Source organism: Typopeltis vanoorti, chromosome 2 (assembly GCF_054136105.1).
Source record: "Typopeltis vanoorti isolate ZY-2024b chromosome 2, IOZ_Tvanoo_1.0, whole genome shotgun sequence".
Lineage (NCBI taxonomy): Eukaryota > Metazoa > Arthropoda > Arachnida > Uropygi > Thelyphonidae > Typopeltis > Typopeltis vanoorti.
In genome coordinates this window covers 72,914,581-73,058,759 of record NC_143550.1, presented here as the reverse complement: position 1 = coordinate 73,058,759, position 144,179 = coordinate 72,914,581, and the positions used below count along the sequence as shown (strand labels likewise).

At 34.5% G+C, this 144,179-nt stretch overlaps 2 protein-coding genes and 2 non-coding genes across 6 annotated transcripts; all 4 read right to left on the bottom strand.

Annotated features, from left to right (window-relative positions):
• Positions 1-37,344: 37,344 nt before the first annotated feature.
• LOC150109172 (major facilitator superfamily domain-containing protein 6-A-like) lies at positions 37,345-90,152 on the bottom strand. Its single transcript, XM_090401795.1, has 5 exons — positions 90,122-90,152; positions 59,883-59,942; positions 45,303-46,751; positions 38,246-38,410; positions 37,345-37,520 (listed from the first exon to the last, which is right to left on the bottom strand). The coding sequence occupies exons 1-5, from the start codon at positions 90,150-90,152 to the stop codon at positions 37,345-37,347; spliced, it is 1,881 nt and encodes a 626-aa protein (XP_090257921.1).
• On the bottom strand, positions 76,914-76,985 carry TRNAW-CCA (transfer RNA tryptophan (anticodon CCA)). Its single transcript has one exon. It is a non-coding gene; the product is annotated as a tRNA-Trp (tRNA).
• Positions 90,153-95,507: 5,355 nt separating the features above from the next.
• Positions 95,508-128,473, bottom strand: LOC150109170 (major facilitator superfamily domain-containing protein 6-like). 3 transcript variants are annotated; one of them, XM_090411821.1, is made up of 7 exons: positions 128,332-128,473; positions 123,471-124,399; positions 111,341-111,453; positions 110,347-110,461; positions 104,749-106,212; positions 99,477-99,641; positions 95,508-95,979 (listed from the first exon to the last, which is right to left on the bottom strand). In XM_090411821.1, the coding sequence occupies exons 3-7, from the start codon at positions 111,356-111,358 to the stop codon at positions 95,837-95,839; spliced, it is 1,905 nt and encodes a 634-aa protein (XP_090267947.1). In that variant the 5' UTR covers positions 111,359-111,453; positions 123,471-124,399; positions 128,332-128,473; the 3' UTR covers positions 95,508-95,836. The 3 variants fall into 3 exon arrangements, with proteins under 3 accessions (XP_090267947.1, XP_090267957.1, XP_090267966.1); XM_090411831.1 differs by having other exon boundaries at positions 123,471-123,506; positions 128,332-128,472; XM_090411840.1 differs by lacking the exons at positions 123,471-124,399; positions 128,332-128,473 and having other exon boundaries at positions 111,341-114,827.
• Positions 107,738-107,809, bottom strand: TRNAD-GUC (transfer RNA aspartic acid (anticodon GUC)). Its single transcript has one exon. It is a non-coding gene; the product is annotated as a tRNA-Asp (tRNA).
• Positions 128,474-144,179: the final 15,706 nt, after the last annotated feature.

Below are 144,179 nucleotides of genomic sequence, written 5' to 3'. Positions count from 1 at the left end.
GTTGAAAATATGTTACTTGCTCTAGAGTTTGGTTTACAATTACTGTTTTTGTTGGGATAATTACCCCCCCCTCCCTTAAATGTCATAATTTTAGTTTTCTTTAATGAAATTCGCAAATTCCATTCACTAGTTAATTGTTGTAGATGCTGAACGGATCTCTGTAGATCGTTGTATGATTTTTGTATACTTTTATTTGCAAAAAGTATTGTGTATATTGATTGATGTTTATTCCTGGATTTACTACAGATTTCCACTTCTTTATTAGATCTCTCTCTCTCTCTCTCTCTCTCTTGTAGCTTAGATTGTTGTTCAAATGTAAAGGGTCCAGAACTATTTCTTTTGATTTGATAATTCTTCTTTCAAATTCATCCTTGCATATATATAAATTAGTAGTGCGTTCCCAATCAACTTGATGTGGCTGTTCTTCAAAGTTAGAGTTTGCCGAGAAGAGGACATGACTGGAAAGGGCGCTCGCTCGTGTTCTACTGTAAGAGATGTCACGTCTATGTTCCTCAAGACGAAGTGAAACAGATTTAACTGTCTGGCCAAAATAAGGTCGACCACAGTCTCAAAAAACTTTATAAATACCAGGAAAATGCAGTTGGTTGTGTTTTGGTTTTGGTCGACTCAGAAAGGAACGAAGTTTTGGCAGAGTAGTATAGTCGGTCTTTATGTTGAATTTCTTCAAAATCTTAGATAGTTTTGGGGTAAGAGAGCTGATAAATGGTAACTGTATATGAGTGATAGGGTTGGAATCATCTTCTTGTCGAGGATGTTGGCGTGGTCTCAAACGTTTAGTGATGTTACGAGAAAATTTTCTATTATTTAAGAAGGTGTTTTTCAGGAAGTTAAGCTCTGTTTGAAGATCTTCTGTTGAAGTGAGACATCCTGCTCGATGAGCAAGGGTGCAGATGATGCCCAGTTTCTGAGGAGGGAAGTGATGAGAAGAGCCATGTAAATATCTATCAGTGTGGGTAGTTTTTCGAAAAATTGAAAATTTAAGACAGTCAGGTAATCTGCTGATCTTTAGATCCAAGAAGGGGAGAATGCCGTTAATCTCTAGTTCTGATGTGAATTTAATGTTCTGATGTTGGTTATTTAAATGGTTTAGAAAGTTTTGCAGTTCCTCTAAACTATGTCCCCAGATAAGGAAGACGTCATCAATGTAGCATAACCACAGTTTAGGTTTTAAAATAGCTGAAGAAATAGCTTTCTCTTCAAAATCTTCTAGAAAAATGTTAGCTAAGACTGGGGATAGGGGGCTGCCCATAGCTAACCCGCTAGTTTGTTTGTATATTTTATCTTCGTAGCAGAAATAGCCGAAATTGATGCAGTGAGTTAGAAGAGCAAACATTTTTTTAGAAACCTTGTCCTTAAGAAGAGTCAGAACTTCATCTGTAGGTACATTTGTAAAAAGAGACACGATGTCAAAACTCACCATTCTGTCAGAGTCTATAAGATTAAAATTTTTTATTTTGAGATGAAATCTTCAGAGTTTTTGATGAAGGAGGAGGAATTGCCAACTAAATGTTTTAAAGAAGCTGCAAGATATTTAGACAGATTGTACGTAGGTGACTCAGTACCTTCCACAATAGGTCTTAAAGGATTGTCAGCCTTATGGATCATAGGCAAGCCGTACAACCGAGAAATGAGGGGATGGAGAGAGCGGAGAGATAGTCTTGTGTATCTAGGAAGTTCAGAAGTTGATTTCAGAAGATTGTTTGTACGGTTATGAAGTTTTCTTGAATCATTTAATTCAAGATTTAATTCTGTTTGAAGATCTTCTTCCACAGAAGAAGACCTTCAAATAGAGCTTAACTTCCTGAAAAACACCTTCTTAAATAATGGATATTCGTCACGTAACATCACTTGGCGTTTGAGACCACGCCAACATCCTCGACAAGAAGATGATTCCAACCCTATCACTCATATACAGTTACCATTTATCAGCTCTCTTACCCCAAAACTATCTAAGATTTTGAAGAAATTCAACATTAAGACCGACTATACTACTCTGCCAAAACTTCGTTCCTTTCTGAGTCGACCAAAACACAACCAACTGCATTTTCCTGGTATTTATAAAGTTTTTTGAGACTGTGGTCGATCTTATTTTGGCTAGACAGATAAATCTGTTTCACATCGTCGTGAGGAACATAGACGTGACATCTCTTACAGTAGAACACGAGCAAGCGCCCTTTCCAGTCATGTCCTCTTCTCGGCAAACTCTAACCTTGAAGACCAGCCACATCAAGTTGAATGGGAACGCACTACTAATTTATATATATATATATATATATGCAAGGATGAATTTGAAAGAAGAATTATCGAATCAAAAGAAATAGTTCTGGACCCTTCACATTTGAACAACAATCTAAGCTACAATTTGCCTGATTCCCATAGCGCAGTGGTCCAGTACTGGCGCTCTAAAATTAGCTGACGCACACATTCAACTCATGCCAACGGTGGTAGCACGCGGTCACCTATTCAAATATGACTGTTACTATTCTACTTTTTATTAAGCTGGAAAGTGCATGTTTTTTTCGTTGTTATTTTTATATTTTATGTTTTTTATTTCTCACCTGAAGAAGTCGGAGCACCGATGAAACTAGTCGTGATTAATTAAAGGTTTTTGTTATACTTTCTCGGGTTCTAGTCAGTTAAATTTATTTTTATCATATATATATATATATATATATATATATATATATATATATATATATATATATATATATATATATATATATATATATATATATATATATATATATATATATATATTTGGTCGGAAAGACCTGGGTACGATTTTCGTCCAATGACATGAGGAACACTTTTCTGGTCTCTTTCGACTAAAGGTTAGTTAGCTGGTCTCATACGGAGATAGAGGTTTTTTTTCACTCGGAAACTCTGGTTTGTCGTCTCTTAGAACAAACCCGTGAACAACGGATTTACAGTCATAAAATACGTACTTAATCCCTCATTAGGAGGGCTCAACCACTTAAGGGACGGTTGAGGAACGCAGGGAAAGGGGGGGGGGGAGATCCCATATGAATAAATAAATAAAAGGGTTATATAGGCTCTTAATTGCATTTAATAACTGTTTTGGATAGCCTCGCTCTTCTATTATATTCCCTAATATTTTTCTGTTAACTCAATGAAAGGCTTTTTCATAATCTATGAATTCCAGGAGAGTCTGTAAATTAAATTCTCGTCTTTTTTCTATGAGTGAATACATCATCAGTGCAACTTTTGTGCTGTCTTGTATTAAGCTTTTTCATGAACCATTGAGGTTCTTTACCTGTGCACTTCACACCTGCGATCGTCTCGAGGATAAGGTAGTTGGCCCTATTCCTCCCGGAGTATCCTACGTCTGCAGATTCGTGTGTTCACGGGGCCGGTTTGCCTGTTCTGCGGGACTAAAAATCCGAATTTCCGGGTCAAATAATCCCCTATCTCCTTATGAGACCAGCTAACTTACCTTTAGTCGAAAGAGCCCGCATAAAGGTTCCTCACGTCTTGGACGGGAATCGAACTCAGGTCTTTCCGACCAAAGGGCTTCGTCTATACCAGGGGTGTCGATCGCGATCTACGCGATCGCAAATTTATTTTGTCTCAATTTTCAAAATAATATATAGATGAGTCCGAATACGATAAAGCAAATAAATAATATTAATCTATTTATTAAATAATAATCTATATTATGGTTCTATTTAAAATTTACGTTAATTAAAAAAATTAAAATAAATATTTTTGTACAATAATTCCATTTTATAATTCAATTATATTAAATTGAATTTTATTTCAAAAATTTCAATAGAAAAATTTCAAATATTAGTTAAAAATATTTAAATTTCCCGCTATGAAACTTTTGTTGCGGAGTGTACTTGGAAATGTATGCGCCCTCATAGACACGCCCACTTTTGGGTTTTTGTTAGGTTTGATGCACTGTACAAACTCGATTGTTTGTTTTGTGCTAGTGCTCTACTACAAGTTTAAAATTTGAAGTTTAAAGTGTTTTAATATAATTTAAAATTGAACCATCATGACTACTACGAAAAAGCAAACACATATCACTATCATCAAGAGTGGGGACATGATTATTTCTTTATTATGATCAAAGGCAAATGTTGTTGTTTGATTTGAATGGAAGTGTTTTCTCTGCCGAAAAAAGGGAACTTGGAAGGACACTTTAAATCGGTGCACAGAAGCTATGAAACGGTTTATCCAGGTAATAGTGATTTACGAAAAGCCAAAATTCAAGAATTGAAGCAAAGTTTGTCATCACAGCAGTTATGTTTCATTAAAATAATATCGAACTCAGAGACAGCAACAACTGCATCGTTAAGAGTGAGCCATATTCTTGCCAAACATAAAAAAACCCGGTGCAATTTTTCAAAAAGCATTTCTTGAAGAAGCTGAATCGTTGTTTTGTAATTTTGAAAATAAATCAGAAATAGTTGCTGCTATCAACTGCTATCAATACAGTTATCAGGAAATACAGTTGCAAAACGAGTAGAAGAAATAAATTCGGATCTAAAAGAGCAACTAATGCAGGATATTAAGAATGTCAGGCCTTTTCACTTCAGTTGGACGAATCTATTGATGCAGTTGACATCGCCCAAACTCCTTGCAGTGTAGAATAAATAATGCTGGTTCATCAGGAAGTTCAAAATGAAATGTTTATTTTGATCAGTGTGGTTAAAAAACTGCAATATTCTTTTAAGCATTATAACTGATTAATATTACGATAATTATAATAATATATTGTAATAATAATAAATAATATTGCGATAATATTTTCTTTGTCTAAACATAAATTAGAAATCTTATACTTTATACTCCAATTTTGAAAAAGGTAGATCGCAGGTATATCTGTATGGACAATGTCGATCTTATGCAAACATTAGTTGACACCCACTGGGACTCTATACCGGCTGAGCTACGGAGGCTACAGTGCAACTTTTACCCTTCTAAATCCAACCTGTTTCTCTAATAACAAATTATCGGCAATACTGGCAATGCTTTTTATTTAAAAGTTTATACTATATCATTTATAGGCTGTATTTAATAAGTTCATATTAAATTTTCACATAACCCTTCTATTTTCTTTCTTAAAAACATATTATTTTAGTCTTTTTTCAATCTTGGATCTTGCAGCATATTGCAGGTAATGCAACAACTATTTAACAGGTTGAAGAATCTTACTTTAGAAGAGATATCGCTATACTTAATTAACTCTGAGGTAATTCCGCCTGCTCTTGCTACTTTTCTCCCCCCCCCCTTTTTGTTGTTGTTGTTGATAAAGCATCTTCCAGTTCCATCATCTCCAATAAGCCCATTTCTGAATTACTTACATTTTTATTTTCTGGTTCTTCGTTACTAAGGGTTGGAATGTAGCATAGTTGTTTGTAATGTTGTATCCATTCTTCTTTTGAGATTGCTGAAATTTCTGCGACATTCCGCTTCTGATTTGTTCAACTGTTTCATTAATTTATAAGCAATATTTTGGTGGCCATGTAGATCAGTTTCAATATTCATAATAAATCTATTCCAAGATTTTTGGTGAGCTTTTCTTACAATGATGTTTTGCAATGTTTCTTTTATATTTATAAGCATCTAGTGATTCTGTTGTTTCTTTCTGCGAGTGTAGTTTTTTTTGTTTTTCTTCTATTATTAGAAGAAAAACAAAAAAAACTTCTATTATTTCATCATTATATATTATATAATGGTGAAATAGCTGTTGCTATTTCATAATTTCAAATTTTTTTCTACGTTTTTTTTTAATTAATAAAACAAACATCAGAAGAGGTTCTTGGGACAAAAACAAAGACTAGAATGGAGTTGTTTATATTTATCAATTCTTCATTTAGGATAGAAGAAAGAAGAATTTGAGATGAGAACTGAGTCAATCGGTTTTGATATAGATTTTAATACTATCTTCCAGGCGTAGGTAAGTTTTTAGTTTCTTTCAACACTTTTTCTTTTCTTTACATTCGCGTGGTTTTTGTGATTTTCAGTTTGCTATTATTAACACTACCAGATAATGATTTGAATATAAATCATTGCTTCTACAAACTGTTGTGTCTCTTACTTGTGAAGACAGTTTTTTTGTTAACGATTACATAGTTTATTAATGGAATCCTGTGGCGCTCCAAGTATATTTATGGATATCTTTTTTTTTCTGAGAAATATGTTTGTGATTTTTAATTTATAAAATGATGAAAAATCTCTCAATTTTTTCCATTTTGATTTAAATTGTTCTCCATATCTACCTACCACCTATGGTATAATTCGATTTCCTCCTCTAACATTAAAGTTTCCTGCAATTATTAAATAATCATTTTTATTACAGTGTTTCCTCAACCTTTCTAAGTCATTGTAAAATATTTCGCTTTCTTCTGGAGCACATATTCCTGTTTCTGTCAGGTAGCCTCTTTCAAATTTCAGTCTAACAGTTGCTATTCTTTCGTTAAAAAAATGTAGCTCTTAATTCTGGTCTTCCATTTGTGATCTATCATTACAGCTACACCACAACTTGCTTTTTAATTCTGCTCTACCTCACTATATAGCATTCCATAATCTGCCATTTTGATAGTTCCTTTTAACTTTTTTTTAAATTTCAATTAATACTGCTATATTTATCTTTTGTCCCTTTTAACTGTTTGTTCAGTTCTGTTTCTTCCCTGGCTAAGCCCAAACATTCAATATATTCGTTATTCCAAATCGCTTGCCCTTTTTCTTGCTGTTGTAGTTTCCAGTATATCCATCTTTCTTTTCCTTTGAATACTTCTGAGTGTATCTGTTTTTGACAAGAAGAGTTTACTAGCCTCTTGCTCAACTCCCAACCTGGAAGACCAGGTTATCTCTCTGGAAGTTCTAGAATAGAAAGATCTGGAGAAACTCATGACGTCGCTCTCGATGTTTCAAAGGTATTTGATCGGTATTTGACACACACACACACACACACACACACACACACACACACACACACACACACACACACACACACACACACACACACACACACACACACACACACACACACACACACACACACACACACACACACACACACACACACACACACACACACACACGCACGCACGCACGCACGCACGCACGCACACACATTGTCCATCTCCAAACATACTGAACACACTTTTTTGTCATCTTCTTTCATTTCACATCCACCTCTATTCTCTGGTTCAGTCTCCTGTATGCTGTTTTTCCTACTGGGTACAATCTTCCCAACTCTTTAAGAAACAAATCGATAGATTAACTCTTTCTTTTTAATCACTTTCTTCAAATCACTTACCCACGCATGGCGCCGTTGTGTTATGATCTTGTGACCTTTCATATATGGATCATTATAAAAAAAGTTGATATTTTAAGAGTAGCTCAATTCCATTTTATATACCTAGCTAGTCACACTCTTGTACATATAAAAGAGCTGAATATTTTCAGATATTTTTATGTACTAAATATCAGAAACACTTTCCTCTACCATTTTGAATGACAGCCCACAGCAAGACATCTACAATTCAACTAGTAAACAACATCTCAAAAAGACGTTGCTGTTGCTGTTGTTTTTTGTTTTTAATTACGGCGGAGACAACTAAAGCAATGTGACCAGTGTGTTCTTGTGGCAAGAGTACCTGTTTTATGGATTACAAAACCGGAGTTTCAGAAGAGTAAACCGTGCCACCTCTGTACGAAACTAGCCAATTCTTAAACTGCGTTCCTAGACGGGATTCGATCTCAGAAAGAATCAAAATAATGCAAGGATATAGTAACATTATGTGATAAAGAAACTTCTCAGAACTGGCAGATTAAATGATTCATACAACCTTGTCGTTTTTGAATTTGAGTTTCTACCCAAGAGTTTATAAAAACATAAGAGTTCATTCTCTGTATTACAAAATTTTTTTTTTAAAAAAATAGTTATGTTGATAACTAAAATGGACATAAAGAGATGTTCTGTTCCGATGCCACTGGGTGCACTGGAATATGACTTAAGAAACCAGCTGCGATCTTAAATAGAAACAACCGAAATAATCCACAGCTATTTGTCGAACACGGAAAAGACATATATAATCCATATATCCAGTTGATCAATTAGACAGAATCTTAGCTTAAAAAATCTTCAGGCTATGAATTCGAGTCTCTATAGCACAGATGGTTGTGAGAAAGTCTTAAGATGATAAATGAGGTTCATTTCCGTGTTAGATCAGCACTTTACTTGTGAGAAACCTGAAGTGGTTTGAATACCATGTAGAATCTCATCTCTACATCAGAAGTCCCGGATTATAAAATGTCAGCACGTTATTCGCAAAAGTAGGAGATTTAAGTAAAGAGAACATCTGAATCGTATTTTTTCTTATACGTTTTATGGTCATACCATCATTTGGTAAAACCAGTCCTCTACCAAACCAACTTCAGCTGAAAAAAAACTTATAAAATCCCTCGCGTTCTTGAATGGATTCGAAACCAGAATCTAAATAAACATTTTTGAATAACGATACTTCATTGCTTCGGCTGTATACAAAGCCAAGTAAGATGGCAGAATGACTGGAAACACCATATATCGTGATGTGTAGAATAAATTAATTTCTGCGCTTTTAGGGACTACCGCACTGGGCAAAATTCACTTCAAGTTCATAAAAGTGTACTGATATAAGTCCGCTACCTAATTATTTAGAGAGAGGTCACGCTAAAAGTGCCAAATTAAAATTTTGATTAATTCTTCACAACAGTTTTGCCTTGCTTCAGTAACATGGATTCCAATTATTCCCTGTTACTTTCTTTTTTTTATATTAAACAGTCAATATATTAATGGAACCGTTAATTGCATCATATCCTAAATACATTAAATATAAGGTATGGCATCGGTGACTTTTCAGCAAATTGCCATCTTATGGTTTGCCTTCCTTCATACCTTTCACTGCCTTGCAACGAGACAGTATTCTCTCTTTTGATTTCTGACTAATGCAGATGTTCCTCGGGATGGTTCATTTAAAAACCTGTCAAAAATTCTTGATGCTATTCAGAAGAGTAGAGTCTCATTGACTGACGACGGTTCACATACAGATCTTTTTCAGCCAATGTCTCATACACAGTCGGTTTCGACAATGTGTCTCTCTCTTTTACAATTAGTTATTTTCATGGGCACTGTTCAGCAGAATTGGCATCGATCATACTCCCATTTCTGCTGAATAGTTGAACTATAACCTCCAACTTTTCAAAAAGAATATTAACAGATTACTTTCCTCTTGACCTCTTCCTCTCACGGCATTTATTTGCTATAGGCCATTAGGTATCTGTACTGCATGGGAGTGTTATAAAACATTACAATATGTGCTATATTGACTTTCTTTAATTGCTGAGAGTTGTTCTTAAACTTTACGTAAATTTTAACTCTCGTAATTTTAGAAATTACGCTTGCGAACAAGTACTAGTGATTTGTACATCGCTGCTTTTCTTTTGCTAAAAAGGGCATGTACATAAATCCAGTTCTTACTGGTTGGCAATAAAAGTAAAAGATGTGAAAACGAACACGTCATGTTATTCCAGTAAACATAAATCATAGCGATGTCACAATAGTGATATCTATAGTGTTGTCATTTATAAACAAAGAGTTAAAATTCGTTATTTTCATTTGCCCAATTCTTAAGAAAACAAAAACAAAACAGACGAGTATGATTGCATAAATATTTTACAACACTACCACCTCTGGTTACTTGATGACCGAAGTCTGTGTTCATTGCAGAGTCTTGGTGAAATAAGCAGCAACAACTCGAAAGCAAATCGGAGCCCTTGTTCTCGTTCTTAATGTAATGCACAATGGAATCCGTTGATGTAAGTATTCAGATTTATGAAAGTGTAAATATTTCTTTTTAGATAACAGAAATTATTGAAGTTTTTATTAATAATGTACTCCATAAAAATCAATCTAAAAAGTTTAATGTCATAAAATGGATTTTGTATTTTAGAAAACTTAATTTTTATACAACATTTCAAATAAGACTGCAGAAATACTGCTTCAAAAACCACATTTACATAACAAATAACTGTTTTATTAATAAACTGTTTAATGAACTGTCAATAAAGGTAAACATAAATTCAGAATAGAAATTCATGTAACTCGTGAGGGATGGAATATAAAAATATCAAGAGCTCAAAAAATGTAACCATTTGCTTAACTACGTTATGTTTACATTTCTACAATGCACCTCTGGCCTTCCAATAGGCTTCCGAAATGCCTCTAACTCCTCTTGTAGTAGAGTACTGAAAAATCACATGATCGATATTGAGTGATTTTCCATAGTTCTGTATAACATTTTGACTATTATACAAGGAATATTTACGAGAAGACAAAAAGTAATGTAGAACATGTTCAAAAATCTGAAATAATACGTAGAGATTACATAAATTCAGTCCTGCAAACTGAATCAAGACACACGGATCGCATCGCCTCACCAATAAGAGAATATGCGATGCTGATCGTGCAAAATAATTCCCGAGGATATTCTTCCTCCGCATAGTGAGGAAGAATATTCTCGGAGTTATATGGTAATTTATACACATATAGAGTGAAACTATCAACGTGTACAACAAGACGATTTCACTGAGTTGCATGGCGACGCACAAGTTATTAACAGAATATCTTTTAAGATACTTTTTTTAAAACCAATAGAATTGGAAAACATACAGTATCACATCTTCTGTATTCACCTAAAACGAATCTTTTGATGCATAGTTCGCATTATTTAGATTTTGATCAATGCCTAGGCGACCTTATGCCATAAATATCTATATAAATCGAAAATTGAAATACTTTTGTCGGAGGAACATAATAAATCTGATATAATGTACAATTCTATTCATTCTTGTGTGAAACATAAAATACCAGTGCACTAGTTAGTGGATGAGAGGAATAAAACAAGAGGAATAACACAACTGATACTTATTAGCCTGCAGAGTGATAGGCTATTGTCGCTTGGGGGAACAGCTAGGCTATGCTTTTCCATGACTTAGAGTGAGAAGGCTAACGAACCGGTTGACCTTCTAAGTACGCTAGATAGTGTAAATAATCTGCCACGAATTGAAAGTCACACGTACAGTCGTATTATTATTATTATTATTATTTTAACCTTAGCTTATTGTAATTTGTATGCTATAGAATTTATGTTTAGTTTCATATTCAAGTAACAGAAATTCAACTTTTTTTATTGTAGTTTTCGAGTGTTTCCCGCTTTAGGAAAGTTCAATGTAGGTTCGATATCAAGAGACCACTAATTCTGCTGAAGGTGATCATGTTTTTCTGGTTCGGAGGTAAGATCCGCTTGACCAGGCTCGTTATTATAATTGTAAGTTAACCTTAATGTAGTCTTCTTTCATGTTATGATTCGTTCTGCATTATTCAGTTTTGCATAATCAATTATTTAACTAATGTATAGTATTCATACAAGAATGGAAACTCGCAAATTTTATCGAGAAAGTGCAAATGAAAAATAAACGAGCATGAAATGTGAAGACTTAATAATAATAATAATACGACATTTTGTCAGTCGTCTGTATGTATTCAGATGCTGTTTTACTCTGTAACAAAACGATATTCTCTGCTTCATTGGCTTTCATATGCTTTCACGAGCTGCTTTCTCTGATTCCAGGACTGAATGACACGGCGGTTAAGCTATTTTTTTTTGTTGAAGATTAACCACAAATTACAAGTCTTTTTCTGAGTGAGTGATTTTTTGTTTGTTTTGTAGTCTTACTAGCTAGTTTGTGAAGCAAATCCTTCTTACGTCAAATGGCATTAGGCTATTTTAATGGCAATGTTTATTATGGATTATTGGAAACTTACAGCACTAATATATCTATCCCATTTCGAGCCCATGGCTAATTACTGTTGAGCTAAGGGATAGTTAATCCAATAGACTAGAATCGAACACGATAATTTTTCATTCCATTCTGTATGATAGATATGTCTCAGCAGGAGAGATTTTCCGAAATATAATATAACGTATATTTTTTACATAATGTATGTAATTGTCAATGGCATAATCCCCACTTCTCTCTCTCTCTCTCTCTCTCTCTCTCTCTCTCTATTTGTCTATTTGTGAGTGTATTTGTGACTTTTCAGTACTATTATCAACCAGGTTTTGATAAGCTTTGAACACATATTTTAGAAAGGATATTATTTTCTTTAAAGAAAAAAATATATGCATATTAACAACACAGGATTCTTATCATGCACACTATTCATTGTATTTATTAATTATTTAATTCAATATTTAATATCTTATTTTATAAAGAATAATATTAGTAAAATCATATTTCGGTTTCAGAAATGGTTACTCATTACTGCAAAGTACAATAGATCACTGCTTTGCATACGCTCGTTTTAAGATCCCCCGATTTTAAGACAGATGTATGTTTATTATAAGTGTTTATAATAGAATCACACAAGCGAGGTGATCGCAATGCTAATCCTTCTATAGTAGGTGATTGACTGACTGAGACCACAGCGTACAACCGAGAATAAAACTTTTAACTACTGAAAAACCTTATCCCACCCATAAGTGTACGTTACAAAGATTTAGAGGCTTTTGAAGAAATTGATTCAGGTCTAAGAAATTTGGAAAGTGATAAATGATATGGAATCATGAGGTCTCATAGAGAACTGTAGTTGCTGTAACATTTTCACTTTTGCACTATTAAATAAATCAGTCTCTTTAACATTTCTTTAAGTGACTTATTTAAGTTGGGTGGTCATATTGGAGTGATAGTTTATGATTCAAACTGTATCTCCAGATACGAAACCTCAAATGGCATTAAGTGTATGATAAATTAGAGTTCGCTTTATGAACGGATTTCCAGGAATCCAGTTAGATCCTTAGCTAAAGCGAGTCAACTTGTATGGAAAAGGATGAATACGGACAGAACTTATACCTAACCTGTACTAATTATGAAATGGACCTCGGAAGAAAACAGTCGATGCAAAGAACAAAAAGGTGCAGATGCATATTTCATAATGTTTCCACTGGAAGAGTTACCATGAAGTTCTTTGGAATTCTTAACCATCAACTAGATGCCATGATAGTGAAAAGTGCACCTAATGACTGATTGGCTCGCCTTTAAATTACTTCAGCTAATTAGTTGTTAAACTGTTTACATATTTTATCAATTCTTGTAAGTTTTTAGTTGTATTAATTGTTTATTCAAGATCTTTTTTTTTGTTTCAGGGAAATATGGCTTTCGACCTTACGTAACTCCTCATCTGATGCAGAAAGGACTTAGCAAAGAGGATGCTGAGAGTATCTTGGCCTTCGAGTCGATCCCTCTTACCTTAACACCAGTTCTGGTGGGCGTAGTTATCGACAAGATAGGAAGGTTCAATCAAGTGATGCTCTCCTCTCTTGCACTATGCATGATTCTCGCAATTAGTATTCAATACTTACCATGCACGGCGTCTCTCAGGTGCAAGTCTGCACCATCGAAAATGATCTTTGAAAATTCTTTCACCCCTCTGTTGATGGTAAGCAAAGAGAACTGTTCCGATTTTCACAGGAATGAAAGTTATCCGATTCAACTTGCAAGGTGTGAACTGCAATGCCCGATATTAGAGAAAAGAGAATCGCTAAGAATCTGTTTTGGTGGCGAAAGGCTTCATGTTTGTGATATTATCTCACTAATTCCCAGCAATACACAATCGAATCTTACTATTGTAGTCAACACTTTATTTCCACACCCAGATCCATGTACCTATGGAACATCAGTTTTGGACTGGAACAGTAGGAAACTTGAAGATGATAAATTCTTATTTCTAGAGCCAAAGTTCTCAAAGTGTAAAATGTCTTGCACGGTGAATCTTAACAAAGAATTAAATTCAACTAACGACGATTTACTGACAACTTGTATATTCGATCCAAAGCAAAGATCAAATTTGTTTGCAACAGTACTCATTCTTTGGCTTTCTCTACGAACTATGGAGCGTGTTTGTTCTACCTTAGTACACCTCTGTGCTCTTATTGTAACGACTGTTCATGAAAGTGATTATGGGAGGCAACACGTTTGGGCTCAGGTAGGAGTGACTATGGCCTATCCTCTGTGTGGGTATATGGTTGAGGCATACAAGAAGAAAGAAGGCTCCATAGACTATGCTCCAGCTTTCTACATGTACTACGTACTAGTTGGATTGACGATCATTGCAGTAGTACTGCTAAATATGCAACTTCCACCTTCCCAAAACATGTCTTACCACACTGTTTTCATCTTCAAAGATCCAGAAACATTACTTCTATTTCTAGCCATTCTTGTTATTGGAGCTTTCTACGGATTTGTTTCCATTGACCTCAGTGCTTCATTAGGAAGTCTAGATTATACGAATGCCTTAGTGATATTAATTCAGATAATTGCAGGTCTCACTTCGGTCGTGTTTTTGATGACCGCAGGTTGGTGCATTAAAAGATTTGGATGTGCACATATGATGACTGTTGCTTTCTTTATATACTTAATACGTTACACTGGCCTCTCTTTTCTCACTAGCTACTGGTCAGCGATGGTGTACGAACTCATGAGACCCACTTGCTACAGATTTTTCTGGGTGATTATGACTTGGTACATTGGACAGATTACATCGCAGGAAGTTGCTGGTACCGCTGCTGGAATCGGGACTGGAATCCATTATGGCTTAGGTAATTGTTTACGCATCGATTATTGTATTAGACAATTCTTATTTATTAAAGAGTTCCGTTATTATTATTATTATTATTATTATTATTATTATTATTATTATTATTATTATTATTATTCACACAACTGAAACAGTCAAAACAGGATATCATTCAAACAATAATTTCACTGATGATGCAGAAACAATTCAGATTCTACCCAAGAATCTAATAAGTATTTTCGGGTAGCGCCGTAAATATGGACCGTTCTAAGTAATCTTGTTTTTTATAGATCATATGGAATCAATTCTTTAATGTTTTAATGTTGGATAGCTCCTTTGAAATTGCACCAAGTACACCGATAACTATTGGGATGACTTTGGAGAGTTTAAGCCCCAGCCCTCCAACTTCGATTGCCATATCTCGATATTCATTTGCTGTTTTTTTCAAGTTATTTGTTGTGGATGTTGTTATCATTGGGTACAGCCAATATCAATAATCCAAACCTGCTGATGGTCAATAATTATGATGTCAGGTCTACTGTATTCGAAAATCCCAGAGAATTTTTGCTCTTTCATTTTCCAACATTGTGTAAATTTTATGCTCGCACCGGTTATCAGAAGTGGGAAGCCATATGTTTTACACACATGCCGATGAATTATTTTGGCCATTGATCATGGTGGTATTTTTAAACAGTTTGAGATATCCTACTGTAAGCACTGATCAGATGTTGTACGGAGGGGCGGGGCTGAAAATTCTGATAAATACCTAGAACGAAAATGATATTAAAGTAACTGATATAACCACAAGAAAGAACATATTTTAAAACTCTTTATCAAATTGTAATACCCATTTACTGTTATTACTGATGTTCTCAAATTTTGCTTTGATTGCATTAGTTTGTAACGCCTGTTCTTGAGTGGCTAGAATAAATGTTTTAATATATCCATATTGTAGCCAATGCCACATCCTGATCTCCCATCAATTTTTTCCTCGACGAAATTGGCCATGCAAGGGTTTATTTTTCTAGAGCACATATCGATTATTTTGCTACTCCTTCTTGTAATCAAATTTATTTCAAATCAATATAATATAACAAATGCTTACATTACATCCTATTGCAATTGAAATGTTTCAAGCAATTTCACAAAGGCTTCTTGTGAAATTGCTTGAAACATTTGCTCAATGATATTGTCCATATAATTTTTTTAAATGAATTTCTTCTTCTTCAATAGTCTTTCTCCCTTGCAGCAGACCTTATCTACATATTTGTCTCGGTAGATAAAGCCGGTAAACATCACTTCGTGGATTTACATAATTAATGTGCATCCGTATGCAGCAGATGGGAAATTTTAATAGTTTTGGGATGTTGCTTTCTTCAAAATGATAAACAAAGGTATCAAAGAAATGTTTAAGAGCAAGAGTGACAAGGAATCGCTTGTAAAATTCCACGTTTAATGCTAATATATCCGAATCGTTCATTATTGAAAATTAAAGATATTTCCAATGATTTCACAGCAGCAGCCAGAAACGAACATATAGTTTTGCTAATTCCAAATATTTCTAGTCATTTTACGATCCAGGAGTGTGGGGATCATTTTATCAATAAGGATTTGGTGTTTGGTTCCTCTAAATTTTTAAAATTGCTTTTTTGTTCAATAGGATAAATATGATTATCTGATAAGTAGGAATATGGAATTTGCCATGATTGCAGTGAACAGCTCAAGCACATATTTGGTAGGCATGTTATTAGACGACATTTGCTTGGGTCCGCATCCTTATCCTTATCTTTCATGACGAGAAATATACTCCCAGATATTATCCAGTCTTCGATTGAGCCTGATTGTAACAAATATTGAAATTGTTCTGCTATTCGTCCATGTAGACTTCTTAGTTGCTTTAATCAAAATCCATGTACTTCGTCTTTGCCAGGTGAGCTTCAGTTTTTTTTTTTAAATTTTCTATCTTGTGCACTGACCATTTCTTTAGTAATAATGACATGCTGCATTTGTTTTTGTTTCATTTCTGATTTTATTTCCTTAATCGATGAGGCATCATTATTATGTTCGATAGGATTTTTCCCAGATTGAATTCCAAAATTTTAATGAGAATTATTTTATTATCCTATATGAAAACTACCTAACGTAAGAATTATATTATCATTATCATGTACAAGAGTTGCTTTTTAAGACACTAATATAATTCCGATATTGTTCACAACTTTTTAATCCAAACGCTATTTCAAATCCAAACACTATTTCTGATTGATTTTTTCTACAGATATCTTTTTAATATTTTTTAAAATATACTTTGAATATGATATTAGCATTTAAAATAATATTATTTCATCTTTGGTCGCTAGTTCACATGTATAGTTTCATGGTCTTTAAATACAAGTAGATCCCATCCCATCCCATCCCATCCAATCTTTTCTACTGAGTTACTCGATATAAGTACAGTATGCAAGTAACAAAGTCCTCCAAGTTTAGGGGCACATCGAGTTGGTTGATTGCTATATATATATATATATATATATATATATATATATATATATATAGAGAGAGAGAGAGAGAGAGAGAGAGAGAGAGAGAGAGAGAGAGAGAGAAATTATGAGAAATTAATAAAAATGAATTAATTAATGAAAAAATGAAATTAATTGTTGATGAAATGTTTTTCAATTATTTTTGTTGTCATTTTACCATTACGGACTACTAGGAGGATTTAAGGATCCTACAATCCTTAAATCCTCCTTACAATCCTAGCAGTCTCGTGCAATAATAATTTCCTCTATTCACAGATAATTGATTAGTTCTTTGATGAGTTATTTGATCAATAACAGAATTCTCTCCTATTTAGGTCTGGGTACTGGCGGTCTCATGGGAGGAAGTCTTAAGCAATCTTATGGAAGAATTGTTGCATATCGTTTCTTTGGAATAGGATCCGCATTATGTGGGATTCTTCACATGTTGGCGTATCATTTTATACTGCCTTATTATTACGAGAGGCAGAAGCAAAAATTATGTAAGAACAATTTCTTTCATTATGAAATGCTCATCGATATGAGAATTTTATTTCTTAACTTAAGCATTCGAAAGAAGCGAAATAATATAAACATAAATTTCCTCGAATAAATAATTTGTTTAACTGTGCATACGATAGGCCAGAATGCATATTTTAAAGCATTTTTACAGCAAATGTTTTTCATTTTATACCACTCAAATAAATTGACATCTTAAAAAGTTCCAGAAATCTCAGAGATCAGATTTTCAATGACGGCCGTGAATTGACAAATTTCCATGAAATTTTACCTTCCCTTTATGGATTAAGATTTTGGAGAAATATTTCAGTCAATGCAACTCTACTGGATTTTTTCTCCTGTGGATGTGTCAACAGTATTGCCGAAGTTATACAAACAAACTGATCTCAAACTCCTGTGATGCAATTATTCATTCCAATAATATTTTTAGAAGATAAGAACACTTATTTCTATTTCACATATTTGGAAACATTATTTCAAATTAACGTTCACTTATTTCTGCATTTGTCCTTAATATCGCGAAGTAAATTTATAAAATTGTAATTGTTTTATTTCATAGCACTTCTTAGTCATCATTTTCTCTTTTACTTTATGCGGAATCAATTAAGATAAAATATGGACCAGTGAATGACTTCGAAACACAAGTTAAGAAGGGTTTTATTTTATTTTTTGGTTGGTTGTTATGTTAGTATAGTTTGTGGGAAGAGATTCGAGAAAGGAGAGGAACTTCGTCGCATTAGATTTGAAGGCATGTAAATTATATTCTTGGGAAATACAGTACATAGGAGGGGGACGCTGTTTTAGAGTGCTGCAACAGCAGCTCAGGAATGAAGGAGAAAGAGGAGAATTATTGATGCCAGTTCTGATGAACATTCACCTGGAAATCTTTGAAAATGATTTGCACAGTCGTTTTTGCTTCTTGAAAAAACGATTGTGCAGATCATTTGCAAAGATGATTTGCAGTGGGTTGCTAAGAGATGGTTCCTTAATCAGTTTGATCGCTCTCTTCTGCATTGCGTCGAGTATTGTTAGGAACTCCTTGGATTATAAATGTGTGTGCAATTGTAGTCGATGGATGGGCAAATTTGTGATTGTACAGGGTTTCTAGCTGTTCGGAGGTAAAGTAATGCCTTTGGCGAAAACAGAAACCTAATTTTGTGGATGCCAAAAAAGGCAAGAGGTAATCACGATATTTATTTATAATTTTAGCAGAGCGAAAAATCGACTACTATTTACGATGCATCTATGAGAAATCGTAGGATAAGTGCAACAACAGCAGAACAGAAGAAGGGATGTTAAAAACGTTATTGGTTTCATTGTACTGTTCTGCTTCTTTGTAACTAAGTTAACAGGTTGAGGAAAAATCCTTGAACGATAAAACTACGCTAGAATTTGGTATAATTACTGGTTAAGTTTAGAGGTAATAAAAATTGAAACTACATGTGTAAATAAACTTAAACATACAATGAAAAAATAAAATTTGGGAATACAAATGAAGTTTACGTGAATAGCTGAAAGTGTGCTGGTAAAGTTTAATAGTTTCGGGCGGATAAAAGAAGCAAGAAGTGATTAAATAAGTTTAAAAATTAAGGATACTAATATGGCGTCAAATGTCATCAAACACTAAATACTGAAATCAAACAGCGAAGAAATCCAACTTCATGCGGCATTTGTCACATGTCTTACTTATTTTTTACTTCTACTTTAATTTCATATTCACTAGGACTTGTACGTAAAGTTAAACTTGGGTTTATCGCTAATGATATTTGATAATTAGTAAGGAAATTAGTAAGGAAACCAATACCAGACTTAGTGTAACATATCACAATTATTCTATACTATTTTTTAATTGAGCAAGATGGTTGTTTGATGTTTAGTTTGTGAATCAAATGAGTCACTACATTTTATAAATTAAGATATAATTTCAAAACATTTTTTTTTTTAACTTTAGCCGAATTGTGAACCGAGTAACGAGTCACTGACTATTCTCAGCATATGAATCATTAGAGTCTAAACTTTACTGCTGTAACTACTACACTAAATGAGATATATTGATTCGTTACCTTTTTCTGACTCAATGTTCAACATGACTTAGCCTGTAAAATTTGAAACATCAACTCCAATTATAAAAAATAAATTATTTTAAAAATCATATTTTTCTTCCTCTTCTTCCTGCTGCCTTTCTCCATTCTCCATTTCTCTATTGCAAACATTCGTCTAGTCACTGATCACCTCACAACTTGAATGGTCTCACAACCTTTCAAGTTGTGGCGCGATTAGTGATTTGGGCATAATTTATATTTTTTCGTATTCACAAATAAGAAATTTAGTGAAATTTGCTCGCCCAGCAGAAACTATCATTTAAAACTCTATATTTGTTACTTAGTTTTTATTATTTCCTATCATTTCTATTAAAAGAAATTAGTAATTTTTTATATTATTAGGTAAGGAGGAGAAATGCGAACAAACAACAACTGAAGATAACCTCAATAATTGTGCTAAGGAACACAACTCCTCGGAGAATAAAGGAAGAAAGAGGCTAATTCAAGAGAGTCGAGTCTCAACAGTATTTGCAATAGAGACAAGTCCAGGACCTGAAACCGCCGATAAATCGTGTGAACTTTATTTTCCTTCGAATGGCACGACGGTTACTTTAATCACAGAATAAGTATTTGGTATCGATATTCATCTGTGGTAGTTTCAACACTTTAACAAATAGCAGCTAAGCTGATAAGACAAACCCGCTACTGTCAACATAGTGCATCGAAAGTTGACAACGGAAGTCAGGAATTCTCGGAGAATTCATCAGTTTGAGTCAATCGAGAAGCAATCGTTAAAGAATTTTCAAGGCTTACATGGGAAGCAATAATGACAGACTAGATCTTATAATGGACATTGATGATGCTTCAATAAAAGAAGACTTGGATAAAGTGTCGATTATTCTATTTTCGGTTCCACCATTTACATTGGCAGCAGGAGTCCGCGACATGTCTGCGCCACTGGAGTTTTTGGAGTTTTTGGTAATCCACTTTTATGATTGCATCATTAGTTTTAACTCGGTACAAATGGTTCTATTTATCTTACTTAAATATTTTATTTCTAATTCACCGAGCATTTTTATTTCAGTTAAACAGTCTAAATATCCACTCTATGTATTGTTATAGGGATCATGAATGAACTGAAAGTGTTGATATTCGATATGTTAAATATTTTGCAGGGTCAAAACATTCAGGATCACTCTAACTCAGCGTGATCTATAAATGATAGTGCGTGACTTTTTTGTTTTCTTGATGGTCAGATCTTCAGTTAAAACTTGTTTTAAGTACTTTTTGAAACATTTGATCTATTTCTATCATATATAATCAGTTTCATGTTTTGATTTTAATATTTTCTCTAGTTCTGATTTTTATAATTTTTGTTTTATTTATGTTAAGGGCGATGATAAACTCTGTATATTTTGTTATCAAGTTTGTAATAAATTTCCTATTTTGCTTTTAATATTGTCTCTTAATGTGATTTTTTGTTGGAAAACCATCTCAGCTACATCAATGACTAAGACAACTTTCTTCATTTCTGTGCTAAATACAACAATTTGAGATCCTAAAACATTCTTATGCAAGTGTCTAGCTTTTACGTTAAACGCATCAACATCAAGTAAAGATGATATGGCTCTGTAACGTTACACTCACATTTACAGAGCTCTGCAAGTCGTAATAGCGAATAAATAGTAGACGAGTTCAGAACAGCATGTATAATCACATTTAGTTTATTTTTAAATTAACAAAATTAGTTTTTTATGTAATTGTCTAGAATCCCTTTTTATTAGTTCATTTCGAAACTAATAAAAACCGGACTGGTTAGCTGAGGAGATTAGGTACTAGCTTTCTCAATTCTTTCTCTGCTCAACCAGCTAGGGGTGTTCGAATCCCACCATGATCATTTTGTGTTTGTTCTTTATATATTCCCACATACGATGTTTACATGCTCATTTTGGTGAGCATGTAAAAAGTAATAATTCTGGTCATAAGGTTGCAGAGCAAATATCATCTTCTTTAATTTATGTGTTGAGTTTAAATAAAATCGGTTATGCTCATAGAGCATATTAGATTCTGAAATGGAATATAAAAATAAAAATAGAAAATTGTATAAAGACTTTTATTTCCTAGGTGGAGTAGACAGAAAAAGCTTAACTATCTCAGCTGCATCAATGGCTAAGACAACTTTCTTCATTTTCGTGTTAAATACAACAATTTGAGATCCTAAAACATTCTTATGAAAGTGTCTAGCTTTCACGTTAAACGCATCCACATCAAATAAAGATGATATGAGTCAGTAACGTTACAGTTACATTTATCCTTTAGCCCTAACTAATGTTTGAACACTAGTCGTCAGCTTTTCATTCTTCAAGCATTTACTGATAGCTAGTCCAGTGAATAAATTAGCAAATCAAAGCTTTTCAGTAGGGATAGTATGGTAGACATCTGCTTCCATCTCGTGGCCCTAAAATCCTAACATTCATATCATTATTTGCAATAGTGTGAGTTCTACTGTCAATTTCCTTATGAAGAGAAGTGAGAAAAGCTTTTGTTTCAGGGACGAAATTCCCACTTATAAGTGCCGAGATCGCCAAACTTGGAAACAGGTCTAAGAAAGACCTGTGCGAGTTACTCGATGTTTTCTCTTTTCTTACAATTTATTTATGGATCTTCTTTTCTTGTTCTGCAGAAATCTATATACTGTAGGCATAGTATAGTGTCTTAGGAAGACTTTATGGGCTATTATTATTATTATTATTATTATTATTATTATTATTATTATTATTTTATCACATAATTAATACACAGTCAAAACAAGATATCATATAAATAAAAATTTGACTGGTGATTCAGAACAATTCAGATTCTACCCAAGAATCTAAGAATAGTCCGTCAGGTAGCGTCGTAAAATATGAACTGTTCCAAGTGCTGTTTTTGGTAGGTCATATGGAGTCACTTCATTGATTTGTAATTGCTGTAAATAGTTGGACAGCTTTTTTGAAGTTGCACCAAATGCACCGATAACTATTAGGATGACTTTGGTGTGCTTAAACCACAGTCGACCAACTTCGATTGCCAGATCTCGATATTTAGTAATTTTTTCCAGTTCTTTGTTGTTAATGTTGTTACACTGGGTACTGCAATATCGATAATCCAAAACTGTCGATGTTTGATAATTGTGATATCAGGTCTATTATGTTCCAAGTGCAGATCAGTTTGTATTCGAAAGTCCCAGAGAATTTTTGCTTCTTCGTTTTCCATTACAGTCTCTATTTTATGCTGCCAGCAGTTATCAGAAGTAGGAAAGCCATATGTTTTGCATACATGCCAATGAACTATTTTTTATAGTCAGTTTGAGCTATTTTGCTGCAGGCACTGATTAGATGTTCTACAATCTCATCTTTCTGATCGCATAATCTGCACTTGCTGCTATTATTAATGTTCAAAATGTTTACTTTGATTGCATTAGTTTATAATGCCTGTTCTTGAGCTGCTAGAATAAATCCTTCTGTTTCTTTTTTAATATATCTGTGTTGTAGCCATTGCTATGTCATGTTCACGTCAACTTTGTTTTCAATATCTCGAAGGAATTGTCCATGTAAGGGTTCATTTTTCTAGCGCACATATCGGATATTTTGTTGTTCCTTTTTTTGATCGGATTTGTTTCCTGTTGCTTTTAGAAGCCACTCTTGTGTAATTGCTTGAAGCATTGGCTCAGAGCTATTGTCGATGTAATTTCTTAAGCCAATTTCTTCTTCTTCCACAGTCTGCCTCACTTGCAGCAGACCCCGTCCACCTATTCTCCTCGGTAGGTACAAACGGTCAACATCACTTCGTGGATGTAATACATGATGCATAGTCATTAGTTGTTTAGTTTTGCGGTCATTTGTCTAGGTCTTCTTTTGTCCAATTTATTATGCCAGCTGTCGATCACTGATATATATATCGGATCACTGGTATAGCCCAAGAATTCATTGCTCTAATTGTGTTTAATCCATTTAGTTTTGTTTTCAGAATATTTCTAACTATTGTAATGTATTCTGATGCTGCTTGTTGTTTAACTTTCGAGCGGAGAATATCATTGGCTTTTAATATTCCTAGGTATTTATAGTGTTCGCCAGCTAAAATTGCTTTTATATATTTCTCTTGATCAAAGTTAAAATTGCTAGTGTCATTAATTTTTCCTCGTTTAATAGATAAAATTGCACATTTATCTAAACCAAATTCCATTTTGATGTCCTGACTGAAAATACGAACTGTGTTCAATAAAGAATCTATTTGCAGGGCCGATTTTCCATATAGCTTCAAGTCATCCATATACAGTACAACAGATGGGAAATTTTAATATTACATTTAGGAATTTCATATCCAAGTATTGTTTTCTTCAGAATCATAGACAAAGGTATCAAAGAAATGTTGACGAGCAATGGTGACAAGGAATCACCTTGGAAAATTCCACGTTTAATGCTGATATCTCCAAATCGTTCATTATTCACGATTAATGTTGTTTTCCATGATTTCATAGCAGTAGCTAGAAATGAACATATGTTTTTGCTAATTCCAAATATTTTTAGTGATTTTAGGATCCAAGAGTGTGGGAAGGAATCGAATGCTTTCTTGTAGTCTATCCATGCCATGTATACATTAGTTTTTCGCCTTTTTGAGTTTCTGCGAATCAGTTTATTAATAAGGATCTGGTCTTTTGTTCCTCTAGATTTTTGAAAATTGCCTTTTTGTTCAATCGGATAAATCTGATTATCTGATAAGTAGTGGTATATGGAATTTGCTATAATTGCAGTCAACAGCTTAAACATAGTTGGTAGATATGTTATTGGACGATAGTTACTTGGATCTGCACACTTAGCCTTCTTTCATTAAGAGAAAAGTGCGACCAGATATCATCCAGTCTTCCACTGAGCCTGACTTCAACAAATAATTAAATTGTTCTGCCATTCATTCGTGTAGACTGGTTAGATGTTTTAACCAAAATCCATGTAGTTCGTCTTTGCCAGGTGCACTCCAGTTTTTTAATTTTCTAGCTTGAGCACTGACCATTTCTTTAGTGATAATGACATTTTGCATTTGTTTTTGTTTAATTTTTGATTCTATTTCCTTAATCCATGAAGCATCTTTATTGTGTTCAATAGGATTATCCCACATTGACTTCCAAAATTTGAGTGTTTCTTCTTTTCCGGGTGAATGATGGTTTGCATTCGAATTTCTCTGAAGAGACTGAAAGAACTGACGTTGGTTCTGTCGAAATTGCATATTTTGTACAATTTGGTATATTCTTGCTTCATATCTTTTAATTTTCTGTACAGTCGCTGTAACTCTTCGTTTTAGCTCTTCGGTAACTTCAGCAATTGTTTTGTTGGACAAATTATATATGTTAATAAGTTTGTTTTTGATGTTATTATTTTTCAACCGTCCTTCTTTAAAACTCTTTAAGTTGCTTAAATCAGCTCGAAGCCTGTTGACCTTTCGTTCTAACCGGATTTTCCATGGTGCAGATTGTTTAATCCTCGGCTTTTGCTCTTTCAGTTTGCAACCAAGCTTCACTGAAATGATATAGGCTGTGTTGTATAGGAGCTGATTTGTTTCCTTTATACTGTTGGTTGTGATGGTTTCAATTACAGCATTTGCGTCTAAGAGGAGCTGTTTTAGCTTAGATTGCTATAAAGCTTTTAATGGTGGTAGTCTTATGCGGTCACTAATGGAGTTCATATGTTCCAATATCCCTGACTTCATTTTACACTGGCCTTCTGTCAAAACATTCTGAGGCATGTCATCAGCTTGATGTTTACTGAGTTGAATTCCAAAGTTTGATATAGCTACCTCCTGATGATTTTCTGTTACTGGAGTTGTTGGTTTATTACATAACCCTTGCAGCTCAAGTTCAGTAAATATTTTGTTACGGAAAATGAAATTCGTTTGGTCCATAAGTCTGTGTTCTGTTATTGCAGATTCTGGGAATTTTTGTTTCCAAATTAAATGCATACGCTTTCTGAAACCTCGTTTTTCTGGTGTTGATCTGTAAAAATATTTCATAATTTCTCTGTTTTCTTCACAGTGGGCCACAGGACCCAGCAAGGAGAACTGGGTCCTGTGGCCCACTTGTCGCCTGATACCCAGGATCCCCAACATCTGACGCAGTCCTTGATGACCAGGGCGTCGACTGATCCGGTATGGTATTATTATTATTACTTTAATAGATATTAATATTAATATCTATTAATATTAATTAATAGATTTTATTATTATTATTATTATTATTATTATTATTATTATTATTATTATTATTATTATTATATAAAGCTCGGAAGATATAGATAGGTTGCCAGAGTGAAACAAAAAACTCCAACTTAGTTCAATAAGACGATCTCAACACAACAAAAATGAATGTGAACCATCAGATAGATGTAATTACACCAGAATACATCAGTAATTGTACTTTCGAATCGCTTGATGCATGGAAACAACACACAGTACAAGCGAGAGATCTCTCAATCTTGCATGTTAACATCAGAAGCATCCGAAAACATTGGTTATTGTTACAGGCTTATCTGAGGAATTACACTGATATTATTGATATGTTGATTCTAACAGAAGTATCCATAACTAATGACGAAGCGACGGCTTTCCAAATTCCAGGCTTCCAACAATATAGATCATGCCGCCAAACAAAAAGAGGGGGTGGAATATTAATATTTATCAAACAAAAATTAATAGCAAAAGAAACGGCCTATCAGTTTGAGCATGCTGAAACCCTTTGCCTCGAAATCACTAATACCACCAATATACAGCATTCCATAATACTAAATGCTATTTACAGGCCACCAAATCTAAACATGATAAAATTCTTGCACGAACTCAATTGCTGGCTTTCACGCCAAGAAATATGCTCAACCGAATACCTAATGATAATTGGCGACATAAACATAAATATTGCAAACTAAAACCAGAACAACACTGTACAATACCTAGACACGCAATCCATGTATAATCTAACACCAACAATAACATCATGTACTAGAGAAGAAATATTCGGAAATACTATCACTGCCTCCTGTCTAGATCATATAAACATCCAAGAACCAACAAACTGTTACACTGCACCAAACATAAAGTGCAAAGTAGCAGACCATTATTTCACCGCTCTAAACCTGCACACCAAGACAACATCCATGCAATGTCCCACAGAAGAAAAGCGACAAAAAACAATAATAGACGAAGAAATAGTCAACCATGAAATACGAAATACAGACTGGGAACACCTGGCATCAGATTCAGATATCTTATACAACAACATTAAACTCACGCTGGAGGAAATATATAAGAAAGCTACAAAGAAAGTCAGAATTCGTTCAAAAACAACACAAAATCTTTGGATAACACAAAACTTAATCCTAGAAATACACAGAAAAGACGCTTTATGGAAAGAATTAAAGCGATATCCAAATAACACAGCTTTAAAAACTGAATATAAGATAACAAGGAATCGCCTTACAACACAAATTAGAAATGCAAAAAAGCTACTTACAGAGACAAACTAACCTCTGCACAAAACAACATGAAACAAACCTGGCATCTGATCAATAAGATGCTAGATTGTGTTCCCAACACCACCGCCTTCGAAACCATATAACACAGCTTCATGAAAGACGCAAAACCTATCCAACAACTAGCAAATGACTTTATCCAATACTTTGCAGACTCCATCCAAGAACTGCACAGAAATATTCCCCCAATCACAAAACGTGACCCTCCACTTGGACCACAATCAAAACAGACATTATGGTTCCCAACCATAAAAGAAGCAGAATGTTTCTCTGCAATACACCAAATCAAAACAAACAAAGGCCCAGGAATTGATGGTATAAGACCTAAGGATATCAAGCAACATGCAACTAGTTTAAGTCCTATCCTACTAAAATTAATAAATAAAATATTTAAAACAGGACAAATACCAAGTATGCTAAAGACCGCCATAATCACACCCATATACAAACATGGAAACAGAAATTTAATCAGCAATTAAAGACCCATAGCAACATTACCGATTATCAATCAAATTATGGAGCGGATCATACTGAAGAAACTCACAGCATACACTGAGATCTTTCATATTATCCCCAAAACACAATATGGTTTTCCGAAAAATAAGGGAACAACATCTCTCTTGGAAAACTTTACAGACGTAATTAATACCGCCTTAGACAAAAAAGAAAATTGCCATGGTAGTCTTTATTGATCTATCTAAAGCATTCGATACACTCACACATCAAACCTTTTTAGAAAAGCTGAGGCATGTTGGAATAGACGGGCCTCTTCACAGGTGGTTTACAAACTACCTTCAAAATAGAAAGCATATCACACGTATCGGGACAAACCGAAGTAGAGAGCTACCAGTAACCTATGGAGTGCCACAGGGAGCTGTACTCTCCCCAACTCTATTCAACATTTACACGCACGATATTAATCAGCTACCACTCAAAGGTAAGATATTCCAATACGCAGACGATACAGCAATAATATCCATCCACAATAACGCAAGCATAGCCCAAACAAATATGCAACATGACATAAATCTGATCATAGACTGGCTCACGAAAAACTCCATTCACCTAAACTCAGAAAAGACAAAATTAATGATATTGAGAAATTCACTGACTCGACAAGTTGATAACAAATATATAACCATCCAACATCCACTTTCCAACATAAAAAACACACAGAACAGCAAAACCATTACAATCACTCAGGTTGAAACAATGCGATACCTTGGAATTTACTTCGATGCAGATATGAACTGGAATAGCCACATAAACCATCTACACAACAAACTCCGAACAATAAGTGGCAAACTCTACAGGTTAAAAGACATAGTTCCCATACGCCTGAAAAAAATAATATACAAAGCACTATGCCAAAATATACTGAGATACGCTATAACAACGTATGCTTTCTGTGCACCCTACAAATTAAACAGATTAATGTCGCTACAGTACAAAATGATAAAATTGATCTTTTGGAAACAAAGAGAAAATAACGACTTTATATATACTGCAATGTCAGAACGCAAAATACTAACAGCAAAACATTTATGTCATTATGCTGCTTTGCTAAAACATTATTTCGATGCCAACTACAGGACAGTCAGAAATACATACCGTATAACAAGACTTCAGACAACTAATTATATCACATATAAATACAATAATGACTACGGAAAGGCCACGCGAAACTTCTACATCCCAGACATGATAAACAAATTACCTTTTGAACAGAAACCTTACAAACTAGAATAGCCTGAAAAGAGCTCTAAGGACATACTATGAACAAGAAACACGCACCCAAAATACCATACAAACTTAATGAAACACAATATCAGTGGGAGCCAGACCCAGAGGTGATATCACCACCTCTCAGTATCACCACCTCTGGATTTGGCTCTCACTGATGAGACCTCAATAAAGGTCGAAACCGGTCTAGGTAGTGGCCCTTCCCTTAATGAATAGCATTATACATATCCACAAGGAGATGTGCTTTGCATTATGGAGATACCAAGTCAAGTGATGAGAACTTATACCACCTTTACCACGAGTTGCCTCAGTCCTGAAAATACGTCAGGGGCAAACTTTGTTTGCTTACACTTGGATAAAGGATAAAAGCTCAATATATAATTAGTAGCATAGCCAAGTGAAAAAACTTTCACGTTTAATAGGTATCAAGCTTATTTCGATAAGCTTGATATCTCTTAAATATCTCTTGATATCAAGCCTGATTTTTTGCATATTACTGCAGACCTTCATACTACGCGCTCGTATTCAATCATCAGATTTATTTTGATTAAGTATTACCATTCCAAGAATTTTTAATTTTAATATATATTATTTCCCCATTTCTTCAGTTTATGAGAATCACCCACAACAGCTGTGCATCATATGTTGGGCAGTCAACACACTCCATTATGCTAATCAGAAAACATATATATTTTTTCCCAATGGATTTGTTCCTAACCTTTATAAACAGCCGTTCTAAAGAAGAGTTGGCAACTATTAAATCCACGATCTCTGTTATCTCTGAAGCTGTAGATATTCCAGGTGTTAGAAATTTACTATTCCAAAAAGAAACAACAGTTTTCAAGTGGCGAGTACAGAAGTCAATCTGATGGAGAAGCGTTTCATAAGGAGGACAAACTCATTTTAGGAAACAGAGGCGACAGGTTTTTTTGACAATGAGATTATTACTAACTTTGAGGTGCATCCAGTAAACTAAGAATGACTAGCATTAATTGAGATCAATACACCTCATTAGTACATTTTCGATACCTAGTAAATTAGTAATTTATTTAGTATGAGCTTTCCATTCCCAATTTCAGCTATAGGAAGAAATGTGTTTATGGAAAATGCAGACATGTGATTGAAGTCTCTGAGACGAATGCGAACACTGAGGTAGAGGATTGGATGATCAGTGATGCAAAGCAAGGAGACAGGCAATTTTAAGTCGTTATTCAGCAGAATCAGACAAACTTATCTTCTATGCAGACAGCAACTAATATTGTCTCCGAGACTTTAGTTCCATTCTCCGCCGGTTAATTTCATTCAAGTCAGTTTGGTTTTCCAAGTGAGTTGAAATCCGATCCCGAGCTAATAGGCTGTGAGTTTGAATCTTATTTCGGGTATGTGGATGTTTGTGAATGTCTTTAGATGTTAGAGAATTTCACTTCCAAGTGTAAGACCCCCCCCCCCCCTTCCTTATTAAAGGCCTGAGATGGCTTGAAACATTTGAAATATTTCTATCTTTGGTGTCCAGAGCAGAGTATTATTTAACTCATATTGGTTTCTAATGTACTCATAACTTAAAACTTTTCATAAGTAGAATTGTGTTTAAAAGCTTTTTTTTTGTAAAAAAATAGAGTTCAATAAGAAATATAAATGATTATTTATATGTGGACTTCAAAAGTGTATTAAAAGGAAAAAATCGAACAATATTGAAAACTTAAATATTTTTCAGCATTTCAAAAATTCAAATAAATTTATAAAAATTTAAAAAAAAAGTTGTTTAATTAAAATATTTACAATAAATAAAGTGAAAAATATTTTGGAACCTATATTTATGCAATAAAATATCAGCATTTCAAAAATGTTTCCTATAACCAAGGAGGAGCATTTGATTTAGAGATGCTTGAATTTGATCTGATATTAAATTTACGTGTACTAAATCTAATGTTTATGAACTGTACTCAGATTTGTATTGATGTGATATGATTGAAAACAATGCACTTATTTTGTGAATGCAGCAGTTTTCATTTTGATATTTTACATTCAGTTTTAGTTACTTTTTTATAAAAAAACTTAAATTTTTCTTTAATTATTATCCATAACTGGTGACATTTTTTAAAGATATATCCTTAGTTGATATCTCCCACCAGGATGACTTTTACTGGTGGAAGATCGGTAAAATATGATTCCATGAGTGGAAGGGAAGTGTGTTTAGAAAACAATCCAACAAATGATGTTTTAACTCATCGTGTGGCTTATGCTAGCTTGAAGGTGGGAACTATTATCCCATTAACCAAGCGTGCACGGTGTGTAAAGCTTTTAAAAATATCATATATTTGAACTCTGTGTTGAAATGCAAATTCAGTAAGTTTCTTCTTTCTCATCAATTTTCAGTGCTTCCACTGACAATAGATTACCAGGCCTCAACAACCTTTCGCATTTACTAACCTTACTTATCATAGCGTTTTCTTTTTTCTTTCTTTCTGAAGTTAAAACATATGAATGTTATGGAAAAAATACAAAACGCTAATATCTCGCGATTTTACATCGAAAAAATTCAAATGATTATTTTGAACATGTCTCTCTCTAAGCTTTAACTAGGGATCGACGAACGATTCACGGAATCATATGCTACGTAGAACAAAATGTTTTTTCCATCAAATCCTACCATCGACCATCATTTATATGTACCTTATTGCACTTCTCTGATATTAAACAATGAATTGGTTACAACAATTCCGACAAGAGTATTGTTTAACGTAAGTTCACCGAACTCATTTTCTGTGATAAGTTCAGTGAACTTATCACAGAAAATTAAAAATTCTGGCATCTACCTGTTAAAGCACTTGCTAATCGCAGATTTTGTTTTTCTTACAAAAAAAAGAAGCAATATTCGTGGAAAGGTGAAAGCATTTATATTGCACAACTAGCTCTTCCTTGTGATAGCAGGCATTCACTCCATTTTGTATTTCTGGTGTATATTTCTTTTATTTACACGAGATAGAGTTTTATACCAACTTACAAATAGGAAATAATTATTATACGTTTTCATATAATATACGGAAATAAATACCCAGCTTCGATGGCCTATTTTATAGAGCATTAAGCCAACAGGCTGTGGTTTTGAATCCCACTGTGATTAGGTACGGATGTTTATGAATTTTTTAGTTGGTCAATGAATTTCGCCACTACCTCGTGATACCACCATCCTGTTAAGTGGAAGACTGAAACTGGTTGAAAAAGTAAAAGGTAACATGTTTGGGTTTTAGAGCAGAAAAACCGAATTATCTAACCTTAGAGAATTCGGTTTCTACTCACGATTCTTAAATGAAATAGATCTAAATATCTAGGCTACAACGTTTTGTAGGTAGGATTCACATAAAAATATGTTATCGCATACGTGGATAATTGACTTTATCTATTATGTATTCACGTTACTTATAGCGCGTTACCGTAGATTCGCGTTACATATGTGGATGATATTCGATATCACTTGTGTGATATCTTTTTCTGATACTGTTCAAAGGACTCTATGTAGAGATTGGTCAGTTGCGGTGAGATGGCTGAATTAGTAGCTGGGAATTCCTGTTCGTATATACGCGTCTAAATATTTTAAAAAATATCTAGTTAGTAGTGGAATAATTCTCGCTATCAATAGTAACGAGAGCAAAAACATATCCGTTTTTGCTCCCTACACTCTTATGAGCTATTAGTTATTGGAGTTATGTTCAAACGGCTGAGACTTATGAGCTAGTGTTTTATGTTTGTTAAATGCTTGCGTCTCTTCTAGAAAGTTTGTTGCTGATGAAACACCTGTGTTTCCAGGAGGACAAAGCGTTCTACCTCAGTAGAAAACTTACTTTCAATTGAAAGTAAGTTTTCTACGGAGTAGTTCTTATGTAGGTGTTTAACGGGATTCGAACCCAGGTCTTTCCAACCAGAGGACATTAACAATACTGAAGGAATTAGGGATTCTTCTCATATGTGGGACGAGACTCTCATTGTATTCTTATAGATGTGAAGTTAACAGCCTCTGAAATGAGATCTTCGGTTGTTTTCAATGAAATTTCTGAAATTATACAAGACGAATCTTTTCCAATATGTCTTCTGACAATTTGTACAAGTATCCAGCTAGACTGTACGTTGTCGAAGTCCCTACATCCATAATAAGCTATCCAAAACAAACCGAATAATCTCGATAAAAACTTAGTAGGTGATCAAATAAAAGTAAAAATTGGTTATATTCTAAAATTCTAAAATATGATTTAATATGGGAGTGACTTAAAGCACATAAATATATAAAACTTATATATGTTTATAACTATAACTTCTCAAGGCTTTCCTAAATGACAAAGAGAGGTTTATTTCTCACAAAAGACGTCATAAGTTCATAGATACTTTGCCGCATGCATTAAATGCAGTGATATGCGGCAAAGGTGGGCTCACATCTTATTAAAAAGTAATATTTTATCTCTTTCTACATCTCTTGAGTGTTGTAGTGAAGTTGGCAGCATAATGTGCATTGTATACAGAAAGATATCGGGAGAGCACCTGAGGACAGAATCGCATCATCACCTCTCACAAAAGGGAAATCTCATGTTGATATCAAGAGACACACTCGGCATATGTTATCTAATGTGACGAAGAGAAAAGAATGCATGAACTGCATACATTAAAGCCACTTTAATCAGAAACGGTTATGACGCTGCAGCACTTAAATGGAATGTCACGCAGGAAACAAAACATCAACAAAACACCAATCAGCATCAAGTTCCGAAAGCCAAGTATGCTCCGATCTTTCCCATACACAAAACAAGTGAACCGCATTTTACAGAATAATGAAATTAAAGTGGCCATTTTAATGCCAGTAGAATATTTATTCCATTCTTATATTCTGAAGCTTGTACCTGTAAAGACTCTATGAATCTTAAATTTATTGCTTTCGCGAACTTCTGCTGCATGGAATACGTATTGAGATTGGAAGAAATTTGTATACAGATGAGCATCTTAGCAACGTTTAAAAATATCATAAAATCAGAATTAGCAGTGTAAGGAATGAAAAACTCATTAATTGTCTGAGAAGAGACAGAAATGCTGGACATTGTTGTGCAGCACCTACGTGAGGGCTTTCAAAGTAAGGAAAGACAGGAATAATGTGCATTCCAACACAGTTATAAAATATGATACTCAAATTTTATAAGGTCTTTTGAAACAATACGAAAATCCCGTGTTTCCAGTTAGCCAAAAAAGAATGCTTGATTCCCTAACAGATTTATATTTTTATGCTTATTTAGTTTCACGTACCAGGATCATCTGAGTTGGTCATATATCGAAGTCTGAACTATATGGGGTAAATGAAGAAGCATTTGCCATCCATATTCTTCCACATTATCAGATACTTTACTTGAAAAATGTGGCTCCCGCTGTAGTGAAAGTTAAAAGGTGATATACAACAAAGGCAGATTTTTCCACCATTTTGAAGTATTATTTCGCGGACCAATGAGATCGGCCCGCAAATATATACAGGGTGTTCGGGATAAATTTGACAGTTTCGTAAGGAAAAAGAAAATCTTCTTTGTATCTATTAAATTTAATGAATTGACAAAAAAACATTACAGGCAGAGTTAATTACAATACTATCAACAAGATTTACTCAAAATAACCACCATTAGCATCGATCACAGCTTCAAATCTGCTTCGGAACCTCGAACAAGCTGATGCTATAGTCTCCCTGGGAAGGGCCGCAAAAACTGTTTTAATTTTATCCATTAACTGGGCTTTTGTATTACTGGAAGTGCGATTGGTGTCTTTTTCAACTGCGCCCCATACAAAATAATCCATGGGGTTAAGGTCTGGGGAGTTTGGAGGCCAAACATTTGGACTGGTGAAGTCGTAGAAATTTTCAGACAACCATTTTTGACTTTTCCCAGAGGTGTGGCAAGGGGCCGAATCCTGCTGCCATACATACGGCCTACCATTGGCTACCCTTGTTATCCAGGGCTTGACTACAGTTAGCAACTCCACGAACAAAGCCCGAATTCCAATGCCAGGGTTCTTCAACACCTGTTCCTGCAGATTTGCGAGGAATTCTGCTGTACGAACGCAATCAGATCGTCTGCTAGGGATCTTTCTTCTTGCTACATCCTCGTAGTCACCATTGCAAGTCTCTAGTTCATGCCTGATTGTTTTTACTGTATTCAGGGAGCATTGGGCAGCAGTCGTAATATCCTTATTTTGATGGCGGGCACGAATCATCATGATACAAGTTATTCTCTTCCATGATTCAGGTGGGTTCCAGCTATCCATCCTTTCTGACATCTTGTATATGAATGAAGAAGGGTCCAAACTTTTAAATGAAGAGAAGTGTGTGTTAATACATGTAACTTACGGAAAAATATAATTAATTATAAATATGTCAAATTTATCCCGAACACCCTGTATATATAATATATATATATATATCATCACCAATAGTTCTAACAAGTATTTAAGCGTCTACAACTTTCAAGTAATCTATACGAACTATACTACCTTCCAAGTCCTTTACCAATTATTCGTGTATTTCGTTACCATAATTCGAGGATAAGATGTTAACCCCATACCTCTATTTTTTTTTTCTATGTAAATATTGCGTGTGTGTGTTCTCCTTTGTTGGGGGGGGGGTCTGTTTACGAAAGGAAACTCTACCACCAGCGAATGAAACCGGCTACATCACCTTCAGGTGAAAAGCCTTGTAAAAAGTTCATTGTTAGTGTGCATATAAATTGGTTTTTTACTTGCTGCACTTTTTGGATTGAGTGAGCAGCGTTGAACTAGGGAGAAGTGAGCGGGTACAATGTCAGAGTAAAATATCTTCCAAATACACAGTAACAAAAGTTTTTTTTTTTCTAATTACATTAAGCATTAATGTTTCTTTTATTAATATATTGCTTTGAAAGGGAAGACTTAAATTTAAGACAATCCTTATGAACTGAAGGTTATGTCAAATATTCTAGAAAAGGATTTTAAAACCAATCTCATGCTGCACCCCTCCGTATTTGAACACTGCGGGAAACAAGCAGTGGCGTTCACCAAAAATAAAAATAAAATAAAATAAAATAAATAAAAGTTTAGTTTTATTTATTTTTGAATTTTATTTTAATTTTGCGAAATTAAAAAAAAAACAGTATCCTAGAGGGGTGGAGAAACCCTCCGCCTGCTTAATGAGACCGTATTACGAATTCGTTTTCAAGTGGAGAATGAACACTAAGATTTTTCCCGGCCTGGGAAAAATATCGCAAGGGACACATAATTAACATTTCGTGTGAAAATACCGAGTTACGGTGATGGAATGAGTTATTATTTATTTATTTTTGCTATTTATTCTTATCTTAGGGTATATCGTTGCATAAGGCAACGATGACTTCTGCAATTAATGAAATTGTACCTGAGTTATTTAAGTCTATACAATCATGGTTTCTATATGCTTGGTTGCTTATATTCAAAGAGCATTTTTTTTTTTAATGTAGAACAGACATGCCAAGTTCGAAAATACATATTCAGGTTTTACTTTTATTAATTTGGAACCACTTATCAGAAGAAAGGCAGTCAATAAGCGAAGCGTCACCCGCTGGTAATAGGTTACGCTTTGTATTCCAAATAACAGTCGTCCATTTACTCTTATAACGGCCCGGCGTGCCGTACGGAGAAGAAACATGCGTGGGACTGAAGCGTGGAACTCCATACCGACATTTTATTACGAAGTTGCTTGATTCATACTTACGTTTATCGTCTTAACAGAACCAAAATTTTGCGCAAATCCATAAAGTTTTCATTGCATAATGAAATACGTGACGCAGCATAAACAGGCATCGCCTTCTACTAGCACGACGAAGATTGCAATGACCCTGAAATCTTTAGTACCGTTGTTTCGTCACATAGCGAAAGCGTGAGCGGAACGCTCGTTAACATGTTGAAAAATGAAACAAGGAAAAGAATGCTTTTTTTCCCCGTTACTCTAACGGTATTAGGTATATTTCACACACCAGCAAAGCAATTCGATATCCCGAGTCATAAAAAAAAAAAAGAAAAGAAAAAAGTGAGCTGAACTGTTTCGTAAATTGGTTAATCACACGTTTCGCATTTCGCAGTTTTATAAAAAATAAGCAAATTATTTTTTATACTACGTGCTAATTTGCATATACTTATTTGCTTTATTCTGCAACTCAGAATTTTTTGGATAGTATTATCCATTTATTTTATTTTATTTTAAAATTATCATTAGCTGTCAGGAAGAAACAATATGAAACAGGAATCGCTATTTTAATACACGCATAAATTCAGAGATGAGTGAATTCGTTTACTAAAATGATTTGAACGCCACCTATGTCTAGATTTGATGAAGCATCTGTTGATTTTATTGCATCTTCTTTCATAACGCTGGTCTTTGATTTATTTTCCTTTTCTTGTATCCGTTTGGGCTTAGTGTTGTAAGATTCTTCTACGTTTCCTTGTTCTTAAAAAGAAAAAAAAAACATTTCATGACATGAACAATAAAAACGTTTCAAAATTAAGAATGATTTGATTGTTTATTGAATTTATTTAATTGTTTATTGTTGATCATGGAGTTTAATATATCACGTATTTTCATCTTTCCAATCCTTATATTTTGTAAACCAATTATTTATAATTCAAATTTCCTCTTTTTTACCCCCTTACTTTTATTTGTTTCTTATTTACTTGTTTCATATATGGTTTCTTTGTACAGCACAAAATTTATTGAGTTGAAAATTTCACAGGTTATGAAATCAAATAGTAATAATTCAGAATACTTATTTATCACTTTTCACTTGTAATTGATCAGGGTTAACGAAAACTGGAATGCGCATGCGTCCTATTACCGTCCAATAGGCTTAAGTTGCATTCTTATACATTCATCGGAAATGATAACAATTAATGTTCAGAATTGTAATGTTTAATTAATATTTGATATCAAATCAATTTATTTAAATAAACACGGTAAAATGAATTAGAATTTTAAATTTATTTTAAAATACTTAAATTTTATTTAGACAATAATTGTCAGTAATTAAATGGACCGATTAACGATATCATGATTAATGATATTAGGCGAGGGTTGTTACTCGTGTGTTTCTAGTCTCCTGGAATGTTTAGTACAAAAGGAAAAACTATTTATGTGTAAATCGCCATTGAACTCTTTAAAAACGTCGTTGGACTTACCTTTAATATCCGGTTCTTTCTTCCTGCAAGATGATAGCAGATAATAATAGAAGATAGTGTAAAAGATGCCTGAAACACCAGCTGCTGCTCCAAGACACCGAAATGCAGTTCGTGCACCAAACTTGCTCATCAAATTACCACCGATAAGACTTCCTGAACCTCGACCTATAAATAGAGTTATACCGAGATATCATTGTTTCACTTTATCATAACTACAGACAAAAATTCAGCTGTCTAAAAATATCAGACATATTCATATATTCTGGATGGTTGCTGTGATGCCTTTAAATGCATATCATCACATAAAAAATAATTGCGATGAGATATTAATAAAAAGAATTGTGATGTGTAATGGAATTTGTTTTTGCATATATAAATATTGACTGATATGTAAAATTCTTAGAACCGGCAGATTGTTTTATTCATTGCCACCCTTACCAATAACGTGTCGGATAAAATTTTAACTCATCAGGCGGTACAGTTAGTCGGTTATTTTTTAAATAGAATTAAAATGGCTTTATCCGAGTGTGCATTTCTTTAATTATTATAGTATGCCCAGTGGTGAGCTATGGAAATTTTAACAAAGGGCTCGCATCGTCGAGCTAAAAAAAAAAAAAAAAAAAAAAAAAAAAAAAAAAAAAAGGCCTAACTTAGCCCTTATAATACTTATATTGCGACTTTGTAGAACTTCTGACAGATATGATAATTCCTGTAGGATATCAATCATTAATGCTAGATCTTTTAAAAATTCCAATTTGAGAAGTCGGTTTAAAAAGCCCTTATATTTATCGTTCGATTCAAAATGCTTACATAAAGCTGTGTAATTTCTCCACAAAGCAAGAGCCGTTCGTAAACTGTAAGCTGCCCATCGTGGTCCAAACACACGGCCGATCTTTAAAATTTCGATACCAAGGTCATTTGCAATCGTATTTAATTTTCGTTGATTTTTTGGTGATTGATGATAAAAATCATATAATTTATCCATAAATATTTCAAAATGATTTATTTCTTTAATGTTTTTTTCGAATCGTCTAATGCTAAGTGTAAACGATGAGTGCAATGCCAAATCACAACGTTGGGGAATTTTTGTAAAGTTTGATTGCAACACCTAATTTGTTTCCTAACATTACACTAGCTCCATCAGAACAAAATGCAATGAAATGATTTTGTTATATAGTTATCAGAAAATCCATATGAATTTAAAGTAGCATGTATACACTGCACGGTGGTATTTTCTAGTTCTACATGATTATTGAACAAGAAGAACAAGGGGCTCGCAAATTTGAGAAAAATTTAACAAAGGGCTCGCGCGAGCCCCTTATAGCTCACCACTGAGTATGCCCACACTTTGTGGAGCCTCTCTTGGATTTCTGCCAAGAATAGTCGATTCATGCTGAAGGGGAGAAAGAAATGAAAGATGTACGAATTGGTTGCCAACATGCGAAATCACGTGCTTTTCCGACCTGTAATAATAAACAAACTCATCCCAGAAGACGGATTGATTGCCCTATTATCGGAATGGATTCTCCTTTTTTTCACATTCGCAGAAGTGTCGAAGGGTCTCGAATATGTGGGCGTACTATAACAAAAGGGTACATTAGTATAGTCTCTTCCATATTTCCATATTTCCATAGTGTATATTAGAGGATATCTTTTGGTATGAAATACTCATCTCATACGCAGAACTGCAATACATAAGCTGATGATGAAGAAATTAAAGCATAAATTGTTGCTATGAAGTCAGAATGAGGAATGCAATAATTGGCAGACGTTTCACTTTGTATCTCACCTCAAAGATTAAAATTCTAAAGAGTTAAGCAAAACAGATGTTTCTCCAAATATGTTCTGCGTCGGGTGAATTTATGGGTCCAATTTTCCAAGGGCCTTGTTTATTTGAAATGTCATTTGGGGACGGAACGTTCATAGGTAGCAAAGAAGCTACCGAACACTAAATTAGCCTGGAGTGTCTGTTATGGCTATTATATTGTTATCAATTAAAAGAAACTGTCAACATCTTAGAATAAAGCAAATATGCGAGTATGAATTTTGTACAGGTTGTAATTACAATTTGGTCACTGTCCTGATAAGGGGGAAACGTTGAGGTAACAACTTTTATGACAAAACAAAGAAGAGCAGTTTAACATTCAGACACATCACTAACCAGCGATAATGGTCCATGAAAGTGTGGTGTTTCCAAATGTGTCGTGTCGTTTTTTTTAATATTCAGTACAATAGAACGGGGATGGGGATTTCTGCAGTGTTTTTACACTTAAGGCAAAAACAAAATAAAGCATTTCCATCTGCGCTATTTCGCCTGGTGGTCGAAATTCTTCCGTTAGCATCATGAGTTTCACATTAATGTTATATTTTGTTCAAGAAAAATGTAGAGTATTTTCGATGAAGTTCACATGCACAAGAAATTTTCATTTATGACGATGCCTCCCCAGAGAACAGCTGAAAGTAATTTCCATTCTTGTGCATGGGTCGTGTAACTTCCCACAAATTCTGACAGGGGATATTTACATTAGCTTCTTTTGCATAATGACTGCCGATCCCCTTTGTGAAAGTAGCTTTGGGAACAAGATTACAGATGTGACTGGGTTACGACAAAGAAGGTATTTGAATGTAAGGTGGACACAAGAGATAAACTCTTGTTTCACTTCAAAGAATTTTTGAATGATTACGCATAACACATTCAAATCAACACAGCTCGGTGTATCCCAATGTTCAATTTTTAATAGTTAAACTTTTAAATAGTTAAACTTTTAATAATCGAACAGACTCTAAGTGTATTTAAGCTAATTGGGCATTTCATGAGTTCAAAAACTGAAACTATACAATGTAATATATTTTCCCAATAAAACATTCTTTTGTTCAAGTAAATTAATATATATTTTTGATATCCCTAGCCACTGAGAATCAGATCCTAATATGGATCCGATATGATATGAACCTTCCTATTCAGGAATGCTCTTCTAATAGCAGGTCGCCTGAATAAATGATAGCAATTATATGATCTTGATGTACTGCTTTAAAGTTTTTGGATACCTGTAATTTGGATATCAATAATTTATGCTTAATTAATGTTTGGCTCCAAATATATGAAAACAGGAAGTTGAATCGATGGGCTATAACAGTAGCGAGCAGTAATCGTAAGCGATCAAAAATGAATGATCCTTTTATAAGAGATTTTCTTTCTTTCTGTCTTAGCATCAAAACAACATAATGACGTCTCTCCATCTGAGAGACGTCATTGACCTATTGAAGACTCGAAAAAAAAAGTTGATTTTCGGATGAATTTCGTTTCTAGCTGTGGTGTGTGGAGGATTAGGCAAACACATAGACATAGGAATCATCTCCATATCGTAAAATAGGCTAGAGGCATAGGGAATAAGGCAGATGGCATGTTTTCCTGGGAACAGAGTGGAGCCCTGGTATCAAGTTTTTCCAAGAGATTCTCTGTAAAAACAGACCATCCACCATACTGTGAATGTTACAAAGTATCTATATTTATATATTGTGGTAGATCAGGTGTACTTCTTCATGATGAATCTTAGATGGCATTAGTGTGCTCCAGCAGATAATGCGCAGCGACACATTTTCGGTATTATTCGAGAGTGTTTCGTCAAACACAGCGACTTCAAGTATTACTATGACCGCCGAATTTGGAGAATTTAAACCTCATAAAACATCTCAGGATTACGTGGATCTAGAAATCCCCACCCCGAACACTGGGATACGAAGAAGAATCAATCCTGATGACACGAATAGTAGTGGAATCACTAGTGACCAATTAGGGGCAGGAGGAAATGGTGGGGGAAGTGACAGCGGAAACGTCACTGCCATCTGTTCCCCCAGAGAAATTCCAAACATTCCATACTCATGAAGTCACTGTTCGGACACTATGAACCAAATAGGGGTAGGGTAAATGTTGGGAGTATGACAGAAACCGTGCCATCATTGGTCAGACAGTATGAAGCAGATCAAGATAAGACAAGGATTCGTGCGTGATTGGTCGGACACTTTAAACTAAATAAGGATAGGGTAAATGGGGGGAAATTGACTTATTGCTATCGGTGTGTGTGTTGTTATCAGCTGTAGTTAGGCCTTGTAAATAAGTGATGTCCTTTGTTAGGTGTGAATAAGTGACGTCATTGAGTGGAAAAGGAAGTTATAGTAGTGGGGAGGTGTGACATCCTGTGTTTCGTGGGTGGCAAATTTGTGTGAGTGTCTTGCTTTTGTTTGTTTTCAGTGGTGGCTTATGGGTGATGATTTTAGTATGGAATTGTGGGTGATGGTTTTAGTATGGAATTGTGGGTGATGGTTTTAGTATGGAATTGTGGGTGATGGTTAGAGATAAGGATTCATGATGTCATGAGTATGGAATCCTTGTAATTTCTCTGGGGACACATGTGTCAGTGACATCACATTGTGTCTTTTGGTTCGCATATGGTATTCTGGGTAATGATTAGAGATTGGAATTCTGGGAGGATGGTCAAGTGTTGGGGTCATTGGTTCGAGTGTGAAACTATGGGAAAATATTTGTCAATGGATTGCAGTAGACATTTTCTAAAATAATTAACTACTGGGTATTTAATTATTCGGTTTATAAGATATGAGTCATGATTAAAGATAACACTATAGTGTAAATTTCTAAATGTTTGGAACTTTGTAACAGAAAATTAACATTAAGTATACTACCAGAGCTAATATTCAGTGAAATAATAATAATAATAAATAACTATTTATTTGTGCTGGCAAAAGAAATAACGTAAGAAGTATGAAGCAAACAGAAAATGATAAATCTACAATGGGAAGAAAAATACGAAGTTTCAGATATCACGGGTGTTATTGATGCTCAATTTCTTTTCGATGAATGCTCAAGTTTATTTCCTAAAGAAATTTGTATTTCTGATGGATTTATTGTAAGATATACATTGACAACACCACCATGTAGTTGAAAAGAATTACCTGAAAAAGATAAAAAGCAGAATTAATGATTAACTAAATATAATCATCAGCTGAAATGGGACAATGATTCACTATCTCTGGACAAAGTAAGAGATTGGAGAATATAATCAACATGCAAATATCAAATATTGCTCGCCAAAGGAAGAGAAAAATCAAAAACATTAACGCGTTAATAAGCAGACCTGTTCTTAATTTAAATGATATTGGTTGCCCAAAACGTGAAAACATACCGTGTACTTATACATGTTATTGGAAACATAAATAAAGATTTTGTGCTTATATCAATACTCAAAAATATATGTATTGGGTTTAAAAAAATGAAAATATAAGCCTTACGTTTACTACAGTAACAAATTTCCACGATCACAATGAAAAACAGTAACAATTTCCCCTGATCGCAATGAACAAACTTTTGCAGATGAGTGTCACAATGTAGAAAAATCACCTAAATGTCACTTCCGCAAGCGTGGGAAAACATCCCTTTGAACAAAAGCGTAAATGTTACAATAAGAAGAGTACCAAACAAAATTAGAGTGCATTTTTCACTTTATTTAATTTCTGTATGTTAGATTCAGAAAATACAATAAAATAAAATGTCGTTGATGTGTTATTCAAATTTAAGTAAGACCACATCTATTTTTTGAAGTCACAGTGAATTCAAACACGATTTATTTATTTTGCTCAGTTATTCTGTTTAGAATTTTAATTAGAAAAGTAATGAACTTTAAGATCTTAAAATTTTAGACAAATCAAAATATATGGATGTTTGAGGGGTGATGGGGACATTAAGTTTGAGTGTGTTTGAGGAGTGATGGGGACATTAAGTTATCTTTAATCATGACTCATATCTTCTCTTTTGATCTTTATGCGGCGGCCGTCTGTGGTGGTAATGACATGCACACTAAATGAGATTATAACCAGTTCTTGTTTTCGAGTAGATGGACGATTTGTTTACACTAGAATAGGATTTACTTTACCGGACACAAAACCCCACAACACAATACGATAGTTGCACTGGATAAACAATTGCAGTTAAGTAAAAAGACACTCGATTCAATTGTTTTTCCTTATAGTACTGTTTAATCTGACATCGCCTCTCATCTTCCACTGTAATAAGAATAGTTCGCATCATGCCCCCTAGAAAAGGGGGCATGATGCGAATCTTCTACCAGAAAAGCAGCAAAAGGATCTTAAATTAGTGGATAACAACGGGTCCTGAATACTTGAATAATAACAGCATATCGTATAATCTTTCATATACGTCTGGAATTGATCACGTAAATAAGCATATATTCATTTCATCGCAAAAAAGGAGACAAATATTAAACATGATCGTTCTGAACTCAACTTAGTTTTCTTGAAAATAATGGAGTTCGTCAAAAATCAAAATTAGTAGCCATTACTAAATTGAATTTAATCGATTGGCAGAATAGCTAGTTATATTTAATAGAGGACCGAGGTTCTCTATCGAAATATTTCAAGAGGTCATTCAAGAGGTAGATCATTCAAGAGGTAGATCACATGGGATAATACCAGGATAACATACCATCATGTCCTTCCCCTTCCCAAAAAATTTCTATTTTCACCCACCCCACCCAAAGTATTCTCTGCCCACTTTTAATAATATAAAAAACCCGGGTTTTTCAAAAAGTTCACATACCCCCCCCCCTTGCTTCACCTATAATTCTTCCACATGTCTCTATCCCCACATTTTCCAATCCAATCCAACCCACCCACCCCTCCTTTCAACCATACTTCCTTCCTTTTAACAGCAGATGAATGTATATCGCCACATACTGGGATGTCCCTGAATAAGAAGACAGTCAGCAACATCCTACAAAAGTATGTCCGAATTATCTTCCTACGTATTCTTCATATATCTGTCTATATAAAACATCAATAATGTCCTAAAATTTGAGTAAAAAGCCAATGACATTATAAAAGGGAGACACTCCAAAAAAAAAAAAATATATATATATAGGCTAAACAGCCATAAAAATAATATTTTCTTAAAGGAGTAACATGAGAATTGTCATAATAATACTCTTTTAGAGGATTTTAAAAAAATATAAAAGGCATTTCTTACCTATACCGAAGTGTAGTCCTCCAATGCAGCCTTGAACGGTAGCAAGCAGTCCTTCTGGTGACAAGTTTGCACTATACGTGACAACATTAGCCCACAACATGTTCAGAGTGAACGGTTTTATGGATTCGTACACCAGCACCCACCAAGGGTTATAAAGGTATGAGTAACCAACACAACGTACCGCATAAACTAGAAATGCAAGCACAACAACGTTAGCTCTTCCAACTTTTTGTATGAACCAATCGGACACTAGAAAAGTAATAAAACCAACAAACCCGGACACTGTACTTGCAAGTCCAATCAGTATTTTGGGACTATTTAAATCAACCAAAAACCAGCTGAGAAAACTTTCGACGAATCCCCATAAAGTTCCTAGGCAGAAAAGGGCGAATACCAATAACGCAACCTCGGGATTTTTTACGAGCTGAAGGGCCTGGGTAGACATGTTCTTCGATGGAGCAGCGACTTCGAGCTTCAGAATCACCACCATAATGGCTGTGATAGCAATGAGGACGTCGTACATGAAAAAGGCTGGCATATAATCCGTATAACCTTTCTTCTCACTAATCACGTCGATGAGATAACCGGACAGCGGAGCGAATATGAGTGCCGCTAGAGATGACCACATCCTTTCTCTTCCGAAGTTGCTGTTGTACTTCTTAGTCATTAGAAGAGTAGTAACATCCTGGAAACGGAAACAGATGGTGTTGAAGGTCATGTGACACAGCACCAGAACGAAAGATAATGCAATTGTTGGGAACTTGTCTCTCCAATTAACACTGCATTCTTGGGTGAAAGGAGAAATGAAGGGTCCTTGGGAGATAGACTGACGAATCAAACACAGAAGGGAGCAAGTGTGGTTCAGCATTGGCAACGCACAATGAGTAGAAGAAACCGCTGTGTTATTCCAATGAAGGAGTTTTGTAGTGTATTGGCAAGGGGAAGACGAATGGATTATGTTATCCAAACGCACACTGACATTGTGTTGCCCCGCAACAGATGCGTTGAGATCAACCATACCACATACATTGCGATGACCAACGCAAAATTCAGTTTGTTCACTTTCATTCCAAAGTTCTTCACATTTAACTTCACACCACACTAAACTAAAGTCAAAAGTTGAGTTAAGTCTTTGTAAACATGACGTCGACAGCACAGTAACACTGGGGGTTTTGTAAGGCGTACACAAAAGGGTGGAGAGTGGGGATTCGCATACAGGAACAGGCACAGGAGGTATAAAGAGAATTCCGGTAGCGAAGATGATGCACGTGATGAGTACTAAGAGTAAAGCCGGTTTGTATCTTCCCACCTTGTCTGCAATGATCCCGGCTAGAGGAGGTGCCAGAAGTTGAGGGATGGGAAGGAATGTGAATATAGCTGATGTTTCAGCTATCGTTAGTCCTAAGTTTTTCAAGTGAATGACAATGTATGGCATGAGGGTTGCGTGACCTGAAACAAAAAGAACATTTAAGAAAAATTCGAACTTGATGTCTTCAGGAATAAATTTAAAGTGATTGATTTATGTAGTTACTTATAGCGCTTACGTAAGACAGAACAAAATGAGTTGATTTCATTAATGTTATATTAGATGTAATTAACTAGCAATGTTGCTGATTTGAATATGTAAATGAGATTATGTATCTATCAATGTGCCGAAAAAAAGAAACTATTCTTGTCTGTTATTACTTGAATACATTTCTCACAGCATAATGTCACTTTTATCTCCTTTCCTTTTGAAAATAAAATAAAAAAAGAACTATTATTATTTGTAGTTTTCACTCTTCTTTTCCAGCATGAAAATAATTCCAGGACGGTAAAATTTGTCTTACACTCGTCGAGAGTTCAAGGAGATTGTAACATTATTATGCATTATTATTCGACACCTCCAGGGAGTCCAAAGACTAATCGAGGAGGGCACCTGCTCTACAACTCTGTCTCCACCACTCAATCCACCAACTGACCTCAACTATACCAATGCCATCTACCGCCGCCCACACCACCAGGTTTTCCACAGACAATCACAAACATCCATGCCCACGGCGGGATTCGAACCCACGGCCTTTGGGCTGGAGAGTGGATACGCAAACCACTTGACCTGGCTGGCCGACTGGTTAATTTTTATTGTTAATATCTTCACTTTTCAAACAGTAAATTGAGTAGCTTACGTCGAGGTCTTGATCGTTCATATCCATAAATGTTTCCCGTCATGTAAACAAGGACTTATTCCTTTAAACGTTCTTATTTATTAATTTTCTTATCTTATAACTACTTTGTTTCTACCTGCCTTTTGTCTCAATGAGCTCGACTAGCGAAGGAATCAGAAATCTTACGGATGGAAATCATGGCCATATAAATCTGTTCTTTCTTTCTTTTTTTTTTTTAAACTGAATTATTTCCTGGAACATTTACAAACACCTATGGAGATATTAACTCAATAATAGAAATGAAATGAAAGAATACTGACTAAAGATCTAATGGGATTACCTTCAGTATGTACAATTATTAGCAGCAATAAAAAACAGATTTTCTTTTCATATATGTTATTTAAATAAAGTTTTCTTTCATGAAGTCATGAAAGTAGGTATACTTTTTAAGCTGACTAATTCAAAATGGCTGAATATGTAATAAAAGTTTAATAAATAACAGAATGCACATTTGAAATTCTTGGAGCTCACCTGCGAACCAACAGAAAGCAACGATCTTCAGGGGAAGCAAAGATCTATTAATCTTTAGCCTTTCGCATCTACAGTTGTTCTTCTTTTCTTGGTTTTTCTAGAAATATACATCAACAATCAAAGGAGTAAAATTATAGGGAATAAGAAGTTGTTCGTACTTAATGAAAGAAATCGATATAAAAGAGAAATCATCTTCTTGCAATACATCGTAACATGACAAAAGCTCCTTGTCTTTTGTTTTCTGAATTCTGAATAGCAATGTGCATCATCATTTTGTATGACATCTTCAACACGTTTTTCTTTTGCCTCCAATTCGATACAGAGCTCCAGAAGGAGCGACACTGTACATATTCATTTGAAGTGGAAACTAGGAGCAATCTATTACCAGTTATCTCATGACAGAAGATATTAAATATAAATACACTTTATGCTAATGTAGAATATAAAATAGCTCTTAATACCCTGTCTAAGCAGTAAATCAATCGATAAAAACACGGCGTTTTTTTGTGCTTTTTAGAGGATACAAAAACTTGATAAAACATTCAAGAAATGGTAAAGCAATTTGTATCTATTTGATTCATAAAACCCTTTTTATATGAATTAAATAAAGAATTCAATAAATAAAAAAAAATAAACTTATGCTATTAAAACCTTATTAAGCACGTTAATAAAGTCTTATTAAAATTTTATTAAAACTTTGTAAAAACAAACCTTAGGTTATATGAGGCGATCTTCCAACAACTTGGAATGCTTCAGAAACTGCAACAACTTGTTTCGATAGCGCAAATCTATTAACATTATGCAAGAAGTAGGAAAGATAGACAATGGAAACACTCCGAGTGAGCCGTGAATCAAGATGAGTTATGCAAAGTGGTAAAGGAAGCGGACTGCGAACCAGCATGACCTCCTACTACTAGTACTACCTTAGGTCTGAATTATAGTTACTTGCAATGAAAGATCTGAGGTTCATTTGGGAAATATTTGTAAAAAAAAGTCGTATTTCTTTATATCCTTTAGGTACAGTTCAATATGTTCAGGTATAGTCACTATGTTCAAATAGAGGCTGACCATCTCTTCCCAATGTGTTCACTTTTTCTCCAGGGTATAATATGCTCAAACTTAATTAAATACAATAAAGACAACATAAATATAGGATAAACAGCAGGAACCTTTTGCACTTGGTTGAGCTAGTCTCTCCCAGAACGCAAACGAATGGGAATGCCTCCAGCACTGGAATATAGAAGCAATGAATTTAATTAACGATTAGAAGCTATCAGATAATTTGTGGATAGAGTGTAGAGTAAGTAAAATTAATCGATGCGACATACAGTTTAGCACTACAGAACATGGTTATATAGTTATTATACTTCGTGAATAGTGCTATGTAAAATAAATAAATGCAAATGAATATGAGATTGGTGAATCAAAAAATGTGAATATAATCAGCCTTTAAGTAGGATGAAAATATCGGTGTGGGATGAATTTTGCGTTAAACGTATCCTTTTAGCTACAGCAGTCATTGGTCTATATTTGGCTCACTTACTGTTCAATTTTATTTCATCTTCAGCACTGAGTTTATCGGTCTAGGATGTGGAGGATGTTTTCCTCCATATGCTCAGGTTTTTCGCTAAACATCATAAACCCACCTCGAACACATTGATGATTGTCTTATTTTCGTTTCTCAGAAAGTAGAAATTGTAAAATCCACAGTTCATGCAATTCTCATACTAAATGGACTAGTATCACGGGTGATGGCAGATAATAATAATAATAATAATAATAATAATAATAATAATAATAATAATAATATTTTTTATTGATTTCTGAAATATTTACTCAATTACAATAATCATCTTTACTGACATTCCAACTTGTAATTTTTACAAAATTCAGCATTGAGTGATTCATTTTCTACATTGCATTTTAATTAAAATTTTGATAATAATACTTTTTTGCATCTATATTTACAACAGATGTTCTTCTAATATTAACAATAAATATTACACGGAATTTTTGAATAATAGATAATAATGATAATAATAATAATATGATAATATCTCATAAATTACATGCATATGATTATTGCAGACATTTTTTGCATGTTTACACATTATGTATAAAATAACAATTTTTCTATTTTCATCGTAGAGAGAATTTACCTATTTACAATTAATGCATATTACACTTGATGCTCTGTAAAATATTCTGTAAGCAGTTTAAGGCACATTAATTATATTCAATATTTTTTTTCTTTGGATAGAAATTCATATACTATTTTTTTATATCTGTATCTTCATTGTTATTATGTTCGCGCGGTTAGCCTAATGGCTAAGCGTACTACCCCATGTTTGAGACACTATTTGTGAAAATGCTATCCGAAATACACAATTCGGAGAGCATCCCAGAACATTTCAACCTATGCTACATAGCATTAATTCCCAAAAAGAAAGACACAGCAAACAACGAAGAGACACAATGGAGAGGAATTACACTCCTCAATACAGACCAAATATTTTAACTAAAATTATTTCCGAACGAGTGCAGAGACACATAAACAAAATCATATCCAAATCCCAAACCTGCGGAATAAAAGGCCGAAAAATAGATGACAATATCCTTCAAATTCGATGTATATACGAGCACTACCAGGCAACACAACAACCTTGTCTACTGGTAGGTCTCGACATTGAAAAGGCCTTTGACTCAGTGAGTCATCATTACCTACATGAAGTCATCAAAGCTACAGGTTTTGGGAAAAAATTTCAGAATCTGATTTCAAATATTTACACCACAGCAGAGTCTCGCCTAATCATAAACAAAAAACTGTCTGCACCGGTCAAAATTAAATGCTCGGTCAGACAAGGAGACAGTCTCTCTATGATCCTCTTTGGTCTCGCCTTAGAGCCGGTGATACGAGAAATATCTAAGCATCCCGGCATAGCGGACACTCACATAGGAGGTGAAGGAAAAACAAAAGTGCTCGCATATGCCGACGATGTAATACTAACCGTAACTACAGCCGAGTCCTTCACACTCGCGCACAACATACTCAAAAAATTTGAAAAAGCGTCAGCACTCAAAGTAAACCTTCACAAGTGTCATGCGATGTTCGTCGGCAGGTGGGTAAAAAGGCCTACCATGCCGAACGACATAAAAATAGACAAACACCTACCACTACTGGGGATCGTCATAGGGGAACAAATCCAACACAACACACAATGGGAGCTTGCACATACAAAAATAACCAAGAAAATTACACAGATGAGACACGGACAACTATCACTAACAAGTAAAGCTAAAATATGCAATCAATACCTACTGTCTAAGATATGGTACCTCATGAACAATACCAACTACAACGGTCAAGCAGTAGACAGAATACACAGAGAGTGCGCAAAGTTCATCTGGGGTTCCAAATACGAACCCATCAGAAGATTCACAATATTCCATGACATTGAGGCGGGAGGACTCGACTTATAAACGTACACCTAAAAACTCTAAGTGCGAGAGCAAATATCATAGAGACAGCTTACACAGAGGAAAAAGCGTGGAGCGCATATATAATATATTATATGCAGAAGATAATTCCCGACAAAGTAATATGTTCCCTTCCGCATTTGAGTGGCAAAACACCAAGAATGTTCCACGAGATTGCGGAAGGTTACAACTTCATTAACAAATATATAGGAATAAACGAATTCTTGAAGATGAGACCTAAAGCAGCACACATCAAACTCACGCACACAGTTATACCACCACCACCACAACACCGGGAGATTGAAAGAGGGACATTAAGACTATCAAAGGCACTTAAAAAAGCTTTCAATCTGCCCATAAACCCCAAATTAAAAACCTTCTACTACAAAGTACACCACGCTTGTTTTCCCACCAAAATATAGTGCACAGCGAAAGGGATCCCTCTTCAAAGCCCCGCCAGATGTCATTTTTTCCCCCAACCAGAAACACTTTACCACTTAATGATGTACTGTCCTCACACCTCCCGAATATGGAACACGATTCAAACATCCATAAAACACAAACAACCCCTTACAGAACACACATTATACTGGTTAAACGAAGGGAACATTAACACAACTAAAGCAATCATTATTATAACAACCATGTACTCGATTTGGACATACAGATGCGACAAAATTTACGGAAGGGAAACAGGACCAGACATACTCAAGATAAACAACATATTAAAAGAAACAATCACAGATACCATAAACAGACACAAAATAACAAAACACCAATGGCAGCAAGTAGGTCTCATCTCAGAATTCGAAGAACAACTGCAAATCATAGAAATAAAGGACCCACCATAAATTTAAAAAAGAAGCATAAAACACCCATATACACGATAAAATAAATATACATAAGCGAAAGAAAAGCATATTGTAAACTTTTTCATTAAGCTGTATAACCATTTTTACATTAATTGCTTTATGCTATGATTAGTTGTTCTGTGCATAATACTTGTCAATTATAGAGGTTGTAGTTTATTTTTATGTATCAAAAAATGTCAATGACAGCTTATATAGTGGAAGAACTTGATGACATTTTGCTGATCTGGTGGGTAACTCAAATATCTGCCAAAATGTAACCCTCTCCTTCTATGTTAAAACAAATACTACCTATGTATATAGACATTTGCAATCTGAAAATGATAATAATGAAGCAATAAATCATGTAATAATATGCAAAAACAAGTTTTAGTAATTATGATGTACATATAATGTACAATCCAAAATGTTTACAGTCCAAATGTAAAAGTGTCGAGTGAAACATAACGAAGGGCTATAAAGAAGTGTCTCCGAAAGAATAATTATATGTATTATAAGTAAAATAGTCATATGTATAGAAGACGTATTATGTGTAAAATAGTAATAGGTATATATGTATATGTGTGTATATGTACATACATGTATAAATATGTATATTTATATATGAATATTGTCAGGTTAGTTAACAATATAAAATTCATTGTTGTATATTTTAAAATAAACCTTACATAGGTTTAAGGAAATGTATCTCTTATAGGAATTTCATTATAAAAAGGAAATATGAATTATGGAAACAGAAATGTGATGACTGGTAACTTAAATTCATAATACAGAATTCCATGGATAGTTATGTTACATTAAAAGAAAAATACTGCTCAACTCTTGTAAAAAGGACTGTAGTAAGAAGCAGACACTGAGCAGATTATTGATGTTAAAAATAAGGAAAAATAAATTGTACATAATATATATTATTAAGATCAAGAAATATAAATCAAAATGTCAATTAGAGTAAGTATTCTATGTATACAAATGTATATATATTTATTTGGATTGTACGTAGATGCTTTATGGTTAATAAAATATAACCTAGTGGCTTTGCGCTTCGCAACTATATGCCTGGGGAAGGAGTGTCCTGGGGTCGATTCCCGTCGCCGCTGATGTGAGGAGCTTAAGGATTTTCCTCAGCCATAGCCAAGTTAGCCGGTCTTGGGCGTGGACAGCAGGGTCCCCCCCCAGTTTATCTGGGATTTTTCATCCCGCAATCAGGCAAACCGGCCCCGTGAACACACACGGATCTACAGCCATAAATACTTAACTCCCCATGAGGGGCTCAACTCGCCCCAGTAGGGACGGGGGAGAAACGGGAGGAACCATATGAATAAATAAAATTGTTGTTATACACCGTGCTGACCGTTTTGTTACATAATTTGCAGTCTTTGGTTATGAGGATTACGTGTGGATGAGTGAGGCTAAGTAATCCCACTACTTCGAAGCTTGGGTTAGCTTTTATGAAGAGAGTGGGATTAGCCTTCATTATTTATGTTGTTGTTACTGTTTATGGATGGAATGTAGGCATTGAATGCTGGTGATTTGTGATGTGTATATTAGTGTTAATGGTATATTAACTTTGTTGGTATATATTCCAGAGCTCGTGTTTTAATGTTCTGTAGTTGTCTATGTGTTATTATTGGTAGGTTGTTGAATAGCGTGGGTATCTGATGTGATCTCACCAAAGAACCATACGAGTTGTTGAAGGGTGTAGGGTGTAGAGGGTTGTTGTGGGTCGTGTCATACGATATGTGTTTCTGTTGTTTTGATAGGTGATATTGAAGTAATTCCTTAGTAGTATTATGTACTGTTTCAGATTGTTAATGCTCAGGATTCTGTGTATCGCCATGTGCTGATCGGATATTGTGTATAAGGTATCCAAATCACTGTTGACACAATTTTCCTACGTAATATTTCTAATTTTGTTAGGTGGCTGTTTGATGTGTTTGCACTGACTGTTATACAGAAACTGAGTAGGGATTTGCAGACTTCTTCAGGACTTCAAGACTGACTTCTTCAGGTTATGAACATCGTTAATGTATATGTTGAACAGAGTGGGTGAATGGCGCCTTGTGGGACACCGTGTTTTATTTGTATACCCGGGCTGTGACGTACCTATTTTTGTTACTTGTGTTCTCTTTGAGAGATAGTTCCTGAACCAGGTATGCAGTGTTCCTCTTATACCTATTGAGTATAGTTTGGTGAGTAGTATGTCATGTTCAAGTGTATCAAATGCTTAGGTTAAGTCAAGCAGTATAAGGACGGCGTACTTGTTTTTGTCGAGAGCTTTGTTTATTGCGTCGGCGATGTCTTCTACTAAAGTGATGGTGCATTTTGTTTTCTGAAAGTGTATTGGTTTTGTGAGATGATGTTGCACTTCTGTAGATAGTTCTGTACAGCGGCGGATTAAGGATAGTTGGGGCCCCTAGGCAAATTATATTTGGGGGGAATTTAAAAAAAAAGAATTAAAAAAAAAATAAAAGTTAGGTGGCAAATAAATGAAATTTTGTACTTTTGAATTTTTTGAACTTCTGGATTTTTCTGCCTGTTAAAGAGTTAAAGGATGATAAATAATAAAACTTTTTTTATTTTTTATTTTTTAAAAAATTTTTTATCATTTTTTTTATAATTTTACAAAGTTTTTTTTTTTTTTTACTTGCACTACACTCAAATAATGAAAACACGAAAAGTCACACTAAAAAGTTATTTTTGAAACAAACACCTCACTCTTACACGATTCAATAACAAATGAAGTTAAGGAGCAACCAGGCGAAACTTCCTATCTCTGCAATGCAATCAGTTTTCTTGACCTCGAAGCTGTCAACAGCGCCGTGCGCCGACATTGGTAATGCGGTTTAATTTAAAGCGTAGATAGCGCGCGCTGTTCAAAATACAAAATAAGAAGCTTGTCAACTAACGCGGACATTGGTATTGCGGCATTATTTAAAGCGTAGATAGTGCGCGCTGTTCAAAATACGTATTAAAACGTAATAATTGTTTTGAAAAAAATTTTCACTTAAAATAATCAAGCGTTTTATGATGTTTACTGAAAACATTAATCTATTTTAAAACACTATAGGAAAATGTCTTGGCTTGGGGCCCCCAAAGCTTGAGGCCCCTAGGCACGTGCCTTATTGCCTTAATGGGTAATCCGCCACTGGTTCTGTAGTCTGGTGTGTGTGTGTGTTATTTTTTCTAGAATTTTTGAAATGATTGATAGAGTGGCTATTGGTCTGTAGTTCTGAGTATCGTTTCTTTTACAATGTTTCTAAATTGGCGTAATTATTGCAGTTTTTAGTTGTTGTGGAATATTGCCAGCGTCGAATATTGTGTTCACTAGTTTCAAAAGTATTGGATTTATTTGTTTAAAGTGTGTTAAAAGGTCTGTGAGTCTTATTTTGTCTATTCCTGGAATGGTCTTTGGTTTTAGCTGTAAGGGTGCTTCTTTCAGTTCCTGTTTTGTTACAGGTGGAAAATACATAGTTTGTTGTTGACTTTGTGTCGGTAGTTTTTTGTTGATAGTGGGTAGATTGTTTTGTTTAAGTTGTGTGATATTGTTTGTAAAATCATGGTTGAATGAGTCTGCTAGTTCCTCTTTGTTTGTATCCTGACCGAAACTTTATGCAATAAAATCTCGTGCTGAAGTTTTCTTTTGTTCGAGTTACTAATTCATTGAGTGTAGTCCATGTTTGCTTCATGTTGTCGTTATATTCCATGAATGTTTGGAAATAGTAGTGTCTTTTTTTTTTTTCCCTACGAATTTTTGCTGTTAGTTGATTTCTTGTGTTTTTGTATAATGTTTGTAAATATGTGTTACTGGGTGACTTTTTGGGTTTTTTCCATAGATTTTCTTTTACAGCAATACTATTTAGTATATCGCCATTTATCCATGGATGTCTGCTTGTCGCCTCCTTTGTGTAGGCTTTGTTGCAATAATAATAATTATAATAATAATAATAATAATAATAATAATAATAATTTTTTTTATTGATTGCTAAAATATTTATACATACAATAAACATCTTGTGTCACATTGCACCTTATAATTTTACAGAGTTCAGCACTAAGTGCTGCAACTCCGACATTGGATTTCAATTAAAAAATTTTAGTAATACTTTTTGCCTTTATATTATGTATTTACAACACATGTTCTTCTAATATTAACAATGAAGATTATACAGAATATTTTGCATAATTTTTTGTTTTTTATTTTATTTTTATTTATTTATTTATTTATTTTTTATTTTTTTAAAGTTTGAGAAATAGTAATTATTCATACAAATTTCTGCATTTGCTTATAAGCATTACTTGTAGATGAGTGAGGCCAGTTAATCCCACCTGCTTCGAAACTTGGGTTAGCTTTTATGAAGAGAGTGGGATTTTTTTTTTTATTGTTATAATAATAATAATAATAATTTTTTATTTTTTATTTTTTTATAATAATATTTTATTATCTCTGAAAACAATTACATGAATATGCTAGAATTTAAGCAACAATGCAACTTTTTCTTGCAAAATGGTTCAGTAAAAATTATAATTACACGTAATATCATTATCATTTGTAGAATTTCTCATTGACACAAGAGTAAAAAGCGTGTATAATTATGTATAATTACCATTAATAATAATCATAGTAATACTTTACACTTAATTACTCACAAGTTAAACAATATTACTTATGTTGCAGTTTATATAATAATAATTTTTTAAATTTAAATATTTAAATTAAATATATAATTTTAAATTTAAATATATAACTGAAGTATTACTATCACAATTTTCTGTTTACTACTAGAATTCATTACAGAATGTTAAGTGAATAATGTTAGATAAATACTACTACTGGGATGTAACTCAACTGCACCCTCGAAGCTTTGTAATTAGCTTATCTGAGGGTGATACTGGTTATATATATATATATATATATTTTTTTTTTTTTTTTTTTTTCATTTTCATTGTGGTCTTCTTTTTGAACTATTTAGGAGGCTTTTTTCTTCACAGTGGCAGCATTTCTATGTCTTCTGTGCATTTAATTTGTATCGGCTTTGAAGTTTGTGACTTCCTTATAAATATCTTGGCATCTCTGGTCCACAAAAATTGGTAATTTTTTTCCATTTTTGCTTTTCTTGCTTGGTACAACAGATTCTGGTTGAATGTGTTAAATATTCGGATAGGAAGATTGGTGTATTGTCTTGCTGTGCGTTCAAGTCCTTGGCAACTGGTTTTTTCTGCCTGCTGGCTTTTATGAGATTGTCTCTCGTGATCTTGCTTGTAAGACGAACTATAACTGGTGCATGTCGTGGCAAGCCTTGGTTTTTGCTCTTCCTAGGAATCCGATTTACGGTCTGAATGTCATTAAGCTGTAGGGGGATATCAATTACATGGCCTAATTTTAAAACCACGTCTCTGAGGTTTTCTGTAGGTGCAGTTTCAGGAAGACCGTTTATGACAAGATCTTTTTTATGTTGTTGCTGATTTAAACGTTCGTATTGTAGTTTTAGAGAATGAAGTTCTTGACGGAGTTCGGATGTCTCTTTCATCAAATTGTGTTGCCTGTCATTTAGTGCGTTAATGCTCATTTTAATGTCTTTTGCCGTTTGCAACACTTCTATAACTGCTAAATTATTATGTTTTACCAAATTTTCATATTCGCTAGATTTTTTTGTTAATTGTTCGTTCTGTTTATTAAAGAGTTCTTGCACAAGGTCTACTAAGCTGGTTTTTATGGTCTCTAGACCGTTTCCTATTAGTATATTTAAAGAGTTGAAATTATAGGACTCACCTGCATTTTTTTGTCTGTTCAGTTTGGCGTCTAATTTTGCCTCCGGTATAATCGGCTGCGTCGTAGGTGGCTGCTTTAGGTGCGTTTCTTTGTTCTTACAGATTACGCACTTCCATTCCTCGCGTGTCACATCGGATTCATATTTATGCTTCCCGGTTGTTTCTGAAAAGCCAGCACATTTTAAGTGTAGAATCCTACTGCATTTCGTACAAGTTATATTATTTCTGTTGGTTGATAAATCCTCCAGGCATTTGATACACTTCATGACTCACCTTTCTTCCTTTAGGCAGTATGGCGTGATTATAAAGATGGCGACGTCCTTTGTTCTTCGCTCGTTGTTGACCACGGTCTTCTCTGTTCCCTTTTCAACACTTCAAAATTTGGTTTCTTCTTAGCTGATCTCGTTGAATTTTATATCACTGTATTCGGCGTGATAAGTAGGGTTGCTTGGGAGCACTTTCAACTTAAATCAGGAGTTGGAACCACTTTAAAACTATAAAAAACTGGAGCAGCGATATCACCGTGCGCCCGTTCGTATGCCTACACAGCGCCCTCTCTTATAATAATAATAATAATAATAATAATAATAATAATAATAATAATAATAATAAATCACAGAGCACATTTATTTGAAGATTCTGGGGAAGAGGTCCATTTCACGAACATATTAATTTTAGAATAATGTAGTAAACAAACCAGTAAGAATGTTAACAAATCCATGGAAATATTTACGTTAGCAGTGTGAATTTGATCTCAATCCTTGGCAGTTTATAATCGCAATGAGCATGGTATGATCCATCCAATGTGTTATCAGTCTAATTTCTATGAGAAATACATATAATGGGAAGGTTATGAAGATATTTTATTGTTTCTTTTTTATATTTAACTCTTCTATAATGCTATTGATAGAATGCAAGCCTTCCTTTTTATTATTCTCTCTTTCTTTTATAATAATAATAATAATAATAATAATAATAATAATAATAATAATAATAATAATAATAACTTTATGTGTTGAATGCCTTGGTTTGAATCTCATGAAAAAACTAACATTTTTTCTTACTTTTTTGTTTGTAAACGACGGAGAACATAATTATTTTTATTTTGTTCGAAGAAGTATAAAGGGATTTTTGCGCTCCTCCTATCAGACTGGTTTGAAAATGGTTTAATTGTCTCAACGACATTCCAACCATCTAACTGTTTAATTTCATATATTTTTCTTAAAATGAAGTTCAGATTCTTATTTATTCTCATTGCAAATGTTTTCTTATTTACGATCTTGAACAAGGTTACAGACCCCCCCCCCCTCCAGATGAAATTTTTATCTCCTTTTATTGCCAAAATGATCTCCAGCGAATGTTGCGATGATTCGACAATAAAGACATTGTAGCTATTGAATGAACAGGAACTACCACTTTCTATAAACGAGAAGCTTCTTACCCTCTCCCACCTTAACAAGGTCTTAACTTTCTTTAAAGTTAAGACCTTGCAGATAAAAATAGCAACACACTCGATTCATAGATCTGGCAGATATTAAATGGCTTGTAAAGTTTTTGTTCTTCATCGAATGAGTGGATCGGCAGGGTTAAGCGGGGGTGGAATGACTGCCAATAAACACTGCTGAATAGGTAACTGAACCTATGCTCTGCCAGGAAAGAAATTCTGACAAGCTCATTATTTACTTCGGTCTCTGACCCTTTTTTTATAATCCCATAATCCTGTATACACAAAGAACACTTGGTAACGAATTTCCTATAAGAGCATTTGCAAACAAACAATATGCACTTACCTCTCCACCATCCATATCTCTGCTTATTTTTGTTGTTCTGATTGGTTAATTCCCTGCGCCCTAAAAAGAAATAAAACAACAAAAAAGCATATTATACATCTATTGCGTCACCGCAATGAATATTTTTTTTTCTCAAGATGAAAATTATACAATCAGTTTGTGTGTGTGTGTGTGTGTGTGTGTGTGTGTGTGTGTGTGTGTGTGTGTGTGTGTGTGTGTGTGTGTGTGTGTGTGTGTGTGTGTGTGTGTGTGTGTGTGTGTGTGTGCGTGCGTGCGTGTGCGCGCGTGTGTGAGAAGGATGTATAAGAGCCTTGATAATTTTACACATTCTAAAAAGATTTTAAAATCGTCAAGTAGCGTCCTAATCTGCAGCATACTTAATAAAATACATTGATTGCATAATGATGCATTTTGTTGAAACATGATCTAATGGTTAACCATCTAAAGAGAAATAAAATATAGTGATTACATAATTATTTAATATCTCAGCCATAGTTATTTTTAGAGAGACTTATTTATTGTCTTGCTGAATGAACGAATTCATAATGTCGTAGACTGTGTTATTATTGCCGTAGTCTATAAAAACAGCATGCACTCATACTCCATTTTGGCTTTTATTGCGCATATTTTAAAACATGTGGAGCAATAATGACTTTCTTTGTATCCTCAGGGCAATTATGAAGAAGTACATTGAGGAAATACAAGTCATCTTTCGAAATGATTTTTATCTTTAGTTTCTTGCGCGCGTACCAGAAACGGAAAAAGGCTTTCGGAGAAAACGAAACTCACTAACGAAACATTACAAATGTAATGGAAATAAATGATTCTCAAGTGAACAAGAAGCACACTATGACTTTATTTACAAAATTTCGATTTTTAGAATGAGGTACAATTCTCTTTATTGTACACATAGATAACGTTTCTAATAATAATAATTACATTTAATTTTATGATTATCGCAATAGACAAGAATACAAACTTTAAATTAAATTCTTCCATGCAGGTTATAATCATATTCATCGCGAAATATGTTTAAAAATACATTCAAAATATTACTGTCTAAAAGTTAAACATGATATTCTCCTTTATAAAAGAGGATAATATATGTCATGTAGCGGATTATTGTCCAACAGTATATTTGATTTTGATGATTATGAATCACTAATATAGATAACACTTCAGGATATGTCCATCTTAATGGGAAATTCTCTCCGTACAGTGATTCTAAATATCTGCGCCGAACTAATCTGTGAGCTCATAAGATTTCTTGTTTGCAATGACGTCTGCTCTGGAGAGATTTTTTAAATTTTATTTTAATGAAGGGAATTTGCAGAAACTCTATTAGGGAACAGTTGAGGATACTTTAATCTCTTCTAGTTCCATAAGTTCAAAAGTGGCTCAAACTATACGACTTCATACGGCGGTGAAGCCATATAGATAGGCTACACTGTCTTGTCTTATAACACAGTGGATAGAAAGTTCAATAATTTTAAGTTGAAGAAAACACGAGTAAACTTCATACAGAGTTCCCCTTCGGAAAATTTAAATTAAGTAGTTTTTACCCCCAGGAAAAACTGAAATTTGGAATCGCGCAACTCAAACTCATAATTCACATTATAACAAACCAATTAGAGTTTAAATACGAGATCGAAGCTCTTTCGTCGTTATCCATGAACTCAGCTATCGGTGGTAGCTAAGGATGGAGACCATCCACCCTTTGATTTCCAAATGTTTGTTAGAACTAAAAGAGTTCTGTGTACTCCTTTTGAGAATAAGAGGATTTTTTTTTTGGAATTCAGATCTTCACGTTTTGTGGTGAGCAACCAGTTGCTAGATTTCTTTCCAGATTTTTTTTTTTTTTTAGATATCAAACATTCAATTGATGGCATCACTCATTGGTTTCAAGTTTAAATTCTCAGCATTTCAATTGTAATGCATGCAAAGGCGCCATTTAACATCTTCACTGAAGGAGTGAAACCCATTTTGTACTTGCGAGTTAGTAAGGGTAACGTTTGAGCCTCCGTAGCTTAGTCTTTAATATAGACGAAGCCATTTGATCAGAAAGACCTGGATTTGATTCCCATCAGTCATGAGGAACCTTTATCTGGTCTCTTTCGACGAAAGGTAAGTTAGCCGGTCTCATACGGAGGCAGGGTTTCCCCCCCCCCCACCGGGAAACTTGGGTTTTTCACTCCACCGGGAAACTTGGGTTTTTCGTTCTTCAGAAAGGAAAGCCGGCTTCGTGAACACACGCATCTACAGACATAGGAAACCCCGTTACGATTGCGAAGTCTAAGTATAGTCGGGCGCTTAAGTGCCTGTTAGGACCACTGATGATGATGTTGATGACGAAGGGCAACTTTTACTTTTTGACAAAGAGGTAAAGATCTAGTTCTTCGCCGTCTTGAAAATGATTTGAGTGGTACATATTCTGCTGATCTATCTCAATTTCCAGACAAGAAGGTGATTCGTACCTTACTTATCGACTTCTAGTAGGAAAGAGAGATTTTCCATTTGTCAATGTCAGGACGCTACGAGATGCAGGCCTCATATTATTAAACTCACTGTAAACATACTGTGCAGCATTATGATCCATAACGTTTTCTATAAGCGTAAATAGTAAATAAAGCCCGAAGCCTACTTTCAACGAAATATACTTGATAAATCACATCACTGCTTTATTTCACACATGATACTTAGAATAGTGTTAGAGTGTTCGTGTCGGTGGTAATTTAAAGCTACATTCCAAGTCGTCTTAAATGCTTTTCCCACAACGGGATATACTCTTATTTCTAACAACATTTCATTAAAAGTACAGTAAAATTATAACTAAAAGACTCAGGGGTTCTTTTCTAGCCAATCAGTGAGAGGAACTTTTTATAAAAGAATTCTTCAGCCAGTTCAAGAATTTTAGCTAGTCACTGGGTCCATATAAATCAGTTTATTCTCCTTCAAGGTTTAAGCTTCCAACTCGGAATGGAATGAGAAAATGTTGTGAAGGACAAATTCAAAGCGTTTTATTAGATCTCTTAGATAATCACTTGGCCACATAGTAATTAAAAAAAATGCTCTATTAACGAATTGTGTCAGCGTTTTCTTCCTCTGTTATTTATTGCAATAGAGAATTGTAGGAAAAAATCCCTTCATGTCCAAGGTTAAAGGAACTCAGGTTGGGTGAACAGAACTATCAGTTCTTAGATTCTGAGCAATCACTCCAGCTAAATTTGTTGGAAATCAGTTTTCTGCACGTAACTCCCCTTTCCTGTCTGCTGACCCCTACTTGTAAAATACAGCGTAACCTTTCCGTGCAACACAGGAAGATAACAGCGAAATCATCAAAATCATTCTCATTAAGAGGATATAAAATATCGACTTTTTTCCCGTTTTACTAGCAAATTGCCATGCATTTCTCACTCTTACTAATGGGAGGGGAAAATCCCACAAATATATAATTTGTTTCGACAGGATAAGACTTTCCTTACTTTAGAGTCATTACAAACTGTTAACATGTGTAATATATTTGCAGCCTTCATAGTTCAGTTGGTTTCGATGGAGCCCTTTGGTTGAAAAAACCTGGGTTTGAATCCTTTCTATAATGTGAAGAACACGTATTATCAGGGTTTTTCCAATCAAAAGTGAGTTAGGGTTCGGGTTCGAATTCAGCCTGGGAAGCGAAGAATCTTTATCAGAGCTTTTCAATCAAACGTGAGTTAATCTATCTCATACGGAGGAGGAGAAGTTTATCTGCAGGAAAATTGATTGTATTGTTCTATAATCACCATTCCATAGTAAATAGCATCGCTATTCTAACCAATCTTCGGAGATTGACACACCCGAGAAGAGAAGTAATATGTTTATTGTATTCGACTGATCGACATCTACAGACATACATATACAAAGAAACAAACAAAAAAAAGCTCCGCAAGAATTGTTTGGAATGCACTTTATATAAAGGCAAAGTAGTGAAAACTTAGTATTAATAAAATTTTATAAAGAAAACCTGTGAGAAAAATATAATAGACTAGCTCGAACTGTTCGTTGTGAAGAAATTGCTATCTGTCATATCGTTTATGACTTCTATTTTGAACCCATAGGTTACAGAGATGTGGAACGACATTGCATTGACGGAAGCAATAATAACAAACCTTTTTCAAGTTCCCCAAACAAACAAAAAAAAAAAGCGTGAATCGTAAACTAGAAATGACACGTGAATTAATTCTACTTATGAGAGATAACTTTTAATATTAAATAATGTCACATTATACTTACCTGAAGAATATTCTCATTATTATAGGACGCCTTCTGCAGTTCAAAAACACATTGCTAGAGACCTTTCTACACGTAACAAACAGTACACGATCCACGACCCTCAGAACCAACCGTCTGCACTATATCGCCTATTACGCATTATGCAGTATTTGCGCAATGCCTATATGTTCTATGGCTGTTTTGTCCCCAAAATCAGTCACCATTATTACGCCTTTTTTTTTTTTGCTATGTAACGCAAATTCATATTTATTATGTGGATAATTGTAATTTATCAGAATATAGCATAATTCCAATAACGCAGTTTAAATTAACTGTTAAATTTGTGGACATTTTAATGAAATAACGTTCCGACTTACATGCAGCCAAAGGAAACTAAATGTTCATACTATTAAATTTTAGTACGCTACCTTTCCTCAGAAATGTTAAAATATCATCTAACTCATAACCCACTCAGGGTGCTGGTGTATTATTGACATTGAGGTTTTTTTTTTTTTGTGGGTGGGGCTCACATAAAAATGTGTTCTCTGTAGATGATAAAATACTTTTTTAATAAAAGAGAAGTTACTTTATGCTGGCTGAATCCTTCGGCCGAATGCGAATCAAATGCTTAATTCGAGGTTAGTTAGATAAGAATAGTCGCAAAATTTGCTACATATATTCATCGATTCGATATGTAATTAATAATTGTTATAATTGTTTAAATTGTGTCTAAAATTAATTTCTGCCGTTTTCTAACATCTCTCTTCAAATATGTCATTTCAGTAGAGAAAACTGCTATTAAAAGAATTATCAATAGAAATGGTTCAAAATTAGAATAAACACTTTTACAAAAAAGAGACAAGTAGGTCGAAAGAGGCGAGAATCATTTCATACCTGTGGTGGTAGTAGTAGTAGCAGTGATCGTTCGCTGTCAACGAAACATCTAACCGTAGTGAACACGTGCCATTCTTGGATGTCAGTGGTGTAGTGCACTCGAGATAGTATATACTCTAAGCATGAAGGTGGAACGGGTTCTTCTTTTCCCCCTCCCTTTTTTTTCACCCATTTGCTTTGTTCATTGAGAGGTATTATTTTCCTCCCTTTCCCCCCTATACACCTGTTTCAAGAGTAAAGTAATTATGTTTAAGAACCAGTTTGACGATGAGAGATGGCTATGCGCTGCTACATAGGCTGTTTCGTTTCTTTTAGCGACCAATGATTATGCAAGTAGCCCACAAACGGCTCTCATTAAATAAAATGCAATTTTGCTTCATCTGTGTACAAGTGTGATGAATACACATGCGTACATAGAAAAAAACAAGGTTCTAATTCCATTTAATATTTTATATTTCATTTATTTAAATTTGCTTTTGTTTCATTTATTTAAATTTGCTTAAATTTGATTATTTTGCTCCTTTAATTTAACATTTTTTGCTTCCATATAAAATATCTATATCTAAGCGCCTCCGTAGCGCAATTAGAAGAACGACGGTACATATCGCCCTTCGATTGGAATAGGCCTAAGTTCGATTCTTGTCGCGACGGGAGTAATCTTTATCTGGTCGATTTCAATCGAAGGTGAGTTAGCCGATCTCATACGGAGGTAGCAGGGTTTTTTCTCCCGGAAACTCGGGTTTTTCATCCCGCATACAGACAAATCGGCCCTTCAGAACACACGCAATTTACAGACAAAAAATACTAGTTGTGGTGTTGTTGGAGGTGGGCAGTAGATGGCGTTGATGGGGATGATTCGTAGTAGAGGTTCGGCGGAGAGACAGTTATAGGTGTCCTCCTGCGATGAGTCTTCGGACTCCTTGGAGGTATCAGGAATAATAATAATAATAATAATAATAATAATAATAATAATAATAATTGTAAATGAATACATTTTTAACTCCGGAAAGAAACTACCTTCTCCGCTATTTAAAAATAACGTTTGCGATTATTTAATTTAATTTAATTTAAATGAAGCTATATTATTATTATTATTGTTATTATAAACCCTCCATGGAATCAAATACTCATCGTGGGAAGTCCACTGTTATACACACAGTTTATCATATCTTCCGCAAATATAAATATATCCTGTTCACTAGTTCTAAGTGGCGATCGCATATTATGATATTTTATGCTTGTTTCTTAATAGGATGAATAATTTTTAGCGTTACTTTTACATGCCGATTTTGATTGTCGATCTCTAAAAATAAGTTAATATTACAAACAATTAAAAAGCAAGAAATCGATTTTTGATGAAATACCAAACAATAATAAATATAACTGAAAAACACATTAATGTAAAGGGTTGGTGGCGCAATGGTAACGTGTCTGATTCCAAATCAGGAGGTTGGGTGTTCGAATTACGTCTCTTTCATAGAAGTTTGTGTTTCTTTTCATTGTGATTTCTGTTTCGGAACTTCAAGTTTTCTAATTAGCAATGTTCAAAAAATTCTTGAAAAGAAAATAATAACCTACTGATTTTTACTTTTCAGTAATGTATGCTGTCCATTAATGTTTGTGAATTACTTGTTTCCGTTTTCATGCTCCTTTACATTTCGTGAGGGGAAATCCCCGATACTTGAACAGGAAATCTTGATTTCAGCACTCACTTAGTCTAACCTGGTAATGAACAAAGGTAAAAAGAGGTACAAGGGCACAACCATGCATTGAAAACTGGGTCACTCGGTTCAAAAACTAGTAGTAGACACTCAGACTGGGAGTCTCCTCACAATGGGCAGTTTCTACATAATGAAAAAAAAAACCATTCGTTTGGGGAGGAAATCCACTTCCATCTACTCAGAAATTTTACTTTTCTCTACTCAAATGGTATTTTTATAAGAATACGTTCAAATTGATATCATTATGACAGATTAGTTAGATTGGTCCCATATTTATACATTATTCGCCGAAATGAAAACGAATCGATTCTCACAGGCGGCTTGGATGAGTATCATCCTAGAGAAAACAGTTATACAAAGGATATTGTACCACACTATCAAGAACTGAAGCGAATACAGTTTCCCACTCTACAATGTTTTTCTATGACAAAATAAAAACAAAAGCGTGTAATGTAAACCACAATAGAAGAATATGATATTGATACAAGTGACACACGTGTTGAAGGAAGCAAATGCAACGTTAAGAAGGACAGTTTTCATCAAAGTAATTCACAACTAGAAATAATCATGTACCAAACAAGCTTGCAAGATGAAATCGGTAGACTTCGTTTAGGTATAGCGCAGTTAAGAAACTGTCAAACAGCAGTTGAAAGTATGTCAGCGTACTCCTCGTTCATAAACTTAACAGGAATTCTAGTAACAATTCACACTTAGACATAGTTAAACCATTTCCCCTCTAAAGGAATTAAAGGCTGAAGTTATTATTATTATGTTATTAGCTCAGGGTTGCATGGAAAGATATTGTTCGTAGAAGTGAATAATTGAATAAATAATTTTGTTTAAATTGATTATTCAATAAAAATAAACAATTAGTTTCATAAAATTTGAAAATCGTGAAAAAAAAAGAAAATCTAAGTTGCTTACGAAAATAAAGCTAAAAGAGGCCGTATATAAACAGGTTATATTTAACATTTGTTTTAGATAATTGTGTCTACAGAGATTCAATTATGAACAATTATCAAACATTCAATAGTTTTCTCATCGAGAATATTATGTCAGATTCCTTCAATAGGAAACGTTCACCTTTTCCTAAACAGAAATATTACATAGAAGTTGCTCTTCATTAAGAAACAAATATGATACTTTATATATATATATATATATATATAGTAGATACATTTCAAACAATCAGTAATATTTCAACAATCCTTACAAATTTAGCAAATATTTATAATTGCACAAGAAAAGTGGTGGTTGCATAATAAAGTTGTGACGGAAAGGGAAAAAGAGGAAACTAAACTTGAAGTGACGGAATTTGAATACGCAACATTCCAATCGGGAGGCAGACTAGCTAGCATTGCACCTCCAGCTCATTTCCATTAACGCTTTCTTCATCAGTAATAAGAACAAAGTAAAAGATAACTACAGTATTCTATTGTATATTTATATTAATATCAACATCGTTATTAAATTAGTTAAACTTCGTAATACAAACGTATTCCGTTATTAAAAAGAGCGATTCAACTAGAAATTCAAATGCATACTTAGAAAGTAAGTTAGCTGCATTAGTGGCAGCAGAAATTTATGTGAATATTTAAATTCATCGAAACACAGAAGATTTATGTGCTTATATTATATTATTTTTCTTTTCTTCTTCTTCTTCTTCTTTTTTTTTTTTTTTTAAAGCAATGTGGAACATTGCTTTTATCAGATTACCAACTGTTGTTGTTTCGAATGACGGCGGAAGAAATTAAGGTCATGAGGCCATTGTGTTCTGCTAATTAATTGCGCGTTATCCTCGATGGTTTGCCTATTTTTCAGGATGAAAAATCTGGGTTCGTAGGAGAGGAAAATCCTGCCATTTCCGTATGAGAATGGGAAACAGGAGCATCGCTGTGACTCAGTGCAGGCTGTGAGTTACTCTTCTCCCAGATAGGTTTTGAACTCATCAGCTGACTTTCGTATGAATATCATATTTGATTTTAATGGAATGCACTTGTGCTGAATCTAGGATCACTTTTTTTCTATGTTTTAATCTCGTCCAAGAAAGGTTATACACCTATTCTACGTCGGTGAGCTAAAGATTAGATAATCCGGAATGCTGCACTAGATCCACATTAAATGGATACCTTTATTAAGGCTAACATACACTATCTACCAATAATTGTCTCGACACTCCCTGTTTATTTGAAGTTATGGAACATTCCAGAGTTGTTAATAACATAAAAACACTGCGTACAGATAGTAGGAAGCAGTATTTCATTGTAGCCGTTGAATACAGGTGGCATGGCAACACGATGTGAACTCAGTGACTTTGAGAGAGGTGTCATCGTGTCCTTTCACATTGATGGTATGTCCATACTTGCCATTACGGCTCAACTGGAACATCCAAAATTAATGGTTGGCGATGTGATCAACAAATGGACACGTTCTGGCATCACTAGTGCAGGAAAACAACCAGGTCTACGGCTGAAAATGATTGACAGAGTCAAGAGGGTATTAAAACGGGTGACAAGTAAAAACCAGCTACGATGGTCTGTGCCGATTGTTATGAGTTCCAGAACGCCAATAACACCATGGTGAGCACTAATACTGTACGAAAAGAACTCCGTTTACTCGTTTACTGAGTTTCCACGGAAGCGCAGCGATACACAAGCCAAACGTCACAATAATGAAAAAGGCGGCTCGTCTGGCCTGGTGCAAAGAGCATGTGAACTGAACAATTGTTCACTGGAAAACGCTAATCTGGAGCGATGAATCAAGATTCATCTGCTTCCAGTCTGATGCCTAGTGAACGCTTTTTACCACAGTGTGTTGTACCCACAGTAAAGTTTGGTGGTGGAGAAGTAATGGTGTCGGAGGCATTCAGCTGGTTTGAAGTGGGCCACTGGTCGTTGTCATTGGTTCCATAAAGGCAGTTCAGTACTTTGATATTCTGGATAATCAGATGCTGCCTACACTGTAGAGTTTTTATGGAACAGGCCTGTGTTACTATTAAGAAGGCAATGCCCCAAGTCACAAAGCCGCAGCAGTTATTGAATGGTATGAAGAGATGAGTGTTAAACGACTGCCTTGGCCTGCGCAGAATCCTGACCTCAACTCATTCGAACACTGTAGGACGAATTCTAGCGGCGATTGTAGCGGCTACAGCAGTACGTCGTCGATCTGTCGCTAACTCAGTGCTGCTTTGATGGAGGATTGAAGACGAATTCCACTTGATGTCTGCGCACATTGGTGGAAAGCCTCCCCTCAAAGGGGTTCAGGGGGTGATCAAAGCCAAAGGTGGACATAGCCGATATTGGTATTTGCCTGCTGGTATCAATTGTAAATTGCTAAAGTGTCCGACAATTATTGGTAAATAGTGTACGTCGTCGATGTTCAGGTAATGATTTTCTACTGGCTGATGAAAAGCATCTACTACTGCATTCCAACTCATCAGCCAACCAAGCGGGCATCAATTGGGTAGTATCTTATCAAGTAGGTTATAATAGTCATAGCAATATATCCACGGCAGTGATCGTGCATATATATAATCCATGTAAACTTCAGAAATATCTTTGAAGTCACACAAGTGTCCCCATTTGAAATGGTGTGCCTGATGAATGGCAAAAACGAATTTTCGTTTTTGCCATTCATCAGCGGATGATATTAAATTATTATCGGACGATATTAAAATATTAGAATCCAATAAAATTTTCGCGATTGAAAAAACTTAAATATCAAAATACATTTTGAAAAAAATAGAAATAAAAACTAATATCGCCGGTCTGGCTGTTAACAGCTTCTTCAACCAATATCTTGGATTCGAATCCTACTATACTAGGAGAGGGTGGGATCTTTGTGAATGTCTTTAGGTTGTAGATGAAATTCATGGCCTGATACTTAATGGAGGCCTGAAATGGCTGAAAAAAAGTCCACGTTTGGTTTCTAGATCAGGGTTTCCGAATTACTATCAGGCCTGATAATTAATGGAGGCCTGAAATGGCTGAAAAAGTCCACGTTTGGTTTCTAGATCAGGGTTTCCGAATTATGTAATCCTTAGCTTATCCCATGGTGTCGATACTAATGTACTATTGGCGAACCGTAGCCAGTGGGTAGAATTTACATTTAAAAAAATTAAATAAGAATCATGCCAACTTATTAAATTTCAATTGTTTCAGATTTCTATCAATAGAAGGCTAGTCTGTCGACGTATTTTTCTCTTGTAATGTTTAATGTTTTCTGTTACCAGGCAAATAAAGAAAAATCAGCTTACGATTTCAGTTTGGAGTTCTTTTTCCTGTTGTAAGAGAGAGACGTTTATTGTAATTACTTATTAAGATAATAGCAAACTTGCTGGTCATCATTCCGCACGTTTGTGCTGGTCCAATTAACTCAATATAGCAGATGCTTTTATTATGGAAATATCCTTTTGCCAGTTGCATAGCACCAAACATTTCGTAGTGCATATATATATATATATATATATATATATATATAATATCGTAACATAAAACTATTAAAAAGAAATATTAATGTAATTCCTCTTGAACTTTTTAAGATTTGAACAATTTGCCATTTAGATGAAATTACTTCGAGTGACTCTTTCGCATTCTTACCCAAATCGTTGTAATTTTTATATTCTTGAGTGCTGTCTGATTTTCGAACTTCGTTCAATTATACGAAAAAAGTATACTGAAATGTGGAAGCAGCTACTGGCGTGTAGAATCAATTAGGACCTTAGTTGTATTCATCGAATCAATTTAGGAAAAAAATGGCGCTAGCATCGAGAAGAGGTTTCCGTTCCAGATCCTAAAATAAACAGTTTATTAATGCATAACTCATATTTTCAATATGAATAATAATAATACTAATACTTCAAAAACATTCAATGGACAATTGCTGACTTTTCTTTGAAATGAGATAAAAATATCATTAATGAAAATCGCTAGTTACATTATAGTGCTGATTTTTTGTAGATGAGCATAAAACAAATGGGAAGCTGATAAATGCATCAAGAATAAAAAGGGCATATTATCACAGTTCATGTAAAAAAGCCACCCCCCTCAAAAAAGAAAAGAAAAGAAAATTTGGATATTATGTTGGATGTGGGTCAAATTTAATCCCAGATAAGTGAGCCTTTGGATTCAGGTATGAATTATGTTACGATATTATTTCTTCAGTTATATAAGACCTCGCTTTGAATCCCGTCTAGAACGCGAGATATCTTTATAATAGCTTTTCTTCTGAAGGTCTGATATAGAATAGGAAGGATTTTTGCTCTCTCAAACTTCGGTTTTTCATCACTCAAAACAGCAAACCTGCAGGAGGTCACACGCAATTAACCGTCAAACATAATACTCTGACCTCATAATCTTATTTAATTTATTTCCTATCACCAACCAGTCAATCCTTTGATAAGAAGTGATACAAATGATACACTCTTTTAGAGCATTATTCTTATAAAATGTTAAGAAGGAACTTATGTCTCTGAAATAATAAGATTCGCGATAATTATTGTCAGTAGTAGGGGTCCCACTTCTGACCAAATGCTTCCGGTGGGCGTGGCTATTCCCTGAGGGTATATGTGTCAATGGCTTCAGGTTGGAGTATCTGACCAAATGCTTCCGGTGGGCGTGGCTTCCTAACGTCATTGTGAGTGACGTCATGAGTTTGGAATGTTCGGAATTTCCATGTGGGCAAGTGTGTGAATGGCTTCAGTTCTTGTGTTTTGGTTCGCGTATGGGATTATGGGTGATTTTTTTTGTTCGTGAATGGAATTGTGGGTGATTTTTTTTGTTCGCGTATGGCATTCTGGGTGATGGTAGAGATAAGGATTCGTGTTGTGATTGGTGGGACAGTTTAAACCAAATGCTTCCGGTGTGCATGGCTTCATGAGTTTGGAATGTTTGGAATTTCCATGTGGGCAAGTGTGTGAATGGCTTCAGTTCTTGTGTTTTGGTTCGCGTATGGAATTATGGGTGATGGTAGAGATAAGGATTCGTGTTGTGGGTGTGTATTGTTTTCAGATGTAGATACGTGACGTCATTTGTTATTTGTAAATAAATGTTGTCATTTGTTATTTGTAAATAAGTGACGTTGTTGTTTTGAATGGAAAGGATGATATTAGTGGATAAGAAATCGTGTCGTGATTGGTGGGATACTTTAAACCAGATCAAGTTCAAGATAAGATAAGGAAATGTGACATGAATATTTGTTGTTAGTTGTAAATAAGTGACGTTATTGTTTTGAATGGGAAGGATGATTTTAGTGGTTAAGTAATCGTCTCGTGATTGGTGGGACACTTCTGACAAGATCAAGATCAAGATAACTGTGGGGGGGGGGGGGGGTGGGGGGGGGGGGGGGTGGGGGGGGGGGGGGGTGGGGGGGGGGGGGGGTGGGGGGGGGGGGGGGTGGGGGGGGGGGGGGGTGGGGGGGGGGGGGGGTGGGGGGGGGGGGGGGTGGGGGGGGGGGGGGGTGGGGGGGGGGGGGGGTGGGGGGGGGGGGGGGTGGGGGGGGGGGGGGGTGGGGGGGGGGGGGGGTGGGGGGGGGGGGGGGTGGGGGGGGGGGGGGGTGGGGGGGGGGGGGGGTGGGGGGGGGGGGGGGTGGGGGGGGGGGGGGGTGGGGGGGGGGGGGGGTGGGGGGGGGGGGGGGTGGGGGGGGGGGGGGGTGGGGGGGGGGGGGGGTGGGGGGGGGGGGGGGTGGGGGGGGGGGGGGGTGGGGGGGGGGGGGGGTGGGGGGGGGGGGGGGTGGGGGGGGGGGGGGGTGGGGGGGGGGGGGGGTGGGGGGGGGGGGGGGTGGGGGGGGGGGGGGGTGGGGGGGGGGGGGGGTGGGTTTAAAGTATCCCACCAATCACGACACGATTTCTTATCCACTAATATCATCCTTTCCATTCAAAACAACAACGTCACTTATTTACAAATAACAAATGACGACATTTATTTACAAATAACAAATGACGTCACGTATCTACATCTGAAAACAACACACACCCACAACACGAATCCTTATCTCTACCATCACCCATAATTCCATACGCGAACCAAAACACAAGAACTGAAGCTTTCACACACTTGCCCACATGGAAATTCCAAACATTCCAAACTCATGAAGCCATGCACACCGGAAGCATTTGGTTTAAACTGTCCCACCAATCACAACACGAATCCTTATCTCTACGATCACCCATAATGCCATACGCGCACAAAAAAAATCACCCACAATTCCATTCACGAACAAAAAAAATCACCCATAATCCCATACGCGAACCAAAACACAAGAACTGAAGCCATTCACACACTTGCCCACATGGAAATTTCAAACATTCCAAACTCATGACGTCACTCACAATGACGTTAGGAAGCGACGCCCACCGGAAGCATTTGGTCAGAAACTCCAACCTGAAGCCATCGACACATATGCCCTCAGGGAAAAGCCACGCCCACCGGAAGCATTTGGTCAGAAGTGGGACCCCTACTACTATTGTCAATCCACGAATAATGTTGCTACTTTTTCTTTGTTCTTTCATCCTTTCAGTTGCTTCCTGTTCACAATGATCTTATTCTTCTTCCGAATGTTTATCACCAAAAACAAAAATACGAAACATACCCTTAACTTAATACTACATGTCTAGCAAAAGATAATTAAAATATGAATTTTTAAACCGAGCTATAGATAATAAAACTATTTGTACTAGGAAGAAATGTGTTAGAAAGTGATAGAGGACGTATGGGGAAGCTTATCCCATCTGAAGTTACTTGGAATTTACTTCGTACCATGTTTAAAAGACATTCCAGTGGACTTACTGGTACTATTAATAATATATTTATGATGTTTGCATAGCACAAGACTGCGAGAGAGAGACCGTTATAGATTTGATTCTACTCCTAGACTAGAGGAACTTTTTAGGCCTTTTCCAACCGGTTCCGACTTAGGTTTTAGTGCAGCAAGATGGTTTTTTCTGCTAGAAACTCAGTCGTGCAATCCAAAAAGGCAGAAAAATTAAAATTATCGTAAAACTCCCATTATTTCATTCAATACCAATTAGGGCTAGAAACATGAGTTAATAACAGTTGTGTCTTGCACTTTCAGCATTAGTCAAGTCGTCAAATGATTGATAGTCATGAAATTACTAGTATCAAATACCGGTTGCCTTTCGATTTCCAAAATTTAGTGATAAAAGAGTTTCAGATAATCCCTTCTTGTAATAAAGAATGTTACAGGATTTATTTTATTTTATATTATACTGTGTTTATTTTTTTTCTATGGAGATATCGATATTATCCTTAGCTCAGTCAGTATAGAAGAAGCCCTTTGGTCGGCAAAACCTAGGTTCGATTCCCATCAGTGACGCGAAGAACCTTTATCAGGTCCCTTTAGACCAATGGTGAGTTAACCGGTCTCATACGAAGGTAGTGGGTGGGTTTTCACCCTGAAACTCGGGTTTTCTTCCCCCAGAACAAGCAAACCGGTCCCGTGAACACACGCATCTATAGACATGTTACACTCCTGGAATAGGAATGACCAACCTATTCAGTGGGATTTCCGGTTTCGAGTCGTAATAGGCCAAGAAGAATCGTAACAGGCCACTAGGCCTAATATGTAAAGTATAGAATTTTTACGCTAATCTTTTACATTTATGTATGAGTAAGTTTTCGATTATTTATGTCGGAATATTATAATATTATAATTTAGATATCCCCCCCCCCTTCTTCCCTGTTTAATTCCAGTCTGTTCTCTAAGAATTGAAAAGTATTCACACTTCTGGTTTGAAAGTTTTAGACTTTTAAACCTGCGATCAGTGTATTTGTGAAGTAGGGTAGGCTCTGATCTAAAAAATGATAAATCTGCATTACCGGAAATAATGCATCTGCACAACTACATGGTTGCCATCATCCTCAAAAGAATGAAGAATAATCTCGCTTGCTAATGAAACCAAAATAAAAGAAATCGACCACTTGAGAAACTTGTCCAAGACCTGGAATTTCTCGTTTTCATAATACTGATAATGCTGTTATTTCTTTTACTGAATGGGTTGTTGTATATTGAGGGTCATCTCGTCATGACCCTCAATATACAACAATGTGTACAACGAGTGATACACACACACACACACACACACACACACACACACACACACACACACACACACACACACACACACACACACACACACACACACACACACACACACACACTGCATTTATTTGCTATAGGCCTTGTGGCCTCACTGGTGTGAGATTAATATTAAAAGAAATGGATATTACGGTAACTCAGTGAATGACTGGAACCTAAGGTCAGGTCAAGAACAACTCGTAATGTGAGTGATCGCTCGTCTCGATCGACCCAATTTATAGTTTATGTCTAGTTGTTTGTAGGTCACTTTACCGTTATGTAAAGAAAAGCAAAATCTTTGTAAGCGTCTGATTGAACATGTAGAACTAAGGTTATAGGAATTTATGTGCTAAATTCAAGTCATGGATGTAGAAAATGACTGTGTGTGTGTGTGTGTGTGTGTGTGTGTGTGTGTGTGTGTGTGTGTGTGTGTGTGTGTGTGTGTGTGTGTGTGTGTGTGTGTGTGTGTGTGTGTGTGTGTGCGCGTGCGTGCGTGCGTGTATGTGTTATGTGTGTGTGTGTGTGTGTATGCGCGTGTGTGTGTGTGTATCTGTTTTATATCTTCAGATCCTTCTCTGAAAAAGATTTCCTCTACCTATCTATCTGTACAACACGTTGAATGACCTAAAGAACCATACGAATCGGTTCTGGCAGCTAATCTCACGTTGGTAGAAAAGAAAGGCCAAATGACCCTCTTGTGGAGATTTCATTTAATTTCTCCATTGAGTTACAAGCCAGTAACGCAGTGAATGATGACAGTTGTACTTGTTAAACTTTGAACAAGTAAGAAGTTTTGTCTTTAATTGGTAACATAATTTAGGAAAACCAAAATTAATACCAGTATATTAGTATTATTAATAATAATATATTAATTATCAATATATTAATAATATTATTTTATTTTTTAGTTGCAAAGTATACACGTGCATTTAATAGAAAAGACAATTCAGTTGCTTTAACAAAACAGTAAATTATTTATTCTGACATATTTAATAAAAGAAAACAAAATTAATCAGTGTCCCTCTGATAAAAGGATAAAGCCAATAAATAATACTTAACAAAGTAAAATACTAATTGAGCCGGACGTGATTCGAACACGCAACCTTCTGATCTGGAGTCAGACGCGCTACCATTGCGCCACCGGCCCACGATATTGGTATATGTTATTCTATGAATATAATTACCTGTTTTATAATATCATAACCAATTTATGAATATTGGTGTTATATGTATATAGTATTACCGTAAATAATTTTCTCCTTTTTATGACAGCTTTAATTGATTTTATGCAGAGGATAAAGAAACTTTTTAATTTATGTGGAATGGTTGTGGTTGTTTAGGATTACTGGAATTAGGATTACGAGACCAATGCATTATATCTGTTAATTGCATGTTTTTCTAGTACGTTTCCCAGTTTGGTGGGCTGTAAAACCCAACTTTAGTGGAGTTTTCAATTATCAGGTAGGTAGGTATACAGGATAGATATGAGATTGATAATCTCATGCCTACGCCGTATGAGATTGATAATCATCCACACTTGAAAAACTTTGATAAAAGTTCATTGTATTTAAAAGAGGATTCAAACAGAGATTTTTATTGCGGATAGTTCTGATTAGTATTCGTATATATATTAATCACAGGATTAATTTACAGTACTTTTATTTTCGAAATATTTTATAGTTGTGAATATGCTTTTAGATATAACTTTATTATTGTTATTAATGTTACAATAATCAGATGGCTTTTTTTCTGCAAGAAAAAGAAAGAAGCAAATATCTGTCGTCTTGGTGGGTATATGGGTGGATTCAGGGAAAAGGACATCAGTAGTAGACACCCTGGGCGTATAATTGTGATTGATCCATCATGCCTTGTCACAAAATACCATCTAATTGGGGAAAGCTACGGTCTGAGACCTGTTTTTGTTTCCTGCACTACTTAAACATATTGATAACTTGCTCTTCTGGCAATCGCATGGCTTACCTAAACATCGCTGCTGATAAGGTACATTCTTTGTTGATTATTTGCCCTTCATGTGATGGACACCTCCAACCAGATAACACGTCATGAGTCATATCAAAGGGTATATGTTGTCCAGGAATAGCTACAGGTAGACGTAGACTCCTGGAGTCGAAGTCTATATGATGAACCAAAGCACAGGCATCAAATTACAGAGTACTTAAGGCTTCAGCTATAGTTTATGGTTTTGGATAAGTTAGACAGCCACAGCATAGGAAAGATAAATAAAACGATCCTGTGTAAACGTGAATATGAAGTTATTAACTTCATATTCAGAGTTAATGACTTCATAACTTCAAGTTAATAACTAGAAAGTTCTCAAAAACACCTAGAAGAAAGACACAGGATAGACACAGTGCGCTGAAAAATGATATTAAAGCAACTGATATAACCACAAGAACATACGAGGATATAAGAATATAAGAACATAAATTACCATAATAACTCTGCTGCTACTCGTATGTTATTTCTTGTGGTTATATTAGTTGCTTTAATATTGTTTTTGTTCTAGGTGTTTATTAGAACTTTCCAGACCTCCCTCATATTTTGTGATATTTCTAGATTTTAGAAATTTATATTTAAATTAGAAAATAAAGTTAATTAATAAAATAGTATATCAGAAGGGACTGCTACGAAGGAGGTATGTTCCAGAGAAGGATATTTTTTATGTGCTGTTCCCATGCACGAGAGGTCAAGGGAACTATAGGCACATCAGTGTAATGTGTGGGGTGTAGATGAGGAGGCTGGGATAGAAGTTATTGATGTTTTTAGTTTTTGAAGAGTTGCAGGTTGTAGTTATTTGGGGATGCTTCTTGAGGAAGGCTGTTTTCCAGAGGACAGAGGTGTAACGATAAAAGAGGATGAATAGAAGCAGGTTCGGTATGTTTGCAGTTGCACAATAAAGGGATGTGGGCAGCTGCAGCTCTTGTATTAACAACAGGTGCAAGAGAAATTGGAGTGATGGTTGTCAATTCACTAGAGCAGTGACCATGGAAGTACCTGTAGGATAGACACAGTGCTGAAAAACACTGCGCCTGTGAGATAGAGGTTGAAGTGCATCTATAACAGCGGGATTATCAATGAGCCTAATTGCTCGCCTCCGGACAGCATCAAGGATTTTAAGGGAAGCTTTAGGTGCATCATCCGAAAAATGTGTGCAGTATTCTAAACACGGACGGATTTGAGATTTATATGTACTAAACAGTTGGGTGGGTGTAAAAGGTGTAAAATAGGCTCTCAAAAGAACTTGCGCAAGAAAAAAGCAAGACTGTGTTTTGGTGGCATTGAACATAACAAGGTTGTCCTCGTCCCATTGGAGGATAGTATGTAGATCACTGTTTAAGGCACTAGTTGTAGATGATCTTGTAGCCTGGGATGTCAGAGTACTGCATGATTTGTCAAATAAGTCGGATTTCAAATGTTTCAAATTGTGAGTAGGTCATTTACGTACAGAAGAAAGAGAGTAGGTGATAGGACAGAGCCTTGAAGCACTCCACCATTGGTGGTGAAACTCGAAGAGAGGGAACCACTTACTATGACGAGAGGATGGCAGAGAGTACAATGGATAGAATTTGGTTAGCAGGCCTCGATGTCACACATGGTCGAATTTCTATGGGCTCTCGTAAATTATACTATTCAATTTGTATGTTAATGATAACGCTCATAATATGGAGTTTGATATTCAAATGTTTTTGATAATGAAAAATTTTAGGGAAAATATTAGGAATAATAAGATGATGACGATTATGATGATAATAGAATGGAATAATGCAAATATTGAGGAAGCAAACTGACACTTGTGGAGATTGAGAAGTCTGTACTTCGATTGATACTGAACTACTTGGCATAAATTTCGGTGTCTAAATTTTAGAGAGAGAGAGAGAGAGAGAGAGAGATAACCAAGGTTATGTTGAGTTCACAGAGCCAGTAAGTAGGGAAGAAAAGGTGATCCGATTGAAACTTAAGTTGCCAAAAGGAACTTGCCAAATAGTTACGGGGAATATTTTTTACTGTTAAGTACCGATAAATTAGGACGTGAAGAACACATTTCTTTATGGAAATTGCGCTTATAGTGGAATGCTTTGCTAAAAGAGGCACTGAATGAGCAGCGTCGGTGAATGGATTTCAAGTATCGTAAAGATACTGAATTAGTGCGATTAACTTCTCCTAGTTAGATACGAACGGTGGGTCTTCTACCGTTAGAAGAGGCAGAATTAATAATAAGTGCATTCAATTGAAGATTCACATGCACTGTTGTTGTTGTTGTTTTTAAGAATGTGCATTTACTGACACCCTTCATTCCCAATGAAAATAGGAGAATGGTGCCTGTTAGATTCTCGGTCTGTCCGTACGTGTGAATATAACCGTTCGGCTCTGGCTAGATGAATTCTAGTGATATTTGTTACGAAATCAACTCATATCTGAAGAGTAGATAACTATTCCTTAATATCTAAGGAAACTTGGCCATTTTTATTAGATAAAATTAGAAAAAAAAATGCTTAAACGATATCAATAGATACGCTACAAATGACGATGAATACGGTACGTAAGTCAAAATCAACTCTGATTTAAATTTACTGTGTAATGAATCACACTCGTCAAGAATTCTGTTGAGAAACGAAATTTTTTTATGATTGTCTCGGATCATTTCCAGACTAGTTTATAAATACTTCCATTATTATTAATTATTTGTATCATTATAGTTACTCCACCTATCCTATCATATTCCCTCAGCCATACGGCTGGTGTGTGTGTGTGTGGGGGGGATAGTTATATGATACCATACTAGGAGATGATTATGAGCAAGGTGGTTTCCCGTTCCCTTCCTTGCCGCAGTATATTTTGACTGTAGTCGTGTGTGTTCACGGTTTGCCTGTTTTGAGGGATGAAAAACCCGAGTTACTGGAAGAAAAACCTCCACCTCCATATGAGCCGGTTAACTCATCTTTAGTCGAAAGAGACCAGATGAAGGTTCCTCACGTCACTGACGGGAATCGAACCCATGTCTTTCCGACCAAAGGGAAGGAATCTTCGTCTATACTGACTGAGCTACGAAGGCTCAGTATTCCCCCCCCCCATCCGAATAGCAAGTAGCAATTCTATATTTACAGTCCAACTCTATACTCCCTGCGGTAATTTACTTTGGCTCTGGGATCACACTAAATATGCCAGAGCGTTCACCAAAATCACAATCAGGCAGATATAAGTGTACTTGTGATAAATTCTTTTGAGGGAGGGTGAAAAAATGCTAATATAAATGCCATAGAAATATATAGTTTTTTTTCTCTCTCTCTCAAACAATACTCAAGTTATATATATATATATATATATATATATATATATATATATATATATATAATCCTCAAGGGCTCACTCTAATGAGTACGGACATGGCGAACCCGAGGCACCTGAAGCTGGCCACGCCTTACTTCATGTAATATACACCTGTTATATTATCTGTAGACTGGTCCCTACTCTTCATTCCCTCTGTATTTATTTTCACATTGCTCCCCCCCACCCAATGCTATTAGATTATTCGAGGACTAGGGGTGATTCTGTCCTATTTACCTATTTTTTTATCTCATGCACCTGCCCACCCCCAGTTAAAAAAGGTGAAGACAAATCAGAACTCTATACCGCATCGGTCGTCGCACGGGTTACCAAGGACCGCAGTGGATGTTAGGCTTCCTGGACAGTCAGTGACAAATGGGCTACAGGAGCAAGATCCACAGAACTCGAAAGTATTTACTAGGAAAAAGTGGAGCATGGCTGAAAATAGACAAGTCATGCAGTGCTCCTACAGTTCAAACCCATCAGTTAGGGGATTTCAGAAACGAATGTTTCAACTTTGGCTTGAACGGCACCCAAATTCTGAAATTTCATTCGAAAGGCTGATGCAGCAACGCAGCTTCATTATCAAACGCAAGGTATTTAGTGAACTTGAGCTGGAAGCACTAAAACCTCAAGCTGTAAAAGGAGACCGTACTGACCCTGAAGTGACCAAGAATGTGAATGGAGCAGAACCAGAGTCCAACGTGCAGAATGCTGAAAATTTTGAAAATATACAAATAGTTGAAAGGAAGCTATCAGATAAGGAACAAGAACTCACAAGAAAAATTATCGAGCAAATGAACAGCAACCAGGAACGAGTTAGGCTTCCAGTATTGAGACAAGTGCCACAACAAAAACTGAAGGAACTCCTACAAGAGGCCAATAAAGCTGCAAGGGATATTCCTACTGGAACTATTGGGCAAACGAATCAAATTATGTACTCAATAGCCTACGTCGTAACATCTGAATTAGGATATAAGATTAGTAAACCCAAAAGCAAGTAAGGCTCAGGAACCAAAATGGAAGCATCGACTGGAGAATAAAATTCTTAAACTCAGAGCAGACGTGAGCAATTTGAAAAACCTTAAGGAAAAGAAGCTGAAAAACACAAATATACGAAATAACCTCATAAAGAGATATAATACTGGAACACGACCTATTGATGAAGTATTAGAGGAAGTGAAGCAAAAAATAGTTGCAGTTGCAGCTAAAATAAGAAGATACAGTGCACGCATTGAAGAGTATAAGCCAAATTCGATGTTTCGCGCAAATCAGCACCAGTTTTACAAGAAAATTGATTGCTGCAGGAATGATAACCTTAAAGAAAATATAAATATAAATACCAGAGACAAAGAAAATACACTAAAGTTTTGGAAAAAAAACCATGGAACAACCCTAAGAGGCACAATAACAAGGCAAAATGGACTGAACAAATTACGAACGAATCTCAAGAACGAAAAATGGACCAACTGAAAATAACAACTGAAATGGTCCAAAAGCAAGCTACAAAAGTAAAAAATTGGTCAACACCAGGGAAGGATGAATTACATGGCTACTGGTTGAAATATCTAACAGGTTTACATGAAAGACTTGCTAACCAATTTTATGATGTTTTAGAAGCAAAGAAGAGTAGCTCACAGCAGGGAAAACTTTTTTGATCATAAAGGATAAAGAAAAAGGTGCAAACCCAGAAAACGTCCGACCAATAACCTGCCTGCCAACAACTTTTAAGCTACTCACAGGCATACTAGCTGATAAAATATACAGCTATCTTAAAGCACATTCTCTTCTTCCAATTGAACACAAAGGTAACAGCAAAATTTCTAGAGGCACAAAAGACTAATTGCTGATTGATGAAATGATTCTTAAAAATTGCAAACGTAGAAAAAAACAACCTTCATATGGCTTGGATAGATTATAAAAAAGCGTTTGATTCGGTGCCTCATAGTTGGATTTTAAAATCCACAGAACTATTCGGTATTAGCGAAAACGCGCAAAATTTTTTGCAATCCAGCATGAAAAACTGGAAAACAACGTTGGTTATAAATAGAGAAGAAATTGGAGAGGTAAACATAAAAAGGGGCATCTTTCAAGGAAATTCATTATCTCCTCTATTGTTTATATTGTCATTGATCCCCTTGATTTGAATTTTAAATAAAAGTGCTCATGGTTATCAAACTGCGCAAAAGAGTGCAAAGATATCTCACCTTTTATACATGGATCTGAAGTTATATGCAAAATCAGAGAATGAACTCGGACCGTTGCCTAATACTGTGCACATATTCAGTCAAGATATATCAATGGATTTTGGCTTAGACAAATGTGCAATTGCTGGAATAACAAGAGGAAAGTTTGAAGATATGAACGAAATCGAGTTGCTCAATGGTGAAATAATCAAGGCAATAAAATTCGAAGACAGCTACAAATATTTGGGAATTTTAGAAGCATCACAAATTCTGCACAATAAGATCAAAGAAAGAACTAGAGCAGAATACATAAGACGATTAAGAAAACTCCTTAAGTCAATGCTTAATGCTGGAAATTTGATAAAAGCAATTAATTCCTGTGCCATACCTGTTCTGAGATATTCAGCAGGCATTGTTGAATGGACCCAGCTAGAGATGGAAGATTTAAATAGAAAAACTCGTAAATTAATGACGATGCACCATGCCCTCAATTCTCGCAGTGGCATTGATAGGCTATATCTATCACGCAAAAAAGGAGATAGAGGATTATTACAAGTGAAGCAAGTTATTGAAGAAGAAAAACGAAATTTAAATGATTATCTACAGCAAACAACGGAAAAATTTCTAACTGAGGTAAGGAAAGAGGGTTTATTTAAACCCATGGAAACAAAATTAGAATACAAAACCAACCAAGTAAAAGTGAGAACTGAAAGATGGAAAAATAAGGCATTGCATGGAAAATACCTTCACAGCATAGAGGACAGCGCTGACAGCAACTTGACCTGTCAATGGTTGAGAAATGGAGCACTGAAGAAAGAAACAGAATCGGTAATTTTTGCAGCACAAGAACAGGCCATTAAAAACAACGTTATGAAGGCAAAAATACAAAAAATTCAAGAAGACAGTAAATGTAGATTGTGCAAAGAAAAGGAAGAAACGGTAGACCACATTATAAGTGGATGCAGCAAAATCGCACAAATTGAGTACCGTAAAAGGCATGATAACGTAGCTAAGATAATCCACTGGCATTTATGTAAAAAGTATGGGTTTGAAGTATCTAAAGATTATTGGAAGCATAAAGTTCACCAGAAAGTGGTTGAGAATGACAAAGCTAAAATACTCTGGGATTTCAAAATCCAGACTGACAAAAGCTTCGAATGTAATACACCCGATATCACAGTGGCTGAAAAAAGTGAAAACAAGGGCGTCAAGTTTATCGAAATATCAGTACCAGGAGATAGTCGGATTGACGACAAAGAAAATGAAAAAATTACAAAATATCGCGATTTGCAAATCGAAGTTGAATGAATCTGGCAAAAGAAAACGAAAGTTGTTCCCATAATAATAGGTGCTTTAGGCGCCATCCCTAAAACATTGAAAAAACATCTAGAAGCACTCGAGTTAGATGGATTAAAAATTGGGCAGCTGCAAAAGGCCGCTTTGTTCAGCACAGCTTTCATTTTCAGAAAGTATTTCCACAACTCATAGGCCCTTGCGAATGGCTCGAATTAGTGGAATATAACCAGCCATTTCTTAAGACTGAGGAAGCAAATCAAGCTTTGATGAATATTATATATATATATAGGTACAGAAATTATTATTATTGTTTATGACTTCCACAGTGAAAGGTTGTTAATCCATATTACATTAGTAAAATACGCGAGCTAAGAAATTTCCTGTAGCTTTTTTTTTATTCTATTTATTCTATTTTATATAACTTTTTATTTTATATTTATGTTTTATGTATTTTTAATATGTTCTTATATAATCTGGAAACCCTGCTCCAGAGACCAAATATTGAACTTTTTCAAGCCAATTCAGGTTTCGATATTAGCAACGTGGTGATCTAACAGTAGGAAATTAATTTCATTTTCCACCTAAAGACATTTAGAAACATCCATACCTACGGCAGGAGTCAAACCAGCAGCCTATTGGCCGACAATGAATATACTAACCACTAAGACCGGCGATTTTGCGATTACTTTCGTAATGAAGGAAAGAGCCTGCATAGCTCAGTCGGTATCGATGAATAAATATTACGACACTTACAGTGTAAGTTAGCCGCTGGAAGGATTTTAGTCTCCCGAAACTCGGGTTTTTTCATCCCACAAAACAGGAAAACCACCCAGAAAAACACATGCAATTAATAGACATAATACAATGGTTTCATGTCCTTACTTATTTAGGCCGTAATTCAAAGCAACTGAACCCTATCCTAATGAAAGGAAATCTTAGTAATATTTCAGGTTTTAGTAAACGTTTGGTTATTCTTTACTCATAGAACGATTAACTTCTCAACGTGAATATAACAATATTTTGCCGTAGCAATATTAGAGGCGTTCACACTTGCATATATTTAGAAAGGAGACCACTTAGAGTGTATTTTTGGGAGCATCTGACCTCATTACCTTGATGGTTATCATGTAGGTGAGAGCAATACGCTGAGTCGATTTATAAGTGAAAATCCTGGATTTCTTCCAAGCAGATATTGGATTATGCACCTCCTGTGTACGCTAGATAATCATAGTGAGAACAATAGAAAAGAATCCTTTAAGAAGTTGTTTACTCAGATCTCGGCCTTCATTTATTTATTTCTGCTGATATGTTTATGTACTTACATTTGCTTGCCAAAAGACTTCGAAATAAATTCGGATGTTTAACCATAAGAAATAACAAGCAGTTATTTTTAGAGACTTCCCAATGCACGTTCTCCTTTTCTGTTAAAAGCCTTCACGAAGTGAAAATGAAGTCATTTTGACGCGCGTTATACTGCAAGGTCACTCGTTGCTAAGGCGTTAAATGGAAAGAAATATTTTGTGATATTTTGCGGCCAGAGGGCTGTCGAAGAAGCTAATCTAAGCACGAGCATAGGGAAGTCACGTGACGTCCTCGACCCAGTGACCTCATATCCTCTTAAGCTTCGTAAATCTATCATCTAAACAGGGTTGTGGGATTTCTCGAAGGGGTAAGAGGAGGGGGGGGGAGGCGGAATAAAGGTGTTTTACCCTTAAAAGAAAAACAAACAGTTATATAACGCTGTGGATGTTTTTCGTGTGTTTGCCTTTCAAACGTTAATCTCGACCTGGTGGCGGTAAGTTTTTTTGTTTTTTGTTTTGAAGGATGGTGCGCATCAACGAGACGACAGTCGGGAATTTGTGAAACTGCCCTTGCATCTTATAGCAGTCGGCTATTAATAGACGAATGGAGAAACTCAAGATTATTAGATTAATATGATAACTATTACAATCTGTTAGAGACGTTTCTAAAAACACGTGGTTTCTTACTGACCTTCCTAAAATTAGTAGATGGTCCAATTCGTAGTGTGGCTACCCAGTATCTTTTGTTTGTTTACCGTGATAATATTTATTTATTCAGTGTTTGTAGGGAGGGTTACAATTTTGCTTTGGCCAAACGGGAGTTGGTATGAAAACGCCAGAAAACCACTGACCTAGACTCATAAGCGGTGACACAAATACTGGCATATTTAGGAAATCTTTCTGGGTGTATTCGTGTATAGTTAACATTGAGTAGAAAGAGAAGCTTGGCAAGTAACCAGCCCTCATTATAATGAGAACACATCAGCAGAGGACAACGTTTTCGAAATAATTACATTTTAGATTCGACTTTCATTTTGCATAATTATTATGTCGAAAATCACTTCAATCATCAATCATTGACACCAGTATAAGAAATTAATGAACAAGAAAACAGTGTTGAGATCTTCTCTTATAATTCAGTTAACTAGAACGCAATATTCAGTCTCAAAGTAATATTCTCATATTATTATTAATATCTTGTTTGAATTGAGTGAATATTTTATTGCATACTTCAATTTTTAAAACTTATACGATTATTGTTTTATTTATTTGTTGTACTTTGAGAATTGAAACTAACAAGGGGAAATCTATAATTCTGGTGTGTGTGTGTGTGTGTGTGTGTGTGTGTGTGTGTGTGTGTGTGTGTGTGTGTGTGATACCGGAAAATTTATTTAATAATTTATTTATTAAATAAAATAAATTATTTAAATTCTTACAGTAATTAGTACTATTTATTAAGTATCTTTATTTTTTATTACACTTTACTGATCTAATGATTATAATAAGTAAAGAGTGACACATATCGCATTCATCTCATAGTTCATCAAAGCTGTACATCGGACGAGTGGTTAGCCTCCCCACTCTCTAACCAACAGGCTGTAGGTTCGAATCACACTGTGCGCATGGGTGTTTGTGATTGTCTTCAAATGGGAGATAAATTTCATCGCCCGGTGTAAGACCACCTTCCCGCTTATTAGACTCCTGAAGTGGTTTGAAAAAGTTCCATGTTTGGTCCCTAGAGTAGGGTTTCCGCTAAAATTAATAGAAAATAAAATTCTTATCCCACCCACAGTACCAAATGTACTATAGGTTGCAAATAACCTTTCGTGGTGGGCGAAACATAAAATAAAAAAAAATACGACAGAATTACTTGAGTCAAACGAAAATGCCTATCATTCCTTTATATCGTCTTGCAGCACATGGGTTAATTTTTGAGCTAATATTAGGATAATATGCCTTTCAGCAGTGCGAGGAGTGAAAGATATCAGACACGTTTCTCATGTTTATTGAATTTCGAACTCTTCTGTATGAGGATATCACCAGCTCACTTCCTGGTAATGGGGACCATAACTGACTATTATTTATGCCATAAAGGTAGCAGGACAATTTTTAATAGCATGGACCAATAAATGTCTCCTACTCCGAAGAGCGTGCCCAAATTGTGCTCAAAATTTGCTTTCCGGAATTAACAGTAATCATTTATCATCAAAGCAAGATCATACTCATCTGACCTCTACCAGACAGCATGGAAACAAGCCTATATTCAACTCATCTTAAAGAAGTGAGATAAAATTCATCTACCCAAACTTCCGTTCTCTAATCTTCATCTCAGGCCTCTAGAAAACATTGGACAGACCGTAAACAGCCAATTTATTTACAATCAGGAAGCCCATAAATTATTTAGTGATCACCAACATTCCACCATAATTCCACCGCTCTCGCAAGATGACAAATTTTTTTGCCAATCAAAAAACGCTTCCCTTGCGATTTTATGGTATGTGGTTGGATTTGGCATAGAGATATACTTGCCAAACCACTATCTTATGATCTGCCTTCGACCCTCTGCAATTGTACAGATGCTTTCCTTTCTAGTTGTTCACTACTTGTTGTCATGGTAGATGGTTTACTCTCTCTTCCATTTCCCCATCAATACGGAGTACTTCATTGTTGTCTCACATTTTTACTACTATGAATGAACGATCTTTTCTCACTAAGCACATTCCTATCTATAGCGTTGCTAATGACAGTGAACTATTCCATTTCTCGTCTTTTGCTAAATCTTGTAGTGCTGAAATTACTCAAGTTTCAAGGTCTTCTGAAATTAATTTTGCAAACACTGACCTCCAGTGGGGCGGGGACAACTGCTATCAAAACACCCCTGTTTTATTTTTTCTAAGAATGATCTCACTTCATCCAAGTTCGCTTCTTATCACTGATAATACTCACTTCATTACGTCATTTCTATTCTGTGGTTGAGGTTTCCAGGCACAGTCATACATCACATGCACACAGTCTTTTCATACTTGAAAAAATCATGGTATTCTTTTGCGCTAATAATTCTACTTATTACAAGTACCTTTAAAAATACAGTTTTCGCATTTGGAATAGTATCAAAAACTTTGAAAATGCTTCATGTCATCCAGAACAGGACAGTCTACTTGGTAGATTACCCTTTCTCATACTCATTCCACAGACTGTATTAGAAAAGACAAATGTAAGAAATACGTTTTGAAAAACTTGAGAAAACATTTTCTTATTATTTAATGTATTCTTCAGTTTGCTTCACCGCCCCTTCCCACTGTCACACATTCTCGCAAAACCGTAATTTTCAATCCCCTAGAACGTTATATAATTTATGAACAAGTCCAAGGTTGTGTGGCATCTTATACTTGCTAAGAAATAATTCTTGTTTTAATCTATCTGACAAAACATATTTTTTGTTGGAATCCTTTATAGAAGCGTAAGCAAACAACATTTGGGGGTGAGTTATATGTAAATGGTTTCGAGCTTTATTGAGGTCTCGTCAGTGGATACAGGAAGATACCAAGATTAAATCAATGTAGTAATCAAATATTTTTCGACATATGTTCTCGAAATAGTGTATTGTCATAATATTCTTAAATATTTTGGATCAGAGAGGAGAGAGAGAGAGAGAGAGAGAGAGAGAGAGAGAGAGAGAGAGAGAGATTTCCCGCTTGGTTTCAAAGTATCATATTGAAAAGGAAATTGTATTTTTGTTGTTTTAATGATTTACCCAAGATTTTGCGCGGAAAATATATTCGAGACTAATCTACTTCTATACAGAGGCTGTTCAATTCATATCAATTGCCTCAGTATCCCATAATGTACTTATGAGACCTCAATAAGGTTCGTAACCAGTGTTTGCCAGTACACTCCATTCTTCCTTTTCATTCGACAACCCTTGTAGTGCTCAAGTATTAGAATCCTCAAGATCTACCACGATCACGAGTGACCTGAATTCAGATCTCCTCTTAGCTATATCCCAGTGGGCCAATGACAACCTTGTAAATTCCAATGCTACCAAAACAAAGTTCCGCCTGATCTCTCGCAAGAACGAGCTCGCATCCCTTCTCCTTACCAACAGTAATACTGAGATATCCAAACACGATTAAATTTCTCTTTCCTGGACTCACCTGCATCTCCGATCTCCCGGAACAATCGCATTTCAACTATAACGTCTGCAGCAGCCAAAAACTTGGCGTAGTTTTTCGCAGAAGACACTACTTCAAACCTTCAGAGCTGCTAACTCTATGCAAAGCCCAAATCCTCCCAGCTATGGAATATTGCTCCCATATATATGAGGTGGTGCACCAAATCCTCTCTAAGATGCTCGGTTCTATCCAGAAGAGAGCAATCCGGCTAATAACCTCTTGACTCTTTATCGTTGCAAGTCATTCTATCAAGTAGTTTGTTTTATACAGCTGTCTGAAACAAAAGTGTTATTTGTATCCCTTGAAATGTATAAAATTGAGTATCGTGAGGTTATAAAATTCTTTGTAAAAGAAGGTTTAACGCCAAACGAAATCTATTCGAAGTTCATAAAAGTTTATGGGCACTCTTTTCCTTAGTTTACGACAATTAAGAAATGGGCTGCCGAGTTTAAACATGGCCGTATCAGCTTTCAAGTTGATTGACGTGAAGGACGACCAAAAAGTGTAACAACACCAGAAACAATTGATCAAGTGCACAATATGATATTGGATGACTGGCGAGCCAAAGTGTTTGAAATTGCTGAGACTACAGGCATTTCGTGTACGATATATTTTGAGTGAAGATTGCAAATGAAAAAGCTTTGCGCAAGATGGCCGCGCTGATCAAAAACGCATTCGCATGAAAATTTCTGACCAGTGCTTGAAGCGTTTTAACAAGAATAAAAATGGTTTTGTGCGTCGATTTATTACTATGGATGAGACTTGGATTCACCATTACGCACCAGAATCCAAACAGCAGTCAAAACAGTGGACAGAAGCCGGTTGTTTAGCGCCAAAGAAGAAAACGTCGGTTCCATCAGCAGGAAAGGTCATGGAATCGGTGTTTTGGAATGCTAAAGGCATTTTGTTTATTAATTATCTTGAAAAGGGTAAAACAATAATTAATCTGGGAATACTGTTACGATCTTTTAACCATTCTAGACGAAACAATTTGTGAGAAAAGACCCGGTTTGCAGAAAAAATATCATCTTTTATTAGGACAATGCACGTGCCTACAAAGATGTTTTGTCAATGGAAAAATTAACGGATCTGCACTATGAATTGTTGGAACAACCACTCTATTCCCCAGATTTGGCTCTTTCTGAGTTGTATCTCTTCCCCAAACTAAAACTCTTTCTCACTTGTAAGCGTTTTTCTTCGAATCAAGAGGTGATCGTAGCTGTACAGGGGTATTTTACAGATCTTATTGAGAACCACTACAGGGACTGGATAATAGCGCTGGAGCATTGCTGGAATAAATGTATTAGTCTTAAGGGAGATTATGTTGAAAATTAAAAATAATTTTGAAATTATAAATTGTTTTTCATTGTTAAACTGAGAACTTTTCAGACCACCCTCGTACCCTTTAATCCGTCTCTCACAGACGTTCAGTTTTTTCGTTGTGCCTTCTTGTACAGATACTTTCATGGATATTGATCTTGAATTGACCACTATTATTCTCCCACTCTCCTCCGAAATCATTAAAATAAGAACCATTACTAACCAACACCCTTTTACAGTCCATCTTGAAACTCACCGAACTAACTTTATTGTCTCCTCTTCCATTCCATCTACTTCTGTCCTTTGGAAAAGTCTCCACACTCTGCCTTCCCCAAAGATTACAACCCTCAGCTGTTCAAGAAAAAATGTGAACAGATTCCTTCTTTCTTCTATTCCTCTTGTCCACACACGGCACCAATGTGCTAGAGGTCTTGTGGCCTTCGATGTGTGGATCTAATATGAAAAAAAAAATGGGTAAAAGTTTGTATGGGTTCTGTATAAGTTATGAACAGGGTAGAATTCTATGTAGAATATCTGTATGGCAATCATGGATGGGTGTTATCCTGTTTAGATATCCTGGGAATTCTTATCTAGAAACCGATCATTTTTGCCTCTTTTTATCCCTTTTTATATTTTTAGACCAGTTCAGGTCGACAATGGGAAAGAGCCTGTCTCAATCTAAATACCTCTTCATAATATAATTGACCATTTTGAATTGATCACATAAGAAAAGTGGAATGATACTGCTTGGCGTTTAATGTAGCTATACTTGCAAATTTTACTGTTTCAGAAATTTTGGCTAGATTATAAGAATTCGAATTTTTTAGATTATAATGAGTGCAACTACATTGCATAATGGCACATATATAGTATATACTCGATTTATGGATAATGTGAGATGGAAAAAAAGACATTAATAGCTTTCTCTCTATTTTAATTTTTGAAGTAACCATGCAAAGTTGAATAAATTTTAGGTAAATACTCGTATTAGGAATTTTTCTATAATTATTTCGTACTTAATTAGGACTTATATTATGAATTGAAGAGTTGGATTTTCTGTTCTCAACCTAATCAAAAACAGCACGTTTTTGTTGCAGTTATAAGGTTTAAAACAGGTAGTCTAAGGAAAAAATAATACGGGTACATCTCTGAAATTTAAACTAATGCATATTTGGTAATGTGAGTCCTTGATATTCTTTAACCTCGGATAACCTTCATCGTGCCCCAGGCAGTTCAGCCTGTTACCTTCCTTTTTGATATGTTATCTGCACAAGAAACCATTGTAATAAATTTTCTCTGTTGACAGCAATGCATAAGTATTCTCTAGGAATAGCATGAGAGGAATAAAATATTTCAATGCTTGGTTCATCACCTTCGTGAACGCAGGTGGCCGAGATGTATATTACAGACTTACGTTACGTTATCTTACTTTTTAATACCGGGTTAAAAAAAGTTCCATTTTCAACTGTTTTGGTTTGATCCTAACAAAACAAAAGCGTCTGAGAGACCAATGAACTGTTTAATGGTAGTATAATAATAATAATTCAATTGTCCATCTGCTTTCTCCCATTGAAAATATAATTCGTGTTGTGCTATATTTTTATGAACTATTCTTAGTGGAAGAGTAAGATATATACACCTACATTCAGACGACTTTCTCTGGTGAGAGTCAATTTACTCTTCATTATCCAAAATAATAAATACAGGGACGACTTCATAACCAAACCCTAGACTGAAAACATAGCTCCTCTCATAAATATATCTGAATAAATCCAATCCAAATAAAAGTAATTTATCGTTTAGACAATTGCGACTTGCTTGGATAATTATATCTCTGCATTCCATACACATTTCGTGTACTCTCTAATCATGTCTACTACCAGGTGTTAAACAAAACATTCTCAGTATTTCTGTTGAGTTGATGATGCGAAAATCACCTCAGATGCCTGTTTGAAAATTCTAACTTATTAAAAGAAACGTAGGTTACCATTGGTCTAAAGTGGAATGATTTGGACGCGTAGATTTTTTTTTCGTGTGTGAGTATATATATACGAGAATGAATCCTCAATATGTACATTTTTCTGATCTTACGATGCTCTCCACTTGATGCAATTTTTGCCACAAGCACAATTTTCAAAAGAAGAAGAAAATCTTGCAGATTCCTGATCTATTTCAGAAATTCACGAATAGAGTATTAATTGCGACACTTCCTGTAGATATCTTCTAAAAGGGAGAATATGCTAATCATTGTATGTTTTGTTTCTATTAATGATCAGTTTTTTTTTGTTCCCCCTTTTAATTTTAAATTAATGCATTCTGAAATTATTCTACCAAATTACACCTTATTTAGTAATAGAGCTTTATTAACCACTTTCAGAAGTGTAAATACAAAGTAACAATATATAATATATATATCACATATGTATATGGTTTTAATTAAATAACACTCTCTACTTGTACAACAGTAAATAAACACATATTGCATTGCTTTCATTAAACAACAAATTCATGTATAATGTGGTCGATGATACTTTTTTCAGTTTAGAAACGGTAAAAATGTTCTTTAATTACCGTTCTACTCATCATTGAAAACTGGATGAAAGAGTAAACACCCATCTTGTAAGTTTCTTTCCCTTCCCTTTGTAGGAGGAACGAATGATATAGAAGGAAATGCGCGCATGGTTATGACCAATTAAGAAACTATCTTTTAATTATGTTAAGGTTTCTTTTGAATTTTTTTCATGCCTTTAGAATTTTTAAAATAAAAAGCAATAGAATTTTTAACCTTTTGCAAAAATATTTTGAATTTTAAACTTTTCGAAAAAAAATTTATGATTTTTGTCCTCTGTCCCAGTGTTGCAGTACTTTGGTTTCTTGTATCTCAGTGTCTTCTTCTTCTTCTTTTTTTTTTTTTTTTTGGTTTGTTTTAAAATAAATTAAAATTTCTGGAAATCCCCGTAGAAGAAGTTTTTCCTTTGAAATTTTCATATAAATTTATTTCCGCTGATCAAAGTAATAATCCCATTAGCGTCTTTTGGATAAATCAATAATTGTGTTCAGTTTATATTTAGCAGGTTTGTATTTTCGCTTTGTTGAAAGCAACTTTTGATATTTCGAAATATGTTCATGTCAGTCGGTATTTAGGATTCAATTTTAATCTCAGAAAGATATGTGTTGAAGTGTTGTATTTTGGAATCTGAAAATTAAAAAAAAAAAGTCCAAGAAAGTGCTTTGACTTCTCTGTAAAGTAACACCAGTCTGTTTATAATCTCCACTCATCACAAAATGTCTCATTTCAGAATTCCCCATCCCGCAGCACGTGACATTATTTGAGTTCAAAATATGTTTTCGGGGAAATCCCCAAAAGCTTTGCTTGATGAGTTCCAAGATTATGGCGAATCATGAATTAAAACTCTAGAGTGACGCCACTTGCATTACAAAAACGACAGTTAAATAACCTTGACTTCTAAGCTAGATGGGTCGTATTATCAGAATGACCTGTCCAGTAGATCGCTATGGTGTATAAACAAAATAAAATATTAAAAAAAAAAAAACATCCAAAATCTTCTCAATGTCACCTTAAGTCATGGAGATCATTGTTCTTTCCCATAACTAACAGACGCATTTAATTTAAATACCAGTTTCCTTAGATAATTTACTGTTAACGTCGCTCAAGATTTCTCAGTTACCTATTTGGAATTTCCTAACTGATATTTTAATTTCACAAATGAATTATTCTAAAACATAATTTGTCTTGAAAAATCTGAATTCGAATTAAAGAAATAAAATAACGTTTTATAAGGATTTTTACACGGAAGATGAATTAGCTAATATAATTTTTCCTTCTTCGATATTTATAAAATAGATAAACCAGCCTGGAAACACAAAACAAATGCAGTTTACAGGCACAGTGCACTTCATCGTATTGCTTTATCACCTTCATCATATCACTTTAACGTAATAAAAATAACCAGCCAACCACCCAATACTATCCAGCAATACTACTACCACAGTTTAACGATGCTCAAGTAACTTAAGATTACCTGAGTATGCTTACACAATATAATTTTCTTTATTCAATACAATCACATAGAAATTGACTGAACGTTCTATATACACGTACTTTTATACTATACAACTGGTAACCGTAATGCTGAATCCTCACAGTACAGAGCTTTACCATATATGAAAAACTGCAGGCGCAGTTCTAAATCTAATGCTTAAGATCACTATCTTATTTCACTATCTCTGTCTATAGGATGCTGCAAGAAAGCACACAATTCGTCGACCAGCTTCGACGGAAGATATAGCTGAATTTATTTCGAGGAGTCATTGAAGAAATATCTGGTCATGAACAATGGTCACCATTGCATTGTTCTATTTAATGTTTCCTTCAATGTCTTCAACTCGAGGTGATGCGAAATCTTTAGGTATCTGAGATTTTTTCTCGTTGTCTGCTACTATTTTTATATCACAGTTTAGATTCTGATGTTTTGCTTCCTCTTCTTTGTTTCTTTTATCTAGAAGAGAAAAGTAGGTTATAGGCCTGATATTTCACCGAGTCTATGTGCAAGATAATTTTGAGACTTTAAATATCGTTATTAATTTATAGACATATTCAAATATTTGAAATACTCAAATATCTGTACAAAAGAGTTATATTAGTTGCAATCTCGGCAGTACGGTAAATAATTATTATGAAATGAGAAAAGGTAGAACGATTTATATAAGATTTTAATAGTAAAGAAGCAATGAAATAATTATAAAATAAAATAGCATATTTATTATAACTTTCTTGTATAGTTAGAGCATTAACTATCACAATTTGTAATAGTAAGAATTTTGATTTGCATAATTTTGCTATTAAATTTAAGATTCGATTGAAACGAAATTGAGATGAGTACAAATTAATATTTCATGAATATGTCATTATTCCCCCAAAAAGGAAAATATTATTATAATTTAGAATCTTTTTGTAACAAAGACCGTCCCAGTTAAACCGAAAACAACTCGTTCATTTGAATATAATTTTTATTTTATTTAATTAATTAATTTATTTTTTAATAGCAATACTAATATATTAATATTAATGACAGGCAACACAATCTGATGGAAGAGACATCCGAACTCCGTCAAGAACTTCATTCTCTAAAACTACAATACGAACGTTTAAATCAGCAACAACATAAAGAAGATCTTGTCATAAACGGTCTTCCTGAAACTGCACCTACAGAAAACCTCAGAGACGTAGTTTTAAAATCAGGCCATGCAACTGATATCCCCTTACAGCTTAACGACATTCAGACCGTAAATCGGATTCCTAGGAAGAGCAAAAAACAAGGTTTGCCACGACCTGAACCAATCATAATTCGTCTTACGAGCAAGCCAGTTGCCAAGGAATTGAACGCACAGCAAAACAATACACCAATCTTCCTATCCGAATATTTAACACCATCTCTAATATTAATTATACTATTATTTAATTAATTAATGATAATTTTTTTAATTTATTATTTTTTTAAACATTTTTATTATTTCTCAGATAAATTGCATACATTATATGAACACAATTATGCATAACAAATACTTTCTCGTACATAAAGTTTTTTTTAAAATAATAATAATAACAATAATTGTTTACAACGTATATTATTATAATATTCATAATGATGATTATTACAGATGTTCCTTTGCAATTTTACACTCTATATATACAATATCAATGGATATAATCACTCTATATTGCATACTTTTGTTACAGTTATTACATACATTACATACATTTGTTTACATATGATACTTACATTACATACATTGGTTTACATGTGATACGTACATTACGTGCATTTGGTTACATATGATACATCTTGGATAAGAACTAATTTCTCTGCTTTCATCCTCGAAGCTTATATGTAAGCTTATCTGAGAATGACACCAGTTGGTTATTATTTATTGTTTTTTTTTTTGCTGTGTTGGGAAGCTACGAAATCTATGATTGAGAAATTCGCGCGCGCACACACACACACACACACACACACACACACACGGTTTTTCTGTATTCAAAAGGTAATTTGTTTATCATGTCTGGGATGTAGAAGTTTCGCGTGGCCTTTCTGTAGTCATTATTGTATTTATATGTGATATAATTAGTTGTCTGAGGTCTTGTTATACGGTATGTATTTCTGACTGTCCTGTAGTTGGCATCGAAATAATGTTTTAGTAAAACTGCATAGTGACATAAATGTTTTGCTGTCAGTATTTTGTGTTTTGACATTGCAGTATATATAAAGTCTTTATTTTCTCTTTGTTCCCAAAAGATCAGTTTTATCATTTTGTACTGTAGCGACATTAATCTATTTAATATGTAGGGTGCACAGAAAGCATACGTTGTTATAGCGTATCTCAGTATATTTTAGCATAGTGCTTTGTATATTAGTGTTTTTAGGCGTATGGGAACTATGTCTTTTAACCTGTAGAGTTTGCTTGTGTAGATGATTTATGTGGCTATTCCAGTTCATATCTGCATCGAAGTAAATTCCAAGGTATCGTGTTGTTTCAACCTGAGTGATTGCAGTGGTTTTGCTGTTCTGTGTGTTTTTTATGTTGAAAAGTGGATGTTGGATGGTTATATATTTGTTATCAACTGATCGAGTCAGTGGATTTCTGAATATCATAAATATTTTCTTTTCTGAGTTTAGGTGTATGGAGTTTTTCGTGAGCCAGTCTATGATCAGATTTATGTCATGCTGCAGATTTTTTTGGACTATGCTTGCGTTATTGTGGATGGATATTATTGCTGTATCATCTGCGTACTGGAATATCTTACCTTTGAGTGGTAGCTGATTAATATCGTGCGTGTAAATGAATAGAGTTGGGGTGAGTACAGCTCCCTGTGGAACTCCACAGGTTACTGGTAGCTCTCTGCTTCGGTTTGACCCGATACGTGTGATATGCTTTCTATTTTGAAGTAGTTTGTAAACCACCTGTGAAGAGGCCCGTCTATTCCAACATGCCTCAACCTTTCTAACAAGGTTTGATGTGTGAGTGTATTCAATGCTTAGTTAGATCAATAAAGACTACCATGGCAATTGTGTTTTTGTCTAAGGCGGTATTAATTACGTCTGCGAAGTCTTCCAAGAGAGATGTTGTTCCCTTATTTTTTCTGAAAACCATATCGTGTTTTGGGGATAATAATAATAATAATAATAATAATAATAATAATAATAATAATAATAATAATAATAATAATAAAAGAAGTCATTCACTCACAAACCTTGAATATTATACTAAATATAATACTGATGAAGAAGATGATAATGGTGATATGTCTGTTGCATTCCACTTCAAGGCTGAGGCTTCTCTGATATTTCTCCAATCTTCTCTCTCAGAGGCCATCCTTATCCAGTTGTTTTCTGATATTCCTGTAATCTAATTTCTTTTCCTCGAGAACCTCTGTCTTCCTCTGGAACCCTAATTCTCTCTGGGAATCCAAAATGTAGCAAATTTATCCTTATGTTGTCTTGGCTGCATGTTCAACCCAGTTCTATTTTGAACTCTTTGATTTTTTTGAATAAGGTCAACAATTTTTGTGACCTACCCTTATTGACTGAAGTTTTTGTTTACCGCCCTTTCCTGATTCCCGAAATACTGCTTTCCATTGATCCTTGGTATATCTCTAAGTTTTTTTTTTTTGTTGTTGTTGTTGTTGTTTTCAAGGGCTAACTTTGAACATCGTATGTCAGTGCCATCAGTGGAATGCAGCAACTTCGTGAAAGAGGATCAAGTGAGTACCCTTCGAATTCCGAGCTAAGTAGCTGTTTTAGAATTTATTTCAAAACAGAGTTTTGAAATAAATTCTTTTCAATAAATGCCTTTCAGAGTTTATTTCAAAAACTTAATTTAAGTAACCGGAATTTGAATTATGCATAGGATGCTGACAGCTACAATTAATGAAAGGCAATATTTAACTTCATTTTTCTACAACGAGAACTATAGAAATTTAAAATCATAAAATTACCTCTTTTCTCTAGCAATGAGCTACAGTAGCATGGTAACACGTAATAGTACAAAACAGTGTAGAGAAATCCAACTATTCCGGAGGCGATACCGAGAGATCGGAAGGCAATTCTGGGTCCAAAGTTGCTCATCAAATTTCCTCCTATAAGACTTCCGGAACCACGTCCTGCAATGAAATAAAATGAACAAAATGGTCAAGTTTGCAGACTTTTCAAGAATTACTATAATAACAAACAAAATGAATTTACAATTTGTTTTTATTTCAAGAAAGGAATAGTTTCATACTTATGTTTAAACACCAATTCCCAAATAAACTTGGCTTATCTCCTGTCAGGTTGGACAAATAAATAAATCTGTTTTTTTTACAAATCTCTTTATCAAGTTTTATTCTTTTGTCCCCATTAATCCAACTACCCGGATTACAATAAGAAAGAGCTAGTCGAATAAAGAAAATTAGAATATTTGTGATGGAGATCGAAAGATAGACATAATCATATTTTGTTATATGATTTTTTTTCACCTGCAAACAGGCAAACTAGTGAGAAGGCCACATGCAGTTTAAATACAAAATATATTTATTAGTAACATCATCATTATTGACTATTGCTCTACTTAATTTTAAGTAGAACAATAGTAAATAACGATGATCTTGAAATTTTAGAGGATGATTTAGGCTTGGGCAAGAAGAACAGATGTCAATTAAATGTGGCAGAGTGTCGGGTTATGCATTTTGGAAAGAAAATATTGCCTGCTGTGCACCTTCTTGATGGAACTGTACTAGAGGAAATGGATGAAGACAGGAATTTGGGGGTGTTAACGAAATGGAGTGTTGAAGTGGAGAGGATGTTCTTCAATAACTGGTTATTGAAGAACATCCTGACAAGCAATAGATAAGCAAGTTATTGTTCTTCTTTATAACACATTGATAAGACCTCATCTGGATTATTACACACAGATCTGATCGATTGAGTTTTTGGAGAGGTGGAACAGATTCAGAGACGAGTGACCAAGATGGTGGCAGCTCTGTGGAATTCTTCATACTGATGATTGGTAATACGTGGGTTATAGAGGCTGGTTGAGAAGCGGAAGAGATATGATAGAGATATGTAAGTTGCTTAGGGGGCGGGGTATAGGATTGATGCGGTGGATATATTTCAGTGACTAGGGATCATCCATGGAAACAGTAACAGTAAAATAGTAAAAATGGTAAGCATAAGATTGTGGTTAGCAAGGGCGTGATGACTAGATTTTTTGCTTGGTGAGTGGTCAATGAGTGGAATGGATTGCCAAAGTCAGTTGTGAACTGTTTTATCGGTAAATGAGTTCAAAGCAAAACATTATAGGTAGCTGTACACGTATTGAGTATTAGTGTTGATGTAGTGGCCTTCATCGATGAATCTATAGATTCCATGGAAGTACTCAATAATAATAATAATAATAATAATAATAATAATAATAATAATAATAATAATAATATAGATAGATCTCATATCATATACACATAAACAAAAATTTAATTACTAAATTAATAAATTGCTATTTTATTTCATGATTTCTTACTTATTTGAAAATGCACCAGATAATTCATTTATTTATTTTCTAAAGAAAAATAGGCAAAACAGTCCTAAAAATTAAAATTAATAATAATTATTATTTTACGAAAGAAGTTCATTAAAGTAGTGCCATCTACTAGATAATAATGCAGTTACTAGGTTTTATTGATGAACAGCAAAAAAAAAGTATAAATCGTGTTTATATATCCGTGTGTGTATAAATACCAGCCTGGTGCTGTAACTTGGAAATTAATTAAAAAGGAATCCTTTAGATTTTTTTTCCGTTTAGACACTTTGGTGTTCCTTATTATCCTAGTATACCAGTAATATTTAATTTTAATAAATTCAGGAAAAAATCCTTATTTTTCTAATACACAAAAAAATTGATATTTATATCACAAATCAAAACAATCAAAGTGAAAAAAAAATCTCCTTAATGAAGTGTGTTTAGTTTTTGGTTATTTTGTTTATCGATCATATATGCCTTTCAAAGCATGAGTTGTTTGGGCTCTTAAAATATACAAATTTTGAGCATATTTTTATTTTTTATTTTATTTATTTTAATTTTTTAAGCATTCCTCAAAGGCAAACATGAATACTCAGAAAATACGAGAAAACGAATATATGTTGATATTCGAACTCTGAGAGCAATCCTCATAGCGCATCGTTCAAAGAAATGTAAGAGAACGGCTGAATTTGTATATCAGGTGTGTGCGGATGGAAAGAGAAGAGAAGGGAATGAAAGTGAAGGCGGATGAGCGTGCATAGCGGAAACATGCGAGAACTCCATTTTGAAATAAAATAATCACCGATGACAACTGGCTTTATTCCAACATTCGCTGACAGAACAACAGAAACTTGAGAACCTTTCATTTCAATAGATAAGGAAGAACATGCCAGACGGAAACCAGTTTCTGGATCAACTCCATACACACAACAACAATAACAAGCAAGAAAGTGCATTTTTATGTAAGCAAAATCTGGAGCAAATAAAAAATTCCTTTGTACTCCTTGAACAGGATAGCAATGAGAAAACAATGTTCGCAATAAGTTTAAATAAAAAGTTACATTTTTGAGTCTCGTGTCTTCACAACAATTCATTTTTTACGATTGTCAACTATTTCTATTGTTGTCATGTCATAATATAACATGATACATTAACAGAAGTGTTTCAGAAGAATGTGGATTTTATTTTAAAATTCAGAAGCAAAAGAATTTGATGAGAAGAAAAATTAAAAATTTGAAGTCTTCTTTAAAATATATTTCAATAAAATTCGCTGAAAATTTAAACTCCTCATTAAAATACGATATGAAATTTGGCATTCTTTTTTCTGATATGTTTGGCTGAGTTTGCTCACATGTCTGCTCATTGGGTGATTTGGAATTTTCTTGTTTGTTTATGATAATCCGTGATAACCTTCAAATCTGTAGAAGAAATTCTAGACCATCAGAAGTTCAATTAGAGGAACTTCCTTTAGGATTTTTGTGTTAAATTCAGAGATTCAGGCTTAGCAGATCTTTGGCAGAGGTAAGGCTCTGTTTTTTTTCTTTAAATTTTGTTTATAATTTCGCAGTACAACAATCGATTTTAGGACATACTTGTACAAAAGAATAAATGCTAGTGAGGATTAGGAACATTGTCTACTATGTAACACTCCTCAGGATTGCATTCAATCTCGGCGATGGTGTAAGACAGAGAACAGGTAATTTTTTTGAGGTTCCAGCAGTGCATTTTTGTAAAGAAATTTGGAAATGGTCTTAGAAAATAATTAGACTAGATAATAATTATTTATAATTTTAGGGAAAGCTTTACAATGTACAGAACTGTTTGATTTTTTAAAATATTAATTTGTTTTGTTGATTTATACTGCTTACTTACTTATTTGTGAACGAAATATAATATAATACTTTGATTGATCATTCAGGTGATGTAAATTCAGTAGCTAATCTTTTTTTATACCTTTCTCTGCAAATCAGTGCTTTCAAAAACTAGTTTGGACTCATTTTAGATGAGATTTAGATCCTCTGTTTGAAAATAAGTATTGCAGTGTGATAAGCATTGATGTCTACTGAATACTGTTAGATAACTGTTGAAGTGCGTTCCGGACTGAGTACTGTTTAAACTTTTATCAACGAATAGTCTAAATTTTGATAAGTTCAAGGAGACAATTACTACTTGTCAACATGCAGTATTTGTCCTTGAGGCAATAAATACTCAGAGGATGTTTTGGTCTGTGTTTAGGGTTTCTCTTACTTCGCTACTTAATACCTTGCTATAAATAGTTTTTGCCTTGAACTAGTTGACATTAAACTAATGTGAAGGTCACCTATTGGGACAGCATACTTTACTAAACTGCTTGTATGTGCCAAGAAATATACACGAAGAACTGGAGTGTCGGTGACTAAAGTGAAGCAACCTTCAATGCAATAAATTCTTTGAGAAGTATTTACAGTTATTCTGATTTCCTGGAAACCTTTTATAGAAACAAACAATCATCATCGTCAATGATTTCTTTATATTCCTTTTTTTAGGTTAAAGTAAGCAGAAACATCTTTTCTGAGGGCTACAACCGTGAGAATTATTTCCGAATGTGTATTACTGATTCTTTTATCTTCGTATAATGTTGTTTACTAATATTTTAATTAAGTTCCAGCAGTATTTGCGATGATCACAATGGACGACTTTTCTTGTTAGTGGTGCCATCTCTCGGCGAAACATAAAAATTGGTTATTTATTAGTTTAGATTTATTCAATGGATTCGCAAGTTATAAATAGACAACATTATTAACTTGCTTTATAATCAAGAATGACATCATCGTCGCATTAAGTAGATTACAAAAGTCTATTGCCAAATCTTAGCTTTAAGCGAAATACAAATGCAGATTGTACTAGTTCCGGGGGTATGCATCGCTTGAAGAACAGCATATCTTAAGTATAGCACGTTCGCTTTTGAATGAACGGCAATACAGCTCAATTGTAGTGAAACTCGAAACGTTCAGGTCAAACTGCACCTGTTTTTCCGCTCAAGATTACCCCTGTTTTCTCGTGGTCAATTCGTAATCTATTCCCCCCCCCCCCTTGTACTTTCTTCACATTATTTTAAACCAAAAAATTACACACTAAAACAAGAATTATTAAAATTAATAATTTTGACAGTGAAGCTATTAGTCATTATCTATTTAATTATTATATACATTAGTAAATACTACCTTGATTAATAAATAATTATAAACTGAACCTTTATTCAAATCAGAACACAGTAAAATAAGAGGCGAAATAATTAATTGTGAATTATTGTGAATGTGAATTACTAGTGTGAATACTCGTCAGTGGAAATTCTAATGGCGAAATTTAAAATGTATTATTTTTTCTTTAATTGTAAGTATATTATAGAGAAGCGGACATTGGGGGAGGGTAGGTAAGACAGTGGGATATTATTATTATTATTATTATTTGACACCTCCAATGAGTCCAAAGACTCATCGAGAAAAGGCACCTGCTGTACAACTCTGTCTCCACCACTCAATCCACTAACTACGCCAACGCCATCTACCGCCGACCACCACCACTTGTTTTTCCACAGACCTATCACAAATATCCATGCCCAAGGCGGGATATCATATAAGAATGCCTCCTTGGAATTAATTAAAAACTGAATTGGCTACTTACGAGTATTTGTTCTATTATAATAATAATTATAATAATATTCATTAACTTACCCATTCCAAAGTGTGCAGCGCCAATAGTCCCTTGAACAGTGGCTAACAGAGCTTTTGGTGCCAAACTGACTGCATAATTGACCACACTATTCCACATGAGATGGAGGGAAAACGGTTTAATAGTTTCATATGCTAACACCCACCAGGGGTTTTCCAGATATGAATAACCGACGCAGCGGACGAGGTTTAAGAAAAACGATAAGATGATAATATTTACTTTTCCTATTTTGCTCATCAGCCACTCAGATCCCAGCAACACGAAGAAGCTAGTTACACCACTCACAGTGTTCGTCAGCCCCATTAACAACTTAGAACTGTGCAAATCTTCCAGGAACCAATTTAAAAAATTCTCTGTGAAACCCCATATTGTGCCAAGGAAAAACAAACCGAACATAAATAAAACAAAATCTGGATTTTTCAATAAGTGCACCGCTTGGGTAGACATGTTTTTAGAAGGAACAATCGTGTCCATTTCCATTATTATCACCATAATGGCTCCAAGCACAACCCATCCGTGATGCATGTAGAACGCTGGTGAATAGTTGGATCGACCCGTTCCTTCACTGATAACATCGATTATGTAGCCAGAAAGTGGTGGTAAGATTACAGTAGCGAGGGCAGACGGAGTTCTTTCACGTCCGTAGTTACTATTGTATTTCTTCATTAACATGACGGTAGTGACATCCATAAACCTAAAACAGATATTGACGAAGAGGATGTACCCAATTACAAAGACGAAGGACAAAGAGATTGTTGTAACTTTGTCTTCCCATCGGGGAACACAACTCGGTTTCTGTTGGTCACTTTGGCTATTATTCAAAGTGCTCGTTTCCAGGAGCGGACAATTGAGACTACAGTTGTCACTAAGGGAAGGCACAGAACATTTGTTGCCCGACACGACTGAGTTGTTCCAGATTAGAAGTTCTGTAGGATATCTACAAGGAGAATGTTGGGTTTGGTTATTTACACGAAGAGTTAACGTCTGTTCCCTTCTGACAGTACTGTTCAGGCTAACCCTATCGCAAATCATTTGGTATTCATCGCCCAAACACAATTCTGTCTCGTTCCACTCATTCCTGTTTTCCTCTTTGGAACAATGTACGATACAGCCAGAAATCCGATAGTTGGTCGAATTGCGAACAGGAAAAGTATCACAGTTGTCTGTGTTTAGCATTATTTGGTTACCATTAGAAGGGTCACAGATCACCATGGAAACCGGAGGCTCACACTCTTGTGGTCGAATGGGAGGAATGAAGAGGATTCCAGTAGCAAAGATAATAACCATTCCTAGGACAAAGAGAAGCGCTGGTTTGTAGTTTCCTATTTTGTCAGCCAAAATCCCTGCCAGAGGGGGGCCTAACACAAGCGGGATCGGCAGGAAGGTAAATATGGCGGATGTTTCAGCTATACTTAGTCCCAGTTGTTTCAGATGAATTACCATGAAAGATATGAGAGTGAGGAAACCTAGAATGACACAAAAAATATTCAATTTATTTACATGCTGCACATAAGTACTCTACAATTTACAGTATATGTTATATTGTAATTTTATCCTATTATATTTTATTTAATAGTACAAATAAATCCGCCAGTACCATTTCATTTCCAAAAATGAAGATTCAGCTTTCTTTTAGTACAAAACTTTTACAACTCTTTCATTTTTATGCTAATGAGGAAGATTTAAGGGGAATAATATTCAGTTGTTTTCTGAGAATGTGAAACTGGGGAGGGTAATACTTGATAAAGGGAAGTAGATATCCTTCAGGATGCTTTAAACAATCGACAGTGGGGATAAAGGACAATGGCTATCAATTTAATGTTGCAAAATGTAAGATAAATGCACTTAGGGATGAAATGATTACATACTTGTACCATATTAATGGTACAGGATTACAGGAAACTGACGCGTGTAGGGATCTAGGAGTGATGGTGGATAGAGATTTCCCACTTACCTCCCCAATGCCCAATTCTCCATAATATATTTACAATTAGAAAGAATACATTTTACATTTTGGCATTACAATTACCAAATGTAAAGATAGGGAGGTTATTTTCCCTCTTTATAAGACTCTGATTCGGCCCCCATCTTGACTATTGTGAACAGATTTTGGCCACCTGGGTTTCTGGTGACAGATCTGTGGAATGTTCCCTATGAAGATAGATTGAGGGAATGTGGGTTGTACAATTGGTTAACAGGCGGAAGAGAGGGGACGTGATAGGAATGGTATAAATTACTGGGGATTCTATAAGATCGACACAAAAGTTTTAAAGTTTATTTTGTGTCATAGTAGTAAGGGGGAGAACAAGGAGTCATCCATGGAAGTTATCTTAGAGTGTGATTAGAATGGGTGTGCAGACTAGATTCTTTGTTTGTAGAGTGGTGAATAAGTGGAACGGATTGTCAGAGGTAGTTGTCAGTTCCTAGACAGGGAATAAGTTCAAAGAGAGGCATGATAGCTGTTCTGTGACTCCACGGAGATACATGTATAATAATAATAATAATAATAATAATCGATATTTATTTGTATATAGTCGTGTGCGTGTGTTTGATTCTGTTTAGTGGCATGTTTAATAAATTGATTTTTTGGGGGAGTGGGGGAGAAGAAGAAAAGTAAAACATTACTTCCCATATTACCTTTATTTCTTTTAACACGTTCATTGCCAATCACGCGATATCGCGCGCTGCAAATTCTCACCAAACGGCCGATCACGTGTTATCGCTTGGACGTCGTTAGCTAAATAAAAAAATAAAAAAAAAGTTGGCCACCACACGAAATTCCAATTTTCAGCTTGGCAATGAACGATATCGCGCGATCACACGATGCGAGTCCTCACCAAGCGGTCGACCACGCGTTATCGCGTGGACGTCGCTAACTAAATAAAAAAATATAAAAAAATTTGGCTACCACACTAAATTCCAATTTTCAGCTTGGCAATGAAAGTGTTAATGACGTTAATAACGGAATGGAGTGAGACGAAAAAAAAAATCCTCCCCGGCGGGGAATCGAACCCCGGTCTCCCGCGTGACAGGCGGGGATACTAACCACTATACTACCGAGGATTTACATTTTATGTCAACTCCAAATGTATTCTGTTTTCTAATCAAGTAACCAAAAAGTTAAACTTTAATAAGAGTGCTTAAGATTTACGTCAAGTATTTTCTATTTATTTTAAGAAGAACAAATTGTTCCCCTGTTTTGGATTTGTTCATAAATTACCTAATGCCATTTTCTGGGTATCTCAACCTCCCCTTCCCTACACTCCCTTCTTCACAAATAGTGGCAGAGAAAAAACATTCCTCAAAAACCATGTAGCTCATTCTGTTTCCGGCACCATTATCAAATCCGATACCAAATGTGACATCACTTTCACGTAAAAAAATTGCAAGTATATTCAAAACTTCATACTTCTAATATGTAAAATAAAATTCCATTTAATGTCAATACATGCCTTTTATCTTTAAGCTACACTTGATATTACTTCCATTACAATTCACTACCACTATTATGAGAAATCCTTTATTTAAGGGATGTTCGTGAAATAATGAGTGCACTCTTTTTCAATATCCAGTTTTACAGTGTTCGTTACTGATTTTATCAATAATAACTGGAAAACGTTTAATTTTGGAAGTTCAAAGTTTTCAGATCTTGGACGATGAGAGAAAAGTCTGAAGTGTATGAAAAGAAAAAGGTCTGATCCATTGAAATTCAAGAGCTAAAAGACTTGAATTTAGTAACTGATATTAATTCGATAGCAAGTCTTCAAGTCTTAATATATATACAACCCATAATATTATATAACATGGCATACTCAACCAGCAGCCTCCTCTTTATAAGACGATATGGTACGGTTACAATATAAAAATTACATTACCTTTATATATATGTGTGTGTTTGTGTGTGTGTGTGTGAAAAGTTTTTTACCTAGGGGATAATATATATTAAGGATACCAAGTAATTTTATAAACTTGGTTTTTTTACTCCTTCTCCCAAGTAAGCAAAACAGTTAAGTTTGCACCTGAACGTAGTTCAAGTCTAAAGGTAGTGCAACACCAGGGCAACTCGTTGTAAAGGTGGATAAAGATCTGATCACTATTCTTAGTATGTCCCATAATGTAAAAAACATCTCACTAAGAGATGTATACGGTTACATCTCAGATGTATCATGCACAGCGGCAACCTTCTTCGGCAGTCGGAACGTGTCTTCAACAGTTCCTGTTGATTTTGTGTTTGAGAAATGGATTATTTGTGTATTTATCGTTAAATATTTCGCATGGCCCCTACACGCACAATCAAAAAACCTAGTGAAGAATCACAGAAAAAGAGGCGAGCAATTGATCTTGAAACGAAGTTGCAAGTTCGGATGGTCTCATTCTACAGTGACGACCAGTTTGAAAATTAACGATAAAATCATAAATGCTGTGAAAGGATCTTCTTCCATTAAATCGACGATAGTAACGAAGTAACGACAAGGTCCTATCGCTGATATGGAAAAGCTACTTGGATCATGGATAGAGGATCTGAACCAAAAGCGCATACCCCTTAGCATTAGGACCATGAAGGCTAAAGCATTAAGCCTCTTCAACATGTTGAAGGAGATACGCAGGTTCTGCTTTCTCACTGATCCACAATGAGAAAGCAGAACAGAATTATAACTACAAATTCAACGCTTCTTCCGGTTGGTTCGTGAGATTCAAGCAGCGTTTTGCGCTGCATAATGTGAAAATGTATGGGAATCTGCAAGTGCTGAGAAGGCTGCCAAGGAGTTTGTCGAAAAATAGGATAAAATTATTACGGAAGAAAATTATTTGTCACAGCAAATAATTTTCCTCCGTAATAATTTTATCCAATTTTTATACAAACAAGAACGTCTCATCCATATTTAATATGGATGAGACGTCCTTGTTTCGCAAAAAAATGCCCGAGAGGACAATTAGCTAAAACCTATGCCTGGTTTCAAAGCTCTTAAAGACCGTGTTACGATTCTGTTAGGGCGTAATGTGGCTGGATATAAACTGAAATATAGCACAGTCAGAATCCACGAGCCATCAAAATCATTAAGAAGCATACTCTTTCAGTTCATTATCGGAGAAATAAGAAATCCTGGAGGACTCAAAAATTGTTTGCGGATGCCTTAATTAATTCACCGTTACGTGAGTGAAATGGAAAGCTATTGTCTGAAAGAAAATGTAGAATTTAGAATTTTATTAATTCTAGATAATGCTCCAAGTCATCCGTCTTATAGCGGTGAATTTCACTAAGTTCAAGGTCATGTTTCTACCTCCAAACTAATTAAAATAACAGTATGCTTATTACAGTTAAGTCCCTAATCCCCATAACTCTGTTAATTTAATGTATCTACTTATGTCCGACTCGAGTTACGTCCTGCCGGATGGAACGGAACCTCGACATAAGTCCAGGGATGACTGTATATATATATTTATTTATTTATCATTAAAAGATATGCATTGTCGCCCACAGGATATGTACGGACTAATAAGGGATTAAAATATGCACTCGTGGTGTTTTAATTCCTTATCAAATCCCTTGTTGAATGACATTTAGAAGAAACTAATGAGAAAAAGAAATATATCTTTACCTGCGAACCAACAAAATACAAAAATCTTGAGTGGTAAAAGATGTTTGTTGACCCTCATCCACTGTGGCAAGATGCATTGCTTTCGAGGTATGATGGACTCTGCATTTGGTGAACTCTGAAAAAAATTAAAAAAAAAAGATATAAAAATAATAATACTAACAAACACACAAAACTTTGTTTAATAAACTATTCACTATTCACATAAAAAATATTTCCCTCTCGAACTTTTGAAATTTTAATTATTCGATAGAAAGCGCAACTATTTAGATAACAGCCACTGACAAATTTCTTTTATAATAATAGCATTTGATTTTTTCCCAAAGAAACACGTGATCCGAATGACGTAGAAGCTGCTTAGACCAGTCTGTTGTTTGAATGATCTCACTTCTATTCAGAATGATTTTAAAAGAATGAAAGAGATGTTAAAATATTCAAGCAAATGCCATTTGGTAATAACGGATAGGTTTCGAAAAAGTTAATGAATACAAGAATTTGAGTAGTTGGGTTAATATGTATTTAAGTTCAGGAATCATATTGACAAGACAACTAAAAAAGGAATTAGATTATCGTTTAGGATCATAATAGAGTGCACTACAGATCCCTTGATGTTATTGATAATCTTGTGCAAAATAAAACTGCTTGGGACCATTTCTTTAGGTCAAGATACACATAATATAATATAACATGGCATACTCAACCAGCAGCCTCCCCTTTATAACACGATATGGTACAAGTTACAATATAAAAATTACGCTACCTTATATCTTGATTATATCTGGATAATTTCTTAAATGTTATCCTAAAATTACGGTTACGAAAGCCAAAGATATTTGATAGCACATTGGCGTTAAATACCATTAAGCATCACGGATTATTATAGTTTCTAAAACGTATATCATAAGCGCGAGCTCTATATTATTTCTGCTGCACATCATCATGGCATCCATTAACATTTTAATCATAATTCTATTATTTTCTCAAGTTATTTACTCACCTCTATCTCCTTCTCCATGTTGTTTCGTGAAAGAAAGAATTCTAATCCTGTCAATGGTATATTATCCTGAATCAATTCTCAAGTGTCGGTGGGCCCATCACTTGCTTATTTATCTGAAGTTATACATTGAATCTTATTAAAATATCTAATCTCTCTTAATATCGTTGTTCAATATATATATTTACGGAAAAGATTAAGTAAATCTATATTGTAACTTTTATTTATTTATTTATTTTTAAGTTTCGAAAGCTTTCCTGTACTTAAAAACATATTAAGGATAATAACAACAAACAATATATCGCTGATTTATTACTATGGATGAGATTTTGATTCACCATTACACACCAGAATCCAAAGAGCAGTCAAAACATTGAACAGAAGTCGGTTGTTCAGCGCCAAAGAAGACAACGTCGGTTACATCAGCAGGAAAGGTCATGGCATCGGTATTTTGGGATGATAAAAGCATTTTGTTTATTAATTATCTTGAAAAGGGTAAAACAATAATTGGGGAATATTATTCCAATCTTTTAACCAGACTAGACGAAACAATTCGTGAGAAAATACCCGGTTTGCAGAATTAAAAAATCATCTTTCATTAGGACAATGCACCTGCCCACAAAGGTGTTTTGGCAATGGTAAAATTAAGGGATCTGCACTATGAATTGTTGGAACATCCACCCTATTTCTCAGATTTGGCTCCCTCTGACTTCTGTCTCTTTTCAAAACTAAAACTTTTCTTCGCTGGTCATCGTTTTTTTCTTCGAATCAAGAAGTGATTGCAGCTGTAGAGAGGTATTTTGCAGATCTTAGGGGAATAAATGATTAGTCATAAGGGAGATTATGTTGAAAAATAAAAATAATTTTGAAATTATAAATTCGTTTTTTCATTGTTAGGCCGAAAGCTTTTCAGACCACCCTCGTATATCCCGCAAAGGATGTTTGCAATTTATCCCCCATAAATAAATAAATAAAAGCGAAATAAAAATATTTCCGCAATCATTGATATGGGACATTTCTCATATCATAAACCGTATTACTTGATGGCAGTGGAGGAAAGAACTAAACAATGAAAAATAATTTCAACGTTTTTTGATTGATAAAGGAAGACAGACTCTTCTTCAACCTCTAGCAGACAACAAATTGACAAACACATCTGATTTTCATAAATTGATTTAACGTTTTTATTTACCAGCTTTGGTAAAAAAGTAAAATGTAAAAGCATTTTTTTTACTCTTATTGTCTCTTCTATTCAGTGGCGACTCGTGGCTTGAAATTTTCGGGTGCTGCAACTTTCGAAATATACATACCAACTGTAAGCACAGTATACCAGTGTTTGGATAAAATATCAAACTTATGGTAAAAATTAAAAAAAAATAATCATGAAAAAATATTGTTTATTATCGATAAAATTATACACTTTAGTATAATTCAAAATTACTTAAAAATAAAATCCATTCCTTTAATTGTAATTAAAGGAAGGGATTTACAATTTTTGGAGATTACAATTAAATCCTTTTATTGTGATGTCCAAATATTTAAAGAGACAAAGAAAACACGATAAGCACTACGAACACTCTACTACTGGCGCAAACTGCATATAAACAACAGTGGAACTGCGCGACGGACAGTGCCACATTACGCTAATAGCTCGCATCTCACTATGATGTGCATATGCTTGCGCGCGTAGCAATATGACACTGCGGTAAACACAGTGCTGCTAGCGTCCTTCGCCCTCCTAAGTGTTACAAGATGGATTTTTATTATTTTTAATACAAAATAAGAGAATTGTATAGGATTGTTGATGATAAAATGAAATATTACCGAGCAAATATAAATAAATAAATAAATATATTTATATATCGAGAATAATTTGGGGTACTGCAGTTCCACAGTGACTATGCACGAGCCGCCCCTGCTTGTATTTCATATTAAATTTCAATTTTATATTTTATATTTTTTAAAAAAAAATTCATTCCGCTAACTTCTTTTATTCCCTATAGGGAGTAGGGATGGCCATTTTAGTGTTGTCTAACTTTTAGAGACACAGGAGGCAGTCTTGCTCTCCACCAATAGCCAATCAACAATAGCTAGTCCAAAACTATTGCTAATGCTAAATGGCATTCGGTGAAGAGGAAGATGCAAGACAAGTGCTGCCATCTCGTGTCTCTTAAATATAACACAATATATTCTTGTCTGAAATAATATGAGTCATACTGTCGATTTCCTTGTTCTTGAGTTGACGGTATGACAAAAAACCTGAGTTTCCGGGAGAAACACCAACTTGCACGTGCTCGAGATCAACTAACTCTGGAACCGGCCGAAGAAAGGTTAAAAAAAATTCCTCTATTCGGTAATTAGATTTGAACTTAGAATGGTTTTCTTCGGCGGCCTAGCGCTATGGACGTGGACAGAAACATTACTTTCACAGGGATACACTGGCCTATTTTCTAATTTATATTTTCAATTGTATAATTACATTTTTAAAAGCAGTATTATGACTTTGATAATTAAGAAAAATCTTGCGATATCCGTTGGACACGTCCACAGTTTCTGATAAGTCATTGTCATAAAAAAAAATCCTCCCTTGGGTAATAAAAGTAAGTTTCAGCGTAAGAAAACAGAACTGACATTTAAGACCTCTGAGGAGAATGAACTAAGTTGCTAATAGTTAGGAGCTCTCTGATTTTCTGGTTATTGATCAACTTATTTATAGTTGTTATGGACACTTTCTTAGCTGTTTGGACAGTTTCTTAATTTACCATTTTAAAGAATCTAACAAGGTTATTTATTCAGGTGAAGTCTGACAGGAGTATCAATATAATTTTTTGCTTCGTTTGCATCTCTTTCTTGGTCTTTTAATATTTCAATATTTACCTGATTGCACAAATAACGTTCACAGATCAGAAAGTTCTACAGTTATATTAATAGCCGAATCTATTTATTTATTTATTTATTTATTTTTATCTATTTTTCATATCTAAACGAAATACTTTGATAATTAAATATTTCGAAATTTCATTTGAGTATTCCTGGTATTATAAATTATTACTATTATTATTAATGGGGAAAAACAGAAAGTAAAGTAAATAGGAGATTAAAGGAAACATACACATATACACCAAAACGCAAGCAGAAAATAATGTTTCCACTTTCTTTACAAAATCTTAATCTACTTTCGAAGACAGTTCGATTATGATGCTACATGCTGTTACCAGTTAACAATTCTGGTCACATTACCGTAACCGATGTTATATCTATCCTCAATGTTATCTATAGAACACTTCCCTTGTACGTATATCCTTGAAGATGTTTCTCACGACATTAAATTTTATCTTACATATAATTTACTCTCCTTGTATAAATAATTTTTTGTCTTAGCCGACATTTATCATTATTCATTATTACAAAATTTATTATTAACAAATTTATATTATTACCTAATTTTATCATTATTCTATAATTAAAAATTACTACCAATAATAATTTATTATTGCTAGTGCTAGTAATATGTGTATTTATTTAAATAATGACTGTACTTTGTGCTGTACGTTTCTACTAAACAGAAAAAATAATATTTAAATCGAATATTTGTAAACACTCTGTAAGATAAATGTTTATCAAACTTTGTTGAGATGGGAGAAAGCGTTGTAAACTGCAATTATGTAATAATATTATTAAAGGCACTCAATCTCCACCAAGAGCTCATCAAAGATAACTAGCCTGGCCCAAACTATCAATGATTTTAAGCGGAATCCGGTGAAGGGAGTACTGCAGACAACTGACGCCATCTCCCTTAACAAATGAGGTAAATTTATTCCTCTGAAATCATGTGAGTTTTATGAGCCTTTTCTTAAGTTGGTATTAAAATTCTGATTTTTCCGTTTCTAGAGATCGATTACCTCGAGAACCGGTCGAAGAAAGGCTTATTCAAAGTTCCTGTACTCTGTGACTAGAATCAAAGGCTCTTTTACTTTAAGCGGTCCAATCGCGTGTTATGCAGATTATAATAATATTAATTATAATCTGTACTAAACCTTATCTAAGAATGAATACAATATAGTACTGCTGCCTATTTTATTAATTTTAGCACTAGTTTCCATATTAACTTAACGTAGTAGTGTTTAACTTTATAAAAATCTGAGAAGTAAATTCAAAGTTGGAGATTTTACGAAAATCCTCGCTTCTTGGTGCCAAGCAATAGTTAGACTCACACACGATTTATTTTTCTCTTTTAATTATTTTAATCCAGTGCAACAACTGTTGCTCAAAATCAACTACTAAAAATAATATAGAAGTATTATGCAGCCATGTGATAAGAAACTTGTTGTTCATAGCGATTATGTGCTATGTGTTTGGCTGCAACTACAACAAGATTTTTCTGGAGTATCGGAAACCACTTGGAAAGCAAATTGGTTTTCTGAAAATCACTCAATAAAAAGCAACTCTTCAAAATGCCGGATATAACCGAAATGACTCATAAAGAATTAAGCATAATGAAATCCTTACTTGTAGAAGTCAGGCCGTCAACAAATCAGTAAAAGAAATTCTTAATATGCTTAAACAAGAAATTCGAAGGATATTCCTAAAAATCGATAATAAACACGTGCAAAAAATGCTAAACTCGGTTACACAAATGAAATAAACATAAAATCACGTACTGCAGTATAAACAAACTAAAGAAGGAGAACAAGCAACTATGAGCTAATTGGCTAACGATCTAAGACCAAACCAGAAGGAATTCCGGAAGATGAGCAGATGACAGAGAACTTAACCACTGTAGTTAATAATTTAGCAAAACGAATGAATACCGAAAGCAAGTAACGGAAAAAGAACTATAATGTAGTTATCGGATAGCAACATATAGAAAGATTACTCCCACACATATCATTGTTATTATTATTATCATCATCATCATTTTCATGATTAGAGGCTTCCAGGGAGTCAAGGACTCATCGAGGGAGGCCACACATCACCCACACCAGCTGATATACCTTCTCTTAAACTCATTCACGCTAAATGTATTCACCGACTTGAACAAACTATTCTACTCACTCACTGCTCTGTGAGAGAAAAATCTAACTCTCACTCTTTGAAGGAGAGGAGGAGAAGTGGACTCACGGATGTCCTCTCCTTACCTTCCATATAACGAAAAAAGTCATCTAGCGATATCCTATAATATTCTTTTAGAAGTTAATAAGGCTATTATGACACCACTATTTCTCCTATTTACGAGAAATAGGAGAAATAGTGGTGTCATATTATCCATTCGCTAATATGACACCACTATTTAGTATAGCCATTCGCTCCATTACTCATATTCTTCATCTGTGCTCATAATCTGCCTTTCACAATCTCGATATCATCTCGATAACTCTTCTTTGCAACCTTTCCAGATTTTCTTCATCTGCTTGGAATTCAGGAAACCACGTCTCGATATGACCCACCTGGACTACTAAATGCATGTCAGCTTATACAGTAGTCTATTTGCGGTTGTATAGAGGCCTTGTAAAGGGGCAAAATGACTTTCTTAACTATATACACTGCTTGGAAAGTAGTCAAAGGACACCTCCATGGTGCGCCGTTTCATGTAACGAGCCACGTGTTTGTAGCCGGTATCAATTGGATGTTATAAATGTGATGCTCCCAAGTCAGTGAAACAGTGCAACGGACTTGGGAGCACCGCAACATCTCATTACATGCCTACAGGAAGAATGGTTCAAAATTCCCATTGATCGCTATCGTGCGCTTTCGGAACGTGTCTGCCCAGTAGGATTGCTGCAGTCACTGCAATAAAAGGAGTCCTGCATCCTATTATGGTGTGCGCTGTGGCTGTTTTTTCCACATTATGATGTCTGTTAACTTCTTTTCAAGCCATGCTCCCAATTCAGTGCAACTGCACTGAATTGGGAGCATGACAGCATCTCATATATATTGCAAATGTTATGTATAAATAAATAACCATTACCATTATGCATGTTATTATTATAAAGAAGAATGCTCAAAAATTACTACTAAAATGTTTCATATAAAATGATTAAACCTACAGATTGCCAGTCACTTCGAAAAAACCATTATTAATGACCATAATCATCATCATCTTTTATTTAACTTAAGCTTTACATAAATCAAACAGAGAGACAAGGGAGTCAATGAGTAAAATTTACAAGTGACGTGCTTATTTCTCGCCATAGAGTCATATTTTGTGCAAGTATGTAAATGTCCTTGGCAGTTAGCCGGTTGTTGGGCGATATGATATGATTAATATATTGATAAAACTGTTGCCTGGGTCTTTCCCTCCTTCTTTTGCCAATGGGAGGATCATAAAGGAGGAGCGTTTCATGATAAGGAGCAATCGGGTGCCTCGTCTGATTTCCAATCCAGTCCAATTGAGACTGTTGTGTGATCAATAGTAAAGGAATTTGATTGGCTTCCAAGAGAACTCTATCATTGGAGATTCTATCTTTCCATGTATATGCAAGAATTTTTCTAAGGCATATGGTTCTAAATCTGTTAATGAGATTTCGGCTACTTACTGTGCAGATAGTCCAAGTTTGGGATGCATATAGAAAAATAGCGCATGCTATGGCCTTAAAAAGTCTAATTTTGGTTTGCAAGCAGACAACAGAGGATTTCCATATGGGAGTCGTAGTACCAAAAACTGCTAGTGCCCTTTGTTTTCGGACTCTTTTATATCATTCAGTGTCCATAATATAAGAGCCAAGGTATTTGAAGAGGTGCGTACATTTCCGGTTTTGTAGTTAAGGTGATATAAGGAACCGTCAGCCAAAATGGGTAGAACTTTAGTTTTGGAAAAATTAATTTTTAATTCCACCATGTTGGCGAGTATAATAAGTTCGTTCGAATGCCGTTGTGCTGTGTTGTAATCTGGATCAAGTAAGACGACATCATCTGAGTAGATGAGTGTTGCAACGTGACACTTTCTTGATTGAAGTGTAATTCAATGCCAAAATGTGAGTTAGTTTGTTGAAAGATGTAATCCAAGGATAGTAAAGAGAAAGAGGACGAGAACGTTCCCCTTGCAAGACTCCTGTAGAGATAGGGAATGGGTCAGTTAACATTCTATCGACTAGAAGTTGTGCTTGAAACTCTTTGTAGGAAGCCTGTATTGGCTTAATGAATTTGTCTGGTATGCCATAATGGGACATAATTTCAAAGAATTTGGATCTGTTAATACTGTCAAAAGCTTTGGTAAAGTCGATGATGGTAAGAACGACAGGAAGTTGTTCCTGGAGCCTTCTATCAGCCTTCTAATACAATGGATTTGTTCTATAGTACTTCTTCCCCTGAGGGACCCCGCTTGGCGTTTCTTGAGGAGGGGAGTGATGAGTGGTTGAATCCTGTTTAATAACATTCTCTTTCTCTTTTCGCATTCTCTTTAATAACTATTCCATTTCTTTGGGATGGGAAGGATGTATCCTCTGGTCCAATCTGCTGGAACAATTCTAGTGTTTAGTACACTGTTACAGATGATAAAAGTAATGCGTTTAGCGTATTGCCTCCATAGATGATGGCTTCAGGAGCAATATTGTCAGGTCCTGGAACTTTGTTTGGTTTTAGTTGTCCTATAGCACTTCTTAGTTCACCTAGAGTGAAGTTAGTTGTGTGTATCCCTAGTAAAGATTGGTTTATATGTGAAGCGGTATAGTGGGAGAGGTATGAACCTCGTGATCAGCATTTAGTAATCCATGAAAATATGTTCTCCATTTCGTGAGAAGTTCCGCTGTGTGGAAGGCTTCTCCATTTTCCCTGACCACTCTACCAGCGTTTTTGGTTGTGACTTTTTTTACACAGTTGGTTGACATTTTGAAAAACATTTTTTTGATTTTCTGCACGGTTGGCTCTTTCCAAATCAAGACATACAGCAACCGTGCAGAAAATCAAAAAAAGGCTTCTATCATCTTGCTATCACCAATCACTGTCAACTTTGAAGTGATTGGTGATAGCAAGATGATAGAAGCCATCATCATTACTGATATTTTAACTAAACGAAAACCAACCCCCATATCTCTCATCTGAGTAAGATGGCTTCGCCCTGCGAGAAAACATTATGGGTTTCTGTCAAATCGTTGGCAACTCAGATACTCAAAAAAAAAAAAAAAAAAAAAAAAAAAAAAAAAAAAAAAAACAGGCTAAAATTATTTAATCGAACATATCAACGATATGAGGAATAACTTTAACTTTCTAAAAATGTCCGTCATTATATAACGAATACAACATTAGATACAAGAAATATTCCTCTTGAATTAAAAAACAAAAGCCATCAGTACTTCTCAAAACAGTAACAGAAGGTAAAATTCCTGGAAAAAAGAGGAAAGGGTAGACCGTCAGTGAGATGGATGGATGATGTGTCTGATCTTCAGAGAGTGCCTCCAGAAAAGAATGCAATAGCACCAACTGACGTGGACTGGTGTGGCCCATCACCGAGCATCTGAGTGACCATACAGCATCTGTTGATGTCCAATGAATAAGTGGATGGATAAATCAGTACTCCATTGGAAACAAGGGCATTACATGAACAACTAATATCCCGCCTCCCTACATTAAATAATAATGGTAAGAATAGTCAATAATAGGCCTCAAGACCACCTTAAAATTAATAAGCTCGAATACGCATGGTTTCTAGACAGGGCAAAGTACAACTAATTAACTCGAGGAATTTGCAGAAAAAATAAACAACTCTCTTAACAAAAACAAGGATGCGAAGATTTTAATACAGTATATCACCTCGTTATAATTAAAACATTAAGAGCAATAGAAATAGAAGACGGATTAATTAAGTGGTTCAATAACTACCTCTCAGGAAGAAATACGTGCACTTTAATAAGAAGAGGACTCGCCGTAGAAATGAAAACATGCCGAGTCTTTCCCCGATGAGTCATTTTGTTTCATACCCTATTTAATATTTATATACTGTCCATAATTGGTCATTTACTTAACTATGTAAATTAATAACCGGCACTGATCATCGCCTATACTAACCTCCAGAAAGCAGAAGAATAAGCATATGCAAATATAAATCACTTTTCAAAGTTTAACAATTCCCATTAATGTAACAGAGGAATGAGATACACGATACTTATTAAAATCCCAAATTTCAATAATTGTTTACTGATAAGTCAATTACTTGCCATGAAACAGACTTCAACGGAAGAGAGAGAGAGAGAGAGAGAGAGAGAGAGAGAGAGCAAATATTAACATGCCAAAACACAGATCACAGTAGTAAAATATCACATAAATCACCATATGAAATACATCAGCCATATTTATGATCTTAAAATTATCTCAGCGGCGCAAGTATTCCTTAGTAGAAACACAATTCCGTCTGATATCAAAAAATCTGATGTAGAAATTTTTGTGAAGTGCGAAATCTTTGTGAAGCAATAATTCGTTATGTCCTGAATGTATACGGAATAGCTGCGCATTACAAAATACAGAAACTGAATACCTCGGAGAGAACTGAGCGAATGTCAACACAACAGTCAACAGAAAGCAGTTCAGTTAATTCTAAATATTCCTTCTTTGAGATATCACATAGCAATACTTTGTCTCTGCCACAAAAAACAAGACAAAGAAACACAAGAATCAACTTACTTCATTCGTCAACACACAAAGCTGCAGTTAGAAACAATACCTATGCCCAAACAGAATCTACTCATATACCTTCTCTGTTAATGTACTTACGATCTCCGGTTACGGAGACCTTCAGAATACACGTGGACTCTTTATACAGAAATCAAAACAGATGAGACCCCCCCCCCCTGGAAACTACATAATGCGATGCGGTTAAAGTACAACAAACTGTCGCTTAATTACTAGGTTATCTTTTAAAAATAATCAAGTAGTTTTTCAGGATATAATTTTAAATCGTGATTATAATAATGCATCTTTCATAAATTGTGCACACATCATGTGATTAAGTAAAAATATGTGAGTTGTAACAATAACTTCCCTGATAATTATAACACAAAATAAAGACCACCTCCTTTGTATATCACTATGAAACTGTAAATATAAATAAATAAATATAAATAAATGTAAATATATTTATCTGAAAATATTACCTTTGGGGACAGAGTGGAAATTAAATGAATAATAATTCAGTATTCCCTACTTTGTACTAAGGTGAACATAACATGTTCTAAACCAGTTTTATGTTTTCGAGACAAACAACGCAGGCAAATATAATTCCAAGAACCACATCTCGAGACTGACTAACACTCAGTGTTGACATGTAAAAATAATTACCTGGAGGCAATTCATAAATATCCGTACATATAGTCTAACATTACTGTGGTGACAGCGTTCTGTAGCTCGAGATTTTTCCCACTTGCTCCTTACATTTTATGACTTGGATCAGGTTTATTTATTAACAATCAAGCAACACCCATTTCTTCCTTTTACGCTCATTCATTTTACTTATTTAATAATTTGAACTTTTATTTATAGATTGAGTACTTATAGACTATCGATTATTAACTACCCATGTTCAAACAACTAATTATACACATCAAAATTTTAATAGCTTAACGATTCTAATATTGCATGTTACTCATAAAAAGTAACATTTCATGGCAATTAATAACAAATGTAGAAGCACAGCATAATATTTAATTTAATATTCAACAGAATGTTCAGTTTAACAACAAAACAAATGTTGTTAAATTGAACATAAATATAAATAATACTGAAAATAACGCAGAGTATTAATTTCTTGTTAATTACCTAATTAATCGCATATTACTATTAACTTCCATTTAAAATTTTCACAATTCAATTAAAGATAAAATAGATTCATAATTTCGCATAACAAAATAATATCAGTAAACTCAACATGTAATAATGATTAACATTTAAATTAATGATTATTATATTAATTTTATTAGCAGATCAGTATTATTATCAATATGTGTGTGTTTTACGTCCTACTCATCCATTGATGATTCATAGTTTTAAACTACTTTTTCTACTCATAAAAATTATATAATTCGTTCTGAAAATTTTTCGATTTGCTTGTATCCACGACAGTTAAAGTGGATGCAAGCAAATCACTTGTTTTAAGTCCTTTGCACATATTATCTAGCCTACCGCATAAAAGTAGAAATCAAAAATATTTCTAAAATATTTAAAAATATATATATATATATATATATATGTATATATGAAAGTCCGGTTGTGCACTAAAATATGTCAAATGAATTAAATGCATGCACCTCTTCATTAATATATCCTAAATTTATTGAATTCAATTCCATCCAGACAGAGTGGAAGCATTACGATGAATAAATTCAAAATGTTTCCCTCATTGCATTTTGAAAATGTATTTTTATTTTGTTCCTTTTTAAAGATCAAATACCAAATATAAAATTCGTCCACCGACACTCCTGGAATAGCTAGAGTAGTACTGATGGACGAAAAACGAATTCACTTGACACTTATGCATTCTGCAACACGTAATTAAAAAGATTACACCACGTAATAAATTTTGATATATATCTATCAATGGATTCGTGTCGAGTGCAGAAGTGAAAGCCCGCTTCCAAACATGCAGCAGACTCTGTAGTTACGTTGACAAGTCTCAAGCTTTCATATTAGTCAAGTCGGGACACATTGGCAATTATGAACTAATCAGATTAACACCTGGTTATAGTCAGAAATGAGATTTATGAGTATAATAAAAAATAAATAAAAAAGTTCTTCAAATCTGAAAAAAATCATTTGGTTAAAATAATTGATTTTCTGTTCTTATAAATGTAACGGAATGTTTTCCTTATTTAATATTAAAAATATTCACTTATTCAAGCTGAATAATGTTTTATATAATATCTGAATAACGTTTTGTTTAAGTTATATGTATATTTTTTCATTTTGTAAGATTTAAATTATGGGTAGATTTTTACTTGTATAAAATATAAATCCTTCGCGAAGGTTAAAAAATTCAGAATTCACTTTATCTATCATAATCAGTACAATACGAATATTGGTTAGTAGTTCTTAACAATGAAATTGAAATCATTATGGCCAAAATTAAAGTTAATAAATGATATTTTATCTTTATTTTACTCATTTATTTATTTTTGTTAAAGTAATTAAGAATAGTGCATCTACTCACCAAACCATTTAATCAAGACGACGAAATCAGCATGGCCTAGACAGCAGTATGAAAACAGATGTTACATATAGGAATGGAAGAATCAAAGCGCCAAGAAATAACATATGCTTAGTTCATCAACAGATAAATGAAATATCGCTGCAAGGCAAGTTATAAGAACTCTATAAAGTTCTGGAATTCGACATGCGCAATTGAAGACAGGATGTTTATTGTCTACAGAAGATATTATGTATTAATCATTTCAGGGCGACATTAAGATTAACTTATTTTAAAAAATGACATAAAAATTTCCCATACTAGAAGCTGAATTCATTAATGAATTATGATAAGACTAGAATATTACAGAGGGCTCCGTTTTTGTTTACAGTTACACGCTGTCGTGAAACTATCGTATGAAACTATGGAACGTGGGCTTTGAAAATAATGAGTTTCTCCAAGCGAAAGAAAATTAGTTCCTACCAACAGAACATTCAGTTCCATTGCTTTCATCAAAATAATGGATCCACTTCTTGCAGTAGCAGAATAGCAAAATCATATTACATGGCTTACCATTGGCCAAAACTATTGCTTTTCTACTGCTGTAAAATCTTTGCTAAATATTCATTATAACAAGAATTTTATTTAATCCCAGGTTATTCTAAATCCATAGTATGGAATAAAAATCGATAATATATTTTTTCATGTCCAAATTAGACATCAGAAACTGTTTTTTGGTTCTTGTTTGCAATGGAAGTTTGGTCATAGGGAACCACATCGATTTGGTCATTTTTTTGGAATGACTGTGATTTGTTTTGTCTTTCATTGACAACGAAGAAGCCTGTTGATACTAAATCAGGCTAGGATATTGTAAAAGACCTACTCAAGATCATCCAAGTTATGAACAGCATATGGTTGATAATCCATTCCTCATATGTTTGTGCTTTAAAAACCTGCGAAAAATGAAAATAAAGACATATTTAAAGCCTATTTTAAAAGAAGCTGGCATATTTAACATAATACTTGCATGATAAAAGTATTGCTAGTTATTCTTCTAATGACTAAAGATTTTCATGGTGAAAAACTGATACACACTTTGCAAGAAGAAACCAGCTCATGGCAAATTCTAAATAACAACACGAAAATGGTTCTCAGTGCTGGTTTAGGAACTACGGTATATCATCTGCTTTTACCAATATTTCCTCAGACTCTGCGAAATAAACCTAGTGAATTCGAATAAACAATGGCTTTGAGGGACATTCGGCAAAAAAAGTACATTTTGAAAATGGCTGGACTTATAATTGTTCAACTATTTAAGATATATCACTTTGGAATCTTCTGTGATAATGGCAAGTTTAACTGGAGCATTATTGACGAAAAAAAGAGCATTGTCTTCACCCGAATAGCGACTTGAACTATAAACCGCTAGGTTAAAAATTTTAAGTCGCTACACAGTTATAATCTTGGCAATTAATAGCCAACTTCCTAAGGAATAGGTAAACACCATATTTTCTTCAATAACAAAGAAAAGGGCAAGTTTCCATAAAGCCAGAAATAGTGTATATCTTGGATACATTCCTACTTATTGGGAAGCAGTCGTATAAGCCATACAACGGCTACAGGCTTGAGTTCAGTGTTCCAATTATGTTCCTTAGCAGTCATACCGAGGAAAACCAATAGCGACAAGATTAAAAGGAGTGAACAGCGACATTGCGAATAACTGAAAAAAATAACTAAACACAAGACAATAAATAAAAAAATATAATATGGACCGAATTTGCATAAGACTTTATATAGGTAATATATAGATATAATATATATATATTAAACATTTATGTACAGGTTATATAAATAATAGAACTTTACTGTATCCATTTATACATTTTTTAAAATATTTTTAGTTATTTCTTAAATTAAAAAAACATGAGAAAATCAATATGTTGTTCATTGATAATTCTTGAATATTCAATTAAATATTACAAAATGGATGCTTATTCAAAGTGTATGAGTATTCGCGTTCTAACTGATGATTCAAAGCATACCAAAATCTCTATACACTCAACAATTAATAAGGTTGTAACAGAAAATATATCAAAATTGCTTTCTGTGTGTGTGTGCATAAAACTACAACAGTATACTATCAGTTCGAATAGAAATCTGACAAGTGTAAAAGTACCCAATTTAAATAACAGCATTTTGTAATATTTCTTTGAATACGTTATTGCATTTGTGCGTATGATGTTTGTTGATGTAAATGATAAAAAATGATCGCATATAGAACCTGATGATGATATATTTGCATATAATTGGTAATTAGTTCATTACTGTTATTAATGTAATTAATTATGAAATAACTAATATTTGTTTTAAATCCAAGAAGTGATCACTGAATAATCAAAAGTCTTGGCCGACTCCGTCTCGTAGTGAAGGAGAGAGAGAGAGAAGTCGGAAGTTTACACAAATGTATTGCTAATATCAAACCGAAATCAATAAATACACAAATAAATAAAATAATATTTCCTTACTAATTTTTTCAAAAAATCGCATATCGCTTGAATATCTGATTCTAAAAAGATTATAGAAACTACTCAGACAAATTAAATTTGATATCTATAAACTAAGGTTTTTTTTTTTTAAATTCCTAATGATCATTTTTGAAAACGTCAGGGCTCTAAAATCATAAAAAACATTATTTCTTATTGTACGTGAAAGAGACAAGCAGATAAAATATGAAACAAAAAAAAATTATCACCGCTTAGATGTAACTTTCGCAAAAAAATAATGCGCATAATTCCGTGATTTAATAAATACAGTGCGCTTAGATTAAAATAAATGACAAAAATCTCATTCAGTGCTTTTAATGAAGTATAATATATGTATATTCACCATTTTCTTTCTATAGATTAAGCAAGCAGTACTTGTAAAGTTTCAGTTAGAATTTTTATGCGCTGTAGTGCTCAAAGAATTACTACATTACGTAAGACTTCTTAAATAGTTGACGCAATCGGATAAAGTTCCTTTCACTTTTTTTTAAGCTTTGAAATGAATCGAGTCTCTGTTTCACAAGACAATTTGCTTTCTCATGTCATTTAAAAGTCATCCAACCCTGGTTTCATTCGTGATGTAGGTATGATGCTGTTTTATACTTTCCCAAAGTGCATAATATATACACGTTTCGGAAGATATAACCTATCATTAAGTACATACTTTTTTTTTTTTTAATTGCATCTCTACGCTGTAGAAAGCGTTGCTAATTGTCTACTGTTCTGCCGCTAATATCTATTGTCGTTGTTGTTGCTCCAGAGGTTTCACCAGTTACTATTTATGACTAATTTGCAATCTGCAAGGGTGGAAGTTTCTGGGAATGAATCCCCCTCCTGGAATTTGACCTCATTTAGTGATATTTGTATACTTCCAGGAGAGGATTTCTAAACTACCGTGGGAAGTTATTTTTCTTCGAATATATAATTTTCATGCGACCTTTTTTATTTTAATTACAGTGTACAAATTATTGTTTCCGTGGGGAACATATCCTCTGTCGTAACCGTGGTTCAAGACCCTAACTTGAAGACAAGTTTAGCTGGGTATTGCATAGAGACTCATTATAAGATTTCTAAAGTATATTTGGATACTTTTTAATAAGACAAGAACTACGTATCTACTAAAAAGGTCTTTATTTAAGCATTTAAAACTTCTGTTTGCAACGTGACATAAATATTTAAGCTGAGCAATTACAATTATCGTGTTTTATTTATAAATATTATTTGTAATCGTAACATTACTACAGCAAATATATTAAAGAAGTAATATTAATATTATTAAATAATAATAAATGAATAACATACTATTAAACGAGTAATATTAATGATCAAATATTATACAAGGTAAGAAATACCATTTCTGATTTAGAATTTTTAATTACTAATTAATTAATGCTGTTTTGCATAATTGACGTGAAAGGGAGAGAGACAGAATGGTTAATAGTCGAATTATTCAAAAAAGGTTGACACAGAAGATTAACAGCTGAAAGTAAACGCAACTTTCAAAAATGAGTTATTTTATATTCTTGTTCGGTGCAAGATCTATATTACATGGCAACTGTCATCGCTTTGTCAACTGCTGTAAATCAGTGTTTTATTTGCTTGTCGTAGCGACATACGTCGGATTACGTTGATAGAAAATAAAACAAAAGCAGTATAGAAATCCTTATAACAATAGAATACCTGCATAACTTTCCATTTACGATAAGAATTATGAAGTTTAAGAATTACTCACATTGGTTATTAAACGAAAAAATTTCACTATGATGTTCGAATTTGTTTATTGTCTATCTAATTAAGTAATCCTCATTTTATATTAGATAATAATAAGAAACAAATACGGCATAGTAGTAAAACAGCCCGCTTATGTTTTTTTTTTTTTTTTGCTTGCTTTTATGAGATTCAGCTCATGAATTCTTATTTCAGCAATTACTACCGAACTATTCAGACTGAATTTTTCTTTTCCTTAAAACCCACCGACACATAAAAAAAGCCTTTCTAATCTTAATTCCTAAATAAAATTCCTAATTATGATACTTGTTTTAAATTAGAGAATGTTCAAGCAAATTTCACTTATATAGCAAAATAAGGACAATTCTCTTCTATTTAAGGAAACAATAACAGATTTTGGATGTTGTTAAGCATCTTTGTGCAAAATCAGACGTAAGAAAGACAAATAAAACAAATTAGAATAAAGTAAAAAATAAATAAATATAAAAAAAAGAAGGAAAGAAATATAGATGATAGTATATTACTACGATTTTGAGAAAAGAATATAGATTCGTAAAAAATGAAAGAAAGAAATTAACGTAATCTAACAAATGAGGTAACGAAGAGATTCTTACCGACATGACTTCTGATCTGGAGTGGCGGAAAGTTGAATGATGCGCAGTTAAAGTGAACAAGTTGGTAAAAGCAACCTTTGCGAAATGAACCAGCTGTTCCAGGTGAGAGGCCTTCGCTGGTTACTGCACCACCCTACATGTGTTGTTGTTTTCCGTCAAGTTACTGAACGCTGCCACTGTAGATAAGCGGTCCTGCTAAAATTAGCAAAATGTCACGTATTTTTGGCTTCACCACGTGTTTCTCCAGCAGCCTTTCCTGCCAGCTCTCTGGACGTCCCGTCAATTACGAAATCTCCGAGTTCTTTTGATTGCATCAGTTTGGTCCCCCACTATGCGTTTCGGTTATTTCAGTAAGAAATTCCTCTTTTTCTTTAGTTTTGTTTCATTTTTTTCATTCTTGTTTATATTTATTTGTTTATATTTCTTTCAGTATTATTTATTTCTTAAAGGAAGATAAACAACCGGCAGTAAGCGATTCCTACTATTTTTCTATCAGTCTATTTTTGTCTCCTTCATAAATTACGTAGAGCAAGTTTTTATTTTTTATAGTTTTAGTAACCCTTTCCCCAACGTTCTCTTTTTAGCAGTGACACATTTAATGGACTTCTGTCTTACTGTCACAAAATACTGACCCTCCATCCCCCTCTTAACAGTGTTAAGTAATTGATGAATGACACTCCTCTGTAGGCGCAGTTAAAAAAGAGATGACCGTGTCATTTTTGTTGGAATGATTTCAGTTCGAATCCTGTCCAGGTCACGAGGAGCATTTATAATGACTTAATTAAAGGTGAGTTAACCAGACCTATTCTGAGAAAGCGATTTTTCTTTCAGTAGGCAGGCTCGAATTTTTCCTACCGAAAAACGGCAACAGAACACATACAGGTAACAGACTAGGTATTGATACTCCTTAAAGTTATTATGAATAACGACAATTACGATAAAAGAATTCTGAACTGGGTCTTCTTTTCTGTTCATCTTGGTTCATTTTTTTTAATGCGTAGAATACATCGTTAGTTTCTGTCTTTCTTTCTGAAAATTTCACTTTACTATAATAAATTATAAGAGATAATTTCATTTTCGGGGCCCCTTGACATAAAATACTCAGAAGCTGAGCAAGTAGACTGATAAAAAAGATGATCCTGTTTGTTTGTCAGGAAAGAAAACCTAGGGTTCAGTTCTTATCTGATGAAGAAATGTTCTGTGTTTTTCAGCAAGGCCCCTCATTGGATGTGGTTGGTCTCCTTAAGTTTCTTCTCCTGCGAAACCGATAAATGGCATGCCAACACAGGTATTTACTGTTTCTTAACATCATATTTATTCTCTCCCTCGCTCTCTCTCACTGATTTTTGTCTTTTTTTATCCTTTCCCTTAGAATCTTACTACTTGCTAAAGTTATTATAAACCTGAAATTAGTATTGTGGGTACGAGTCTACTGAAAGAAAATCCGCTTCCATCCGTCGCTGCACAGGAAGCTTTTCAATCCGTTTCGTCTCTCAGATAAAGGGGAAATGATTTGAAACTTTCAAGACATTCACAAATATCCACACCTGCATTAGAATTCGACTCATAGACTACTGATTGGAGCTCCATTCGTCCAACGCTAAGCCGACAAATTTCTCGATTTGCTTGAGTATTTCTAGAAATTCACCCTCTCTAGTTATTTTGTTATTTTTATTTCAGCTAATTAAGTCATTTAAAAGCGATTTGTGCCGTGGGAGTCGTAAATGTTCATGTCCTCTAGCAGATGAGTAACTGCTAACTCATGAAATTATTATGGTTTGGCGTACAATAAAAAGTATTTCAAGCATTTCGAGGACGAATGCATTCATCACCTTTCTTCTGGAAACAGAACAGTCATGTGCGACGAAAATAGCCAATGAACAAAGAAAGGCGGAGGAGGATATTTGTGCGAGAGATGAGTAACATGAGAGGGAAAAAGGATGTTGCAGGAGAGACACGTGGTTGGATTACCGCCAATAAACACTTACATCAGAAATAGATAAACCAGCTGTGTTTGACAGCAAAGAAAGGATTTACTATTCTACTTCTCCACCTAATAATTCTGAATGGATATTATTTTTCGATGCTATTTAATGCAAATGTTGTAATCTAATATTTTAAATTATTTTATTTTATCGTCTTGGTTAGCCGAGAGGTTAACGTACCCGTTAACACGGATGTTTGTGATTGTCTTTAGGCAGGAGATAATTCCGCCGTTCGCTTAATGGATGCCTAAAGTGGTTTGAACAAGTTCCGTGTTTGGTATACAAAAACAAAATAAAATATGTTAAAGATACCAAGCAATTTTATGAACTTATAATCCTTTTTCCTAAGTAAGCAAACAAGCAGGTAAATCAAGTTTGCGCCTGAAGTATTTACGTCTGAGGCAACTCGTAATAAAGGTGGTCTCTCATCCTGAGATTTTTATTTAATAAGGTCAAAGCACCTTATGGCAACTTGTACAGGTAAAATTTATGTTCTGCATTACTTCAACCTTGGCATCTCAGGGTCTGGCTCTCACTGATGAGACCTCGATAAAGGTCGAAACCGGTCTTGATAGCGGCCCTTCCCTTACATAGCGTCATACATGTATCATGTCCGCAAGGAGATGTGCTTTGCATTATGGGAGATACTAAGGAAAAATCAGAGCTTACTCCATCTTTACCACGAGTTGCCTCAAATCTGTAAATACTTCAGGCGCAAACTTGACTTACCTGCTTGTTTTCTTACTTGGGAAAAAGAATTAAAGCCAAGTTTATAAAATTGCTTGGTATCTTTAACGTATAGTATACCCAAGGTAAAAACACTTTCTACAAAATAAAATATATTTTTAAATAAAATGTTACGAAATAATAAAAAAAAAGAGACCATTTAATCCGTCCACGATACCAATGCGCTGAAGGTTTTTACAATCTTTGGTTTGTGTAAGTCACCGAAACATATAATTTATTCAATTCAGAGATGTCGAAAAGTGCTTCAATTATTTATGACGAATTTAATGACAAGCGTTTTGTGACTCCGGTTATGTAGGTCACAATATGAAACTGTTATCTTCTAGTAGAAAAGGGAATAAGTAGTAATTAAATATTTTAATTTCACCATACTCTGCTGGCGATTTTTTTTCCGGTCCCTTCAGTGATGTTCAGAAAATTCCCTTCCCAGTTTACACTTATGTAATAGGCTCAGTGTTCTGTCACAACCTAGAAATTTAATTTATTCTATGGATAATCCCTCTTTACTCTTTTGTCTGTCAGTGCTTGAATTCTATGGTTCATTCATGTGACTTGCAGGAGAGAAAAAAGTTTCATGGAAGTTTTTTCAATAAACTCTGCCACTGCATATGCTGTGAAATTATTCACTAAATCCCTTTCTGTTGAAAGAGTCGTTAGGCTTGCTCTTCGCATCCTAGATTGATTAAAAGCATTTTTATACAGTAGTACAATCAAGTGCACTTCACCCCATTTGTAGTGCTTTTGATTATACTGTAGAAAAATGGAAAACGTTTCGTTTTTCTACTTTTCTGTTTACTGAAAAAATTAACATGGCGATACGTGACTATTTAGGTTGAATTTATAAATAGAAGAAGAAACTCTGCAAACGGATTTTAAATGTCAATTATATTTTAGTCCCGAACATTCTGAATACAAAGAAGGGTAAGATGAAGCTTACGGCGCTGGTTGTGGGTCTCTTTAGCTATTTCTAGCATCCTTTCGTTTGGAAGTTTAAAAGCATGCTATGAAATAATCTTTTGAAGAGCTAAAATTCAAACTTGGCAGGAACCTTTTTGTTCCACCTGATGACAAAACACTTCTTATTTTGGCTAACAGATGGAATAAATCTCAGGGTTTTTTACTTGTAGCATTTCATTCATCCAACTTGTACCCAAAAAATCCCAGAAGAACACTAATTATGTATATGGCATTAATTAGCTATCACAAATATAACATATAACATTAATTGGGTTTTGGAACAACATAAAACACTTTATGTTGTAAATACTATTTAAGTATTTACATAATTAAGTATATACAAAACGTAAATACTATTTAAGAACTCCCAGAGTTCTTAAATAGCATTTACGTTTTGCATTTTACGCAAGAGACTGGATTCTTGAACACAACCAATACGCTTGCTGAATATGGTTTGTGTCTGAAGTTTATTACGTATTTTCCTATGGTGTCCCAGAGTCGTATTTGTAATTTTTTTTTTAACCAAAACTGAAGGGAAAATATTGAGGATGTCGATATTTTCCCATCAGTTAGAAAGATTTACGTGCAACTCTAGTCTACAGAGCTAAAAATTATAGGGACTTTTCGGCCTGAATGTGAGTTAGCCAGTCGCAGTCGGATGTGGGAAGATTTACTTAGGAGATTTTATTGTTGCACTCAGACATGCGTAAATGCATGTGACAAATCGTAGACTTCAAGGAAGAAGAAATAGAAGAGTATTCTCCCAAATGGTTAATATATATTTCATTTCTTCAGGTGACCTCAAACAATTTTTAAAGTGGGAAGTCTTTTTGATTCCTAGATGAATTGAACTGAAGTGTATGAACAAAAAATAATAAAAATGTTCCAAAAATGTTAAAAATTAGTAAACGAGAAGAGTCTTAAACATCTAAATTTCATTTCACATTCAATAATAGAACGATCAGGAAACTTCTCGTTTGCATAACATTTTCTTAATAGAAATTATTTCAAACCCTGTCTTGCTTTTTGATTTACTCATGCTGTTCATTAACTTAATGTTGCGATAAATCTACGAAAATGTTACCTCCTATAAAATTATGTTTTATTGTACATCTCACCCATGAAAGGTTATTGACCCATCGTATATTAGTAATGTGGGCTAATAGTCACCCGGAATCCTTCTCTGGAGACCAAATATGAAACCATGGCTGCTTCAAGGCAGGAGCTGAAAATGATTTTCCACCTCAAGAAATTCACAGAAATCCAAGCCGCAGCGGGACTCGAACCAGAAGACCTCTTGGTTAGAAAGCCGAGACGTTATTCACTCGGCCAAGCAGGCTGGCAAACCACTTGAAACCTACAATTATTCATAATAATCGTCATCACCTTTTCCTGGCATGAACAGAGTGAATCCCGTTAGATGAAAATTCAATGTAGATTAGATTTCACTGAGAGTTTCGTATGAATAATAATTCTTTCAAATTGGTCTGATTTGTTACGTTGCTAATTATCTTTCATATTTCTTCATAGTTGGCCGTAAATGCATCAATATATCAAACCCTTAGCCCTTACCTTCTTTTGTAAGTTTTTTCTTTGCAATTTTCACTTCAAAACTCTGAATTACACCCCCGCCCCCCCACACCAAGTAATTAAAAATTCTATAAAAAATAAATACGTTTCTAAGGAATCGTAGACAGTTAACTAGCATACTTTAATCTCTTATCTAAGTTAACTTGCCTGCTGGTGTCAAAGGTTTCTTTGCTTCTGGAAAATGGTGTTCAGTGATAATCCAGTTTTGAACGCGAAGAACATTTGAAACTCCGGTTTGTCTTACTGCAAAATAGACATATCTGCCAAGAAATATCTATTTATTGATAGACGTATCAGACTCCTGTCAGCATGAATTATATTTTGAAAATGCCAATTATTTAATCGTAATAAACGGAACCTAGTATATTAATGGAAAATTATATTGTTTTTATATACTGATGAACACATAATTTACATGACTTTTAATTAATAAATGACTCTTAATGGAAACGTTCTTAAGTCACGGTGCTTAAGAGAGAGATATATTAAGCTCTTATATCATATTTTTTTTTGCTTGCATCTATATATGAGTATTACCTTTTGATAAACTTTTCTTTGAAAATAATTTTAAAACCATATTTAAAATTAAAAATAATAATAATCAGTAAATGTAATTAATCAAATACTTAAGAAAGAAAGCATATTCTACCTCACAGGTTTGGTCTTTTAGAATAATAGATTTCTGGCCGATGCCACTGAAGCTCGTTAAACTCTACATCACCATGCAAGCAGAATGTTATGAGGAAAATGCACGTAGCAGGTAGCAGGTTTTGTTTCTTTTCTTTCGTTCTTCTTTCTTTCATTTTTTCTTTTTTTTTTTGTTCATACACGTACGTACGGAATATGATAGTCTGTAACCAGGTCGTATATTTCCTTGAGGCAGCTCTTTTGTACCATCACGTGATTTTTCTGTTGACCAATATTATCAGGTAATTTATAGTTGATGTTTTGAATATTTTTTCGTGCTTTCTTCGAAGAAATGTTGTAATCATGTCGAGTAACTTGACACTATTTAACTTATGTAACCAGGGGAGTTTTTAATCGAAACGTGCTGTATCAATATAAAAGTTTTTTTTTTTCACACATTGTCATAATCATTATTACCATAGACATTGTTATGATTTTCTTTTTCAATCCTATCTTATGCTAAAGCAAAACTAATAAATAAAGTATAGGAGTAGGAGTTGTATGACATGTATCACGTTTAAATTTCCTATTTTAATCTTGTTGCGTCGGTCATGAAAGGTGATTTTATTCGTAATATTATTACTAAAATTATTAGTAATCTATTAATAATATTCATGTAGATGTAGATGCATTCTTGCTAGTACAGTGTTAATTCTTGGCGTATTCACTAATGTTATTATTAGAGAAGGTGAAGAAACAAATATGAAATACTAGTATATTCAACTCATAACAATCAGAGAGTCAATCTATTATTAATTGGAACAAACTCCTACATCTATATCTTCAAAAGGGGAAGCCTTTTGAAGATATAGATGTAGGAGTTTGATATTGAGGCTTCCCCTTGATTCAGGGGAAGCCTCAATATCGCAGTTACGAGGAAAAAGTCACACTTTTTTAGGATGGAAACTTGAGTTAGAATCCCCATTTGAACGGAGAATTCTTCATAAGGACTTTTTTGAGCTGAGGGCGACTCAGCTGGCTCCCCCCCCCCCCGAGGTGGCATTTTTTTTTAAAGTTTGCTTAGAAAATACGAAGTCAACAGATACACTACACTATCCTGATAGCTTATTTATTATTAGTTATTTTAGCTGCTATTACCGCCAGATTGATTAGATGTTTTGTCAGATTTTGTGCAAAAACAATTACATCTTGAATTAGTTTGGCATATACTTAATAAGCGCTGAAACCATTAAGCTATTAAAACTTTTAGTTCCGGGGTGGCTGTTTCATGAGAATAACCGAGTCCAGTTTTATTTACTACGAAGTATTTGGTTTCAAGAATATCACCGAAAATTATTATTTCAGATTCAAAATTATTTTGAAATATTTGGTTGCAGTTTGGTTTCTCTCTGTTTATTTGGTCAATTAGTTTTAGAACTCTTTCTGAAGATCATACTGTAACTTATTTGAAGAAGAGTTCTAATCTTATTTCAGAATATTTCATAAGTAATGGTAGTTCTTCTTCCCCCCCCCGCTCTACAAATGCTTTAGCACGGGTGACAAAATACTGCATTATTCTGTTATATTGTACAAGCAAATATGAAATTCTCTACAAAAAAGTGTTATCTCACTTTATGATTTGAATATCAAAAGAAATAACTTCTTCTCAACACATATATCATCCATCCCTGAAGGAACAAGGAAAACAATTTGGTCTGATTCTAAACAGCAAAAGTGGCTCACTACATGCTTGGTTTAAATGTGTGTATATGAAAAGTAAAGTGAAACATCTTAATCCTTTCCGCAGTAATCTTTGTAACAACTTGAAGATGTACATTGATCTTACGATGTGCAAACCGAGATGTGCAATAAAAAGCCTATTAATAGCTATAAACAGATAACTGTTGTTAGCTGTTGATATAGGGACAGAAAACCCTTCTTTTTTGTTGTCGAAGCTTATCTTTATCTTCATTCCTTCCATCCTACCTCCCGTGTTTTCTGTTCGTTCTTTTTTTCTCAACTCAGCTAGAAATGCGAAAGTATGATCCGGAGATAACACTCATGGGAGAGCTTTTTCATGTCCACATGATCTGAGATTAAATCAATCGGGAAATCATTATCAGAGCGTTGGACGTTCGTTAGTTAGTGAGATCACGTGACTAAAGGAAGTAGTATGTCTCTGCCAACTCTTGTGCTCGTGAGAGAATACTGTTATTAGTAAACCTCAAAACGAACATCACCTGCATGCAGCTTTCAACATTGCGCTTTCTGTGTAATGTGGTGAATCGGTTGTTAATTTACAGTATTTACATTCAGGGATGAATTTGATCGTTTGATGAAAAAATACTTTGTTTTCAGTAAAAATTATTATGTTCTGTATTTAACTTAAAGCTATAAAATGTGCCTCCCTTTTTGAAAGAAGATTTCTGAAAAGTATGGCAGCTTGCTTCTCTTTCTTAGTATGAGAGAAAATTGCTTTTCGAGTAGAATATATCAAGTAGCTTTTGTTTTATTATTAGAACACTGTGGATACAACAGCTGAAAGTTAAAAAACAAAAAACAAAGAAAACAGAGCAAACAATTTCCAAGAAATCTTTTGCTATCGAAAATGAGAAAGGTCAACAAAGATAAGTCAGTTTTTTCTCTTTTTTTTTTCTTTTTGGAATTTTGCCAAGAAGAAAAAAATGCACACGCAATCATTTCCTGGAAGAGGACAAGGAAAATATCTTTTCATCGTGAGTACGTTTCGGGACTGATTTTCTGTCACTTGGCCAATGCTGAATTCTCGTGCAATAAAATTTAATCTCCGTGTTGTACACACACACACACACACACATCATATTGCCTTAAATACATTCAGAGTTGGTTGGAAGCAAAACGCTTGAATAACTGCTTGTTAGATGGAGAAATAAATTTGCAATGGACAGTTTCATTACAAACTAATGTTGCTTTACTGTTTCAGAAATTAAAATTGATCGTGAATCGTGAATTAGTTTTTGAAAGAATTAAACATTGCTTCAATAGAACTTATTACTGTTTTAAAACCAATGACTTCGTAGTATTATTACACAATACATCTGACTCATTCGTGCCTTTTTAGCTCATTCGATTTCGATGAAATCCTTTGTTTTGGAAAGACTTGGCTTTGAGTTCCATCTAGGTTGAGAAGGAATCTTCATCGGTGCGTTTTAGAATGTGAAATAGCTGATGTTATGCGGAGGTTAAGGAGTAAAAATGATGGTCAAGAAAGCCAATCTGGGCAAGTCATCGGCCTGATATTATTATTACTCATGCGATCGCACGTACCAATGTGCTGCGTGACATGTGACAACACCCTTATCCAAAATACTAATCATTTCAAAACTTATGCACAATGCGCATGCGCATTTCCAGTTGTGGTAGTATCCAATTGGTAGTGTGCATGCGCATTTTTTTTTTTTTTTCACCCGTAAGTTGTTCTTCGAACGGTTTCGGAAGGCAATATCCACAAATAGAAATTTCCATCATTCCAGTGATATGTAGTCGTTTTGCTGATGATTTCAATCCTGATCAAGTACTTACTTCATCAGAATTGAAATCATCATCTAAAAAACTGAATAACGGTGCTTTCAACTCGTCAGAGCTGAAACTTGGAAGTTGGAAAGCGCGAGAATATTTTCATTGATGAATATATCGGAAAATCATTTATTATGTTTCTTTAGGTTCAAGAGAATAACTTGTAGCTCACCACGCTCACCATAACTCTGAGACATCATTGATTAATGGTTATCTGAGTGTCTGGATCTAGGACTGCACAAAATTAAAAGATATCTAAAGGCAGTTCCCTTTCCCAAAAGTATTAGCAGTGGTGGAATAAAGTTAGGAAACAACTTTTACTTTTTAAATTTTCGGAAGCTAACAGAATTGTATATGATTCAATGCACACAGTTCTGTTATGTGAAAAATTCGAGCATTTCCAGGTTTCGCTTGTTTTATATACAGTATGTTGATTGTAGTAGACAAGTATTTGTTTTATTTTATTCGAAGTGTGGATTGGGATTGTTTATGAAAAGAAAAACACAACAAAAACACTGATAACGAAATGACAAGAAAGGAACAGAATGCATTGTCATTAGAGAGTTAAAATTGACGAAATGAAGACAGTAAAAGTAATAAAACTTTAGCTGAGTCGTAAAAGGTTTTTAACACTTAGCAAAAGTTTTTGCTAAGTGATAAAATTCTTAATTTTAAATCTAGCGCTAGAAAAAGGTGGACACGCATGAAGAAATAATATAAATGAGACTACAAGAAAGAAAAAAAATTTTTAAGGAGATATAACGATTTTTTTTTTCTTAATTAGAGAAGAGTGACCACTTGAACTTGAAGCAAAATTTGTTTCTTGCTTAAGAATTAAAAGTCAGTTTTTCAACAACAGGGAAAGCAAAACATTTATAATGGCTTTGTAAAGCTGTTAGATATTTGTACATATTAAATATTAATTGGAGTTAGAGAATCTCTAAGAGTGCAGATGATCCGGAAGGTACTAATTGTTTGTCATTTAAAAACGTCTTCTCTATATCCCGTTCCATCTAATTAAGGAAGTACTAGAATAAAGAATTTAATTTTATGAATAATAAGACAAAACAAATTGAAAATTCAGGAAAATGCATCTTACCTAGTTGTTTGTTGAAAAGCATCTGGGGAACCTGGAGAAATATACAGAAATCAAAACAAAAACAAAAATCTGAAACTCTTCCATTTCTTTACGATATAGAATTTTAATGCATTTCCGAAAATATATCATAATAAAAGGAATTATGGAGAACGATATCAAATGTTATTAAAAGAACAGTGGACGATTCTTGAAAATTAGCTTTGAAGAAAGTTAACAGAGAGATATGATGGAATCACACGAAGAGTTACAAAGGATACAAAAGATATTTTGATGATGGAAACATTTGACAATAGAAAGAATTGTGCATATTTATCTATATTTATGTTCTACTATTAGCCTCCGTAGCTCAGTTTATTTTTACGAATCTTTTGGTTGGAAAGACCCAAGTTCAAATCCATGTAGGTGCTTGGTGTTTTTTTTCCGGTTATCCAGGTTGTCCAAAGAAATGGTGAGTTATCCGGTCTCATACGGAGGTGAAGGGTTCTTTATCCTAGAAAGTTAAGTTTTTTTCCTCAAAACCACCGTGAGTCTGCTGGAGGAACACACTCAAGACTAGGATTTTATGGAAATAAGGATTAACAACCCTTTTCGTTTGTTTTGATTTCGAACCCTTTCACGGTAAAGTGTGAGTCCATGCGTAAATACAGAAGGAAAGAAGGAAGCAAGCGTGTTCTACAATGGATTAACGAAATAGATAGCCGTGCGAAAAATTTCAGTTATAAATACATCAGGTATTATTTAAGGAATAGTCCTTGACTAAATGATATCTCGTTAGGATAATCGAGTGTGATGATTGATTTCCGCTCTTTCTCTCTCCCCACCCCAAACACACTCACGCATGTAAACACAAGCTCATTCTCAAATTTTGAAAGTTACTGTTTCCAATTTTAACACGAAAGAGTAGTAAATGCATTTAGTTTATAGGTGCCTGAATATGTTATCAGGAAAATAATAGACTCAGGAGAATGTAATAATAAGCATATAAAATTCAAGAATAAGTATACGTTTTATAAACAAGTTTCATGATCAACATTTAGAACCAATCAAAAGGAAAAAAATGATAAAAATTTAGAAGAAACAGAAGTAATAACTTGTTTATTTTAATAATGTATGCGAATCATTCATGGATGTCTTTACTAAAAAGATTTATTGACGACCTTAATCATGAATATAATTAATTTTATTATGAAAAAGTTCATATTATTATTATTATTATTATTTTATACAACATCATCTATCAAAACAACAGAGACATATCGTACAACACGACCTACAACAACTCTCTACATCCCTACACCCTTCAACAACTCATACAGTTCTTTTGTGAGATCACATCAGATACCAACGCAACTGAACAACCTACCAAGAAATTTAAAACACATAAATAACCATAGAACATTAAAATACAAACTCTGGAAAATACACCAACTAAGTTAATATACCATTAACACTAATATACACATCACAAATCAGCAGCATCCAATGCCAACATCCCATGCATAATAAAATAATTTTTTATTATGCAAAATAAACAGTAACACCACAAAATAAACAGTAACAACAACATAAATAGTGAAGGCTAATCCTGCTCTCTTCATAAAAGCTAACCCAAGCTTCGAAGTAGGTGGGATTAACTCACCTCGCTCATCTACACGTAATTCTTATAATCAAATGCAGAAATGTGACAAAACAGTCAGTAGAGTATATAAAACAATAACGAAGATACTGATTATTATGTGATAATATCATTAATATAATATTACTATGTAACATGAAAAAAATAATGTAATAAACTATTCTTCTTATTAAAAAATATGTAAATAATGAGTTTACATTGTTTGTGAGAATTAGGAAATATAATATTTTAATTGCATATATGTAAATACTGTTGTATAATCACTCTTTTTCAAACTTTGAAAAAAAATAGTAAACGACATGTAATATTACATAACTTGTGTAACTCTGAACTAGATAATTGTAAATTATTACTGTGATTGTTATTTTAAAAGAAAGCAAAAATAACAAACAATGTTATTATCATTATTATTGAAATTTCATTAGATGTAGCACTTAGCCCTGAACCTTGTAAAATAATATACTGAATGTTACTCAAGATGATAATTGTATACTGTGTATGTAAATATTTGAGAGATCAATAAAAAAAATTGAAAAAATAATTGGATTTTTTTGTATGCTAGCAAGTTACATCAGCTTCCTAAAACTATTTCATACACCCTTGATCTCTTCTTATGTTATTTCCTTGTCTTTCTTCTCTAGAAAACAATATTAGTGATGGGATGTAGTAGGCGATTAGCTTAAATACCACTTCACTTCAAGAAATTCTACTTGGAAGGAATTCATTATATATAATTCCCGTTGCACTAAGGAGATGTATATTTTGATCCTCATTGTGACTACCTGATATGACTGTCAAACGGGTTCAATAATCGTTATTGTAAATACCATACGCATACAATGAGAAGAAACCCAATAAATTTCTTATATCTATTCATTACAGATTATATCTTTTCCATTTGCTCCGTTCATTTTTTATGTAGGACAGAATATTATGAAATATTCTGATATGCGTTTTTATTTACAAAAAATATTACTATGCAGTGGACTGAATAATAAAACTTCATCATCATCATCATCATCAAATTCCTGCCATGTACCCTCAAGGGGTGTACAGGATATGATAGTACTACATGAAAAAATTACATCATTACTAACTTCCTATCTACAATTTTCCTCCAAATCAGTCTGTTACTTGTCAAGACTCCAACATTATCAGATCTTATATTTCTATCGTCTAAGGCACTTTGTACCGTATCAATCCACCTATATCTTGGTCTTCCTCTGGGTCGTTTTCCTGCCAACCTGGCAGAGAACACTTGTTTTGCTAATCTTTCCTCTACCATTCTATTTAAGTGACCATACCATCTGAGATTAGCTCTGCTAACGCATTCCTGGATGCTGATAATGTCAAGTTCTTTCCTAATATCCTCATTTTTAATATGATATTGCCATTGATGCCATCTGTTCACGCCTCTAATCTTTCTCAGGACTCTCATATCTGTGGTCTCTAGTCTTTGGTCAAGTGTTTTACTTCTGACCCAGCTCTCAGATCCATAAGTTAAAATTGGTTTGAACACAGTCTTGTATACAGCTAATTTAGTGTTCCGACTAATTTCTTTCTTATTCCATATGAATTTATTCAATTGACTTCCCACGATACCAGCTTTGCTGATTCTGTTGTCTATTTCTATATTTAGTTTACCATCTTCAGTAAAAATTGTGCCTAAGTAGTTGAAATCTTTTACTTGTTCCACAGGTTCTCCATTCACAACACAGTTAACATTTTCAATGATTCTGCCTATTTTCATTGTCTTTGTCTTTTTATTGCTGACCTTCATACCATATCTATTACAACAGCTATTCAATTTAGTCAGAGAATCTTGCAGACTTGTAGCGGATTTATTTAGAAGTATAACATCATCCGCATAAAGCAAAGAGCTGACATTAACATCTCCAATTTTGATATCAGGTTTAATACCACATTCCTTCATAATGTGATCCATATAGATAATGAATAACAGAGGGGATAATGTACATCCTTGTCTCACACCAGATTTAACATTAAGCCATCTTCCTGTACTTCCTTCAATTCTAACTGCTGACTCACAACTCAAATAAAGACTAAGTATTGCTTGATATAATGCCCCATTGACACCATATAACTGCAGCGTATTGAATAGCTTCTCTCTTGGCACCTTGTCATATGCCTTTTCCAAATCGACAAAACTTAAATACAGATCTTTGTTATATTCCCATGCTTTCTCGACTATTTGTCGTAAAGTGAAGATCTGATCCTGACAGCCTCTATTTGGCCTGAATCCAGCTTCTTCTTCACCAAGCTTTTCTTCCACAATTCTTCTCAACCGTTTCTCAAGTATACTTGCATAGATCTTGTCAGGAACACTCAGTAGAGAAATACCTCTGTAATTCTCACATTCAGTTTTATTTCCCTTTTTATATATGGGTACTATGAGAGCTCTACTCCAATCATCGGGAATTCGTCCCTCTGTCCAGGCTTTCTGAACTATGCAGTGCAGCCACTGTAAGACTTTTATACCAGAATACTTCAGCATTTCTGGTCGAATATCATCTACTCCTGCTGCCTTTCCACATTTCAAGCCTTTGATGGCTTTTTCTACTTCAAGTATGGATATGTATTCCTGACTGCATGCCTGGTCAGTGTTTTTTATCACTGTGCTGTCATCATTGTTTCATTTAGCAGTTTTTCAAAGTAATTACTCCATACTTCAAGGATATCTTTTTCTCCTGTTTTCATTTCACCTTTATCATCTCTAATTCCTTTTACAGCACTCTTTCCTCCATTCCTTAGCTTCTTCAACAACCTCCAGAATATTTTGCCACCTTCTTGATATTTATTTTCTATATTCTTGCCAAAGTCCTCCCATGACTTTTGTTTAGCTAGTTTTACACACTGTTTAGCTTTCTTACATTTGTCTCTGTATTCTGTAAGAATAAAAGCTGACTTATTTGCCAGGAACTTTTGATATGCTTTCTTCTTTTCCTTCACTGCCTCTTTAACTTCCTGTGTCCACCAGGGAGTTCTGATTTTTTTATCCTTGCACACAACCTCACCACATGCCTCTCTGGCAGAATCAATCAATGTTTCCTTCAGAGTTTGCCACTGAATCTCCAAGGTTTGATTCCTGTTCTCAAACTCTTTCATTTTCTTTTCAATAATATTTCTGTATTTTAGTCTACAGTTCACATCTGAGAGCTGCTCAACTTTTATTCGCTTTAAAACTTTCTTACATGTTATTCTTTTCAATATGAAATTCAATTTTATCCTGCTCAAGACTAAATAGTGATCACTTCCAATTTCAAATCCTCTGTACACTCTGGTGTCCTGCACCAGGGAGAAAACATCACTATCAACAATAACATAGTCAATGAGACTTTTCTTATTCCTAGCCTCTTCTCTCCATGTGAATTTGTGCACATTTTTATGTTGGAACATGGTGTTAGTAATAACCAGTCCATGTCCTGAGCAGAAATCCAACAGATATTTGCCATTATTATTAGCTTTGCTCTTTTCTCCAAATTTTCCCAAAATATTTTTGTATGTCTCACAATCATTTCCTACTCTACTATTTAGATCCCCAACAAGGACCAACTTTTCCTTTTTCATTGTGTCAGTTGCTTTTTCTAAAGCCTCAAAAAAAATAATAAAACTTAATTCATTTTATTTTTAA

Coding starts and splice junctions, on each gene's coding strand:
- LOC150109172 (XM_090401795.1), bottom strand. CDS start 90,152: ATGCGATTGTTCCGGGAGATCGGAGATGCAG. Junction 59,943..90,121: donor CCGGGAGATCGGAGATGCAG/GTGAGTCCAGGA, acceptor ATTTCTTTTTAG/GGCGCAGGGAATTAACCAAT. Junction 38,411..45,302: donor AGGACTACACTTCGGTATAG/GTAAGAAATGCC, acceptor CTCTATTTATAG/GTCGAGGTTCAGGAAGTCTT.
- LOC150109170 (XM_090411821.1), bottom strand. Junction 106,213..110,346: donor TGTATTTTGTTGGTTCGCAG/GTAAAGATATAT, acceptor GTGTCATTCTAG/GTTTCCTCACTCTCATATCT. Junction 95,980..99,476: donor CTCATTGCTAGAGAAAAGAG/GTAATTTTATGA, acceptor TTTCTCTTCTAG/ATAAAAGAAACAAAGAAGAG.